Source organism: Canis lupus, chromosome 8, assembly GCF_048164855.1.
Source record: "Canis lupus baileyi chromosome 8, mCanLup2.hap1, whole genome shotgun sequence".
Taxonomy (NCBI): Eukaryota; Metazoa; Chordata; class Mammalia; order Carnivora; family Canidae; genus Canis; species Canis lupus.
In genome coordinates, this window is record NC_132845.1 from 59,987,908 (window position 1) to 60,103,352 (window position 115,445).

Here is a 115,445-nt window from a genome sequence, read left to right on the forward strand (position 1 = left end):
GTAATAGGTAAGAGCAACCATTTGTTAGTTAAGGATAGGTATTGAGGAGAGAAAAATGAAGCCTGAAGAGTAGGAAGTCTGGTATGTGAATGTATTTTGTGTAATTGTAGCCAGGGAGGCCTCAATGAAAAGATGACTTTGAAGTAAAGGCCTCAATGAAGAGAAGAATAGGATGCAGATATCTGAAAAAGAGTGCTTCAGGTAGAGAATGGTGAGTGCAAAAGCCCTGAGGCAGGCATATACTTGGGCTATTCTAGGAGCAACAAGGCAGCCAGGAAGACTGGTGCATATTGAGTGGAGAGAGTTGTAGGAAATGTCAGACAGGCACATCACAGGATTGGTGTAAATGGCACAGGACATAGGGCCTTGCAGATCACTGGAGGACTGCTGTAATCTGACTTTGCTATAGCTTTTACTCTGTATTCAAACCCCAGGGGTCAAAACATTCCTCATTGGTCTGAACCCCAACCACTCTGGCCCAGCATCCAGGTCAGTGTCCCCATTGCCAGCCCCTGAACCTGAGCCTGACCCAGGCCCAGCACAGCCTCAGTTCCCTATCCCCGCCTCCCTGGGTTTGTTTGGTGGGGCTTCCAGCAACAGGCTCTCCCTCAGGAAACTTGAGAACTGACGCCTATGTTCATGGCCCCTCACACTCTTAACCATCTTCTATCACTTTACGTGGCAGGAAATGTCATCTTTGTATCTGGGGTAAATGTGAGAAGCCATACTGAGTCACCTCTTGCCATCAGAACAAGAGAGACACAGGACAGGAAGAGACTCAGAGTGATGGCAGAGCTCAGAGAATGGAGGGTTTGGAGATGGAGATAAAGAATGAGAAGGTGAGGAGCACCTGGGTGGCTCAGCCGGTGAAGCATCTGCCTTCAGTTCAGGTCATGATCTCAGTGTCCTCAGATTGAGCCCCCCATCAGCCTCCCTGCTCAGCAAGGAGTCTGCTTATCCCTCTGCCTCTGCCCCTCCCCTGCTTGTGTGCTCTTTCTCTCTCTCTCTCTCTCTCTCAAAAAAAAAAAAAGAAATTAAATTAAAAAAAAATGAGAAAGTGATTTGGAAGATGCTGAGAGAGGGAGTCATGGGATAACCTGGCACAAGAGCATTTCTGACAGAAAAGTACCCATGGCAAAGACCAGCAAGTTTTATGTGTTGGATGGTGGCCAGTATGGCTGGTGACAAGTGGGTGAGAGAGAGCAAGAGGAGGTGATGTCAGAGAGGCAGTGAAGGGCCAGATGTGCAGGGCCCCTGGACTATGGTATGGCCTTTGGCTTTGGCTCTGGGTAAGATGGGAGCCATGGGATGGTTTAGACCAGAGGCTGAGGTGAGGGTGAACAGGGTTGGCTAAATAGATACAGAGAGACAATGAGGAGGTTCCTGAAAAAACCCAGGGGACAGATGATGGTGACTTGGTTACACCGGAAATAGTGACAGGTAGTCATATTCTGGATAGTTTTTAAAGGAAGAAGCAACAGATTTCCTGATGGAGTAAATGTAAGATCTGATGTGTTGGGGCACCTGGGTGTCTTCGTTGGCTAAGCATCTGCCTTCAGCTCGGGTCATGATCTCAGGGTCCTGGGATAGAGGCCCGCATCGTGGTCCCTGCTCAGTGAGGAGCCTACTTCTCTCTGTCCTCTGCTCCTCCCCCTTGATTGTATTCTCTCTCTTTCTCTCAAATAAATAGTCTTTTTTTTTTTTTTTTTTTAAGATCTGATGGGCTGTGTGAAGGAATTTTGGACTTTTTGTCCTAAGAGAAAGAGGAAGTCATGGGCTTGGTTTTAAGCAGAGAGGTGGTATGGTTATATTCATGGTTTTGAAAGTTCATTCTGTCTGCTAGGTCAAGAATAGGCTGTAGGGGAATGATTAAGCAGAGGACCAGTGAAAGTTGGTGGGGACTTGGATTAGGATAGAGTATGGTGTGGGGTGGACAGAATACAGCATAATTCTCTCTGCCTCAGGACCTTTGCACCAGTCATTCTTTTTTAAAAAATTTTATTTATTTATTCATGAGAGAGAAAGAGAGAGAGGCAGAGGGAGAAACAGGCTCCATGCAGGGAGCCCGATGCAGGACTCGATCCCGGGTCTCCAGGATCAAGCCCTGGGCCAAAGGCAGGTGCTAAACCGCTGAGCCACCCAGGAATCCCCTGCACTGGTCATTTTTAATTACCCAACGACGCGTTATGCCCAACAAACAGCATTATCTTCAAGACTTGGGAGACCCCTCCTCCATGATCTCCTAACCCTGAAATTTCCTTGTTCTAACCATTTTCATGCTAGATTTTCTCTGACACCTGTGAGCGCCTTATAGCTGAGACCACACCTCACTGGATTCCAGGAGCTCAAGGCCCAGCGTGGGCTCTGGCACAGAGAAGGCCTTAAACAGCATTTGTTGAATGAATAAATGGAAAGAATGCAAATGAGGACAGAGATCGACACCCTGATAGTTGGAGCTCACCGAAACACTGCAAAAAATGAAGTGTTTAAGATGTAACACACACTAGGGCACCTCGATGTCTCAGTTGGTTAAGTGTCTGGCTCTTGGTTTTGGCTCAGGTCTTGATCTCAGGGTCCTGGGATCAAGCCCCAAGCTGGGCTCTCTGTTAAGTGGAAAGTCTGTTTCTCCTCTCCCTCTGTGCTCTCTCTTTCTCAGATAAATAAATGAAATCTTAAAAAAAAAAAAAAAAAAGATGTAACACACACTAGTAATTTTTCTTCTTATATTATCTTGACAATCTTTTTAAACCAGTATATGTAAATATACCACATTTTGTTAGAGGCTGAAGTGTTTCATAAAATGGACCTATTTGGGATGCCTGGGTGGCTCAGCGGTTGAGCGTCTGCCTTTGGCTCAGGGGGTGATCCCAGATCCTGGGATCGAGTCCCATGTTGGGCTCCCTGCATGGAGCCTGCTTCTCTCTCTGCCTGTGTCTCTGTCTCTCTCTCTGTGTCTCTCATGAATAAATAAATAAATAAAATCTTTTTTAAAAATGGACTTATTTAACTGGTATAACCACCTTCCTATTATTGTTAGATATTCAATTTATTTTTTTCTTTTTTTAATTAAAGGATTTCCATGAATATCCTCGTTGCATTTATTTCAAGGCACCAGATTTTAGGAAGATCATTGAAACAAGTTGTTCCTCCTGGGGTGGTCAGAGGAGTTGAGACTTTGTCTTATAGGTAATATTAGATATAATTGAGGATGTTCAGCCTGGAAGAGAAACCTGTGAGCCTTGTCCACATTTCTGAAGGTGCTTCCAGATGGGAAAGAGAACAGATTTGTCCCAGGCATATCAGCAGGACAGAACCAGGCCTAAAGCATGGAAGTCACAAAGAGGCAAACTGGCATGTAATACAAGAAAACATTTTCCTTGGGGACCCCTGGGTGGCTCAGTGGTTGAGCACCTGCCTTTGGCCCAGGGTGTGATCCTGGAGTCCCAGGATGGAGTACCACATCGGGCTCCCTGCATGGAGCCTGTTTCTCCTTCTGCCTGTGTCTCTGCCCCTCTCTCTGTGTGTCTCTCATGAATAAATAAATAAAATCTAAAAAAAAAAAAAAGAAAAAGAAAAGAAAGCATTTTCATGCAAGCAGAGCTGCAGGAGATGCAGTGGATCTCCTTGGGAAGTCATGAGCATCCTGTCTCTGGAGGTGTGTAAGGAGAAGCTGGTTGAAGATTTAATAGGAAATAATATAGAAAGGACTATTGTGCAGTAGGCCAAAGTTGAATTTGGTGATATTTGAGAATCCTTTCAAATCTGAAATTTTGTTACTACATTAAAAAAATATATTTATTTATTTATTTATTTATTTATTTATTTATTTGAGAGAGAGACAGAGAGAGAGAAAGGAGGGAGGGGCAGAGGGAGAAGGAGAGAGAGGGATCCCTGGGTGGCGCAGCGGTTTGGCGCCTGCCTTTGGCCCAGGGCGTGATCCTGGAGACCCGGGATCGAATCCCACGTCGGGCTCCCGGTGCATGGAGCCTGCTTCTCGCTCTGCCTCTCTCTCTCTCTCTCTCTCTCTGTGACTATCATGAATAAATAAATAAAATCTTTAAAAAAAAAAAAAAAAAAAAGAAAGAGAGAGAGATTTCCAAGCAGATTTCCTGCTGAGTGTGGAGCCCAATGCAGGGCTCCATCTTATGACCCCAAGATCATGACCCAAACCAAAACCAAGAGTCGGGCACTTGACTCCATGGAGCTACTCAGGCACTCAAAGATATCATAAAGGATGGCACGAAGAAGTTGGCACGATGCCTCAGGGCTGGGAATATTTTGACAAGTGGTGATTTGGGGATGCACATTCCAGGCAAAGGGGATAGGTTGATGAGATTGAGGAGGGAAAGTCGGGCATGAAGCTAAAGAAAGTTATGGAGTGGGACACCTGGGTGGCTCAGTGGTTGAGTGCCTGCCTTTGGTTCAGGGCATGATCCTGGAGTCCCCGGATCAAGTGCCACATCGGGCTCCCTGCATGGAGCCTGCTTCTCCCTCTGCCTATGTCTCTGCCTCTCTCTCTCTCTCTCTCTCTCTGTCTCTCATGAATAAATAAATAAAATCTAAAAAAAAAAAAAAAAAGTTACGGAGTAAGACTGAGCTTTACCTCAGGTGACCAAGAACCTCTGAGGTTGAGGGTAAGGCGGTCAGATGCTGGTTGGTGTTTAAGACTCTGTTCCCTTGGCAGTAGTTGATTACTACAGGGTGAACATTTCATCCCAGCTCAACCAGATTCTCCTTCCTAAGAGTGTAGACATTCAGAGTGTACGTAAAATTGGGCTGAGGGGTAAGCTTCCTCAACCTTTGCTGGAGAGGTGAAGAAAGGTGGCCTGCAGAGTGAGAGAATGGGGAGCATGTGACATTGTCTTCCAGACACCGGGGAGATCTGATCGTATTTGGCTTCTTCAAAGGGCTTTGTGATATCCTGTAGACAAATGTATTCGTTTGCTTTCTGCCAACTCAAATGGGTTCCTGTGACTTGCCACAGTATGATATTCGGCCAAGACTCTCTAAATTAAGGAGTCATCCGAGGCTTTGAAGGGAGTCACCCACAGTTCCTGAAAGAGCTTCAGGAACATTCAGCTGGAGGAGTGAGGGCAGAAACGGTTGAGAAGAGTCTGATAGGTGGTGAGAGCAGGGAGCAGGCCTTCCTCATCATTTAGATAATCAACAGAGCTGCTGCTTCCTCCAGATGTTCCACCTCATTGTACAGTTCAAGCATGTCATCCAATGATACATAAGTCCTCCGGGCTCCATTTGACTTGTTTTCTATATGGACTCAAGCTATCTAGTCAGAAGGGAGGAAATGTTTTCCTTTTTCCCAAGGAACCAGAGTGATGGCAGAGAGTTCACTTTCCTTGATGTAACAAATAAGATAGGTTGGGGTTACCAATATCCCCACTGCAGGCCAAATGTGGGTTTGGTCATCTGGGAAGTTCACGAACAAGGGGGTGTGTCTGGAGCACTAATGAAGTGACCCAATAGAATATTCAAGAGGGAGCACAGGCATGTCATGAAGGTGGGGAGGCTCAGACTCAAAGGAGTCTGACCCAGGAGTGAAATTTTCGTTATCAGACAGGAGTCATGATCCTTCCTGTACATGGTAGCTATTATGTTGGTCATTCTGGCTCCACCCCCTGAACATAAATCAGTGTTTGAGAGGGAGAGAGAGAGACAGAGAGAGACAGAGAGAGATAGAAAGAGTCATAAGTAAAACTTGAAAGAGATGCTTTATTAGCCTGTGCACATGGGAGCCCAAGCAGTTGGAGGTTGGGGTAATTCAAAGCAGAGAGAGAGAGAGAGATTCTTCTAACTCTACCGCAGCTTTGGTGTTTCAAGGGCTTGGGGTTAGGAGTCAAGAATTGTTCTATCTATGGTTTTGGTTATGGATCTACAGCCAAGATGTGAGGCCTGGAGCAGTTCACGTACAAGGAAGTGAAGCACAAGTGAAATCCCTCTGAAGACTTTCTGAAATAGCAAAGAATCTGCAGGAAGCTGGAGATCTCGTACTAGCAGGTGGGAGTAATAAGGCAACAACACGGGAGTATTAACATTAGTATGATCCTATTTGAGCTTCACAGGGTGGTGAGTCCTGCAGAAGCGTGAGCTGTGTACGCAGTGGGGAACCAAGGCCCAGAGAGGTGAAGGGGGCCTTGGTGCAACATAGCAAGACAGTACTGCTTGGAACTGGTTCCTGGGATTCTGGCCCTGTATGATATGCTCTTTTGGACACAATAAACCATATGCCAAAAAGCTGGAAGTGGAAGCCCTGGAGTGAGGTCAACTAGTGACAACAGGCTCCCATGGACTGCGTGTGAATACTCAAGAGGCCATCTGTAGAAAATCCCTACCTGTAAGTGCATCCCACTCAGCCTTCCCTTAGAAAATCCCAAGTAGTTTCTAGAACTTTAGAATACCTGGGTGTAGTTAGCCCATGAGATCATAAAGGTCTTGGAAGAGGGTGGTGGCCTCTGACCCCACTTATTTTGGGCACCTCTGGGCCTCAATGACCTCCCTTCCCCTGAGGCCCAGCCTCATTCCCTGGGGTAGTCTCTCCCTCCAACCTCCTGGCAGGTGGGAAGAAGGGAAAAGGGCACTATGGTGACACAGATATTTCTGTTAGAACCATCCTGACCAAAGTGGCCTATGTTATTATACTCAGAAGGAAGTGGTGGGTGGCAAGCCTGGGCTAAGAGTAGCAGCTGATGGCAACCAGCAGCATTTGCACCAACAAATCTTCTGTGTGTGTCTGAAATGAGAACTTTGCCCCGGTTTGTCCTGGGTTTGTAGGCAGTCAGGCCTGGTAGACTGCGGGTAGGGGCGGGGGAGGCCCCAGCCAGCTTTTCCTGCCACCATCTACGTCACCCAGGGGCCTATTGGTCCCCAAGCAAGCCCAGAGGCTCCCTGCTGCCACATCCTTGCTTATTCAACATTTTATTCATTTAAGCATCATGAAGGAAAGGGTTCAGTGTGGTCATACTGAAGACTGGAACTAGGGAGGTCATCAGGAATGGAGGTAGGGATGCGTGGGTGGCTCAGCGGTTGAGCATCTGCTTTTAGCTCAGTGTATGGTCCTGGAGTCCACATCGGGCTCCCCCAGGAGCCTGCTTCTCCCTCTGCCTATCTGCGTCTCTCTGTGTCTTTCATGAATAAATAAATAAAATCTTAAAAAAGAAAAGAGGAATGGAGGTAGCCCTCCAAGCTCTCACCACTTCCCATTCAGAAACCTCGTGATTCTCTCTCATAAGATCTATTTCTCTGTATGTCTGTGTGGTTCCCTCCTCACTTTTGACTGGCCAGTTCCTTCTGCGTCCTCCAGTTTCTGTTCTGAAGAAACCCAACTGGGGATCCCTGGGTGGCTCAGTGGTTTAGCGCCGCCTTTGGCCGGGGGCCCAGTCCTGGGGTCCTGGGATCAAGTCCCGCGTCGGGCTCCTGGCATGGAGCCTGCTTCTCCCTCTGCCTGTGTCTCTGCCTCTCTCTCTCTCTATGTCTATCATGAATAAATAAATAAACAAAAAATCTTTGAAGAAACCCAACTGATTGCTCACCTGCCACCAGTGTCTTATTTAATTTTATATATTAAATTAAATATATAATTTAATTTGGGCCTTCACTTTCAATTCCCTCAACCACTCCTTTTTGAACAATACAGCTTTTTGCTCCTAAGAGTCTAGACTCTGGAAACCAAAAGCCTCTTTATTATCCTTAGGGGAAGGAAGAGCCCCAAGCATTCACTTATCATTAAATATTTGCTGACTACATATTCACTGACTATGCTCCAGGCACTGTTTTAGGTACTGGGGATACCTCAGTGAACAGCAACAGCAAATAATCATACTGTCCTGGGAGTTTTTTTTTTTTAATTTTTTATTTATTCATGAGAGACACAGAGAGAGACAGAGAGGCAGAGACACAGGCAGAGGGAGAAGCAGGCTCCATGCAGGGAGCCCGATGCGGAACTCGATCCCAGGTCTCCAGGATCAGGCCCTGGGCTGAAAGCGGCGCTAAACTGTTAAGCTACCCGGGCTGCCCCTGTCCTGGAAGTTTATATAGTAATAGAGAAGATGGACAATAAATCTGATGGATAAGTAAATTAGTTAGTATAAGCAGAAGTCTACAAGTGCTAAGGAGCAAAGTTCAAAGGAGTTGATCCAGGAATGAGCCATGAAGCTTTCTTGGGAAAGCCAAGCAAGAGAATAGCAAGTGCAAAGGCCATGCAGCAGAGGTATGATGGAATAAGCCAAGGGCAAGGACAACAGTGTAGTTGAAAAGGAGTGAGCAAGAGGGGGACCAGGTTTTAGAGAGATAGTGAGGTGTCTGATAGGTTAAATCTTTCTAGGCCACTATGAGAACTTTGGCTTGTATTTTGAGTGAAATACGGAACCACTGGAGGGTTTTGAGCAAGAAAATAACATGATCTGATCTATATTTTAATTTTTTAGAAAGATTTTATTTATTTATTCAGGAGACACACACACAGAGAGAGAGAGAGAGAGAGAGAGAGAGAGAGGCAGAGACATAGGCAGAGGGAGAAGCAGGCTCCATGGAGGGAGCCCAATGTGGGACTTAATCCCAGGACTCCAGGATCACACCCTGAACCAAAGGCAGACGCTCAACCGCTGAGCCACCCAGGCGTCCCTGATCTATATTTTTAAAGAATCCTACTGGCTGCTGTGTGGAGAACAGACTTTGGTAGGGGCAAGGCTGGAAGCAGGGGGACCACAAAATCCAGACACAAGGTGATGTTGGGTCAGACCGGGGAATGAGCAATGATGAAGATGAGAAATGGCTAGACACAAAGTCTTGTTTACTCTCTTGAGTAAAGCAAGAGAAAATTATCTCTCGTTTTCAGATGAACCTCTAGAAAAATAAGACATAACTGAAATCATTTTACCTTACAAAGGACACAGAAGACCTGAGGCATCCAGGCCACGGGTTCCATCTTAGATGCACAGATTCTAAAAAAAAAAAAAAAAAAAAAAGGATGCACAGATTCTGGGTACCCCAGAACTTCCCAGTCTAGGATCTCATTTGTCACTTCCCTGCAAGATGATATGCTTGAGTCCATTTTCATGGAATGATGGGACAATTGGTAAGGAAACATCTAAGCCATCCTGAAGAGTAGCTGGCATCTGTTGTGTTGAGTCTACACAAGGTGACCTTTGCCCTGGGCATTGATCTTGGTATATGTGCTGCCGAAGCGAGCACTTGGGCATTGATCTCGGGTACGGTCAGTTGTCACCATGCCAGCACCATCAATTTCTTTCTTCTTCTTTTTTTTTTTAAGATTTTATTTTTAAGTCATCTCTACCCTCAATGTGGGACTCAAACCCACAACCGTGAGATCAAGTGTTGCAAGCTGCACCCACTGAGCCAGCCAGGTGCCCCAGCACAATCGGTTTTGTACTGTTCATTTGACGCAGCCGAGATAACATCAAACAGAAAACACCTACTGAAGCTAATTTCCTCAGGATGGGGTGACAGTATGGTTAATGCTCTGAGTTTCAGGCTCTTCTCTAGGTACTTTGTCTATTTAAACCCTGTGGAGTCATTGGTTAACTAAGTTAGAGCAGAGTATGGACAGACAACAAGGCCCTTGAAAGCCATACCAACAATCTCGGACGTGATCTTATGTATGCAAAAGGGGAATTACCTGAGGTTGTAAAGCCTAAGAGAAACATGCTTAGGTTTCTCTAGGTTAATTTGGAATTCCCCAGGAGGTAGAACCTTCTCTAGAGGCAGAAGAGTGGAGGAATGGCTGTAGTGGCTGTAATTTGTTCCTTGAGAACTGATGGGGGTTTGAACAAATGGAATGGAATTGAGAGACCAAATTGGGCCCTCAGAGAGAACTGACAACCTGAGATATGATGAAGGCTAGTGACTAACGAAGTGTGTGTGTGTGTGTGTGTGTGTGTGTGTGTGTGTGCGTGTGTGCGCATGCGCATGTAAGGAACATCCTGCCTCAGGACTTCCTCACGTGATCCCAGCCTGGGATCTCTGCAACCCAGCTCTTCAGGGAAATCACCTGATCTCTCCAACATGGAGCCCCTGACACTCTAGAATTCTCAGGGCTTACTTGTACTTTTGTAGCGTCCTCAGCCTTACAGTCCTCAAACAGATGGGAAAAAAATTCTTTTGTTCTTTTAAACTGAAAACCAGAATCTGATAAATATGTAAATGAGTACACTTGCCTGCTGATGCATACACATAAACTATGATCCAAGCAACGAAGACCTTACTTTGAGATCATTTCCTGAATTCTTTCTGTTCCAGGTGTTATTACTGATAAACTTGAAGTTTCTATAAACTTAAGCCCTAATTCAAGAATCTAAATTTTGATTATTTGAGAGAGACAGAGCACACAAGAGCACAAGTGGAGGGAGGGGCAGAGGGAGAAGGAGAAGCAAACTCTCTGTTGAGCAGGAAGCCCTGACCTGGGGGGCTCAATCCCTGGACCCTGAGATCATGACTTGAGCCAAAGGCAGACACTTAACTGACTGAGTCACCCAGGAACCCTAAGAATCTAAATTTTGAAGACAGTCTAAAGGAAAACCTTCACTCTAGAGAGGATCGATTTGACTATTAATTTTGGGTTAGATGTTCTGTGGTGAGATAATTACAGTTTTTCCAAACAGGTCCAACCTGTGTGGTTAATTACTAGATCTAGTTCTAGAACTAGAACTAAACTAATATATATATTATATATATTATATATATATAATATATATATATATTTTTTTTTTGTCAAGAAGAATGTACGGCTCTAAATTGTTTGAGATTTACAAGTGCGAGCTGTATGTTAAAAGGGAGCATTTATCCTTTCACTTTACACATTTCTGTAATGTTTGAGTTTTTATTCTTTTTATGTTTGAATTTTTAAATGTGTATTCTTTTTTGTAATTTCAGAACAAAAGATTTTGATTAGCTGTAAATTGTAACTACTGTACATAGGATCAAAGGACTCAGCCCAAATTATCTGATTTTAACTGAATTTGAAAAAGACTATCTGATATTATCTAAGTACCAGAAGGCAACTTGTCAGTTGCAGCTGCCTAGCAGCAGATTACAGATAATCTGTTTGCAAAAGTCTTCCCCAGGGGCAGTGACACTGGCAGTGGCTTTGCAAGCTGAGCAGGGTTTCCTCACAACACAGGGAAAATCTTAACATCCTTCCCACTTTCCCATAAGCAAATACAAGTTCCTCTATTCTGTTGCATTTTTAATTATTTTTAATTTTTAAAATTACGTAAGTTATACATCCTCCTTGGAAGAAAAAAATTCAGACAATATAGAAATATGAAAATCTTATTCTTCAGAAGTAACTACTGTTTGGAGTTCAGTTGTGTTTCCTTTCAGATTTTACATACACACACACACACACACACACACACACACATAATTTCAACTCCTATTTTTCTTTTTTTCTTTCCTTTTTTTTTTTTTCTTTAAGTGGGTTCCACACCCAGCATGGAGCCCAGCATGGGGCTTGAACTCATGACCTTCAGATCAAGACCTGATTGAGACCAAGGGTTGGATGCCTAAGGGACTGAGTCACCCATGTGCCCCTTCATTTTTAACTTTTTTTTTTTCAGATAGAATTCCCATACCATAAGACTCACCATTTTATTTTATTTTTTTAAGATTTTATTTATTTATTCATAAGAGACACACAGAGAGAGGCAGAGACATAGGCAGAGGGAGAAGCAGGCTCCTAGAGGGGAGCTGGATATGGGACTCTATGCCAGAACCCCGGGATCACAACCTGAGCCAAAGGCAGATGCTCAACCACTGAGCCACCCAGGTGCCCCAAGCCTCATTTTATTTTATTTTATTTAAAAAAAATATTTTATTGATTTATTCATGACAGACACAGAGAGAGACAGGCAGAGAGACAGGCAGAGGAAGAAACAGGCTCCATGCAGGGAGCCTGATGTGGGACGGGATCCTGGGACTCTGGGATCACACTCTGAGCTGAAGGCAGACACTTAATCCCTGAGCCACTCAGGCGTCCCAAGCCTCACCATTTTAAATAAGTGTGCAGTTCAGTGGTTTTTAAAGTTTTAAAAACTTGATGGCTCAGTCAGTTAAGTGGCTGCCTTAGGCTCAGGTCATGATCTCAGGGTCCTGGGATCAAGCCTCACATGGGACTCCTTGCTCAGCAGGGAGTCTGCCTCTCTTTCTCCCTCTGTGCTTCCTCTCCCTTTGTGCACTATCGCTCTCAAGTAAATAAATACAAGTTTAAAAAATAAATTAAGTTTTAAAAAATTTATTTAAGGGATCCCTGGGTGGCTCAGCAGTTGAGCGCCTGCCTTCAGCCCAGGGCGTGATCCTGGAGTCCTGGGATCAATTCCCACATCAGGCTCCCTGCATGGAACCTGCTTCTCTCTCTGCCCATGTATCTGCCTCTGTGTGTGTGTGTGTGTGTGTGTGTGTCTTTCATGAATAAATAAATACGATCTTTAAAAAATAAAATAAAATAAAAAATAAAATAATTTATTTACACCCCACGTGAGGCTCAAAATTACAACTCTGAGATCAAGAGTCACATGCTCTTCCTACTGAGCCAACCAGGTGTCCCTATTCAGTGGTTTTTAATATAGTCATAAAATTGTACAATCATCAGCACTAATTCCAGAACATTTCCTCACCTCAAAAAGAGACCCTGTACTCATTAGCAGTCATTCCTCATTCCCCACCATCCCCATCCTGGCAACCACTAATCTAATGTCCTGTCTCTATAGATCTACGTATTCTGGACATTTCACTTAAATGGAATAACACAATCTGTGTTTGTGAGTACCTGGCTTCGTTCACTTAGCATAATGTTTTCCAGGTTCATCCACGTCATGGGATGGATCAGTGCTTCATTACTTTTTATGATTGAATAATAAGCTATTGTATGCATAGACCACATTTTGTTGATCTCTTTATCAGTTGATAGACATTTGCATTGTTTCCAGTTTGGGGCTAGTCATTTTATATCCCCCTGGCAACGTACAAGGGCTCCTCTTTCTCCACACTCACCAACACGTTTTCTTTTCTTCCCTTTTTAAAAAAAAAAATATATATTTATTTATTCATGAGAGACACAGAGAGAGAGGGGCAGAGACACAGGCAGAGGGAGAAGGAGAGGAAGAAGCAGGCTCCATGCAGGGAGCCCAACGTGGGACTTTATCCCGGGTCTTCAGGATCACACCCTGGGCTGAAGGCGGCGCTAAACCGCTGAGCCACCCCGGCTGCCCCTTCCCTTCTAATACTATCCATCCCCATGACTGTAAAGGGATATTTGGCTTTGATTTGCATTTCCCTAAAGCCTAATGATACTGAGCATCTTGTCTATGTTAGCAGTTTTTTTATGTTATCCTCAGAGGCGCCTGAGTGGCTCGGTCGGTTAAGCATCTGACTCTCGGTTTTGGCTCAGGTCATGATCTTTGTGCCCTCGCATGCAGCCCTGAGTCAGGCTCTGCGCTCACACTCAGCGGAGAGTCTGCTTGTCTCTCGGCCCTTCCCCCAACTCTCTGCCTGTCCCTTGTGTGGGTGTACGTGCGTTCACATGCTCTCTCTCTCTCTCTCTCAAATAAATAAAATAAAATCTTATGTATCATCTTCAGAGAAATGTTTAAAAGTTGGGCCGGGCAGCCCAGGTGCCTTGGCGGTTTAGCGCCGCCTTCAGTCCAGGGCGTGATCCCGGAGACTCAGGATCGAGTCCCACGTCTGGCTCCCTGCATGGAGACTGCTTCTACCTCTGCCTCTCTCTCTCTCTCTCTCTCTCTCTCTCTGTGTGTGTGTGTCTCTAATCAATTTTTTAAAAAATCTTTAAAAAAAAAAATAAAAAATAAAAAAAAAAATAAAAAAAAAATAAATAAAAAATCTTTAAAAGTTAGGCCATTTGTCTTTTTTACTGTTCAATTCTTTGTATGTTCTGGATACAAGTCCCATATCAGATATGTGATTTGCAAATATTTTCTCCCATTCTGTGGATATTTTTGTTTTTTAGAATAAAAGTAAGTTACTAAATTTACTGTCTGTAACTTGTTCTTTTTCTTTATCAGTGTATTATTGGAATCCTTCAATGTCAAGAGAAGGCTATGTCACTCTTTTCTTTTTTCCTACCTTATTGCTTTCCTTCTTTTCTCATTTTTAAAAAAAGATTTTATTTATTTATTTGACAGAGAGAGAGCACAAGCACAAGGAATGGCAGGCAGAGGGTAAGGGAGAAGCAGGCTCCCTGTGGAACAGGGCATGGGGCCTGCTTCTCCCTCTGCTTGTGTCTCTGCCTCTCTCTCTCTCTCTCTCTCTCTGTGTGTGTGTGTGTGTGTGTCTCATGAATAAATAAATAAAATCTTAAAAAAAAAAAAAGAAGAAGAAGAAGGAAGACAACCAACTGAGCCACCCAGGTGTCCCTTATTTTTTCGAGGTGGCACTCCATTATGATTGTGCCACAGTTGATTTGACCAGTCCTATGCTGAACTTTAAAAGACAGAGTCTTCAGTTTATGTGTTGGTGAAAGACAAGGAACCAGCAGCTCTTGGTCAGGAGGTTGCTACCTACTGTGTTGTCTGCTCTTGGATGATGTGAAAATGCAAGCGGGCACAGGAAGTGTCTCTAACCTGCCTACACTTCCTCTAAACCCATGTGGTTTCACAAGCCCTATAGGCTCACCACCACCCATTGTCACCAGCTTGGCGTCTTTGTGAAAAAGTCTCACTGCAGGAGGCCCTGGGGCATTATTATTTCCCTCTTTTAGTCTGTCTGGTTGCCAAATCCCCAGGGTTCTCTGAGACCGGAGTCTTGATTAGACATCTCCAGCCGCTGGAAAGATGAACTCCTACATCATCATAACGAGGCTGCTGCTGTCCGGGCCTTCCCTCTTCGGTAGGCAAGGGAAAAAATGGAGGGGAAGGCAAGGGACATGTGTCTCTGTCCAGTGAGACCACAGGACTTTGTGGAACTGAAGTAAAAGAGCAGCTAGTGTCGGGTGGGATTGGCCACAGGTGACATGAGGGTTAGGAATCTTGGAGGGAGAAGGGGATAAGGAAAGAAAGAGGTTAGAAAAAAAAAAAAAAAAGAGGTTAGAGTCCAAAGTAGAGGCAAGGTCTGGAGGAAAAGAGAAGGAAGACACAGGTGGCAACAGAGATACAGAGTGGGGTCTTTATTTTTCATTTTTTAAGATTTTACTTATTTATTCATGAAAGACACAGAGAAAGAGGCAGAGACAGGCAGAGGGAGGAGCAGGCTCCCGGTGGGGAGCCTGATGAGGGACTGGATCTCAGGACCCCAGAATCATGCCCTGAGCTGAAGGCATCTCTGGCTTAGGGTTTTTTAAAAAGGCAGATGGCTAATGGGTACCTGGAGCAGTCGCTGGGGTCTGGTCCTGCCCATGGCACCACTGTGTACCATCTCAGCACTTTGCTCTTTCTGGACCTCAGTCCGTTCGTGAACAAACAGTGGGGCAGCTTCTCTGCCATCCTGGATGCCTGGGAAAGAAGCCTGATGCCTGGAAGAAAGCAGGGCCAGAAAGGACAGTTAGGGGCTTGCAAAGGAGGATGCTAGGCAGCTTGAAGTGGGGGATGACATGGGCCAACCTGAGATCTAATGGAAGGAAGAGCCTGGTGCACAGTGGGGTGGGCAGTAAGGGAGCATTAGATGAGAAGCAGCTGCATGGGGATCAGGGGACCTTGAAACCATGAGTCTGCGGGCAGAAGTCTGAGGCTAATTATCTAGGGTCCTAGGCCCAAGGGAGAAGTGGGTGTGTTGGGAGATGCACCCTGCGATGGGGCAACCTCATCCCACGGGGGGCCCCTTCCATCTGCCTCTATCTCACGGACCAACGCCTTCTCATCCTTCCTTCTTTGCTAGCAGTCCAAGTGCGCTCTGGGTAGTAGGGAGTTGCTGCTTCCAATTTCCCGGAGTCGAGGCTCTGAAAGGGGAAGCCCGAGGGGGAAGGTCTAGCTCTGCCTCCCAAGCAGGCGGCGGGTGGCCCCAGGAGGAAGGAGCCGGGTCTTTGTGGGTGGGCCGCCCACTTGGGGCACGTGGGCGACCGCCAATCAGCGCCTGCGGCTCTGGGGCCCCCTGCGGGGACCCTGGCTGGCCGGAACCGCTGACCCGCTGACCTGACCGACCGACCGCACCCCCTGGTCTCCCTCAGCCCTGGCCTCAGGCTACAACTTGGAAGTGCGGCACGTGCAGAACTTCTCCTTCCCACACGCCGGGAGGCATTTTGGGTACAGAGTCCTGCAGGTTGGAGACCGGTGAGCCGCCCCCGGCCCCCCCTGCCCCGCAGAGCCAGGACTGGAGACCAGGACACCAGCCCGCGGGGGAGCGGGCGTCGGGGGCGTGGGGGGTGCAGGTCGGGAAACCGGCAGGTGCCAAGGGTCTTCCTTCTGGAGGAGCGAGGCCATCAGATAGTAGGACCAGCACAGTCCATCCTTAAATCTCCACCTAAGTGCCTGATAGAAGGGGAAATATCACAGCCCCTAAAAGGCTTTGCAACACTTCTAAATTCCCCAGTAGGGCCTGGGCTGGACAGTGAGCTCCTTAACAGCAGAAACTTTGTTTCTCTCATTTTTCCCCTCATGCCCAATACATGCCCCAACCTAGCACAGAGTAGATATGTCATAAATGCCTTTTTAAAAAAGATTTTATTTATTTATTTGAGAGAGAGAGCACAACCAGGTGGAGGGGCAGAGGGAGAGAGAGAAGCAGACTCCCTGCTGAGCAGGGAGCCAGGTGTGAGGCTCCATTCCAGGACCCAGGAGCCAGGACCAGGATCATGACCTGAGCCCAAGGCACACGTTAGGCAGCGAAACACTGAGGCACCTTCATAAATGACTTTTGAATTGTTGCCTGATTGAGCAAACTTATGTGACATCTGGCACATCATTCTCTGGACCTCAGTTTTTCTAAACTATAAATGGAAAAGATCCTTAACTTTCTAGAATTTTTGCCTCTGAATAGGGAAGAGGTGGGGACTGAGGAGCCTCCCTGCAGGGGACAAACTGCATTGCTTTGAGAAACTTGGGATCTGAGCCCCCCAATGGGTAGGAGTGGGTGGGTAAAGATGGGACAACTTCATCTCACAGGTGAGATTTCTCATCAGGGTTGTCGTGGGAGCTCCAGGTGAGGGGAACAGCACAGGAAACCTCTATCAATGCCAGCCAGGCACTGGCCACTGCCTACCAGTCAGCCTGAGTGGTGAGTAACTGGTGAGGGGCCTGGGAGGAATACTGTCCCAGGGAAGTCGAGGCTGGCCCCACCACACCTCAGTACCTAAGTTCCTCCAGACCAATCAATCTCCTGGTGCCTACAGGTTCCAACTATACTTCCAAGTACTTGGGGATGACCTTGGCGACAGACTTCATAAGTGGAAAGCTTTTGGTAAGAATCTCATGTAGTGATACTAAGAAAGACAGATTAAAAAGAAGGAAGGCAAAGGGAGTAAAAATCCTATGGAAGATTTCAGGCATCAGAGAGATTCTGAATTAATCAGGATTTATTAAGAATGCAGTGTGAGCCAACTATTTTTGAGCTCTTACTTATGTCAGTTTTTTTCCAAATATGAAATGTGCCCATTGACATACAGAGGTGATTTTTGGTGGTACACAAACTTTTGATGTTTTATACTTATATCTTTATTTAATGGCTTCTTAGGAAATATATACCACACATCAAATTCATGATTTCTTGGATCAAACTGCTTGGGGTAAAGCTAAAGTTAAAAAAAAAAAGGTAAATTTAAAGTAAATAAAACATTACATAAATAAGAGTATGCATGATAGGCCCACATGGCAGAAATTGTGAAGTGTACATAAATGACTAGTGGTGCAAAAACGCTGCTTTTATCTCCTTTATGTTCGAGGTACTTGGATGAGGCAGAGATCAGTATACCCATTTTTAAAAAAGATTTTATTTTATTTAATCATAAGAGACAGAGAGAGAAAGGCAGAGACAGAGGGAGAGGGAGAAGCAGGCTCCCCACAGGGAGCCTGATGCAGGACTCAATCCCAGGACCCTGGAATCACGACCTGAGCCAAAGGCAGACGCTCACCCACTGAGCCACCTGAGTGCCCAGTATACACATTTTACATGTGAGGAAACAGACCCAAGGGTTTAAGAGGCTTGGCCAAAGTCACATGGTAGAGCCAGGATTTGAATCAAATTCCCATTTGATTCTAAATCCATTGATCTTTACAGTTCATCCCAGCAGCATCTTCAAACATGGGTATATGAGAGGTAGAAGGCTGACTGAGGGATATATTCATCTAGCATTTTCTTGGAGCTTGTTTACTTAGCTACTATTACATGCCAGCCGGTGTGCTAAGTTCTCATAGGGTCAGAGGAGCGAGATACAAAGATGATACGAGCTCTGACCTTCAGGAAATTTCAGTCTGGCAGGAAAAACAGTCATAAATGAAAAAAACAACATTGTATATCCCAGGAATAGTGAGTAATTTGGCTTAAACACAGAATGTGTGATTAGAAATGGAAGGGGATTGGCCTGGAAATGTAGGAGAGTCCCCACCTGCAAACAGTATGAATGCCAACCTCCAAAGTTTAAACTCTTCTATAGACAGTGAATATCCACTGGCATACAGCTTTGGTGGTAGGGATGGAGAAATTCCTAGAAGAGCCGGAGGCAGAATTACCTTGCCTTGGTAACCAGTTGGATGTAGGGAGTGAAGTCAGGAGATGATGACTCTGAAGGTTCTTGTTCTTCACTGGTGATGCCCAGAATATACAAAGGAAGAAGCCCCAACTCTTTATTTTTTTTTAAACCTTTGCTTCCTTCAGGCCTGTGACCCTGGGCTGTCTCGGACGTGTGATCAGAATGTCTACCTAAGTGGCCTGTGTTACCTTTTCCACCAGAATCTGAGAGGTGTTGTGCTGCAAGGGCGCCCTGGTTATCAGGGTAAGGAGCCGGGGGTCCAGTGGGTAAACATCCCTCCCAGATGGCTGCTCATACAAGGGAAGCAGCCTGGGCAGGCCAACCCGTGGAGACACTTCATCGAGTCCCTTTGTGCCTGGCCTCTGTAGAATGTATAAAGGGCAACGTGGACTTGGTATTTCTGTTTGATGGTTCAATGAGCTTGCAGCAAGATGAATTTCAGAAAATTCTGGACTTCATGAAGGATGTGATGAAGAAACTCAGCAACTCTTCCTACCAGGTAAATCTATTAATTAGTTTTCCTATTTGTAGGCAATAAATACCTACTTGAGCTAGCTTAAGGCATAAAAGAAAAACTCAGTATGAGGTGTCTTCAGAACCTAAAGGAATGGTTGTAACTGGACTTCTGGAAGAGACAGAACTAAGGAATAGAAAGTTTGTGGGATTCTCTTTAGTTCTCACTTCTGGGGGGTTTTGGTTTGCTTCTGGGTTTTGCTTCCCTCTTCTCTCTCTCTGCACGTTCTTCCTCAGCTTCTTTGGATCACGTGGGCCTGTGGAAAGCTCCCAAATTCACAAGTTAAAGTTTCAGGAGGGTTTTTTGTCGTCTCCACCAACCCCTCCCTCTGCATATTCCAAATTCTTGGAGAATAGATTCTGACTGGCCTCGAGGCAGCCAAGTGGCCGTCTGTGGCCCAACCAGCTGTGTCCAGTTTAGCCGGGTCACTCAGCAGAACCATCCCCACTGGGGAGGACAGGCCAAGGACAGGAGTATAGCAGACATCACTGCATAAGGGATCAAAGGTTTATTTAATTTTATTTTTGTGTTTGTGCATATATTACCTCATTTTCAAAAAAATGCTTTGAGACAGGAATGTGGGGGTTGGGTTACCCAGGTGCTGGATAAAAAATAGATTAGAAGGGGCTCCTGGGCAGCCATGGTGGCTCAGCGGTTTAGCACCGCCTTCAGCCCAGGGCCTGATCCTGGAGACTCAGGATCAAGTCCCACGTCGGGCTCCCTGCATGGAGCCTGCTGCTCCCTCTGCCTGTGTCTCTGCCTTTTTCTCTGTGTGTGTTTCTCATGAATAAATAAATAAAATCTTTAAAAAAATAAGGGGCTCCTGGGGTCCCTGGGTGGCTCAGCGGTTTAGCACCTGCCTTCAGCCTAGGGCATGATCCTGGAGTCCTAGGATCAAGTCCCACATCGGACTCCTGCGTGGAGCCTGCTTCTTCCTCTGCCTGTGTCTCTGCCTCTCTGTCTCAGTGTGTCTCCCATGGATAAATAAATAAAATCTTAAAAAAAAAAAAAAAAAGAAGGGGCTCCTGACTGGCTCAGTTGGAAGAGCATGCAACTCTTGATCTCGGTGTTGTGAGTTCGAGCCCCATGTTGGGTGTAGAGATTACTTAAAAATAAAATCCTAAAAAAAAAAGAAAAGAAAAGAAAAGAAAAGAAAAGAAAAGAAAAGAAAAGAAATAGGTTGGAGCAAGAGGCACCTGGCTAGCTCAGTCAGTAGAGTGTGCAACTCTTGATCTTGGGGGTTTGGGTTCGAGCCCCATGTTGGGTGTGCAGATTACTTAAAAATAAAATCTTAAAAAAAAAAAAAAGAAATCAATTGGAGCAAACAAGTGGGAAGGGCTATGTAATGACATTTCATTTCTTGCTTCTTTTTCCAGTTTGCTGCTGTTCAGTTTTCCACAGACTGCAAAACAGAATTTAATTTCTTGGATTATGTGAAGGTGAAGAACCCTGATGTTCTGCTGGGCAAAGTAGTACACATGCGCCTGTTGACCAACACCTTTGGTGCCATCAACTATGTCGCGTGAGTCCCCTTTTGCAGGAGAGAGCCCACCTGTCAGTTGGCACTGGCTTCTTCAGGTTGTAGGGTGTAGGCTTAGCAATGGGCAGATTATTGTAGAAATTCAACTGGAGCAATTTTAGTCCAGTTTTTTTTTTAAGATTTAATTTATTTGAGAGAGAGAATGAGCATGAGCAGGGCAAGGGACAGAGGGAGAGGGAGAAGCAGACTCCCTGCTGAGCAGGGATCCCGATGCGGGGCTCTATCCCAGGACCCTGGGGTCATGACCTGAGCCAAAGGCAGATGGACGCTTAACCAACTGAACCACCAAAGCTCCCCTAGTCCAGGTTCTTTGAATTGTAAGTAACAGAAATCTACTTTATTAATTGAATCCCTGAGGGAAATTCTTGGGAGGATGCAGGGATAGTTCATTAGCCTTTGGTACAGCGAGTATTGCCAGGCCTCATGAGGAACTAGAACCAAGACTTGGAAAGTGCTTGTGAACATGGCAGTCATGATACAGTCACATCTTATATAGGGATCAGCTTTTGAAGTCAGTGTGTGAATGACAATCTCTACTAGTCAAAGTTCTCCTTGAAGAATTCCTTGAATTGTTCACAAATTCAATATAGTCAAGCCCCACATTGGAAGATAGCATATACTGATTTCCTAAATCTACTGTAGAAGTTTTTCCTCTGGAGTTGGACCAGATGGCTGTGTTTATTTATTTTTTTTAAAGATTTATTTATTTATGATAGACAGAGAGAGAGAGAGAGAGAGAGAGAGAGGCAGAGACAGGAGGAGGGAGAAGCAGGCTCCATGCTGGGAGCCCGACGCGGGACTTGATCCTGGGACTCCAGGATCACGCCCTGGGCCAAAGGCAGGTGCCAAACCACTGAGCCACCCAGGGATCCCCAGATGGCTGTGTTTAAATTGAGGCCTAGGGACACCTGGGTGGCTCAGCGGTTGAGCGTTTACCTTCAGCTCAGGACATGATCCCAGGGTCCCAGGATCAAGTCCCGCATTGGGCTCCCGGCAAGGAGCCTGCTTCTCCGTCTGCCTATGTCTCTGCCTCTCTCTCTCTCTCTCTCTCTCTGTCTCTCATGAATAAATAAATAAAATATTTAAAAATGAATTAATAAATTGAGGCCTAGATGAATGTAGTTGGATTGCGTTGAAGGGCCATATTGTATATTTTATGCTTTTATTAATCATTATAAATAAGACATTTACTTTTCATACTCATTTGGGGGAAAAGAGAAAAGCCAGTTTGTCCTAGCCAATGATAGTCTTTCTGAAAGTGTCTCCATTCATTCCATGGAATTGGATAGGTTGTCTGATCTGAGGATTGTGTACTTTATATTCATAAAGAGAACTTCCTTTGAAGAGAGTGATCAAAGGGTGAGTCTTTGTGAGCAGTTTCACTGGTGCACAGCCAGACTCTCTCTAACTGAAGCTTTTCCCACATAGACCACACAGATAGGGTATGTCTCCTGTGTAAATTTTGCTTTGAAGGACACAGTTCCCCCTGATTTGGAAACTCTTCCTGCACTGTGTATATAGGCATACCGTTTCAGGCCTGTGTGGACTCTGATGTGAACAATTCAGCTTCCTTTCTGACTGAAGACTTTTCTACACTGATGATATCTATAGGGCTTTTCACCACCATGAATTCTTCTACGAACAGCAAGGTTACTTTGACTCCTGAAGCCTCTCTGACAAATAGCACACTCATAGGGTTTCTGTCCAGTGCGGAATCTTTCACAAATGGCCAGGCCACCTCGTTGACTAAAGCTTTCCCCACATTCCTCTTACTGATAGAGCTTCTCTCCTGTGTGTATTTGCCAATGTGTAACAAAATTGCCTTTGCCTCTGAAGCGTTTTTTCCGAGAGGTACACTCAAAGGGCTTTGGACTAGTGTGAATTCTCTCATGCAAGATTACACTACCTTTTTACTGGAAGGATTTTCCACATTCCTGACACTCATAGGCCCTCTGTTCCACTCGAGGTGAACCTTCCTGTAGTATCTTAGAACCTGGGGTTTTTTGTTCCAGTGTCTCCCTTCTGACAGAGCTCTGGAAGTCCCAGCTTGAGGATCCCGTGGCCCCAGAGTGATCATATTTGTGGTGGGCTTCTATCATCATATTCAGATGTGATGGAAATGCTACCTTCGGGGCATATCTTCCATGACAGCCCAGCAGGGTAGCTGTTGGAAATCCAAACGTGTCCACACTGGTGTATGACCTTAGTCACCACCTGTTCATATGATTCTTCCATGGGCTGTTCTTGAGCACCACAGTGGCATGTGCCCACACACAGACAAAGGCTGATACTGAGCCTGCAGCAGTGCCAGGGCAAGTGGACTGACTCAGGTCTCAATCTTGGGGGTGTGAGTTCAAGCCCCACATCGAGCTCCATGTCCAGCATGCCCAGAATGGAGCCTACTTAAAAAATAACAATAATAAAATCATTTTAAAAATAAAAATAAAAATACCTATCTTTAGATGTTAAAGTGGCCCTGGAAACTGAAAACGATTTGGAAGATAAGAAAATTATATATTTCATCTTATGCTCACCCTGGGCATGCACTCAAATTGAGTAAAAGAGCAGGAAAGACCTCCTGTGCTATGACACTTATTTTTCTCATTGTCATTTCTTTGCCAAGCACATATAGTTGGATTTACAGAAGTTAAACATGCATGTGAGTCATCTCCTCAAGACTTTACATAGGTGTTTCCAAGTCTTTTCTTCTGAGGTTCACTTGGCCTGTCATGTCTACTTCACTCTCTATAGACAGCTTTGGTGGGTACATGGTAAACCATGTCCACTGGAAAAAAAAAATGACAGCCTCAGCTACTCAATTCAGATGAATAATCTGAATTCCAGCTTCCAGGAAAGAAGATCTGATTGGCTGACCCCAGATTAGGTGTCCACCGGTCCACCCAGTTCTGTTTTATGGCATAAAGTCACATGGCACAGACATGGATTCTCGGATCCCACCTCTGTGGAAAGAGGGTAGTTTCTTAGAGAAAGGGGTCCTGATAGGATGGGAGGATACTCCAAAAGTGTCAACCATGGGAGCTAAAAGGAGCAGTCAGAGAAATATATTTTATAAATACTTCTTTTTTTTTTTTTTTTTTTTTTTTTTTAATTTTTATTTATTTATGATAGTCACACAGAGAGAGAGAGAGAGGCAGAGACACAGGTAGAGGGAGAAGCAGGCTCCATGCACCGGGAGCCCGATGTGGGATTCGATCCTGGGTCTCCAGGATCGCGCCCTGGGCCAAAGGCAGGCGCCAAACCGCTGCGCCACCCAGGGATCCCTATATTTTATAAATACTTCTTGACAGGAGGCATGGGTGGCTCAGTCATTTGGGTGGCTGTCTTCTGTTCAGTTTGTGATCTCAGGGTCCTGAGACCAAACCCCACTTTGGGCTCTCTGCTCAGTGGGGAGCCTGCTTCTCCTTCTGCCTCTGCCTGCAGCTCCCCCTGCTTGTGCTCTCTCTCTCTTTCTCAAATAAATAAATAAAATCTATAAAAATATGAAAATCACCTGTAGCTCATGGACCATACAGAAACAAGCTGTGGGCTGGCTTTGGCCTGTGGGTTGTCATTTGCTATGTTCTAGATTCTGGGAATATAGCAGTGAATGAAACAAAAATCTCTACCCTCTTGAGGTTTAATGTAGCAAGGGGAGAGAAATACAATAGACATGAGAAGTAAGTCAGATAATATAGTAGAAGATGTAAGTCTTACAAAGAAGAAGAAAGCATTCAGTAGGAAAATAAGGGAAGGTTACATTTGAGCAAAGACTCAGAAGTGAGGAAGCAGCCATACTGATACCTGGGGAAAACCATTCCAGGCAGAGGGAATAGCAGAGGCCCTGAGATGAGAACATGCTTGGGATGTTCCGAGAAGACCCAGGACACCAGTGTGACTGGAGAGAAGTAAGCAACGGTGAAAGTAGTAGGGGATGAGGTCGGACAGACCATGGGAGTCCAGAGCACTCAGGACCTTGGAGGCCATAGGGAAGACTTTGGCTTTGCCTCAGAGTGAGATGAGAAGTCACTGGAGGTTTTGAGCAGAGGAGTGATCATTGGATTTATGTTTTTAAAAAGACCCCTTGGCTGCAGAGCTGTTAGGCTCCAGGCCCCCAGGGTGGGAGCAGAGAGACCAGGTAGGAGGCTATTGAAAAATCCAGATGAGAGGTGATGGTGGTTCAAACTAGGGTAGAAATCCACAAACAGGAGCCGTGAGACGCCGTGTCCGTGTGGGTGAAGGCTAGGGAAACAATTTACATCCAAGATGGAACAGAGGCCTTGGCTCTGCCCATCAGAGCTCCACTCTGCTTTGTGGCCCCCCTTTCTGCATCTCTCCTACACCTGCCACTGTGGCCCCTCCATGTCACTTTTCAGCTTCTGCTCCAAGGCAGGTCACATCGTAAGTCAGGGGTTGTAGACTGGCTGCTCTAGGATTAATCATCTGTCTCTGGTTAGCTGTGGGATGAGGAGGGAAGGATCAGATGGTGCAGACAGAACTGCTGTCCCAACAGAAACTGTGGGCACCCTGGCTTACTCCAGAAGGAGGCTGTAGGCAAGTGGGACTTTGGAGCATTGGCCTGTCCAGTGCTCAGAACTCCCTTCTTCCTTTTATATCACCTGCACTGAGCACACCTACTCTGTGTCAGGAGCCAGAGATTCAGCAGCAGACCAGATATGTTCCTTTCTTGAGGAACTCATGGTTTGGGGAAAATTGACATGGAAACAAGTCACTTCACTTCCCTAAAGACTTGCTGTGGCAGAGATCTACAGGCAGCCTGGTGATGGTGGGGGATGATAGGGGAGCCAGATGAGCTTGCTCTGGAAAAGTGACTTCCCCATTTTCTCCAGCCAAGGAGCCCATTTTCCATATTGAAATCTCACCTGGATCCTCAGCATGTCTAACTGATGAAAGGATAATTGTGGTCATGTGGTTGAACTGGAGAGTAGGAAGCCCAAAATCCTTCCTCAAAAAGCCTCCCTGTCACTGCCCATTGGCTCTGGGACTGCCTCCTGGCCACCCAGAATTCCACTGAAGACCGCAGGTCTGGAAAGAGAGGTGTGGCAGCAAGGGTGAGGCAGGAGGTTCAGAAGAGAAATTTTTTTTAATTTTTTAAATTTTTTATTTATGATAGGCACACAGTGAGAGAGAGAGAGAGAGAGGCAGAGACATAGGCAGAGGGAGAAGCAGGCTCCATGCACCAGGAGCCCGACGTGGGATTCGATCCCGGGTCTCCAGGATCACGCCCTGGGCCAAAGGCAGGCGCTAAACCGCTGCGCCACCCAGGGATCCCCAGAAGAGAAATTTGAAGGCTGGGAATACTGCCTGGGGGATGGGGAAAAGAGCTTTTGCATAATCAGCAGGACAGTGACTCAATGAGCTGGTTGAGTGGAGGGAGACTTCATTATCTGGAGGAGTTTTTCACACACACCCCTTCTTGGACACAGGAGAGAGGTATTCCGGCAAGACCTGGGGGCCCGTCCAGATGCCACCAAAGTGCTTATCATCATCACTGATGGGGAAGCCACTGATCGTGCCAACATTGATTCAGCCAAAGACATCATCCGCTACATCATTGGGGTATGGGTCCTGGCTGCCTCCTACATCTCATCTTTCCTCTCCTATTCCCTGAGCCCCACTCCCCTTTCTCCTTGGGGCTAGGGCTTTGTCAGCCACTCTGGGGATGCCAGCTCTCCACTCTTTACACCCACCCAGATTGGAAAGCATTTTGCGACCAAGAGAAGTCAGGAAACACTTCACCAATTTGCCTCAAAACCTGCGGAGGAGTTTGTAAAGATTCTGGACACATTTGAGAAGCTTAAAGATCTGTTCACAGAGCTGCAAAAGAAGATTTATGTCATTGAGGGTGAGTGGCAGATCTGGGGAGAGAATTTGGGAAGTTGTTAACAGAAGCTCATTTGGGACATCAGATTAGAGACATGCTGAGTGATGATATCGGGCTGCTTACAGAGTATCTGACACTGTGTGAAGAGCTCTCCTGGAAAGGCCCCAGGTGAAAATCTGGGGGAGGGTGCTTGAGGAGCAGTTTCTCTCTGAAAATCCATCTTTCCCGTAAAACTCAGCTTGGTCCAGCATGGGGCCCAGAACTAACCTCTAGCCTGCTGGTCAACCAAAGCCTGTGGAAGGAGTAGAATTCCCAATTCCATACTCAGCTCCCTCATTTTCCTTTGTAATCAGATTACTTTAGGTGGCAATGCTCAGGGCCTGAGTACAGGGAGCCCACAGGCCCTCTTCACCCAGAAGAGAAGTTTTAGACTGCACTCGCCAGATGGAGGACTTGCTATGGGAGGGTATTTCTCCAGGATTTCCCCTGGGAAGGCCCCTTTGCTTGGACACAGGCTTGGTGCTGGGTTCAGTTGAAGAAGCGATGTGGAATATATAATGGGACAGGGTAGATGCTCAAGAATCCATTCTGCCCATGCTGTCTGACCTCAGCCAGGTCACTTTCTCTCTCTGAGGCTTGTTCTCTGCTAGATGGTGATAATAATCCCAATCTCACAGCATTGCAACGTTTGGCTGTTGTATTAGTTTCCAAGGGCTGTTGTAAAGAAGCACCAAAAACCAAGCGGCTTAATAAAGCAACAGAAATTCATTGTCTTGCACTTCTGGAGGCCAGAAGTCAGAAATCAAAGGGCAGGTAGAGGCATGCTCTTTCTGACAGCTCTAGGAGAGAACGCTTGCTCACCTCTTGTAACTTCCGGGATCCTCCAACAGTCCCTGGCATCTCTCGGCTTGTGGCTGCGTCACTTCTGTCATCTGGCCACCTTCTCCCTGCGTGTCTGCCTTCATGTCCTCTTCTCTCTGTGCATGTCTCTCTCTCTCTCCGTGTCCACATTTCCCTCTTTTATAAGGACACTATAAGACACTGGACCATATTGGATAAAGGCCCACCCCCAATGACCTCATTTTAACCCGATTACACTGCAAAGACCCTGTTTCCAAACAAGGGCATATTCTAAAGAACTGGGGCTTAGGTCGTAAAAATATCTTTTTTTAGAGAACAGTTCACACCCTAACTACTGCTTCTCAGAGCACTTGGTACATTGCAGGCCCTCTATAAATTGCAGGACTGATATCTCTATCTGACCTGCCCTTACTAGTGCTTCAGATTGTATTTTAGAAGTCACTTCCTCTGATAAGTTCTCCCCGAACCACAGCCTAGGTTGGGTGCTTCTTTCCGGGTGCTGCTGTAACGGCTACATGTTCCCTATCGGAACCCTTGAGACTTACATTGTATTAAATTATCTGTTCCGTGTCCATCTCCCGCACCACACTATGGGGGTCTGTCACAGCAAGCACTGTGCCTGCTTTTTCACCATTGTATCCCTGGCACCAAATGTCTAGATGCTCTAAATATTTGTGCAGTGAATGAACAAAGTCTTCACAGTAATTGCTATGTTCCTTGAAAGCTTGCAGGTAACAGGCAGTTTTTCGATATCATTTAATTCATTCCTCTCAGAAGCTTTGCAAGGCTGGTGGGATGATTTTCATTAATAATTCAGGCTTGCACTAACCAGGTGCCAGGTACTGTGAATAAGGTACTCAAGGTTATTGTCAGCATGGAGCTCATATTCAGGTTGGATAAAGACAGAAAACAAATGAGCAGGATAATTAGAGACTATGATAGCTGCTATAAAGAAAATGAATAAACCGGATAGAAAGATTTCACTGGGGGAAGCCACTTTAGATAGGCTTCACAAGGAAGGCCTTTCTAGATACCTTTTTTTTTTTTTTTTAATGGAGGTAGAATTCACTCTGAGATGACATTTGAGCTGAAACATGAAAGATGAGAATCAAACAGCTACATGAGGAATGTGGGCAAAGAGCCCTGTAGTCAGAGAAGAGCCAGTGCGGGGCCAGGAGTTGGGGGAGGGTGAGCAAGCTAGAGAACAGGAAAGAGGTCAGCATGGCAGGAGTGTAGTGAGTAAATGAGACAAAGCAGGAGAGATAGGTAGGGGCCTTCCAGTTCCTCAGAAGCAGCTGAGGATTTCATCTAAAGGGCGATGGCAAGTGATGAAGGGTTTTTAAGGGAAATGTGTGGTCTGATATACATTTTTTAAAAAGATTACTCCAGGGACACCTGGGTGGCTCAGTGTTGAGTGTCTGTCTTTGGCTCGGGTCATGATCCTGGGGTCCTGGGATCGAGTCCCGCATTGGACTCCCCAGAGGGAGCCTGCTTCTTTCTCCCTCTGCCTATGTCTCTGCTTCTTTCTCTGTGTCTCTCATGAAAAAATAAGTAAAATCTTTAAAAAAAAAAAAAAAAAAAGATACTCCAACTTGCTCTGTGGAAAAAAGACATGATAAGAAGAATGAAGTCAAAGACCAAGTGAGTAAAGCTAGTACAAGAGTTAAACAAGAGGGTAGGATGGCTGGGACCGTTGTGCTGGCAAAACACACTATTCAGAGAAGGGGGAAATGCATTTTGAACATAAAACCATCCTGATTTGGTGACATGTTGGAGAAAGAACGAGGAGAAGGGAAGGAGCAAGGGGCTGAGTCCTGGTTCACCAGGCTGGACAGTGGGGAAGCCTGAGTGAGGACAGAGCTGCAGAGCTACATCTTGGCTGAGTGGAGTCTGGGGCTCGCAGTTTCACATCAGACTCCACTTCAATTCACTGCCAGTCTGATGGTCTTGTGGACTCTTTCTGCCTTGCCTGAAGGTCAGTGCCAGGTTTCTTTCTCAGTCTTTCTCCAGTGTCACTGTCCCTGCTGCTCCTTGGGTGTCCACCCATTCTCTTTACCTTGCTCTCAGGCACAAGCAAACAGGACCTGACCTCCTTCAACATGGAGCTGTCCTCCAGTGGGCTCAGCGCTGACATCAGCCAGGTAGGTGGGTGACGTGCCTGGAACAGGGGGGCTGAGGGATGTTGTGGGAATGTAGCTAAGCCCACTTGTCTCCTTCCCTGGGCAGGACCGTTGCATTGTAGGGGCAGTCGGAGCCAAGGACTGGGCTGGGGGCTTTCTAGACCTCAAGGCAGACCTGCAAGATGACGCATTTGTTGGGAATGAACCACTAACACCAGAAGCGAGAGCAGGATATTTGGGTGAGTACTTTTCATTTTTAAAAAAGATTTTATTTATTTATTTATTGATGAGAGAGAGAGAGAGAGAGAGGCAGAGGGAGAAGCAGTCTCCATGCAGGGAGCCTGACGTGGGACTCGATCCCAGGTCTCCAGGATCACGCCCTGGACCAAAGGTGGCACTAAACCACTGAGCCACCAGGGCTGCCCAAGTACTTTTCTTTTCTGCTGGATTCTTTTGGTCTTAGGGGCAGGAGTCACTTACCGATTTTTAAAATAATAAGGAAAGCAATTAAGCAAACAGCATGAACACACTTAGAATTTAAACATGGCTCTAACATTCCTTTTTTTTTTTAAGATTCTTATTTATTTATTCATAGAGACACACAGAGAGAGAGGCAGAGACACAGGCAGAGGGAGAAGCAGGCTCCATGCCGGGACCCTGACATGGGACTTGATCCCAGGCCTCCAGGATCACACCCCAGGCTGCAGGCAGTGCTAAACCGCTGTGCCACAGGGGCTGCCCAGCTCTAACATTCTTAATTTTTCCCTTAACAACCCCTCTGCTGCATAGTAGTCATGTTTTTTATTTTCCGTATTTTATGAGGCTTGGATATCTTGAGGCCTTCAGAATCCCAGAGACACTGACCCTCCCAGGACGAGCTATTTCCTACAGGTAGCAAATAAGTGGCCTGTGAGCAGGCCTTTTGCATGCCACCCAGCCACCCCTTAGCTCATATCCCCCAACTGCCTCCTTTATCTAACTTTAACACACAAAGCCAGTATTCCCCCCAACCTAAATCTCTAGTTAGTTAAGGACCACCCTTGTAGACCAGTTCCAGCCAGCATTATTCAAACCATCCCATCCTAAGCTTGCTCAAGCTTGCCTACCCAGCAACGTTTCTATGTCTTACCCATAAATTAAACGCTGGGTTCGTTTAATAGCAACCTGTCTCATTAGTAGGAGGACCAGCAGTTCTTCCCTGAGGCTTCCTCCTCTTGAATTGTCCAGGAACTCAAAGATTGATTCACCTCAAGAGTTCTTCAGATGGCCAAGCACAGAGCAAAGGCGTCTGGTCAGTCCACACTTGCTGTTGTTTCTCTCTGCCTCGGGGTGTCACTGTTGTGAGCTTATCCTGCACAGCTCTGTGGCTCCTCGTCCACCCAAGGGGATGCCAGCCTCAGACGGTAGAGAGGCCTCACCTTTGTGTACAGAAGTTATAGTTCTTCTGGTTCATGCTCCCATAGTCATGCTGTGTCAAGGCATAGACTGGCTCCAAGAGCCCTGGGATAGCACTGCTTCCGGGAGCTACCTAGAAACCCATCACCTGGCCTTATCCATGACCCCTGTATAAGGTTGGACCATGTCTTTATTAAACTCACAAAACACTTAGACTTTATTACATAATTTCCTTGGGAAAATTGGTGCCATTCATCTTGCATATACCCTTCTAAGGAAGGCTATCCTCTATGATTTCTCAATCTCTCAACATTTTTTTTACTGAGTAAGTATTATGTGCCAGGCACTAGTCTAAGTGCATGACATATATTGACATATTTTATCTTTTTTTTATCTCATTTTATTCTTACAACAACCCTACAAGTAGGTATTTTTGTTATTTCTTTTTTTTTAAGATTTTATTTATTTATTCATGAGAGACACACATAGAGAGAGGCAGAGACACAGGCAGAGGGAGAAGGAGGCTCCATGCAGGGAGCCTGACGTATGACTCGATCCTGGGTCTCCAGGATCAGGCCCTGGGCTGAAGGTGGTGCTAAACTGTTGAGCCACCTGGGCTGCCCGTTATTTCTATTTTTTTTAAGATTTTATTTTATTTTTTAGTTTTGAGGGAAAAAGAGAGCATGAGCAGGGGGAAGGGCAGAGGGAGAGGGAGAATCCAAGTAGACTCCCTGTTGAGCATGGAGCCTGATGTGGGGCTCAATCCAGGAGCCTGAGATCATGACCCTGAGTCAAAATTAAGAAGAGTCAGTCGCACAACTGATTGAGTCACCAGGCATCCCTATTACCTCTGTTTTATAGATGAAAGAACTGATCCCAGGACAATTTAAATAACTTGCCCCAGGTCACAGAACAAGTAAGTGGAGCCTAGGTGGTGTAACCCCAAGGTCTGGTCTAGTAACCACTCCACTTATACTATAGCTCCTAACTGCCTTCAAGGAGCTTTGTGTCTTTCAGTATACTGCCAGCAATGTTGCTCCTTCAAGAAGAAATAACCTGGGATGCCTGGGTGGCTCAGTGGTTGAGTGTCTGTCTTCGGCTCAGGGAGTGATCCCGGGGTCCAGGGATCAAGTCCCACGTCGGGCTTCCTGCATGGAGCCTGTTTCTCCCTCTGCCTGTGTCTCTGCCTCTCTCTCTCTCTCTCTCTCTCTGTCTCTCATGAATAAATAAATAAATCTTATTTATTTACTTATTTGAGAGAGGGAGAGAGTATGATTGGGGTGGAGGGAGCAGGAGGGAAAGGGAGAAGCAGGCTCCCCACTGAGAAGGGAGCCTGATGCGGGACTCGATCCCAGGACCCTGGGACCATGATCTGAGCTGGAGGCAGACACCCAACTGACTGAACCACTCAGGCGCCCCTTCATTTTATTGTTTTTAGAAAGTGTAGTCTCCCCTACCAAACTTCGGGTCAGCTGAGGCTCAGGAAGTTGCACCATGTTGAGCCTATCATACATGGCTGCTTTTTCCTGGGCCTATGTGTTGTCCACAGTTTGAGAAATGCAGCTTTGAACCAAGATGGCAGGATTTGTGCCACTCAGAGCACATGGCTCCTTTTCTCAGGAGAAGGCCCTCAGACTGTTTCAATGCATCTTTGCTACAAACCCAGTTTCCCAGTCTCTCCCTTTTTTGCCTCTGGGTTTTACCTCCTTCCAGCAGCCATTGTGGTTCTAATTCCAAACCCCTGCCCTCCCTCTCTCCCATTCTCTCTCTCTCTCCATCCCCCTCAGGTTACACAGTGACCTGGCTATACTCCCGAGGGCTCACTTCGCTGCTGGCAGCTGGAGCCCCCCGATACCAGCATGTGGGGCGGGTGGTGCTGTTCCAGGAGTCAAAGGACAAAGAACACTGGAGCCAGATCCAGAAAATAGATGGGAACCAGGTGAGCATGGCCTCAGGGGCATCTGCAGATCAGGGACTGGTATAGCACTGGTTATGTGCCCTGCCAGCTGCGAGCACTCAGCCACTCACTGTGCCTCAGGCCCTGTGCCAAGCCCTGTCACATTCAGTCCCCACAGAACCCTCTGAGGTAAGTGTTGTCATCTTCACCTGCTAGCTTAAGAAACTGAACCTCAGAGAGCCTACCTTGTCCGGACTCACACAGGCTCTGAGGGGGGAGGACACGCACCTGCATTTGAGGGATCAAAGTGAGATGGACATGGTACGGCTGAGGAGGAAGAGAAGCCCAGCTCACAGGTGCATCCTCAGACATCTCTTTCTCCCTGCAGATTGGCTCTTATTTTGGTGGCGAGCTGTGTGGTGTTGACATAGACCAAGATGGGGAGACGGAATTGCTGCTGATCGGAGCTCCCTTGTTCTATGGGGAGCAGAGAGGAGGCCGGGTGTTTATCTACCAGAGGAAGCAGGTAGGGACCAGGACATAGAATGGAAGGGGTAGGAGATATAGATTCCAGGCCAACCCAGGTCCCAGTTATTCTGAAAGACTTTCCCTGAATGAATCAGAGCTTTAGAATGACCGACAACACTAGCTGACACCAGGACTGCGGTGGGGCGGGGAAGCAGGTAAGCCTTGTGCAAGGCCCAGGGCCAAACCTTTTATTTACACCACAACTCGTTTGGTCTTCACACAGTAAGCTTCCAGGAAACTGAGCTTTCGTTCCTGAGTGGGAACATTGCGGCTTAGCAAGGCTGGGTCACCTTCCAAAGCCCCAAGGTCACCCAGACAGCAAGGGGTGGGGCTGGGACTTGAGCCCAGGTCAGTCTGCCTGTGTGGGACCACGTCCGACCTTTCTTCAGTGTTCTCCACGTACATGGGGTACACCCTGCAAACACTTGCTGCTTGACAAGTGACTGAGGTGGGACCTATCACTTTGCTCCTTCACAGCTGGGGTTTGAAGCTGTCTCGGAACTGCAGGGGGAACCTGGCTACCCGCTTGGGCGGTTTGGAGCCGCCATCACTGCCCTGACTGACATCAACGGGGATGGGCTGGTGGACGTGGCAGTGGGGGCCCCTCTGGAGGAGAAGGGCGCTGTGTACATCTTCAACGGGCAGCATGGTGGGCTGAGCCCCCAGCCGAGTCAGGTGAGAGGCACCTTGCCTGCCAACCCAAGCCCTGCCTCCCAGCCCAGGCCCCACTGGCCTGGCCTGACTCTTATCCTCCAGGCTTAGCTCACAAATTTTTCTCTTGGTCTCAGCGGATAGAGGGGATCCAGGTGTTCTCAGGAATTCAATGGTTCGGACGCTCCATCCATGGGGTAAAAGACCTTGGAGGAGATGGCCTGACAGACGTGGCTGTGGGAGCTGAGGGGCAGGTGATCGTACTCAGGTAAGATGGGGCTGATGAGAATCTCAGCTCTCATCCTTTGAACAGCTACCCATGTAGTAGGTGGGACTCCTCTGGTCTGTCTCCAACCCTGTCAGAGAGGTTCTTTTCCTACACAGCCTTCATGTCTTACTCTGATTTAAACAGCTAACAATTTAATGACAGCATAGGATTTGAACCCAGGCCTATCTGACAATAAAACCTCCTTGAAAAACAATATCCTGTGATGGCTCTAGAACATGATCACCTGGGGAAAAAAAAAAAAGAACATGGTCACCACCTGGATTCAAGTAGAAGCTCTGCCGTCTGCTTTTTGGGTGATCTATCTTACCCCAGTCACTTAGCTCCTCAGGACCTCAGTTTCTCATCCTTGACATGATGATGACATTTCCTGCCTTTCCCCTGTCTTCCCGTTACTGGAGGCATGGTGTAACATCATATAATGAGTAGACATTTCTAGAGTACCTGCTGTGTTTTCTTTTTATTTTTTTTTTAAGATTTTATTTATTTATTCATGAGAGACACAGAGAGAGGGGCAGAAACATAGGGAGAGGGAGAAGCAGGCTCCATGCAGGGAGCCCGATGTGGGACTCGATCCTGGGACTCCAGGATCACGCCCTGGGCCAAAGGCAGGCGCTCAACCACTGAGCCATGCAGGCATCCCCCTGCTGTGTTTTAAATACTGAACCAGGCATTGGGTATAGAGTGTCTATGTGGGGAAATACATAATAAAAAATTAAGCACACAGGTAGGTGATTACAAATTGTGGTGAGTGCTGGGAGTCAGCACTTCTGTGAATACGGGAGCCTTCCTCTAGATTGGGTAGCCAAGAACGACCTCTCTGAGGAGGTGATATTTGAGCTGGGACTTGGAGAAGGAGTCAGGCTTGCAGAAATCTGGAGTTAGAGCCTTCAGTGTAAAAAGCTCAAGATGTGCTGAGGCCATGAGGCAGGCAAAGTCTGTAACATCAGCCAAGGAAGAGGGTGGGAGGAAATAAGATGGGAGAACAGGCAGTGTGGTATGGATAGTAACAAGTTTGGATTTTATTCTCAACTCCATGTGGCATCAGTGAAGCATTATAAGCATGGAAGTTGCTCGGTATGACTTCTCTTTCTAAAAGCTCACTCTTCTGGGGGCCCTGGGTGGTTCAGTCAGTTGAGCATCTGACTCTTGATTTCAGCTCAGGTCGTGATCTCAGGGTGGTGAGATTGAGCCCTGTGGGCTCTGTGCTGGGCATGGAGCCTGCTTGGGATTCTCTGTCTCTGTCTCCTTCTCTGGGTTCAAATGCCCCGTCTCCCCGCAAAAGCTCATTGTTCCATATGAAAAATGGGTCAGAAGGCTGCTAGGAAGAACTGGGAAGCCCTAATGAATTATCGTTATTACTACCATTTCGAGGAGACAGTGAGGTTGGCGTCTGCTTTCAGGGAGGAGAGTCCTCTGGATGCTGGTAGAAGGAACCCTGGGTCTGACTGGGGATTGCAGTTGAGGTCCAGAGAGAGAGAGAAAGAGAGAGAGAGAGAGAGAGTTGGTTGTTTTCTGCTCTGCAGCTCCCGGCCTGTGGTGGATATCCTCACTCATATATCCTTCTCCCCGGCGGAGATCCCAGTGCATGAAGTGGAATGCTCCCATTCAACCAGTAACAAGAAGAAAGAAGGAGTTAATATCACAGTCTGTTTCCAGGTCAAGCCTCTCACCCTCCAATTTCGAGGTGAGTGCTGTTCCCTCATGCCCCAGAATAGCTGCCCACCCCAAATGCAGGCTTATGGCCCCAGGATCACCCACCACCTCCCCCTGCCCCCCGCCACTGCCACCCTTCAACTCCTCCTTTTTTCCCTGCCCAGGTCGCCTGGTTGCCAATCTCATTTACACTCTGCAGCTGGATGGCCATCGGACCAGAAGCCGGGGACTGTTCCCAGGAGGGAGACAGGAACTCAGCGGGAACATAGCCGTCACCAGAGACTGGTCCTGTATCAAGCTCTGGTTTCACTTCCCGGTAAGGGAGTCATCAGGGCTGCCCTGGGAAGTAAGGGGGTGGTGATCTCGGTGACCTCGGTGCAAGGCTCAGCTTGGTCACCGTCCAGCTGGGTCACAAGTCCTTTCTCTCTACACCACCATTTTCTCAACTGTGTAATAGTGGTAATAATACCGTTAGCACACTTTCTCTAATCCTTAGCCTATGGATGGAGGTGCTTTTTAACATGGTTGCCATTAGAAAGTACTTCCCATTTTTCCCGTAATTTTTCCACATATCATATATTAATGCTGCTACCCAGCTTTCCATAATTATTTTAATAGCTACAAAATATTGAGTCACAGCGGTACATCCTTATTTGTCAGGTACATGTGGTCATTTATATTAACATCCATCACAGAAAAAGTTTTTTTAATATTAGTTTGAGCAACTGCTGAGACGCCCAAATTTAGTTTGCTTCTAACAGTCCCGTGTAAAGTTAGGATTGATGGCAAATTATCCTGATGCTTTAAATATTTCATAAGACACTGAGTATGGGATTGGTGTATAAGATTTTGAAATTCAGGGGCATCTGGGTAGCTCCATTGGTTAAATGTCCAACTCTTGATTTCGGCTCAGGTCGTGATCTCAGGGCCGTGGGATTGAGCCCTGTGTTGGGCTCTGCGCTCAGCGTGGAGTCTGCTTGGGATTCTCTCTCTCCCTCTTCCTCTGTCCCTCACCTCTGCTCTCTAAAAACAAAAAGATTTTGAGGTTCATTTTAAATTTTTTGTTATGGGGAATTTCAAACATACAAAAGCAGAAAAAAATAGCTTAGTGAGCCCCCAAATACCCATCACCCAGTGTCATTCATTTATTCCTGCACTCAGAATCCCTCTGCTTCCTTACACCCCACCCCCCACAAAAGGTGGAAGTTCTCAACATAAATTTGCCAAAGAAGAGGTAGTGTGTCATAATGGGAATACCTTGAACTTGGGAATTGGATGGATTTTGACTCACTTCCTAGCTTTAGTCCTTAGGAAACTTGGGTCACGTTTTTGACCTCATGTTCCGCATCTCTGATGTGGGGTTTATAATGCCTGCCTCTTCAGGTTGGTGAAGGAGTTCAGGTGAAGATGATTGGGTGCCTGCAAAGTGCCAGTGTGAGGGACTTGTAATAACATAAAAGGTCAAGACCTATCCCTGTTCTCAAGGAACTAGGATATTCTAGTTATTCTAAAATATTCTTTTCTTGTGCAAACTTTGATAATAGTTGCCTAGAACGGTTTGACAGGGATTTGGGGGCTTTGGTCAGAACTCTGGGAAAAGTGGGGTGGTTGACCAGCGATGTCTGCCATGGGAATTGGGGCTGAGGATGATATTTGTGCTGAGAAGCAACCCCAGGCCTATGATAAATCCCTGGTGCTAGAACCTCATCATTTGTAAAGCAGGAACAAGGTGAGCATTTAATTGGAAGACTAAACTCACAGTGTAGGTGGTTCTCATCACCCTCAGGTGTGCATTCAAGACCTCATCTCTCCCATCAACGTCTCTCTAAATTTCTCTCTCTGGGAGGAAGAAGAGACACCGAGGGACAAACGTGCGGTAAGAAGAGATCACTCTTGTGTATAGGAAACAGGGGAGAGTAGAATTTCAGGTTAGCAAGACTGTATTATAGAAGTCTTTGGCTTTAAGCACTAGAAACCAAATACAGCTACTTCAGCAGGAAAGGAACATATGGGAGCTCATATTTGGCAAAGCAAGACTGGGAAGAAAGGGGAGCTTAAGTGGAGGATCTGGGAGCTCCTGAGAGGAAGGAATAATGAATGAACTCTTCAGGAGATGGCACCTCCAGTGGATCTACTCCAGGTCTCTACCAAGCATCAGTTTCGGACCTCACCAGGGTCCTAGAACTGCTCATGGTGCACATTCCAGGAATACAGGGCACTCTGGTCAGCCTTTTCACCAAAGTGTATTCCCTTGAGATGGAGTAGTTTCCTCAAAGCCGAATCGGGGTGCCATGATGATATAACAGAAGAGGAAAGCAGTATCTATTCTCATCTACTTGATCACACACTCCTCATCCAGGGCCAAAGCCAGATTTCCTCTCCTCAAACCCTTGACACTCAGCTGGTGGTTTAGCTTCTGTCCGAAGGCAGCAGGATCTGGTGGAAAGAGCCTGGACCCACCAGACCAAAAATGTGGATTTTGTTTCTCTTGCTGTGAGCACCTGAGCAGGTTCTGTCCCTCTCTGGGACTGTGTCCTCATAATAAAATAAGTTGTGAGGCCTCTCCTAGAGCTGGAGCACCATGACTGCTAAGTGCATGCTTTCTCATGGCTTTTGGCGGCATGCATTGAGCACTCCCCCATGCATGCTCACCCTCCTGAGATGTGAAGGGAATGATGGCGTGCTCACCAAAAATTGAAGCCCCTGCCCACCAGGTGCTCATCAGGCACTTAAGGAAAGCTGATTGAGCACTGGCCTGTGCTAATCCCTATTCTGGGTACTGGCTCCACTGAGGTAAATAAAATATGTTCCCTACCCAGAAGAGGTTCACAGTTTGCTCTGAAGTCAACAGACAGTCATGACATGCTGTGTAAGGCTGTGGTAAAGCTAGATACAGTGTGGCCATATAATCTTGTGTGACATGTGTAGGGGACAAGGAAAGCCTTAAAGTCCCTAGGTATAGAAGGGGAGGTGGGAATTCAGAAAGAAGGCAAGATGAAACCCTTAAAGTCCCCAGGTACAGAAGAGGAGGTGGGAATTCAGAAAGAAGGCATAGCGTGAGCACAGACAACAGAAATGCCAGAGCTTGTGGGTGTTGGGAGCACAGTATGTGGGAAAGAGGGTGGAAGAGCACACGCCTGCCCTTTTAGGTCCTGAAAATCCACGTGATGCTTACACTTACATCTCACTGGTCACATGGCCGCAACTAACTAAGAGCCTCAGAAGCACAGCCTCCTGTCCCAGGGCTCCTTGGGCCCAATCAGGAGGGTGAAGTGCTGCCTGGGGCAGGCTTTGGCTCCTGAGAGGGGCCGACCAAGTCGGCCCAGCTGAGTCCCCAGCTCTGAGCCCCCTGAGCCCTCCTTTAAGAGTTCTGCTGCCTCAGCTAATCTGTCTTGCCTCCCGGCCCTCCCACCACTCTGTGCTCAGCTGGACAGGGACATCCGGCCCATCCTGAGACCCTTACCACACGTAGCGAACACGGAGGTAAGAAGAGAAGGGGGGCAGCTGGAGAGGCCAGGGTCCCTCCCTCCTGGGTCTGGGGCCTGAGCCTCCTCATCTCTCTTCTTGGCTTTTCAGATCCCTTTTGAGAAGAACTGCGGGGAGGACAAGAAGTGTGAGGCAGACCTAGGGCTCTCGTTCTCCCCAGCAGGGTAAGGCCTCAAGCCCCCAGGCCCTCCTCTTCTACCTGGTGTTTTCCTGAGGCAGCTCCTGTGTGCTCCAAAGAGCAGGGGGGCTTTGAGTCAGAAGGACTCCATCTGTATTCACTAGATCTGTCCTGTGGACCTTAGTTCTCCTCTCTGAGATATTCCAGTCCCTTGGGCACGCCTGTGAGGATCTGATGAAGTCGAATTGCTCAGCCTATGTGCAACAGCTGATGTTGATGTATTCATTTTTTCTAACCTAGTTGATCCTTCACTTCTGAAAGCCCCATCTCTATCCTGCTTCCTTTACCTTGGCCCCCGTAACTTTTCCCTGGCCCTGCCCCCAGATCCAGAGTCCTGCGCCTGATCCCCTCTGCCAGCCTCTCCGTGGAGCTGATACTGAGTAACTTGAGAGAAGACGCTTACTCCGTCCACCTCAATCTGAGCTTCCCCCAGGGACTCTCCTTCCGCAAAGTAGAGATGCTCAAGGTGAGTGCCAAAGCAGGGCCTGCCTGAGGCCATACCTGTTCCTGAAGCTTCTGCTCCCATCAGAGAGCCTCAGGCAGACAGGACAATCTGAAGATATAGGCAGCAGATGGTGTGTAGAAGCCTTAGGCCCTCATCCGGGTTCTCAGCCTGATGGCCACCCTCACCCTCTGTGGGCCTCAGATCCTGCCACCAGTGAGACTGGGGACACCTGCAGGGCTAGCAAGAGGGTTGCATGGAATGGAGAGTGTGACAAGCTCTTGGCTCTGGTGACCAGAAAGGTGTACACAGATTTAGTGAGCTCAGACTCCCTCCTACCTAAGGTGACCAACGTGTTTTTGCGGGGTGGCCTGGGTTGTTTTATTTTATTTATTTATTTTTTAAAGATTATTTATTTATGGGATGCCTGGGTGGCTCAGCAGTTGAGTGCCTGCCTTCGGCCCAGGGCATGATCCTGGAGTCCCAGGATGGAGTCCTGCATTGGGCTCCCTGCATAGAGCCTGCTTCTTTCTCTGCCTCTCTCTGTGTGTCTCTCATGAATAAAGTTTAAAAAAAATCTTTTAAAAAAAGATTATTTATTTATTTATTTATTTATTTATTTATTTATTCATTCATGAGAAACACAGAGAGGCAGAAGCATAGGCAGAGGGAGAAGCAGGCTCCATGTGGGGAGCCCGATGTGGGACTTGATCCCAGGACCCTGGGATCACACCCTGAGCCAAAGGCAGACACTCAACCACTGAGCCACCCAGGTACCCCGGCCTGGGTTGTTTTAAATACAACTTTTATTTTTTAAATTATTAGAACAGAAGTAATACATGATTACCACAGAAAGTTGAAAGTCATAGAGAAGTTTAAACAATCACCCTATGCTCCTACAACTCAGCAGTTACTACTTTTAATATTTAGGTGGTTATCCTGCTGTGTATCTCTATACATACGTATAAATCACACTGCATATTCGTTCATTTTCTATTTGTTTTAAGTAATTGCCATTTTGTTCTCCATTTGGTTATTTTTGCTCCTTGTTTTTACAACAAATGTTTATCGTGGTAAAATACACATAATGGACAATTTGCCCTTTTAACCCTTTACAAGCATACAATTCAGTAACATTAAGATCATTCACAGTGTTGTGCCACTGGCATCCATTTGGAGAACTTTTCTATCATCTCAAACAGAAGCTCTCAATCCATCAAAAGCAATCATTCCCCGCTCTGGTGATCTCTCATCTACTTTCCATCTCTATGGATTTGCCTGTTCTAGATTTTTCACAGAAATGGAATCATACGAGTTTGTCCTTTTGTGTGTCTTCTTTGCTTAGCATGGTGTTTGCGAGGAGCATCCGTGTGATAGCATGTGCGAGATTGCTTCCTTTTTGAGGCTAAATAACACTCCATTGTATGGATGGACCACATTTATTTATCCAGTGGTCATCTGTCAACGGACATTTGAATTATTCTTATCAGCAACATTAAATGCTTCCTTATGGGGCATCTAATAGAGTGACTAAGAACTCAAGATCCGGAGTCAGACAGACCTGTGTTCGAATTCCTACCAGATCCCTGCCAGAGGGCCCAGGGGTGGGACCTGGGGAAGTCAGCAGGCCTCTGTTTCCTTATCAAATTCCCTCCCCAATCTGAGGCTGAAATCTGTCCTCACAGATGAGGATGAAGATGGATGGCTATGGGCTGCTTAGCCCAGAATCAGGCTCTGGCTTCTTTGAAAAACGGTTGCTGACTGTATAGATGTAGTAGGGGCATTTTAACAATCTCCCTGTATCCTCTCCTAGGATTGTACAGTGGGCCAAACCGTTCCTATCTCTTGGAACTCTTCGATCATTTCAGGAATTTTACAATTTTAAGTAGCATTGTGGTGAACATCTTTGAACGAATCCTCTGGCTGTACCCCTGATTCTCTGGGCCCCCCTCTCTGAGAATGGCAGGGATGGAGCCAGGGGGGCATGGGCCCCAAGGGCTGGTGGCTTTGGGAAACCTTAGCCTTGCCCACTAAGAAGTTTGTTCCGTCTCTTCTCACCTCCAGCCCCACAGCCAGATACCTGTGAGCTGCGAGGAGCTTCCTGAGGTAGCCAAGCTTATGAACAGGATCGTCTCTTGCAATGTGAGCTCTCCCATCTTTAGAGCAGGCAGTGTGGTGAGTGCTTCGAGCCCTTAGGAGCCAAGCCACTAAAGGGCTCTGGGCTCGGGGGTGGGGGTGGGGGGTGAAGGGTGCAGGAGATGGGTAAAGAACAGCACCCCCGTCCACCTCCCACCTCAAAGGGAAGGATGGCCTAGACTTTGGATTCAGACAAACCTGGATTGTCTGATTATTCATTTTGTGACCTTAAGCAGGTGACTTTGTATCATTTGGAGTTTTGTATCCTCATCTGTACAACGGGGCTAAAGCACCTGTTTTGGGGGATAAGTACCAGTGGTCACTGGTATCACAGCAGCTGGGCATGGGGGCCATGGGGTGCATCCCTCATCATTCCCCTCTTCTCCCCTGCCAGGTTGCTATCCAGGTGATGTTTCATATGCTGCTGAACAGCTCCTGGGGGGACTCTGTTGAGCTGCACGCCAATGTGAGCTGGTAAGCAGGCCCCAGGCAGCCGTCTCCCCACCCCAACCCACCCCGGACAGGCATAGCTGCCCTCCCCACTCAGACTGCCGGGTGGTCCTGCCCACACCCTTCCCTCACACTGCCCTCTGCTTTGTCCCAATGCAGTCACAATGAGGACTCCGGCCTCTTGGAGAACAACTTGGCCACCACCACCATCCCAGTCCTGTACCCCATCAACATTCTCACTGAGGAGTAAGTCGTGAGCAGCCTCCCCAACCCCAGCCTCCTGAGCCAGGGCCTCAGCCTGGCTTCCCAGGGCTCTCCTTCAAAGCCTCATCCTCTCCTGCCCAGGGGTAATTAGAACTGATTCCAGCCACAACCCCAAGAGTTTTTTTTGTTGTTGTTGTTGTTTTTTCTTTTTAGATTTTATTTATTTATTCATGAGAGAGAGGCAGAGACATAGGCAAAGGGAGAAGCAGGCTCCCTGCAGGGAGTGTGATATGGGACTCAATCCCAGAACCCTGGGATCACAACCTGAGCCAAAGGCTCAACCACTGAGCCAACCAGGTGCCCCCCTCAGGAGTTTTCAATACCCAAAACAATGGAGGCCTTTAAGAGTTCTGAGATCAGCAGTTTACTGATGGAAGAAAAAGCGTATTGTATGCTGACCTTGTGTCGGATGCCTGTGCCAGCTGTCCTGCACAGCTGGGGCTGCCCCTGGAATGAGGCAGCCGTGCCTCTTTCCATTTTACTGGTGAACAAGCAGCCTCTGAGAAGGGTGCTCATCCAGAGTCATACAGATAGGAAACACTGATGCTGCATCTGAATTTGGGTCTGTCTGACTCCAAAACCCCATGCTAGATGCGCCCCCCGCCCAGGGGTCAGGAGCACAGAGAGAGGAGGAGAGACTGTTCACAGTGGCTCTTTGCCCACAGAAAGCTCATGGGCAGGCAGGAAAGGCCAAGCTCATGTGCACACAGAATCAGTGAGTCTCAGAAGGTTATGGCAGGAAGGACCCATGGGGATGACCCGTTGGATTTTCTCATTGACAGAAAAGAGATTGAAGCCAGAAAAGCAGACCAATTTTCTCAAGCTGGCTCAGGGAGAGAAAGACAGGGACAGTGACTGAGCCAAGATCTCTGGTGCTTTTGAACACAAATGCCATACATAATGATACTATCTGAAGTACGGTATTAAATTAGAATGAGGAAGGATGATTTGGGTTGGTGGAGAGATGGAAGGGTTCACAGAGAGGCAAGGGCTTGAACTGGGGTCTGGAGAGTTCGAAGGGTTAGACAGGGGCCAGAGAGGAGAAGGGATGTCCCCATCAGAGAGAAAACCATTGGGCAAAAGGAAGCAGCAAGCAATGGTGTGGATTTGGGAAGTAGGGAGTGTGCAGGGGACAGCGGGTATGTGTGGGGTGCACTGGGTGGGCAAATGTGGACATGAGGAGCTTTGGGCCTGACCCTTGTGGATGGCTGGGGGCCATAGGCAGATTCTAAGTGGGGAGGTAGCAGGATCAGACAGTGATGTTAGGAAGGTCATTAGATGGATGAGATGGAGAGGAAGCCAGAGGCTGGTACTGTTATGCAGGAGAACCCAGCAGACAGTGGAAACCCTCATGAGGCAGGGACCTGTGTGGTGGGGAAAACACAGCTCCAGAGGCACATTGGCCTGGGTTCCAGCCCTGGCCCTCCTCTGCCAGACACTGGGCAGCAGACTGGCCCTTTCCACGAGCCTTGCTTTCCAAAGGGAAACAGAAGAGTGCTGGAAGGGTTCCATGAGAGCATGCCTTCCTGGTCCCTAGAGGGTCCCTCAGAGCTTCCCCAGGCCTGGGCCCCTGCTCTACTGGAGACTGGGTCCTTATCTCCTCCTCTTTCTACCCCCATTCCTCTCTCTCTCTCTCCGCAGCAAGGAGAACTCCACACTGTATGTCGGCTTCACCCCAAAAGGTCCCAAGATGTACTTTGTTGAACACTTCTACCAGGTATGAGCTTCTGTGTGAGAGGCCCTTCTGGATCATACATTTTCCAACTCTGTCCTGAGGACAGAGGCTGCAGAGACCAACCAGACACAGCCCTATCCTCCGTGAACCCAGCTCCCTCTGCCCATGCTGTGATCCTTTCTAGAGAGCCTCACAGCCTCCAGTGGCCAGTGGCTGCACAGCTCCTTTCCGGTGCTGGATGCATTGTCAGTGGGATCTCAGAACTTGAGAGGCAGAAGCACTCTGAGAGACAACCTAGCTTTTCATTCACATGTTTAATGAGCCACTGTTGCAGCTTAGGTGTGGAGGCAGCAGTAAGGCAGGGCCCCTGACTACTCACCGGAGCCAAATTCTGTGCCTGGTGCTATATGTATGTGACCCCCACCCCAGGATTCTCACACTGACTGTGAGGCCCCATAAGGCAGAGGCATTGTCATTCCCAGCATACAGACAAGAAGTCCACAGCACAGAAAGGTTGAGTAGCTTGCCAGGCTACACAGCTACTAAGCGGGGAAGAGTCAGATTCAGGCCCTTATTTGAATACCAAAATTCATGTGTTTGTTTGTTTGTTTATTTATTTATTTATTAAGATTGTATTTATTTATTTGAGAGAGAGAGAGAGAGAACTGGCAGTGGGGAGGGCAGAGGGAGAGAGAGAGGGAAAAGCAGACTCCCCGCTCAGCAGGAAACCTGACTTGGCACTCCATCCCAGGACACTGGGATCATGACCCGAGCCAAAGGCAGATGCCCAACCAACTGAGCCACCCAGGCACCCCCCAAAATTAATGTGTTTAACCTCTAAGTCAATGATCTGTCACTTTGTATGCCATATGCTCGCGGCTGAAATAGCAATCTTCATTATGGAAACAAAGAAAGACAGCCCCTGAGTCTAAAGCTCGAGGGGTCTGAGGCTTTTTTAGAGGTAACCCCTGAGAGAGGAGTAGGCATTGACCAAGCCAAGAGCATTCTCATTTTCCCGTGGAGGAGACTGAGCCCCAGAGAGACTGTCTTACCAAAGGCCTTGCTGGCATCAGGACAGACTGGGGCAGGAGCCCAGCAGGAAAGGAACCCCAGGTCAGGCAGCCCCTTTAGAACAGAGGCTGGAGTCATCTCCCCTAGACAAAACATGGAGGAGAGTGGCCCTTGGGGAGGTCAGATGCTCATTTGCATTGAGAATGGCCAGTTGGGTTGGTTTCTAATGTTCACTGGGATGGCTCTGGGTTCCCCAAGGAGCTTGGCAGACCAGTCCTTTCCCCACCAATAGCCGGGAAGGCTTGGACAGGCATGGATCCAAGCCCCAGCTCTACCATTCCAGCTCTGTGTGACCTTGGGCCACAGGCTTAACTGTGCATGGCTCGGTTCCCTGCTATGACAAACGGCATTTGGAATGAGAATTTCCAGGTGTCTTGAGGTTTAAGTGGGTTACTGACTCCCCATGAAGTGCTTGGCCCAGTGCCCGGGAAGTGGAGGTAGTTAATGACTGAGGTGGGGGCTGTGGCCCAGCCTGGAGATTTCTCCAGCTACTGTGGAAGCCTGCTTGCATTCTTGCCCCACTCCTCTGGGAACCCGTTCAAACCCTTTGAGCTCCCCTCCCCGCACCACATACCCCATTTCTCTCTCTCGGGATGGTCATCAGGGCTAGACACCTCCATCCACCCTCCAGCATCCTAAGCGATGCATCTGGCTCCCTGCCGCCTGGCCCAAGCACACAGCCACTCTTGCTAAGGGCCTGATCATGTCTGTTTTAACTAAACGCAACTCAGCGTGGGACACTGGTGATCTTTCCCTCTTGCCCGAAGCCGTCCTGTTAGTCAGGCCCTTTTTGCCACAAGGAGGTCAGCTTGGGTTTCTGGTGAGCTCAACATGCATGGTAATTCAGTGAGACCTGGGCAGCTGGGCCACGGGGTCTTCTTCCTCATGATGGCCCTCTCCCCAAGCTGGTGAGGAGTATAAGCTTCAGCCAGACCTAAAACCTTTTTGAAGCTCTGCTATTTAAAGCTGTGTGGCCTTGGGCTTTTTACTTAACCTCTGTGAGCATCTGTTTTTCAATCTGTAAAATGGGGATGATAATAGACCTCCTTATGGGGTTGTTATGAAGAGCAAATAAGAAAATTCATGTTAAGTGCTCCACACAGTACTCCACACATAAGCCATTGGTCACCAGTGACTGGTTTTATTTATTTTTTTTTTAATTTTTATTTATTTATGATAGTCACACAGAGAGAGAGAGAGAGAGAGAGGCAGAGACATAGGCAGAGGGAGAAGCAGGCTCCATGCGAGCTCCGTCGGAAGCCCAACATGGGATTCGATCCTGGATCTCCAGGATCGCACCCTGGGCCAAAGGCAGGCGCCAAACCGCTGCGCCACCAAGAGATCCCCAGTGACTGGTTTTAGCAGTGTTGTTCTCACCATCATCCAAGGAAGGTGATAGAACAATGTAGTTCCGGTCTCTGGAGTCCCAGCCTGGGCTCCAATGCCCGCCTTTCCACTCCGTCACTTCAGACAGATTAATCTCCCTGAACCTCAGTCCTCCCCTCTGAAGTGGGGATATCAGTCCTGCCTGCCACATAGGCAGCCTGAGAGAAAAGAATGAGATCCTACATTCAGTGAGAATCACAGAGGCCCAGCACACTGAGTGTTCAGCAAATGGTGATTGCTCTTCTGTGGTCTCCCCATGACCCCATCTTCGCGCTGCCCTGGTAACAGGCTGATGCTCTATGCTTGTGCCACTGACTGCTCTGCACCGGTCCCCATGTGGCCTCTCTACCCACAGTCTGAGTCCCCCGTCCAGCTCACAACTCTGCATTGTGACCCTCCTGCTCCTCCAGGGCACCTGTCCCTACAGCTTGTCCCTGCTCTCCACTGGGAGGTCTTCCCTGCATCTTTTTTTTTTTTTTTTTTGTCTTTTAACAGCTTTATAATAGAATGAGATACAAGTCACAGTCTGTATGATTTATCTGCTTTTTAAAATTTTTTTTAATTTATCTGCTTTTAAAACATACAGTTCAGTGGCCTTTGGCATATTTGTAAAGTTATATAACCATCACCACAATCCAATTTTTGAAGATTTTCATTATTCCACAAAGGACCCCTGTACCCACATGCTCTCCTGCCCCTCCTCCCCCAGCTCCTGGCAGCCACTACTTTAGTCTCTGTCCAGAGACCTGGCTGCTCTGGACATTATGTAGGAGCAGAATCCTCCAGTGTGGGGTCTTTTATGACTGGCTTCCTTTGGTTACATAGTGTTTTCAGGGGTCATCCTTGTTGTAGCCTGTCCCACTACCATATTCTTTTTTATTGCCAGATAATATTCCATTGCGAGGTAGGCTGCGTTTGATTTGTCCATTCAGCAGCTGGTGGACATCTTGGTGATTTCCACTTTGGGGCTTTCATTGACTATGCTGCTTGAATGTTTTGGGGTTTTCTTTAAGATTTTATTTATTTATTTGAGAAAGAGAGAGAGCGCGTGCACACAAGCAGCCGAGAGGGAGAAGCAAACTCCCAGCTGAGCAGGGAGCCCGATTCAAGGCTGTATCCCAGGACCCTGGGACCATGACCTGGGCTGAAGGCAGATGCTCAACCAACTGAGCCACCCAGGCGCCCCTGCTTGCACGTTCTTGTACAAGTTTTGGTGCAGACATATTTGACTTCTCTTGGGTATATATATGGGAGTGCAATTGTTCCCCTTGAGGCTTTGTCTCAGCATGTTCTAAACCCAATGTACTGCTTTCCCCTCAGCCAGCATCACCCCTGGTGTGCTCAAAAGCACCCTTTGCCCCAAGCAAAACTTCCAAGTCTGAGTGAATTTGTCCTTCCTCCGTGGCTGGTCCTCCCACCTCCTCAACCTCGTTCTGTATTCTCTTGTTTCCTTTGCCTCCACTAATGCCCAGACTCAGGTTCCCCTCCTTCTTGCAACCATCGGCGCAGGCTCCTTCTTGGACCTTGGCCTGCCTTCCCCATTTTCTCCCATCCTGGGCCCACTTCACCCTACCACCGAGCCTTCCCTCCTCACCATTACCCGGTTAAGAGTCCCCTGATTTCTGGCCCTTAGGCCTCATGGGCACACAATCTCACCCCAGGTCTCCTTTCCAGATGTAGGTCCTGTCTCTTGGTCCCAGCCCCTACCTCCAGCTGTGTCACACTTGCCTGGTGTTAACTGTTCTAACTGTCCACATTTTCTCTTCCTGGATGCCACCCCTCATCTTCATCTGTTCCACTCCTCTCTGTCCTTCACAGTTAAATTCAAATGCTGCCTCTGACATAAGGCCTTTTAAATTTAATTTACCTGACATTTTTCAAGTGTCTGTAAAAGTGTGTCAAGTGAAGAATGCTAGAACCTCTCAAACTGGACATATATTTCCCTGCAGGACCTCCCTGAGATGTTCATTGGTGCTGCCCCTTTGTCACTTTCTTCTCTACTTCTGGGTCTTCCAGCCCCACACAGTAGGCTCTTTCATCTAACAGGTACTCAGGATGTATTTCTTCAATCTGTGTGGTGTCCTCACCAAAATGAGTCTTTCCCAACCTGCATTGTGCAAATAATTTTCACATGTATCCTTGCCTTCGTTCTTTCACTCATTCAAAAAATGACATTTCTGGAGGCCTGCTATGTGCTCAGTAGTATGCAGCAGGGAACTGCAAGTGAAAGAAGCCACAGTCACCAAGCACGCAGTCCAGAGGAGACAGACACACAAGTAGATACTTAGCCATCCTGCGGGGAGGGGGGGGATGTAGTGCGCTATGAGAACACACAGGGGGAGCTGCCTTCCCCTTGGGGAGTCAGCGGAACCATCAGAAATGATATTTGAGGGGTACCTTGATGGATATGTGAGGATTTGCTCTGTGGCGAAAGCAGAAAGGCACAGGTAACCCACACTGTAAAACCTTGAAGATAGGGGCCACATGAAGCTGTCATTGCCCTCTGCCTGGCAAAGAGCAGGCGCTCAGGCCTCAGCCAGGGAGGATCGTGTCTGGAGAGGCATTTGGAGGGGTGGCTGGCATTTAGGGCTCTGCGGTCCCATGTCCTCTGTCCTAGGTGAGGATTCAGCCTTCTATCTATGACCACAAAGTGCCTGCCCTGGAGGCCTTGATTGGGGTACCAGTATCTCACAGTGAGGGGCCCATCACACACAAATGGAATGTGGAGATGGTGAGTACTGCCTGGAGGAGGGAAAGACACCCAGGTCCCTGGGAGTGAGCTCATAAAGGGGTACAGATGTGTGGGAAGGGAGTGAGGGTAGATGCATCCTGTTGGGCTCAGTGATTTCTGCACCTGCCAGGAGCCAGTGGGAGTGAACCGGGATGCCGTGTATCCATGGAGTGGGGAGGGAGGCCAGATTCCAGCCTTAAGGGGCCAGTGTCCTCTCTCTGCTCTCATTCCATCCCATCATTCCTAGGAGCCTCCTGTGACCTGTTATCGTGAGGATCTGGACAGGCTGCCCAGTGTGGCTGAGGTACTGGCCTGTGGGTTCAGAAGTCAGGGTGGGGCCAGCAGAGTGCAGGTGGGAAGATAGGCCGCTCTGACCCCTGCTCTCTTCATTCTTGGCAGCCTTGTTTGCCCGGGGCCAGATTCCACTGCCCATTTGTCTACAAGGAGGAGATCTTCGTCAAAGTGATCGGGACTATTGAGCTGGTGGAGAAGATTGAGGTAGCACCTGCTGGCAACATAGAGGTTGGGGAGGCCTCGAGGGGTCAGGAGCGAGCATCCCTGCCAGATGGGCTTCCTGCATTCTGTACCACCTGGACGAAAAGCCCTGATATTTACACGGTGGCAGGTGAAAGAGAATCGTGCTCGAAATGTGCAGGGCTGTTTTCACGGGCCTACGGATGGTTCTTGCTGGTTCTATGTAGGAAAAGTTTCCTTCCAGCTGTGGGGAGTGACCCGTTAGGATGCTACAGTAGGGAACTCAGTAGGAATGGTGCAGCCCCCTGGGACCTGTTCTCCAACCTCAGCCGAGGTGGGGTGCTGAAATCAGTGGGTTCTGGTGCTTATTCTCTCTGGCCTGACGTCTCCCCCATACCCCACAGGCCTCCTCCATGGTCAGCCTCTGCAGCTCTCTTTCCGTCTCCTTCAACAGCATCAAGCATTTCCACCTCTATGGCAGCAATGCCTCCATGGCCCAGGTATGGTCTTGCCTCCTCAGAAGCCCCAGGGAGCAGGGGTCAGCAGAGGGGTCTGGGGAACCCCAGGGCAGAGCTAGAAGAGCTAGAGCCAAAAGTAGTAGGGCCTCATGGGAGGTCTGGGCTCTCCAGGAACAAGGAAGGGCACACCGTCTCCCCACGGTCAAAGCAGTCAGCCTTGGCGAAGGCTTTGCTGGATGCCATGAGCTCCCTGTGACTGCTGGTGGGCAAGTAGGCCACAGGGACACCCGTCTGAGACATGTCAGGCAGAGAGCCAGTTTGATGCAACTCAGCAAAGGGTACCCACCCCATGCCCACCGTGAGCACGACGGAATGAGCTCTAAGCAGAGCGAGTAGCGAGACCACGGAGCCAAGAGGATGGCGAGGCAGGTGGGAGAGCAAGCAGGTCAGAGCAGGAGAAGGGAAGCTGCAGTTAAGAAGCAAGCCCAAGCTGGACTCCGGAAGGCTTTGCATGCTGAGCCAAGATTCTGGCATTTTATTCTGGGACTAAGGGAAGCCATGTAAGGGCTTCCGATGGGTTATGTGCATGTCTCCTAGTTCACTCTGATGGTTGCACACTGGGAGGTGCACTGGAGGGAGACATCTGGGCCAGCCGGGTTGTATCCAGAAGCAGTCCGAACCAGAAACACGAAGACCTAGCCATTCACAAGCATGTCAGAGGTGAAAGCCTGCTCTTTACGTTCCCTTCTCTTTTCCTTCTCCAGGTCGTCATGAAGGTTGACATCATATATGAAAAGGAAATGCTCCATGTCTACGCGCTGAGCAGCATTGGGGGGCTGTTGCTGCTCTTGCTGATTTTTGTGGCACTCTACAAGGTGGGAGCTTCTGGGAGCGTGGGGCATGGCTGAGACAACCTGGCTGGGGAAAGGGTTCTGCAGGGGTCAGGGCGGAGAATACTGAGATTGGGGAGCCTTAAAGCTAGAAGGGGCCTCAGCCCCCCCCCCTCTTTCAGATAAAGCTCCCCAGGCCCAAAGAGCAAGCAAATCTTTTCCCCTCCCTCCTCCAAGCACTGGCAGAGCCAGGACTGTCTACCTAGGAGAGAAGGGTGCTTCTGCCCATTAAGGGTTGGGTGCTGGGACACAGAGGCCCACACCATAAACATGGTCCCTGCCATAGAGGGCTCACAGTCTAATGGAGGAGGCAGACAGGGCTCCACTCAAGGGCCTGTGTGCTGAAGCCTCACTCAGGCTGGGGCAGTCCAGGAAGGCCTCCCAGAAGAGGAGGCATTTGAGTTGGGGTTTGAAGGAGGAGTAGCCAGATGAAGAATGGTGGAGGGCAGATGTTCCATATGAAAACTAAATACCCCAGAAAAAGACAACACAGAAAATCAGTTTCTTCCCCTTGTACTCCCAGAGAATGGTTACTAACAACCGTTTTCCAGCTTCTAATTTTGTTGTTTAAATATGTGTATATGTAGGGGCACCTGGGTGGTTCAGTCGATTAAGTGTCTGCCTTTGGCTCAGGTGGTGATCCAAGGGTCCTGGGATGGAGCCCCACATCCCACTCCCTACTCAGTAGGGAGTCTGCTTCTCCCTCTCCCTGTGCCTTCTTGCCCTTCTCCCCTGCTTGTGCTCTCTCTCTGCCAAATAAACAAATAAAATATAAATAAATAAATAAATAAATAAATAAATAAATAAATAAATAAATAAATAAATAAATAAATAAATAAATAAGGGATGCCTGGATAGGTCAGCAGTTGAGCATATGCCTTTGGCTCAGGGCATGATCCCGGAGTCCCGAGATCGAGTCCTGCATCAGGCTTCCTGCATGGAGCCTGCTTCTCCTTCTTCCTATGTCTCTGTCTCTGTCTCTCTCTCTCTGTATCTCTCACGAATGAATGAATGAATGAATAAATAAATAAATAAAACCAATATGGTTTTAAAATAAATAAATAATATATGTGTGAGTATATGTGTGAGCATGAGAGAGAGCAAGTCAGTGTCTGTGTATATACACATAGAAAATATAAATGGGGGGCACCTGGGTGGCTCAGTCAGTTAAGCATCTGTCTTCAGCTCAGGTCATTATCTCAGGGTCCTGGGATCGAGCCCTGCCTTAGGCTCCCTGCTCAGCGGGCAGTCTGCTTCTCCCTCTCCCTCTGCCTGCCACTCTGCTTACTTGTCCCCTCTCTCTCTCTGTCAAGTAAATAAATTAAATCTTTTAAAAAGAAAGAAAATGTAAATGGAATAATAGCATATATACTGCTTGGGAGCTTGTATTTCCCACTGGATATTCTATCTTGATGTCTCTCTGTGTGAGCACAATCAGATCCACCTCTTGCCTTTTATTTTTTTTATTTTTTTAAAATAATTGTTATTTATTTATGATAGTCACACAGAGAGAGAGAGAGAGAGAGAGAGAGAGAGGCAGAGACATAGGCAGAGGGAGAAGCAGGCTCCATGCACCAGGAGCCCGACGTGGGATTCGATCCCGGGTCTCCAGGATCGCACCCTGGGCCAAAGGCAGGCGCCAAACCGCTGCACCACCCAGGGTTCCCCACCTCTTGCCTTTTAACCTGCCTGGGTTGCTGCTGTCTGGATGCTCCACCTTTTACTGAAACAAGATCCCAGCTGATAAATAATTTCCACTTATTTTAAATGGTGACCAAAAAGGCTCTTGGCACCCACATCTTTGCACACTTGTTCAAATCTTCTTTAGAATTAATTCCTGTAGGAACTCCTGAGTAGCTCAGTGGTTTGGCACCTGCCTTCAGCCCGGGGCGTGATCCTGGGGACCTGGGATCAAGTCCCACATCGGGCTCTCTGCATGGAGCATGCTTCTCCCTCTGCCTGTGTCTCTGCCTCTCTCTCTGTGTGTCTCTGATGAACAAATAAAATCTTAAAAAAAAAATTAATTCCTGGAGTTGGAATGGCTGAGCCAAAGTATATATATGTTTAAAAAAAAAAGTAGACTATGTATGTTCTGAGCTTTCAATGGAGAGTACCTGACCCATGCCAAGCACTATGTTAAGTGCAAGCTCTTGCTATTTGTTAGTATTACTGGATATTTTCAAACCGCCCGCCCCACATATTGGCCTATGACATTTTGATAAACCTAAAGAATGAATTGTTGTTAAATGTACAGCTGTTTATCATAGGAACCAAGTGTGGCTGATACCCTCGCCCCATCCCTGGAGCAGATAACCACGCATGTGCAGCATGAATGACTCATTACCATTCTGAAGGGTGCACTCATGTTTTGCCGAGGCTGACTGGTCCAGAATATTCCATGGACTTTCTGCTGACTCCATTTTTGTCTTCCTACAGCTTGGCTTCTTCAAACGGAACCTGAAGGAGAAGATGGAGGCTGTAGAAGCTTCAAATGAAATCCCTAAACAAGACTCTGAGCAGCCAGTGTCCAAGGAGGAGGCTGGGGATCCAGGCTGCCTGGAGCCCCTCCAGGAGGGGGAGGCCCAGGATGAAGCTGTCAAAGACTGAGGCCCAGGCCCACGGCAGAGGACCCAGGATGTATGGTGCCATTCTGCCTCTACCTATGTCTCACTGTGCGTCTTCGGGCAAGTCTCTGCCCCCCCACCTAGGCCTCAGTTTCGTTATGTTGAACATGGAGCTCACTCCTGCCTGCCTGCTCTGTGGGCTCATGGTGAGGATCTATGAGGGATGGGCCAGGAAGGGTATGTACGTGAGGGCTTGTAATTATCAGCTGGTTCTGGCTTCCCCTGGTCCTTCTTAATATCCTCCCATGGAAGAGAATATCTGATCTAAATTTGGAAAAACTGTCATCTCAGGACTTAGTGACACTCCCAGCCCTCACACCCATCTGCCCTTGGATGTCCCCAGATGCCTCAGACTCTCAGAACCTTGCCCTTCACTCTCTCCTGCCTGGAGTCCAGTCAGCTTTCCATCTGCTGCCAGAGAGCAAATCTGATCTGTGTCACGACATTGCTGCTGCAGACCCCTTGCTCTGTGGCTAAAGACCAAGTTCCTTAATACGACTTCCAAAATCTGCAAAATATCCTTAACATGCCAGTGCAGTACTGGGTCCCCGTGGCCTTCCTGGCCTCCTCCAGAGACTCCCAGCCTCCCTTTCGAAGCTCCAGTTACACCAGCCTTTCTCACTAGCCAAGCCCCCTTCTGTCCCACTGCCTTCATCCAGACTGCTCCCTCTGCCTGGAACATTCCTCCCCAGCCCTTTCCCTGGCTGGCTCTCACTCAGACTTCAGATCTCAGCTCACTTGGAACTTCCTCAGGGCTGCCCTCAACCCCGCCCCAAGCGGGTTTTCATAGCACACATGCCTACACTAGCCTGCACTTCCCCTCACAGTACAGATCATGGTTGTTACTCAATATTCATCTCTCAAATCCAACCATAGCTCCACGGGGGTAGGGACCATACCTGCTATGTTCACCTTGGTGACATCACAGAGCCAGACACAGTGGGTGCTTGATACAATTTCTTTCTTTCTTTTTTTTTTTTTTTTTAAGATTTTATTTGTTTATTCATGAGAGACACAGAGAGAGAGTCAGGGACACAGGCAGAGGGAGAAGCAGGCTCCATGCAGGGAGCCGGAAGCCGGACTTAACCCTGGGACTCCAGGATCACACCCTGGGCCGAAGGCTGGCGCTAAACCACTGAGCCACCCAGGGATCCCGCTTGATTCAATTTCACTGAACTAGTGAGGGTGCCTATGGGAAGTTCCAGAAAACGTTTGGATGGGCCCATGGCATCTCCATCCTTCAAGGCTCTGTCTTCCCTCAGGCTCCTGCCTCCTTCCTTTGTAGCCCCTATTGGGACTCCCCAAATCCCATCATGGCCCCAGGCTGGGAGGCAGTGAGCTCAAGATGTGGGACAGGTCTGTCTACTCCCCTCCCTTCACTACCCCCCCACCTCCTGCCCCGGCTCCCAGTGCTAAGCAGAGCGCCTGCCTATGTCTACTGATAAATATGAAGTTTGTAAGCTGGTGCCACATCTCGGCCTGGCTCAATTAAACATTTCCTTCTCACCCTTTCTCTAAGTGGGACCCAGTCAGCTGTATTTTCTTTTCATTTCTTTCCCTTTCTTTTCTTTCTTTTTTTTTTTTTTTTTTTTTTATGACAACCATTAGAGACTAACCTGCATGAGGCATTGACAATTCATTCAGGTGTGAGAATAGACCCTCCCAGGCTTTTCTTTTTTTTTTTTTTTTTAAGCAGCAATTGGTGAGGCTTGATCCTGAGGCCCCCCCACCTTTAGGAGGACAGAGCAGGCTTGTCGCTGCTGCCCTCTTGTGGTCAGTAGGACCCCAGAGCTGGGCACAGCTCTCTCTCCTCTCTCCTCCTTCCCTCCCCCACTCCCCCAACCCTCTCCCCAGGGAATATGGAGTCACTCTCAGGACAACTCTGGGCTCAGCACTGAGAGCTGAGAAATAGCTTTTGACCTCCCAAGGCTCCCTTCTGCCTACAGGGAGTAAGAGAATGTTCTCAAGCCTGGCACTCAAGGCCCAGAACAGCCTCCTGCCAGCCTCTTCAACCTCATCAACCCCCTGCTGGCCTGAGCCACCCATGGGCACCTGGTGTCAGGGCCTGTTCTGTGCCCTGAGGGCAGGATGATGAACAAGATGGACAAGTCCTTGCCCTCAGGAAGCACCACCCCAATGAGAAAACAGAGTGAAAAGGTAGACCTGTGATTCTAGGCGGTGAGGGGATTGTGAAGAAGATAAAACAGGATAACAAGTTAGTGAGGGTCCTCCTACATGAGTGATGCTCTGTGACACACACAGAGTGAATGTTTTCATCAGGGTTGGAAGCAAAACACAGAAAATCTGGGAGGTTCATTTCAGAACAGTCCTGCCCTCATCATGCCCAGAAATCTATATCCCGACTCCCTTAACAGCACCCATCCTCAAACACCTGCCTCTGTCTTTGCACATGCTGTTCCTCTTGCCAGCCCATCTAGTTCTACCTTGTTCTGTCCTTTAAAATCTTCCTACTTGGGCAGCCCGGGTGGCTCAGCGGTTTAGCACCGCTTTTGGCCCAGGTTGTGATCCTGGAGACCCTGGAGGGATCGAGTCCCACGTCTCGGGTTCCCTGCATGGAGCCTGCTTCTCCCTCTGCCTGTGTCTCTGCCTCCCTCTCTCTCTCTCTCTCTCTCTCTCTCTCTGTGTCTCTCACGAATAAATAAAAAAAATCTTCCTACTGCAGGGGCACCTGGGCGGCTCAGTCAGCTAAGCATCTGCCTTCACCTCAGGTCATGATCCAGAGTCTTGGGATGATGGGGATGGAGCCCCAGGTCCCAGCGGGGAGCCTGCTTCTCCCTCTCCCTCTGCCCCTCCCCCTGCTTGTGGGCTCGCTCTCTGCATTAAATAAATAAATAAAATCTAAAAAAAAAAAAAGGAGAAAAATTTAAAACATACTAACGCCCAAGGCCACATTCCCTACAAGTGGTCAGAATGATGACATGTTATCACAGGCCATGTAGCCTCTGGAAGACACCATACCCATGGCACAAAGTGAAAAAGTAAGTAACAGTATCCTTGGGAGAATAGTCAAACTTAATCAGTCGTAGGTTTGAGTTCAGGCTCTCCTGCCCCATAGCTGTGCCATGTAGGGCCATTACTTATCTTCTCTGGGATTCATTTCTTCCTCTGTAAAATGGGAATACTAACTGTATATCCCTCAGAGCTGTTGTGAGGAAAACACTTGCAAACTGTCTAGAAATGTTTCCAGCACATCTGTGCTTAATAAACGTGGTGGATAGAAATGGTTTAGTTGTGGGGTGCCTGCCTGGCTCAGTCAGTGAAGCATGCGATTCTTGATCTCAGGGTCATGAGTTCAATATCCACACTGGGCGTAGAGATTACTTTTTAAAAGATGGTTTAGTTGTGCAGGATGGTGTGGTAAAAATAGCATGCTGGACTGAAAGTCAGGAAACCTGGCACTGGCATCCTAGTTCTTCACCGTGACCTTGAGAAAGATGTGTGTCCTTCCTGGGCTTTGATCTGCCCCACCTGGAATCTACAGGTACCACAGGAGCTGTCATACGGAAGAAAAGCGTGGGGGCTGAGCAGCTGAGCCCCCCCACTGTCACTTGATCTGCTTTTATATACTATGGTTCATAAGCAGCATACAGGCTACTTTATCAATTAAGTACTACATGCACTGTGCTTTCAATGGCCTACAAACATGTTTGGGAGCTGGAGGGAAAAATCAACTCCAAAGAATGAAAATCAAATTGTATAATTGAAATAAATGTTAAACTGGGACACCTGGGGCAGCCCCGGTGGCCCAGCGGTTTAGCACTGCCTGCAGCCCAGGGCGTGATCCTGGAGACCCAGGATCAAGTCCCACGTCAGGCTCTCTGTATGGTGCCTGCTTCTCCCTCTGCCTGTGTCTCTGCCTCTGTGTGTGTGTGTGTGTCTCTATGAATAAATAAATAAAATCTTTAAAAAAAAAAAAAAACTGGGATGCCTGGTTGGCTCAGTGGTTGAGCGTCTGCCTTCAGCTCGGGGCATGATCCTGGGGTCTCAGGATCGAGTCCCGCTTCGGGCTCCCTGCACAGAGCCTGCTTTTCCCTTGGCCTCTGTCTCTCCCTCCCTCTGTGTGTGTGTCTCTCATGAATAAATACATAAAATCTTTTTTAAAAAAGAAAGAAATGTTAAACCAACAGATATGTTAGGTAGTCAAATGCAGTCCTATTTAACATAAGTACTCACATATATGAACTACGTAAATGCGGGAGGTGGAGTATTTTAATATTTGAAATTATGTGTTATTGGGTGTCTGTACAAAAATGTGCAAAAAGTTTACAAAGAGTATTTAAAAGACTAAGAGATTGTACTTGAAAAATAATGATCTACTTCCAAAAATAATTAAAACTTTAGGGATCCCTGGGTGGCTCAGCGGTTTGGCGCCTGCCTTTGGCCTAGGGCACGATCCTGGAGTCCCGGGATCAAGTCCCACATCGCGCTCCCAACATGGAACCTGCTTCTCCCTCTGCCTGTGTCTCTGCCTCCCCCACTCTCTCTCTATCATTAATAAATAAATAAATCTTAAAAAAAAAAAAAAACTAAAAACACCAAACACAACCAAACTGTTGAACTACGTGATGTCTAAGGCTCCTTCTGGAGTGTGCAGAACATAAGAGGCTGGGTTGAAATGTCCTTAAGAGAAGTTATTCTGCTCTTGACAAGTTATAAGGCCCTAAGGATAGGTGCGGGGCTGGGGGTGACGTGAGGATTTGAAGCCCAAGAGCCAGTGTAGAGCACTATTGCCCACCTGCCTGTGTGGCTGAGCCGCTGGGGCTGATGAGCCAGAGAGATGTGGTCTGAATTTCTCACCTGCCTCTTATCCACAGAGAAACTTCCAGCAGGTCAGAGCTCTGTGAACTCATTTTTCCTTATCCATGAAACTGAAAAAAATCTTTGCAGGGCAATCAGGCCCTTACAGGCATTCATCTCAAGACATTCCTGGCAGCTGGGTGATTCCCCAGGGTGTGGCCTGTCCTACTCAGCTAAGGTCAAGGCAGGCCACATCCCAGGATCCAGAGACTCACAGCTGGCACCGACTCTCCATTCTTTTCCGAAAGCCGAGTATTAGGAGGGCTGAGGCTCAGACAGGAAAGAAAAGTAAGATAAAGGCATGTGTGTGTGTGTGTGTGTGTGTGTGTGTGCGCGCTGGGTGATCCCAATAGGTCCAGGAGTCCTAAAAAAGTGGCAGAGCTGTGGCAAATCAGGCCCAGCCTGGTGGGTGGGTCTTAAAAGCTAGAGCTATCTAATCCTCACACTGGGTCCCATATGCGCCCCCTACAGGTGGGGCCAAGACCGCAGGTAGTCTGGTTCTGGTCACTCAGGGTCTGCACCAAGTGATGGCCATGAAGGTTCCAAGGCAAGAGGAGGACAGCACAGCTAGATACCGGGAGCCAGAGAGGTAGGACACAGGCTCTACGCCCGGATATGAGTGCAAGGTGTGTTCTCTGGCCCAAGGACAGAACCTCTGTGTTTGGTAGAAGGGATATCCCACAAAGTCGAAGGCTTTCTCACACCTCCCACACTGAGCTCCGTGGGTTTGTGCAGGAGACATAACTTGGAAATATATGTGCAGATGTTGTCTCCTGAGCATCGAATTATAAGATTCCGAGGAAACCTGGAACATGGAGGGCTTCCAGACAGAGCCCTATGGCTTTGCTGGCTGTATAGTTACCACTGCATGTCTCCCACTGGCCAGGGCACTGTCCATGCACACATTTTAAGGACAAGTCTCTTTTACCACATAAAGGTTTTTATTGAACTCAAATTCAAGGGCTCCAAAGCCTGAGGAAGACAAGGGAGGCTGGAGTTTGCACTGAGGCCCAAGCCCCACCCCAGGGCCCCACTCCCCACCCCACCTACCCTCACCCCTTCCTGACTCAACCAGGGTCTCAGTAGCTACCAATCTAAGCTACCCACTCTAATTAAGTAACCCTCCCCCCTCCCCCCACCCCAGCCTAGAGCTTTGCCAAGCCAGGCACCCACCAAGGGGCATGCTGCTGCTGAGGCCAGCTCTCCACTGACCTCTTTTCTGGATCTCTCCCAGAGCCTCCCACTGCCTGCTTGGCCTCTCTCCAACCCCTCTTCATAGCCCATTTCCCAGAAGTCTCCAGGGCACGTAACTTCCTCCACCCTGGCCCTCAACTCTTCCATCCTCCCCCAGGTTTTCCACTATTCCCTCTAAAGGTTTCTCAGCTCCCTGGCCCGTTTCTCCTGCCCATCACCTCCCCACCCCTGGCAGGGCCCCAGGTCAGCGCCGGCCGGCTGCGTGGGTCCGCTGGTGGCGGATGAGGTCGGAGCTCTGTGAGAAGGCTTTTCCACAGTCATCGCACTTGTAGGGCCGCTCCCCGCTGTGCACCCGGTGGTGCTGCAGCAGTGTGGAGGAGCGGCAGAAGCCCTTGCCGCACACGGCACACCGGTAGGGCCGCTCGCCTGTGTGGGAGCGCTGGTGCTGAATCAGCGTGGAGGAGCGGTTGAAGGTCTTGCCGCAGTCGGGGCAGCTGTAGGTACGGCCTGGCAGGTGGGTGCGGGCATGGATGGCCAGCACAGAGCTCTGGCCAAAGCGCTTGCCGCACTCAGGGCACTTGAAGGGCTTCTCACGGGCGTGGCTGCGGGCATGGGGGATAAGTGCCGAGCGCTGTGAGAAGCTCTTGCCACAGATGCCACAGCTGAAGGGCCTCTGCCCGGTGTGCACCCTCTGGTGACTACGGAGGGAAGAGTTCTGGCTGTAGCACTTGCCGCACTCGGGGCAGCTGTAGGGCCGCTCGTGGCTGTGGGTGCGCTGGTGCCGCAGGAGGTAGGAGCTGTCACCGAAGGCCTTGCCACAGTGCGGGCACTTGTAGGGCTTCTGACCAGAGTGGGTACGCTGGTGGCGAAGCAGGTAAGAGCTGTCGGCGAAGGCCTTGCCACAACGGGGACACTTGTAGGGCCGCTCGCCCGTGTGGGTGCGCTGGTGTTTGATGAGGTCAGAGCTCTGGGAGAAGGCCTTGCTACAGACCTCACATTTATAGGGCTTCTCACCCGTATGGATGCGCTGGTGCTGGATCAGGGTGGAGCCCCGCCCGAAGCTCTTCCCACAGATGCCACAGATATTAGGCCGAGGGCCCTGCCCACCCCTGGCCCGGCCACCCCGCCGACCTGGACCCCGAAGGGCCCCTGTCAGGCCCAGGGGATTTTGGAGCATCTCAAACTGGGGTGTAGCCAGCAGGGTCCCTGTGGGCATCTCAAAAGGTGGCCCTAGGGGCAGACCCCCCGTGGGCTCCTCCCCAAACCCCTGGGTGAAGGAGTCCAAGGGGTGGACTCCCAAGGGGATGCTCAAAGGACTCTTTTCTTCAGGATTCAGAAGCATCTCTGCACCTTCCTCAAATTTGGAACTTTGAGCTTCAAATTCAGGGCTTTGGGTTTTGAACTCAGGATTCTGGGGTTCATATCCTGGGCTCTGGGATTCATACCCAGGACTCCGGGGTTCATACCCAGGGCTTTTGGGTTCATACCCAGGACTCTTGGGTTCATAACCAGGGCTCCTGGGTTCATAGCCAGGGCTTTGGGGCTCATACCTTGGACTTTGGGGTTCAAACTCAGGGCTCTGAGAATCTGAGTCAGGACTTCTGGGTGCAAATTCAGGGCTTGGGGGCACAAACCCAGGGCTTCGGGATTCAAACCCTGGGCTTTCCGGCTCAAACCTGGGGCTTTGGGATTCAAACCCAGGGCTCTGCGGCTCAAACCCAGGGCTCTGGGGATCCAGCCCAAAGGGTATCTCTTCGACCTCATAGTCCCCAGTGCCTTCTTGTTGAGACATTTCTTCTTCCTCATTCTCACTCATGTTGCCTGCAGGATCAGAGAGTTACAGAAAACCCAGATTGTGTGCGGTCTGGAAGGTCATTTAGTCCCACTAGTTGCCACAAGCCTCTCCCTCCTCCAACAGGGTCGCTGGCCCTAGAGCAGGTGCTGAAATTCCCACCTCCCCCTCCGCCGACCCGGGACGTCCAGTCCCCGCCCCCGCCTCCAAGTCCCAGGTGTCCAAGCCCCCCGGCTCCCTTCCCCTCCCACGGCCCACAGCCCCCCCTCCCGCCCCCAGGCACGCTCCTCGGAGAGGCGCTCCCTCCCTCACCTTTGAGGGACCCTTCGGGGCTCCCCAGTTCGTCAGGACTTTGCACATCCCCGGGCTCGAGGCCCCACGGCGACGCCTCCCGTTCCATCCCCGCCGGCTCCCAGTGCGGCGGTGGCGGTGATGGCGGACGATCCTGCGACCAGGCCTGAGTGCCCTGAGACCCGGGCCCTCGCCGCCCGCCTGCTCAGCGCCGCCCAGGGGACCCGGCTGCCCAGCCCGGGCCCCTGAGGCCGGACGTCTTGACCCTGGGCCTCTCCAGCCGGCTGGGCCCCTCCCCTACCCACGGCCCCGCCCCCACCCACAAGGTCTCGCCTTGCCCTGGGGCCCTCCAAGGTCCCGTGCGTCGTGGCCTCGGAGGTGAGGGTCTTCACGACTCGCCCTGCCGCCCCCGGAGGCCGCTCCCCGCCCGCGACCCCGCCGTCTGGCCCCCCAGCCCGGGCTGGTCTGCGGCTATCCGACCCCCTCCTCCCCCCGCACAGGAAGTGTCCGTCCGCGGCCAGTTTCCCCCGCTGGCTAGCGCCACGGCCTCTCTAGGAGCGGCTGGAGGTGGAAACTCGTTGGCATTAACCCTGGGCTGGATGGCCCCGGCGTTCAGGTGGGGGAGGACGGGGCGCCCTGGAGCAGGCAGAAAAGGCTGGGGTAGTTTGTGTGCTGTGTCCTAGGTCTCCATCCGTCCAGTAGCCTATCTATCCGTCACCCGGGCCCTGCGTCCGTCAGTGCCTGTGGCCAAGGGCGAGGCGACAATCGAGACCAAGGTCAGCGAGAAGGAGCGACGCTTCCCGGCGCCAGCGGGGGCGGTGTCTAGCTCCCCTCCCCTCCTGGGCCTGGGGGTCAGCTCCGGCCGTGCCTCGGGAACCCGGACCGACCCCCCGCCTTGAGCTCCTGAGCCAGGGATTCCCACCCTGCCACCCCGAACTCTACTCCTCCGCACCGGTGCGCCCACCCCCACTCCTCCTATCCCCCTCCCCTCTCTGCTCCTCCTAATCTCCACCCTACCGACTCCTGGAGGGCTAGGATCGTTGCCAAGGAAACAGCTCCGCCTCCAGTTTCCAGAAGCACCGCCCCTAACTCCCTGGGAGTGCGGCGATTGGCCGGGGGAGCTCGTGCTCTCATCGTCCCGCCTCCTAGCGCTATTCACCAACTGATAGGCTTGAATGGTCGCCAGGGAACGCCAGGCACCTTTCTGATTGGCTGGAGGGGGACCACCTACCCCAGTGGTCAGAAGTGCCCGCCGAGAGCTGAGAGGGAGGCGCCTGGCGTCTCCCTTTCAGTCGTCGGGCTGGTGCTTTCAGAACTTTTCCCGCCCCCATTTACCTTTCATTACGTCTTATCTCTGAAGAAAGCCAAGGGATCTGGAGACAGACAACCTTCTCCCCAGGTCTTCCGCATACTTCCTTTCCCAGTACTTTCCTTTCTCCCACAGGTTCCTGGTGCTGAAGGGGCCAGTCGGCGGATGCTCCCGCAGAGGCGAGGGCTGCTTTCTTTTCTATTACCTGCCTATCCCTTCCACCTTCCCTGAGATGGGAGCCTTAGTCCCAGGTTCCTGGATTTTCTCACAAAGAGGCAGGGATCTTATGGGAGTTACTTCTAGGTGAGGGTGGTGGAGTTCAGGAGGAGAAGTAGAAAACCATCTGGCCTTTAAGGGAGCTAAGAACTCTCCAGCCCTGACTTGGACAGAAACTTGAGAAGGGAACCTGAGGAACACTGCCCTTGGTGGAGCTTTGAATCAAGCAAGGGAAGAGTGATACTGGAAAGAGAATTCTTGTGCCCCTACCCCCACCCCCTTTTAGGCCCTTGCTTCTGAAAGTATTTTGGTAGCGTTCTTGACAATTGATGAGCCAAATTCTCCCTGTGTGAGTGATGCAGGAGCCGTGGCTGTGTTATCTTGTTGCCTTCTCAGACAAATGAAGGGAAGAAACTGGTTTAGGAGGAAAGATGGCATCTTCCATTCTCCTGAAAAGAGAGGAGAACAAGAATTTGGAGAATTGCAAGTAGTAGAAGCCTAGGGAAAACAGGCTTATAAATAGAATCATAATTATCTTCCTACAAATAAAGCAGGAGTAGTTTTCTCCCCTGCAGAGGAAGAGCTTCCAGCTCCATGCTTGTCTCCCACCCCAAAGTCGGTCTATCCTACAACCATGTGTGAAGAACAGCTCACATAGTTCACTACTAGATGGCCCACAAGGGCAGAACCCCCTGTAAGTGTGCAGACTATGAAAGGAGAGGACCCGGGGCATACTCCGGTCATTCCCAAACCACTCACACAAACGAGAAAAAAAAAAGTCTCCTTCATGAGACACTTTTATCTGACCTCCAACCTGTTTACCCACCAGAAAATCTACACAGGAGAGAAGCTGCTCTCTACAAAGGGGATGGCGAGGCCTCCAGCCACAGCTCCGACACTATTCCATGACCTGTACTCTCCATAGCCCCACATGTAGCAGACGTCAGGCCAAGGCTTCAAGCTGCTTTGGCACCCACACTGCCACATGGAAATTCAGTCTCACTAGTGCCTAGAGTAGAAGAGTAGCTGACTTCCAGGCAGCTTCCTCCAGCACCAGTCCTATCCATGCAATGGGCCTGAGAAGCAACTAGCCTCTCTCTGCCACTCACCCAGAGCAGTGGAGGCTCTAAGAAAGGGAATCCTCTAATGTGGGTTCCAGCTTGACCCAGTACCAACTAATTCAAGGCAGGAGTCCACTGACCTTATTCTACCAGTGTGTACTAGTGAGGAAAAGCTGTGTTTGTGTTCTGAGTTGGGTGGCCACTTTGTCCATGGCATCATTCCTGGTGTGCAGCTAAGGCTTATGGTCCAGCCAACTTGGCCAACACTTGAGCATAGGTCCTCAATGGGAGGGAGACTCCTGTGTGAACTGCTTTTACCCTACATGCAACAGACAGGCCCTCTAAGAGGATCTGTCAGATGCTACAAAGAGACCTCCGTATATTCAAGATATATAGGTACCCAGGAAGAGCTCAGCCATGGCACAGTCTCCTTTGAGAAGAACAAAGAAAATGGGAGTCTTTGTATATGGCTAGGTCATCCTTTGACCTCAAGCGTTTGCAAAACTAAGAGCAGCTAGAAAGTAACATTTTGTTCGGAGCATCATTACCATGTGTAAGATTCCATCCCTGGAGATTCTGATTCAATAGTCCAGAGACAAAGCCCAGGGAGCAGACTACATTTTAGTTACTGAATGGGATTCTGTGGCAGAAAGGCCTTACTTTGAAAAATAATTGCCTAGGGGCGCATGGGTGGCTGTCAGTTAGGCATCCACCTTCAGCTTGGTCATGATCCTGGTCTTGGGATGGAGCCCTGTGTCAGGATCCCTGCAGGGAGCCTGCTTCTCCCTCTGCCCCTTCCCTCTCCACTTGTCCTCTCCTTCTCTCTCTCTCACTCTGCTTTCTCAAATGAAATCTAGGAAGGAAGGAAGGAAAAAAATACGGTCTAGAGCAAGTTTTTGCTTCTTTGAGTCATAAACATCTTTTCACAAGCTCAGATCAACACTTGTCCTTATTTTATATGGCTTGGACACGTTGGGAATGAGTCATGTGGTCATGACCTTGACATTTCACTCTGGCCTTGTGGATGGGCCTCATTTTGTCTGGTTCAGACAAGTATTTCTCCTGATGTACCAAGAAAGCCCTAGGAAAACCCTCTTTCTGACTTAAAGTGCTTTAGGGTCTGAGCCTCAAAGAACTAGGGTAGCAGAGAGAAAAGGGAGCCCCATCTCTGGTAGCAGTATCCATCCATGCCAAGAAAGGAGTAACTGAGAAGAGAGTGAGGCTGAAGCTTAAGCATTTTGTGACACTCAAAAATCAGAAAATGGCAGAAAGCTGGGTCATGAGGGCAAGAAGCAGAGGAGCTGGGTCTGACTTTGGGGCCCTATGCAAGCCCTGCAAACTTCAAAGCACTCAGAGAAAGTAGTAATTATGGTACCTTTAATTGGCAAGCTGAGGGAAGGGTCCAGATCTGGCTTTGAATCTTGAGCTGACAACTGGTGTTGCAGGCTGAGCTTTCCCCAGGCTCTGCTCAGGGTGAGGCGAGGGAAGGGTTGTACACTGGCTTCTGTAGGGAATTAAAAGCTGGTACAAAAGTAGCTCCTGCTGCCAAGGTACCTCTTTTCACTCTACCTCCCCCTTGTGACAAGATGATACATAAACCAATCCTCCCAGTAAAGTTTAGGGTAAGCCAGGTCTTGGTGAAGTCAGATTTGAAAATTAAATTGATTTCAATTCAGTTGATTCAATTGATTCAGTTGATTATTTCACTCAACAGTGTCCTTTCCCAAAAGTTTCTACTTCTTTAGAAGTTTCTCTAGGTTGACAAATCTGGTTTCTTCTTAAGGTAGGCCAGACAAGACATGGGGCAGAGTTGGATGAAGAAGGCAGGTACACGCAGGCCAGCAGAAGACATAAGGCCCTGCTATTACTCCTTGAAGTGAAGGTGAAGGAGGCATCAACGGGTCTGCTCATGGCTAGCTGCTTCATTACCTGAACAAGGCTGGACTCTGACCACAGCAGAACTGGTAGATGAATAATGGAGTCACAAGTAACACAGCTTGGGAACACACTTGAGTAGTTCCCTTGGCTACTAACCCCAAATGTTCCTGGCCTTGTCCCTCTTTGTTCATGATGAGACACTTAAACAGAGAAGCAAGCTTTTCTTGTTTGCCCTGGAACTCTCACCTCAGGCTGGTTTCTCCCTTTCCTTGCTTTGCTATTTGGCTGTTTTGTCACTCATCTTGTGACTGGGCTTCACTGACACTGGGTTGCTCTGTCCCTAGGCTAGGTCACTGCCTGGGAGTCGTTGTAGGGAGGGAGCAGATGCCTCCAGAACCCTGGCTGAGACACTGGCAAGGAACTCAGGAGTGGTGTGACAAAGATGGCAGTAAACCAAGAACCCTGGAGTCTCCCTGTGTGTGACCTTGGACAGGTCATTTGACTTTCCCCAGTCTCAGAGTCCCCAAATGCAAAAAGATAGAAAGCTCTCTTCCAATTCAAAAATGTGATGAGGGCCTTCTGGCTGGGTAGAGGCTAGCTAAGGCCCAATGGTAAGGGTCTCCCAGGGAGGCCCAAGGACTGGAAGACTCAGAGCCTTCATCTTCAAAACCAAGAAGTGCCAGTCAGTGGAAATCCTACTGTGGCATGGCAAAGATACCTCTCAGTTTGGGGCCAAGTACAGTCCTGGCAGCCTCTTCCTGACTAGGCTGTCCTCTTCAAGCTACATGATTCCTTTTTTATTTTTTTAAAGGTTTATTTATTTATTCAGAGAGAGCAAGACAGAGGCAGAGACAGGCAGAGGGAGAAGCAGGCTCCGTGCAGGAAGCCTGACATGGGACTCAATCCTGGGTCTCCAGGATCACACCCTGGGCTGCAGGCAGCGCTAAACCGCTGCGCTACAGGGGCTGCCCAAGCTACATGATTCCTTCCTCAGACAGTTATGAGGGCAAAATGAGTTAATGAACAAGACATTACTTTGTAAACCAGAAAACGTGACACAAGTAAACATCTGAAATAAAGCCTGCTTTTACTTCTTTCCTGCCACCCTTTCATATAGGTGCTGTCTACCTGAATCCCTGGTTCAGGAAAACATGACTGCTATACACCAGTTTGCAAACTTGAACAGCTACAGGAGCCCAATGGGGCATGAAAACAAGGGGAAAGTGCCAGATGGAGGGAGTCTGCTATACCAGGGACATGGACAAGTGATGACGATGGCCAGCTGACACTCGTCAGAAGCCAGGAAGGGGTGGTGAGCATGATGAACAGCTGCCCTGCAGCTCCTGCCAACTGTGGTTCTGTAGGAACTCAGGTCGAGTTACCAAATCTTTGAATTTTTCAAAAGAGGCCAGAAACCTGGATTTTTGTGTAAAATATCCTTTTAAGTCTTAACCATAATTTGTAACATTTTTAAAATGCTGGTTGGGCCAAAAATAATTTGTAAACAGTTATTACAAGCCAGATCCAGTACATGGCCATCAGTTTTTAACTCCTGCAGTGAAGACAATGGATACAACAAAGTTCCCTATCTCAATTCTCTTAACACGTCTCTTAACAGCCTTCTCTTCCCCACAGTGGAGGTCTTATCTAGGTGCTTACCTCAGCCCTAATGGAGCAGAGGGGGCTTCTAGAGTCTGGACAGTAGGGAGCAAGGTGTCAGCAGATCAGGCTTGTGAAGGCCTAAGATAAGATGGTCCTCATCCCCCAGGTCCACCTCTTGCCTGGAATTCTGCGACCTCCCTGGAGCTGCCACAGAGGTTCAGGCCCCAGAGGCCACCCTGGGCCTCAGGCGAGGTTTAGATCTTCACCCTTTGCCTTGACATCTCTGAGACCATCACCCACACTCCTGGAATATTTCTGGGTAGTGCTGGAAACCCACAGGTGGGTCCAGGTCCTCTTGGCCAGGGGCCAGAGGCACAGGCAGCCCACTGGCACCCTGGCCCCTGTGCCCCCCGGCACCAGGCCGATGGACCCACTGGTGCTTGGCCATGGCTGATTTCTGGCCAAAGCACCTGCCACACTGAGGACATGGGTAGGGGCGTTCACCGCTGTGGGTACGACGATGGGCTGCCATTTCAGAGCTCTGCCGGAAACAGCGCCCACAGTCAGGGCACGGGTAGGGTTTCTCGCCCGTATGGGTGCGTACATGGCGCCGAAGGTCTGACGCATGGGCAAAGGCACGACCACAGTCCAGGCAGGGGAAGGGAGTCTCGCCACTGTGGACGCGCTGGTGCTGGTAGAGGGCAGAGCTCTGGCTAAAGCAGCGGCCACAGTCAGCACAGCAGTAGGGCTTCTCGCCCGTGTGAACCCGCAGGTGAGTAGTGAGGGCAGAGCGCTGGGTGAAGGCCCGGCCACAGTCCAGGCAGCGGTGGGGCCGGTCCCCACGGTGGATGGCTCGGTGCTTGCTCAGAGAGGAGGCCTGGCTGAAGCCCTTGCCACAGTCAGGGCAACAGAAGGGCTTCTCTCCCGTGTGGGTGTACAGGTGCTCCACCAGGGTGGAGCGCCAAGCAAAACTCTTCCCGCACATGTAGCAACCATGACGCTGGTCTGCTCTTGGGACAGGGGGATGGGCACAGAGTGGAGGGCGACCACGGCGAGTTGCCTTGGACGGCTGCTCCAAGCTATAAGGGAGCCCGGCAGAAGGGTGTGACAGAACTGTCAGCCCAGAAGGCCGAGCTTCCACAGAAGGGCTCTTCTCCAGGGCCTCGGTCCCCTCTCTTTGTCTTTTCTCTTCCTTGTTTCTGGAATCTGCTGGGAGGTAAGGGTAGAGCTCAGGCCCTGGCTTATCCTGGTCTTTAAGGCCAAACCCCAAGCGGTGACAGAGAAGCCTTTTAAATACAGCCACCTTCTGGACCCACTGCTGCCTCTGGGACTTAGCTTGGTGCAGGCAAGGAAGCTCCGAGTGACACTTTTTACCGAGCTACAGAAAACAGAAAAGACGCAGAGACAAAGAAGGAAAGGAGGAAGGAAGGAACAGAGCGCTGTACATTCTACCTTGGAGCTGAGGAATTGGAACAGGGTTGGAGGGAGGGCGGAGGGGGGGGCATTTTTGCTGGATCACCTAGGATGAGTGATGTCTAAGGGCTCTCGAGGCAGCAGGAACAGTACAAGAAAGGCAGGAAGGAGGTCGGCATTGACAAGTTCACACGGAGGGAGAAAGGAGATGGCACCAAAAATATAACAAAAAGAAACTAAAACACAAGAGGTGGCAGAAAAGCTAGAGTGTAGGACAACAGCAGGAGGGATGATGTGCAGCTCAATAGAGCTTAGAGACCAACAAGATGGGAGGGGCACAGACTGGCTGGAGAGGCAGGTACGCAGGGCCCCGCACCCCCGCCGCGCCTGGGCCACTCCCAGTCCCCTTCTAGGTGGCTGCGAGGCAGGCGCCGGCAAGGTAACAGGCGCAGGGAAGCCGGTGGCAGAGGGCAGCTGGAGGGTCGGGCCCAGAGGAGGTCCCAGGAGACGCAGTACCCAATACTTCACCTGCGTCTGTTTCTGTCACACACTCTCCCACCTCCGGATCCCGGGCATCCGGGCCCCACAGGTCGGCCTCTTCCTCCACCCAGGAGATGAGAGCAGGCTTGGCGCCTCGGAACCCTGGGGGAGGAGAACGTAAAGCCCACGCTGCCGGGAGGCCGCCCCCCGCGGTGCGGGCTTCCCAGACCTAGGGCCTCCCCACTGCCCTGCCGGCCGGGAGGCTGGGCGGGCGGGCGGGGCGGGGAGGTGGCCAGGCGAGCAGGCGGGGCCTCACCGAGCGCGCCCAGGTGGCCGTAGGTCTCCCGCATCACGTCCCGGTACAGGGCCCTCTGCGCGGGCCGCAGGCAGCCCCACTCCTCCGGGGAGAAGTACACGGCCACGTCCGCGAAGCTCACGGCGCCCGGCCTCCTCCGCTCACGCCCGGGCCCGTCCGGTTCCCACGCGGGGAGCCGGACCGGAGGCGGCGCCATGGCCAGGGCCGGGCTAGGGCCCGCGGGGCCTCCCACGCCGTAGGACTGCCCCGGGCCGGGGCGCGGTGCGGCGGGCTGCGAGGCAGCAGCCGGCCCCTCGAAGGCCCACCAGGGTGCCCAGGGACGCGGGGCCGCAAGCGGAGGGGATACAGAGCCTCAGAGAGAAATGGCGGCAAGGCGACGCGCGAACGTTGCTCCGACGCAACCGTGCCCAGATGGCGCCTCCCCCGGGGTCTCCAGGTGGCTTTGTCCGCGAGCCCTCAGCCAAAATGGCCGCGGCGGCTACAAGTGCGGGAGGCCGGCCCGCTCCACCTGGCCCCCAGGGAGGCGCGGGCCACCACGGCCCCGGGCGGGACGCGCGCGGCGGGAGGTGCGGGCTGACCTGGCCGCTCTGCCTCTGTGAATTCTACGCTACTTTTCTCGCCCAGCCATTCCCTCGTGGGTTCCTGGGTTTCGGCCTGTCACTGTGTGACAACAGCCTTTTTCCAATGTTGAGAGGAGAAAAATGTGGGTAAAAGAGAACTTTCTCTACTGGAAACTTCTTCGAGCCTGAAGTTCTGGGAGCTTCTATTTCAGGAGATCATACAGGCGGCGGGGGCGGGGAGGGGGGATAAGGTAAGGTCTGTAAAAGGTCAGAAGGACTCACTTTCTGCTAGGTTACTCCCTCCGCACCTACCCTGCAGGAGGCCTCTAGAACATCTATTTACTTCTAGCTCAAGCCTGGCTCCTAAGCTCCTGATCACAGAGCCACCTGCCCTCTTGCTCCTGCGAATGTCCCACTAGCACCTCCCACTAGGCAAGGCTCCAACTGAACTCCTCCCTTTATTCCCCCAGCCTGCTCCCCCTGGGATCTTTACATGCAAATGACACCAACTCTCCCTATCATTTCTTTTTTTTTTTTTTTTAATTTTTATTTATTTATGATAGTCACAGAGAGAGAGAGAGAGGCAGAGACACAGGCAGAGGGAGAAGCAGGCTCCATGCACCGGGAGCCCGACGTGGGATTCGATCCCCGGTCTCCAGGATCGCGCCCTGGGCCAAAGGCAAGCGCCTAACCGCTGCACCACCCAGGGATCCCTCCCTATCATTTCTATCTCCAACCTCCCTCTCTCACTCCACACGTTTATTGAGGGCTTACTCTGCAGCCCCACATGACTTCATAAATACCCTACCCTAAGAACACTTGATAATTTTTTTTTTTGTCCAGCTAAATCACTGCATTTCACACACATCATGGAAATGCACCTCCTTTCACCAGATCCGATCTAGTCTGGAGCTTCTCTTGACTTCCACTTTCCAGAGGTCTCCCTGAGACTTCTGTCTAAAACTTTACACCTAGTGGATACCTCTCCCCACACCGGAAGAGCTGGGCAAGTAGAAGTGATCAAAGCAGAAAGGGGAAAAGGAAGAGAAAAAGCCCAGAAAAGATAAGGATAAGGATGCAGATTTGCTCGGGGACTTGACTGAGCCCTAACTACTCCTAACCCCAGGCCCTTGAAGGACAAATTTTTTTAGTAAGAGTTTTGTCATGTCGCTGCCCACTCCTCACAGTGATAGCTCTCACACAGGCCCAGAAGAGCTCTGGGTAGTGCTAGAAACTCACAGAGGGGTCTAGACGCTCCTGAGGAGAACCCAGGGCAGAGTTCACAACCAGGTGTCAGCCCTTGAGGTCCACAACACAGGCTGCACTGGGGTCTACTGGTGGGTCTTTGGCAGAAGCACCTCCCACACGGGGGACAGGAATAAGAGGGCTTGCCTCTGTGTCAGCAGGTAGCATGAGAGGTATTAGCTGTGGCAGAAACAGGTGCCACACTAGCTGTAGACAAAGGGTCCCTCTCCAGAGTGCACTGAGTCAGGTGAAAGGTCATGGCAAAGTGTGGCTGCATTCAGGGCAGGGTGCTGTGTGAGTACCAGGCACTGAAGCTTGGTATAGACTTGGGGCTTGGGAAGCGCTGTCTATGTAGGGAGGCTTGACCACAGGCTCAGAGACCAAGCTAGTGTCTCTGATTCCAGGGGCTCAGGACAACTCCCCTCAGTAGACTCCTTCTGCTGGCTCCTTCCAAATGTATCATTTTTCTGAGTGGCTGTTTTGAAACATAGCAGATTCAAAACTTAATTTTTGCCCGGTTCAGTCAAACTCTACTCATGTTCAGGTGACAGAATCAACTTTCACAACCGCAGATGGGTACCTAGCCCCTTGGAAGCACCCATCGAGATCATGTTGACCAATTGAGGTGGTCGGTCACGAGTCAGGGACATTCCCACTTCAGGACCAACCCAAAGAGATCCCCTCAACAGCTGTTTTAAGACACAGGCACCTAGAGACAGAACGTGAACTGCTTCCATCCTAAACTTTAATTCACATGCTGCCACTGACCTAGAATTTGACTTGTACAGTGTGACCTGACCACTGGATGCCTCAATTAAGTGAGAAAGAGAAGGTCAAGATCCTAGTCCCCAGCGGCTATCATAAATTCAGGTCAGCAAAAAGTGGTAAGTAACACATAGATGGGGTTTCCTGTTCAACAAAACATATTCCCTTCTAGCTGGACCTCGAATAGTACCCCCACTTCTCATCTTTCTCTCAGTCATCTTCCTGGGGACCCTGAGCATCTACACCTCACAACTAGGGCACCTGCTCCACCCAGGAGATGAGGGCTGATTTGGGGTCTGGGAATCCGGGAGAAGAACCCTAAGCACTCAGCACTTAGGGAAGAACCCTAAACACTTCATTCATTCATTTGATGAAAATATATTGGCCATTATTTGTGTGGCAGGCATTGTTCTAGATGTTCTAGGTGTTGGAGACATTGGTTAACCAAAATAAGGTTCCTGCTCTAAGTTTACAGTAAGCTCTAAATTTACACTGAGAGGGATGCCTGGGTGGCTCAGTGGTTGAGCCGCTGTCTTTAACTCGAGGCCTGATCCTGGAGTCCTGAGATGGGAGTCCCGCATCGGCCTCCCTGCATGGAGCCTGCTTCTCCCTCTGCCTGCGTCTCTGCCTCTCTCTCTCTCTCTCTCTCTCTGTGACTCTCATGAATGAATATATATATATATTTTTTTTTTTTTTCTTTCTTTCTTTTATATCTATGAGCACTAGGAGCACAGGTGCAGAGACCTTAAGGCAGTTATAGAGATAGACAGGGAGCTGCAGCTGAGACTTCCTGCATGGGGCAGAAGAGTTCCAGGGGGAATTTATTAAAAACGGCATTTGAAAAGGGCATTGAAAGATGTTAGATTAGCTCATTAAGTTAGATGTCCAAAAAACAGATTCCTTGTAGCTGGAACCGATGGGATCATTTGTAGAGAGAGATTGCGTTTGAATTGGAGGTTAGCAGGCCACGGGCCTTGACGCCGTAGTACACAGATTCTGAACGTTTTGCAGAAAGTCCTGGGAAGGCACTGGAGAGTAGTCCGGCCTGGGCGAAGAGGCTTAGTTATAAATTTGTTAGGCCGATTTGGTGGGGAAGTCATCCTAGGGCTGAAGGGGGGCTAGGGCTGAAGTGGGGGCGAGTCTGGCACTCAGACCTGCACATCCCACCCGCCCCCTTCCCTTTTCAGAGACTCAGGCCGGCCGACCTCACCGAGCGCAGCCAGGTGGCTATAGGTCTCCCGGATCACGTCCCGGCACACCGGCCTCGGCGGGGGCCGGAGACACCCCCATTCCTCAGGGAAGAAATACGCGGCTACCTCCGCGAAATTCTCGGCCCTCGGTCTTATCACCTTTCTTCTTCTGGTCCGGCCTCTACAAGCCCCTCAGCAGGGAGCCGGGAACAGGGCCAGGTACCCAGTGGCCCCCCACCCCCGCACCAGGGAAGAGACGACCCAGGATTCCGCGTCCAGGAAGCTGGTTCTTCCGGGCCTCGGCGGCCGGAAGTAGCCTCGGGTGGGGCCGCGCTAGGACGGCTAGGTCGGTTACGCAAACTCGGTGGTTCCACGACCGAGAAAATGAAGGCGCCCTCAAAAAAGATGGTGGCATTCCAGCATCTTTCAATTTTAGGGAGAAGCATTTAACAGCGTCATTATGGGTCTGGTATTGATGACTTGGTTTATTTCGCCCTCGAGCCGTCTTCTGCTTTCCGCAAGCTGCTTAGGAACGCCTCTTGCCCATAGTTAAGATGGCCCCACCCGCTTCGACGTCCATGCTCAGGTCCGGCGGGGGGAAAGGGGTGGAGGCTCGGGTGCGTGAGCGCTGCCGGCAATTCGGTCCGACTGGGGCGGTGGGAGGGGTCGGGGGTCAGGACTCGACGGCCCCCTCCCATTCCCCTTCGGCCGCCCACTCGGTGATCTTAAAAGAAAATTTATTTTTGGCAAGCTAGTTCATTTCTCAATTTTTTTTTTCATTTACAAGGTACAGAATAGGGACGCCTGGGTGGCTCGGGGCGTGATCTTGGGGTCCCCGGATGGAGTCCCACATCCGGCTCCCTGCATGGAGCCTGCTTCTCCCTCTGCCTGGGTCTCTGCCTCTCTTTCTGTGCCTCTCATGAATAAATAAATAAAACCTTAAAAAAAAAAAGTACAGAATAATACTGTGTGACATCTCCTCCCACCCTATCCTTCGATAATCAGTTTCTTAAACATGCAGCCGGATAGAGCCTGTACTGTACTATTTCCATACATATGCTAGCTCTTTAACCGAGGACACTAGGCCGAATGCCTCTGAATGCCTTAGAGTTCAGCTGTTTGACAGAAGAGGAAACAAATCTGGTCGTCACCACGGTCAAGCAGCCAATGGGATAACAGGAGTAACTGACTCCTAAATTCGAGCCTTTTCCACCATTTCGCGCTGCCTCCTCCAGGCTTGTTACAGGAAAAGCAACAAAGACTTTGAATGTACTGACCCCTGCTGACCTTGTGAAAATGAACTCCATTCTCCATTTAAATGATACTTTTATAAAAAGTAGATGGGGAGCAACCCGGAGGGCTCAGCGGTTTAGCGCCGCCTTCAGTCCAGGGCGTGATCCTGGAGACCTGGGATAGAGTCCCATGTCGGGCTCCCTGCATGGAGCCTGCTTCTCCCTCTGCCTGTGTCTCTGCCTCTCTCTCTCTCCCCCCCGCCCTTTGTCTCTCATGAATAAATAAAACCTTAAAAAAAAAAAAGTATATGGGTTGATGGGTTAGTGAATAACCTGGCTCGTTTGTATTAACACAGCGTTTAAAGGTGCCTGGGACTTCCCAAGTCCAAGCTCCTCTAAGAGAACAATGGCGGACTGTGCAAGGGCTGTAGTTGGTTCTGTCTGAGTAAACTATGAATCATGTTAGTTTACCTTACTTGATCACTTACTACATGCCAGACTGTCTTAAGTACTTCTGCCTGTTAACTCACTGAACCCTTACAATCTCTCAGAGGTAAATCCCCTTTTGGATTAGGAAGCTTAGGCACAGGGAGAGGGTGACCTATCCCCAGGCCACCCAGCTGTTAAGTGGTGAAGCCAGAATTCAAACCTAGGCAGTCTAATACCAGAACCCATGCTGTAATGCTTCAAATAACTGCAGGTAAAATCTCAGCAACCACAGAGTGAGGTGGATTTTAAGCCAGGTTACCAAAATGCAGTTGTAATGTGAGCTAGTGCATGGAGCAACAACCCGTGAGGTTGGAAGAGCTGCTTCTGGTCGTATATACAATTCCATGCTGTCATACAAAAGGGAAGAGAAAAAAAAGTTAAATGATGGGCTATCATAAGTATTGAAAGTAAGTAAAAGGGTTGTATTTAAGGGTTGTGTCATGGCAAAAAAAGTATCATTTGAGTGTTTAGGAGGTAGGTGAAATTGCCCTGGAGGAAGGGTGATGGGCTTCACAAGAGGTACCCTGTTGCAGCTCTCATTAGTGGGATCCTCATTCGGGCCCTTGCTGATTTAGGCCTGGGTTGCCTGGCTGCCCTCTGGACCTCTGGCCTTTTTGCCTTTCCCATCCATTGACACTGCCACCTGGTGTAGTAAAAAAAAAAAAGCAAGAGCATCCACTGAGAAATTCAGAGATTTAGGTTCCAGGGCTACCGCTGCCACTAATTCAACTGTGTGATCATAAGTAAGGTCCTTCCCCTCCCTGGGCCTCAGCCTTTCTCAGAACATATTCTGTGGAACAGTATTTACACGAAAGCTTGGGGAAAGAACAGTTTTCCCCATGTCCCCCAGGGGGAAAAATCTCCTCAGCAAAGAAACATATTCCACTCACAGCTTACTAAACCCTGCTTAAACCTTTGAACCAGACAGCTTGCAAAAGTTCCCTTCCACCTCTGAAATGCTGCAGTCCATGCTGTCGTCACCCCCAACTCTGGGCCACCCCAGGAACTGGCCCCTCTATCCTCCTCCTCCCTCAGCCAAAAATCTTATCATCATTCCTATCTCCTCTGATGCCCTCAGCCCCTACACCCAGCCCACAGACCGGTCCTGTCCTTTCAACTCCCAGTGTTTACTTTCCGCCCTCTGCCAGCCTCCATCTCCATTCTGCTTGCCCCTCTGCAGTCCATTTGCAGAGCAGTCAGAGTGGGTTTGCAAATCAGATCACCTTGCCACTCTGCTTGAAACTTCCCCGTGGTTTAGAGGAGGTTCCTAGAGTAGTCAAATTCATAGAGCAAATGGAATGGTGGGTGCCCGGGGCTGGAGAAAGGAGGAGTGGGAACTTGGTGTGTAATGGGGACAGGCTTTCAGCTGGGGAAGATGAAAAAGTTCTAGAAAGGGCTGGTGATGATGGATGCACACAATGTGAATGTCCTTAATGTCACTAAACTGTATACTTAAAAATATTTTAAATGGTAAATTTTTATGTATATTTTGCCACCAGATGAAAACAAAAACAACCCAATGGTTTTCCAGTATATTTAGAATCAAATCCAGACTTGGCACTGTGGCAAGCCAGAGCTTTATGATTCGCTCCCTTCCCCTCCTCCAAGCTTATCTGTAATTCTTCTCTACTCAGTTCCTCAACCTAGCCACCAGAGTCCTATCTTATCTGCTCCTCACCCAACCTCCTCCCCACCTCAGAGCATGGCACCTGCTGTTCTCTCTGCCTGGAAACTGCCCCTCCGCCCTGGACTCCCGCTTCTAAAACACACACACACCCACTCCCACATCCTGCCACCTGTTTCCTCTTGGCTCCTTCTCATCATTTGGATCTCAGTTCAGATGTCTCCTCTGCATCAAGGTCTGGCCTTAGTACCCATCTGCAACAGGCACTTTCAAAGTACATCCTCTGTTCTAGTCCTTTGTGGTACTTAGTATTTACAGCTCCAATACCCTGTCTCATGTACTGGTTTATCACTTGTCTGTCTTACTTATGGGCTGGCTTATCACTTGTTTCACCCCACCCTTCTCTCTCTCTTTAAGATTTTATTTATTCATGAGAGACACAGAGAGAGAGAGAGAGAGAGAGAGAGAGAGAGAGAGGCAGAGACACAGGCAGAGGGAGAAGCAGACTCCATGCAGGGAGCCCGACGTGGGACTCGATCCCGGGTCTTCAGGATCATGCCCTGGGCTGAAGGCAGGCGCTAAACCACTGAGCCACCCAGGGATCCCCCACCCCACCCTTCTCAAAAGTAAGCTCTAAAACAGTTCCTATGTCCCTTTTCCCTGCTGTGTCTTGGCATACAGAACAGTGCCTAGTACATGGCAAATGCTTAGTAGGTATTTGTTCAATGGATAAACACGAAAGAAAGCAGATAGCACTCACTCTGTGCTGTATGCTGACCTGGGCAGCTCTGTTCCTGCTACACCATGCTGGGTTCTGCTCCTGCCTCCCTGGTGGCGCCTCTTCTCTCCAGCTCCACCTTCTCTTCGACTCACCCCTGTCCAGTACTGGTCATCCCTTATCCTCCACACTGTCCCACTCCCGACTGCCCCTTGCCAGGCACTCAGGCTCCCTTGCTCCAGCTCTCTAAGCCTGAACCCTGTAGGACTCACTTTTTCACAGCTCATATTAAAACCCACTGAGTCATGCAGATTCTATGGCAGAAGCCTCTCCTGGGTATCTTTCTCCCCAGTTCCAAGGTCAGCAAACAAGAGCAACTTGCTTTTTAGCCTGGCCCCAGCTCCTGCTCACCTCTACCTGGGAGCAGATGCTCAAGAGATCTCTAGTCTAGACTTCTGCACAGGTCACATCTTCCCACAACACTGGTCAAATAGCCCTGCTCCTGTTTAAGACCTGTCTATGGCTCCTCAGTGCCTCAGGGGTAAACCTCCTCCAAGCTGCATTTCCTGATGTATCATCATCAGGATGATACAGATGTATCATCTGACCCAGGATGGGTTAGATGGTGCCTCTGGGCTTCCTCCATCATAGCCCCAATCACCATGTAGCATGGGACCTGAGTCCAAGTGTCCCTGGAGCCCAGCACAAAACCCTACAGAGGCATCATAGAGTATTTGCTGAATGAATGAGTCTGAGTGTCCCTGGAGCCCAGCAAAAAAACCCACAGAGGCCTCATATGGTGTTTGCTGAACAAATGAATGAATGAGATAAGCCTGCCTCATGCTAGAACTCCCTTACCACCTAGCAGTCTCTCACAGAAGCCACTCAATCTCTGGTCATTAATGTTGATGGCACTTTCTAAGTGAAAGATCACTGGCCTTAATGGGACTCTCCATTTCCTGGTGAGACTCTCCCAAGAAGGCAAGGCTAGGCCTCTCCCCAGAACCCAGTCCTCACCTCCCCCTAACCTGAGCCCCTTCTATGTTTTCTACCCAGATGTGATCGCCCATTGAAGGTGGTAGATATCTAGGCACTGTGTCAGTTTCCAGCTTTGCTGCCTTATAGCAGTGACACTTTGAGAAAACCACTTTCTCTCTCAGAGCCTCAGTTTACTCATCTGCAAAATATGGCTATTGAGGTCCATGCCCTGCCTCCTTAGGAGGCTTCTTTACATTTTCTGAAGCATAAAATGTCAATAATTCACTCTTTCAACAAATGTTTATTGCACATTTACTATGTCATACATACTATCTTGTTAAAATTTTAGCCTTCACAGTAACCAGCTGAGGTAGATATTTTTAATCTTTATTTTACAGATGAGGGAGCTGAGGCTCAGGGACAGGATATGACTTACCAGCTGTGCCCAGGGACAAGTTGCAGAGACTAGATTTGTGCTTCTGTGCTCTTTCCACCCACTTCACTTCCTAGGCTCCCTGCTGTCAATTAGCCAGGGCTTCACCATGCCCTAGGTTCCAGGGCCCCTTTCCCCAGGCCTGGGGAGTCCCCTCAGCATTTGCCTCTGATGTAGAGAAGCAGCAAGGGGAGGTTTCTGAGACAACACTCAGCAGGTTGCACTTGCTGCTGAGATTAACACTTTGAGAAAAGTCCAGTATCTCACTGTTCATTTTTTTTTTTTTAGAAAGACTGGGGGGGGGGGGAGTAGTGTCAAGTTTAATCTATTTGAATCTTTACAGGCACTTTTCTTTTTACAAGTTTTGAAACTTGAGGGATCCTTGATGGAAGCCCAAGGGATGAATTTCGGTTCCCAAAATCCCTGCCTTAGGAGCCTCCCTCAGGGCCCAGGCAGTCCAAGGTCAGACTAACCCCAGCCTCTGGGAGTAGCTCAACCGCACTCCTCAAAGATGTCCGGGTAGTGTCGGAACAGCACAGGTGGGTCCCGGTCACCCCTCACCGGAGCCCGAGGCACAGCCCGGATCCCCGGCCTGCGGCCCCGTCGCCCCCCTGAGCAGGAGCGGTGGATCCACTGGTGCGCTTCCACGGCAAACTTCCTCTTGAAGCGCATGCCACACTCTGGGCAGGGGAATGGTCGCTCCCCTGAGTGCATCCGTCGGTGGCTGACCAGCAGTGAGGGGTAGGTGAAGCGGCGGCCACAGTCTGCACACACGTGTCGCCGCTGGCTCTCCTGAGTGTCCATGCTGGGCACTGAGGGCTGCGCACCTGTGCTCTGGTTCCAGGTAGCGTTCGTGGGTGGCTGTGCTCTTGCTGAAACTTTTCTGATGGTCCGGTCAGGGTTGTGTTTAACCAGCTCCTTAAAAGACTCCTTCCCAGGAATCTTTCTGGGTCCCTTGGCTCCTGGCCCTTCCTCTGGTGCCTCTTCCTTGTTTGGGGTGTCTCCTGGGAAACAGGAATTAAGATACATTTTAAAACACGCTTCCTTACACCATCTCAGATTATAGGGTTCTTTTACTTAGGGAAGTGGCAAAAAGTACTGCCGAGCGATTAATACACAGGCTTTGAAGAATGATAAACAAGATTCACATCTCTTACGAGTGACTTATCCGGGCCTTGGTCTCACTCCTGTTTCAAATGGGAATCAATGGTTTCTTTACTTCACAGGGTTGTTGGAAGGAGTAAATCAATAGAAGCATGTCATAGGCATTTAGTAAATGCTCACTGCAACAATAGCTATTATTATTGTGTTTTCTCGATTTTTTTGTAGGATAAGGCTTTTACAGATGAGACATATTTGTTCAAGATCACTCTGCTAGGGGATGGTGAGGGAAAAGCCATGTTGTTGACCTCTTGTACCACTTTGCCTTGCTTGAGCAATGTGAAAGGCAGACCTGAAGCAGCTTCCATTCCTAGGGGGTTTTAGTTGTTCTTGAAAAGGGGAGAATGAGTGGTGTTTTCTCCAAGAGGTCCCTGGAAACTGGAGTCTTGCACTTGGGTTCTTAATGCTCCTACTCTGGTAGGAGTTGATCCTAAAATGACATTTAGTTGGTCCTAAAATGACTAACTGTCCCAAGTTCTGAAAACTCTGTAACAGGTCTGCCTTCTTTTCTCCTTTAGTATCCAAAATTGGAATTCCTTTAGGGTTGCTGGAAGTGGGGGTCCAAAGGAAAATTTTGTGAGACAGGAAGCCCTAGAGCGCCAAGTTGGGGGAGACTTGGGACCATCCCTCACCTCTCAGAGCTCCTCCCAGGCTCTCCCCCTCCTCAGGATCCTGGGCGGCGGGGCTCCAAGCCTCACTCTCCTGTTCCATCCAAGAGATGAGGGCTGGTTTGGGGCCTGGGAATCCTGGGAGAGAACAGGGATCACAGTGCTGGCCTGAGAGGCTGTCCTGGGAAGACGGCAACCCCCTGCCAGGGTTAGGGCACCTCCTCAGAACTTATGCTCAGCCTGGACAGGGTCTGCAGTGCTCCTGCCTGAAGGAAGTGCTCGCTAACCTGAAGCCCTGTCCTGGGAATAGAGATGGCTGGTGCTGCTGGTGGAATAGTGCCGGATTAGGGCTCACAATCCTCTCCGTCCTCATGTCATCTCCCCTGTGAACCCCAGTGAAGGAAGAGGGGGCGGGGGCTCTGACCCGGGGCCTCACCGAGCGCGCCCAGGTGGCCGTAGGTCTCCCGCATCACGTCCCGGTACAGGGCCCTCTGCGCGGGCCGCAGGCAGCCCCACTCCTCCGGGGAGAAGTACACGGCCACGTCCGCGAAGCTCACGGCCCCGGGCTTCTTGTGACCAGGCCCGGTCTCTCCTGGTCTCAGCGCCAGGAACGGGGCTGGGGGCGGCGCCATGGGGCCTCCTGGCCCCGAGCGGCGGCCGCCTTGGCCCCTAGGCCACCGCCTCCCGGCGCGCGGCCTCAGCTTTCGTCGTCCACAAGAAGGGCTCCGGAGGTCGGGGCCCCGCCCAGCCTTGGCGTCCGAACGCAGTCGAGGGCACCGAGATAGCAGGGACTGGCTGCTAGGGATTCGGGGGTTGTGACAGGGATAAAGAAAACCCCTCGGTGTTTATTCACTTCATGGCAGCTTGGACTTAGACAGCGGGCTAAGGGACCCGGAAGGTGTCTTCAGAAAATATGGCGACATCCTGGCTTCAGTTGTCACTGGATGCTCTTAAGGGCGCCATTCCTTGATCATATCAAACATGGCGCCTGTCTGGCTTCTCTGGCCTCAGCGGCCACTTGCCCTCAACCACAATGGCCGCCGCAGGTGGGGCTTTTAGGCGAGGCAGAGACGGAACTGGGAGAAGTGGGCCGGGGGGCGGAGCCGGCCTGCCTTCGAGACAGATGGGTGGGCAGTGGCTTCCAGCACCGCTCTTTGCCCGCACTTCCCGGCGGCCGCTGATTGGCTCACAAAGCAGGAAGAGGCTGAGCCGCGGGACCCCGGTTGGCGGGTCGTTGGAAAGCGCCCCTCCGTCACCTGGAACCTATCCTCGGCATCCTTAGAACTCGGGGTTGTTCCCTCTGCGGTCTACCCCTATGCCTCTCGACGGTAGCATCTGGAATCGGGTTCCTCGCTCCTGCAGGAGATACACATACCCTGGCCGAACCCTGGGGACGGCCGAGATAGAAACCAGGTACAGGGGATCCCTGGGTGGCTCGGCGGTTTGGCGCCTGCCTTCGGCCCGGGGCGTGATCCTGGGGTCCGGGGATCGAGTCCCGTGTCGGGCTCCCTGCATGGAGCCTGCTTCTCCCTCTGCCTCTCTCTCTCTCTCTCTGTCTCTCATGAATAAGTAAATAAAATCTTAAAAAAAGAAAAAAAAAGACACCAGGTACACGTCTACCGCTGGGATCTCGGCTGCGGAACGTGCCCGATTCTGCACCCGCGGGACGGTTCTCTCAGTCTCTGGATTGGAGCTTAGGGGGAGGACCTTTGCTTGGTGAGGTTGGAATCGGAGTGAGGAAACTTTAAATTACATTTTAATTTTCTGCAAAGTAATATGCATGGTTTAAAAAAATAATATCAAGGTTTATAATGAAAAAGGCAGCCCCCTGTACCCTTTGACTATGTTCCCTAGAGACCACTTTGAACTCTATGTATTTGAATTATATCGTACGTATAGTAAAATGCACACCTTTTCAGTGTAAAATTCGCTGTTTTGACAAATGCATACAACGATGTTAACTGTCACCCAAAACAAAATACAGAGCACTGATGATCTCTGCATGTTTCGTTGTGTACACTTTCCAGTTATTACACAACTTTTTACTGTGGTAAAATCCATGTAACAAAAATTAACCATTTTAGACCTTACAGTAGTGGCATTTAGGACATTAACAATATGCAACCATCATCACTACTTTCATCACCCCTAAAAGAAATCCCTTATCCTTGGAAGACCCATGCCCCCCATTCTCCCTTCCTCCATCCCTTGGCAATTACGAATCTTTCTATCTCTGTGGATTTACTTACTGGATACTTCACATAAATGGAATCATACAATAAGTGGCCTTTCTTGTATGGTTCCTGACAGCAAAGAGTTTTCAGTGTTCATTGATATAGCATTTATCAGTACTTTACTCCTTTGTATGTTTGACTAATATTCCACTGTATGGATACAGGTTTCCTCTGCTCTCCCAAAGTAGAGCATTTCTATGAAACGTTTTATAAGCTGAAATGGTGTAAAGCAAAGAAGCAATTATTAATTTTTAAAAGAATTTTACTTATTTATTCATAAGAGACACACAGAGAAAGGCAAAGACTTAGGCAGAGGGAGAAGCCGTCTCCCCTCAAGGAGTCCGATGTGGGATTTGATCCCAGACCCTGGGATCACGTCCTGAGTGGAAGGCAGAAAGAAGCTCAACTGCTGAGCCACCCAGGCATCCCGCAATTACCATTACTTTATATGGAAAAATTTTTGAGCATTTCCAGGCCCCAAAAATAACCTCTTGGGCAGCCCCAGTGGCTCAGCCTTCCGCCCAGGGCCTGATCTGGAGGCCCGGGGATCTAGTCCCGCCTCTGGCTCCCTGCATGGAGCCTGCTTCTCCCTCTGCCTGTGTCTTTGCCTCTCTCTCTGTCTCTCTCTCTGTCTCTCATGAATAAGTGAATAAAATATTAAAACAAAACAAAACCTCTTACGCTTTACTGATACCTTAGGACACATCTTGCTAAAAAGATGCACATACTAGATCAAGCACAGATGATCACACAGCTCAAAGCTACAGTAGCTTGATGCAGAGCTTGGCCACACCACTCTCGCTGCTCGAGGTGTGAGCTGCCTCTGTAAAAATAAAAATCTTCTTCAGATTTCTTTTAGTTAGCGAAAACAGGTACTAATATAGTTTTTTCTTAAAGCAAAGTGGCCTAATGGGAGCTTTCGAAAAGGGAATGCCTGGGTGGCACAATTGGTTGGCTGTCCAACTCTTGGTTTTGGCTCAAGTCTGATCTTGGGGTGGTGGGATTGAGCCTCGAGTCTGGCTCTGTGCTTAGTACAGAGTCTGCTTGTGTTTCTCTCTCCTCCGTCTGCCCCTTCCCACAGCGCTTACATGTGCACTCTCCCTCTCAAATACTCTCTTAAAAAAAAAAAAAAAAAGAAGAAGAAGAAGTGAGGAGATACCCATATACCACATTTATCCATTCCTCAGTTGATAGAAATTTGACTTGTTTTCACCTTTTATGTTGCTGTGAACATTTTTTTTAAGGGTTTTATTTATTTATTCCTGAGAGACATGGAGAGAGGCAGAGACAGGCAGAGGGAGAAGCAGGCCTCCTGCGGGGAGCCCAACGTGGGACTCAATCCCAGGACCCTGGGGTCACAACCTGAGCCAAAGGCAGATGCTCAACCATGAGCCACACAGGTGCCCCAGCTGTGAACATTTGTGTAAGGCATTTTATTTAACCACTTTGAGATAAAATTCACTCAGTAGATCATCCGTGCATTTAAATTGTACAGTTCAATGGGTTTTGGTATATTACATTATTTTTTTAAATTGTGGTAAAATGTACAAGAAATAGTTTGCCATTTTAACTGTTTTTAAGTGTACAGTTCAGTGACATTAATTATATTCATAATGCCATGCATTCTTCATCATTATTTCCAAACCATTTTCACCACTGCAAAAGGAAACTGAGAATCCACTAGGTGGTCACTTCTCATTCTCTTCCCCACCTTCTGGTAACTTCGAATCTGCTTTATATGCCTATGAATTTCCCTATTCTAGGTACCTAATGTAAGTGGAACCATATAATACCTGTCCTTTTGTGTCTGACATATTTCACTGCCATCTTAACCATTTTTAAGTGTACAGTTCAGTGGTATTAAGTACATTCATGGGCAGCCCCGGTGGCGCAGCGGTTTAGCGCCGCCTGCAGCCCAGGGTGTGATCCTGGAGACCCAGGATTGAGACCCACGTTGGGCTCCCTGCATGGAGCCTGCTTCTCCCTCTGCCTGTGTTTCTGCCTCTCATTCTGTCTCTGTGTCTCTCATGAATAAATAAATAAAATATTTTTCAAAAAAAAGTACATTCACATTGTTGTGCAACCATCACCACCATCCTCTCTAGAACTTTTTCGTCTTCACAAACTGGATCAATACACTTTTAAGTCTTAGCCTTTCTAATAGACCTTTTATTTATTTCTTTTAAGATTTTATTTATTCATGAGAGATACAGAAGGCAGAGACACAGGCAGAGGGAGAAAGCAGGCTCCATGCGAAGAGCTGGATGCAGGACTCTATCCCAGGAATCTGGGATCCTGCCCTGAGCCAAAGGCAGACACCCAACCACTGAGCCACCCACGCGTCCTGAGCTTTTATTTTTTTTTTTTTTTAACATTTTTTTTTAAATTTATTTATGATAGGCACACAGTGAGAGAGAGAGAGGCAGAGACACAGGCAGAGGGAGAAGCAGGCTCCATGCACCGGGAGCCCGATGTGGGATTCGATCCCGGGTCTCCAGGATCGCGCCCTGGGCCAAAGGCAGGCGCCAAGCCGCTGCGCCACCCAGGGATCCCCCTGAGCTTTTATTTTTTTAAAAATATGCTTTAGATTCTCCCTTTCTGCCCCCCATACCCTGCTTGCACCCACCTATGTGCACACATGCTTTCTCTCACTCTAAAAAAAAAAAAAAAAAAAAAAAAAACCTCTGAAAAAATATGCTTTTACTGTTGTTTCTTGATATATTTATTTTAGAAATTATTTTTAGGCATCCTGCTATGATACTTGCTTAGTTTCTAGCCCCATCTCCCTCATCTCTTTTCCCAACATAATGCAATAAATTATAAGGTTTCCTGGGGTGCATGTATGGCTCAGTCAGTTAAGTGTCTAACTCTTAATTTCTGCTCAGGTCATAATCTCAGGGTGGTGAGAGCGAGCCCCATGCTCAGCACAGAGTCTGCTTGTTCTTCTCTCTCACCTTCTGCCCCTTCCCCTGCTTGCTGCAGGAGCTCTATCTAAAATGAATAAATGAATGAATGAATTAATTAATTAATTAATTAATATCTTAACAATTCCTATACATGCTATGATTGTTTCCTTTCTTGTCAACTGTTTGCTCTTTTTTATTGAAACATATTTGACCTAGAACACTGTAAATGTAAGGTGTACATGTTTTGATAAATGTATGTATTGTAATATGATTGCCATTGTCATTGTTTGCCTTTTAAAAATTTTCTAAGTGTCTTCCCTTTCTCCTTGCATTATCTGTGTTTTCCGAGTTTTTATTTTTTAAATATTTTATCTATTCATTTGAGGGAGAGTGAGAGAGAGCATAAGTGGGGTGAGGGAGAGAGGGAGAAGCTGACTCTATGCTGAACAGGGAGCCTGATGTGGAGCGCAGGACCGTGACCTGAGCCTAAGGCAGACAACTGACTGGGCCACTCAGGTGTCCCATTGGTTCTTTAAGTTCTAAATTACCAGGGATAGCATCAAATCTCAAATTACTGTTTTCCCTTGGGAATCCTTCCTTGACCCTATGGTCTACTCTGTCCAGACTTGCCTGGGCCTCAGCTGTCATCCAGGGTCTGACTTCCCTACTGTCCTGCATTGTATCCTCTGCTTCCTAGATTCAGTTATCTTTCTAGTTTTTAGTCAAGATGGATCATCTTAATAGTTTGTGGCATTGGACTATAAATACTAGATAGCTGTATCTAATAGTATATTGGGAATATTCCTTTTTTAAAAATTATTTATTTATTCATGAGAGACACACACAGAGAGAGAGGCAGAGACATAGGCAGAGGGAGAAGCAGGCTCCTCAAGGGAAGCCCAGTGTGGGCCTTGATCCTGGAACTCCGGACCATGCCCCAAGCTAAAGGCAGTCACTCAACCAGTGAGCCACCCAGACATCCCCGTTGGGACTATTCTTGCCATCAGGCAGAAGGCCAGATGCTATTTGGTAAACATGGGGCTGGTCCTTGGGATTAACAAACAAAACCTACATCTCTGTTGACAGCAGTCCATTGTCCGGTCTGGGAATCTGGGAGCCTTGGAACTCCTTGCTTGGCTCTCCTGCCTGCCCTAGCACACGCTATCTCTCCTTTATGTTCCCAAATGTTCTTCATTGTTGACCAAGCTAGTACCTTCTCCATCTTTTGTTTCCTTGCCCCACCCTTGCTGTTTTTCACCTGGAATACTCTGGCTTTTGGTATGACTTCTGCTGATTTCACCTCAACAATTACTTTTTTTTTTTTTTTTTTTTAAGATTTTACCCATTTATTTATGAGAGACACACAGAGAGAGGCAGAGACACAGGCAGAGGGAGAAGCATGTTCTGTGCGGGGAGCCCAATGCAGGACTCAATCCCAGGACCCCGGGATCACAACCTGAGCCCAAGGCAGATGCTCAACCATTGAGCCACCCAGGCATCCCAATAATTACTTATTTTTATAACTTTTTAAAACATGAGTCCTGGAGGGGCCTCACCGCACTCATTGTGGTGAATAGTGTAGAACTGAAATAAGGAAAAACGTATCTTCACATAGGAGTCTCCTTCTAAACAGAGAATCAACTTTACCTTAAAAAAAACAAAAACAGGGATCCCTGGGTGGCACAGCGGTTTGGCGCCTGCCTTTGGCCCAGGGCGCGATCCTGGAGACCCGGGATCGAATCCCACGTCGGGCTCCCGGTGCATGGAGCCTGCTTCTCCCTCTGCCTGTGTCTCTGCCTCTCTCTCTCTCTCTCTGTGACTATCACAAATAAATAAAAATTAAAAAAAAAACAAAAAACAAAAACAAAAACTAAACAAAACAAAACAGGGATGCCCGGGTGGCTCAGGGGTTGAGTGTCTGCCTTCGGCTCAGGGTGTGATCCTGGGAGTCCTGGGATCAAGACCTGAGCCGAAGGTAGACGCTCAACTGCTGAGCCACCCAGGCATCCCCAGAGGATTTTATCTAGACCAAAAAATACCTTTATTTACTTGGGTACTGTGTTATAAATTGCTTCTTTTCGCACCAGGGATGGAGAAAACATAAGGAAATGGAACTAAACAATAAACTTCGGTGTTAAGTAATAAGACTATAAGACTAGGGGCGCCTGAGTTTGGCTCAGGTTGTGATCCCGGGGTCCTGGGATCGAGCCCCATGTCTGGCTCCCTGCTCAGCAGAGAGTCTGCTTCTCCCTCTCCCTCCGCCTCTCCCCATGCTTGTGCTCTCTCCCTCAATAACTAAAATCTTTAAAAAAAAAAAAAAATGACTATAAGACTAAAACTGCACCATCTTAAGTGGTCAGTGTCATGTTGTTTTTCCAGCCAAACATAAAAATTCAAAGATGCTTTTACTTTCAAATTGTTTTATTGGCCACCAAATTGTATATGTTTGTTCCAGAATCTTGATCAGATATAATTAAAAGAAGTTATAAAACATACAAAGGTAATTATAATTTATAAATTTTACTTGTCTATAACAGGGTGCATTTGAGTTTTTTAAAAACATTTTATTAGAGTGTGTGTGTGTGTGTGTGTGTGTGTGCAAGCGGGGTGAGGGGCAGAGAGAAAGGGAGAGAATCTCAAGCAGACTCCACACTGAGCTCAGGCCCTGCTCCAATCTCACAACCCTGAGATCATGACCCGAGCTGAAACCAAGAGGCAAAACTCAACGGATTGAGCCACCAAGGCACCCCAGTACATTTGAACTTTTTTTTTTAAGATTTTATTTATTCATGAGAGACACAGAGAGAGGCAGAGACAGAGGCAAAGGGAGAAGCAGGCTCCACGCAAGGAGCCTGATATGGGACTCGATCCCAGGACGGTGGATCACGCCCTGAGCCAAAGGCAGACACAACTGCTGAGCCACCCAGGCGTTGCAGTACATTTGAATTTTAAGGGAGAGCCAAAGTTTATTATGTAAAGCTTAGCCTTGTGTTCAAGTGTTTAGGGATGAAGTATAAAAATGCCTGCAATGTACTGTGAAATAAGATGCATAAATGAACAGATAGGAGATGGATTGATCTACAAATGTAGCACAATTCTAGAATATAGATTAACTGTGGAATCTAAATGATGGGCATGAGTGTTTCTCATACAATTCTTACAACTTTTTTTTTATTTTTAAAGATTTTATTTATTTATTTATTTATTTATTTATTTATTTATTTATTTATTCATGAGAGACACAGAAAGAGGTAGACACAGGCAGAGGAAGAAGCAGGCTCCATATAGGAAGCCCGATGTAGGACTCACTCCTGGGACTCCAGGATCACACCCTGGGCTGACGGCAGATGCTCAACCGCTGAGCCATGCAGGCATCCCCTTACAACTCTTAAAGAAAAATTTGGGGCATCTGCCATTGATTCCCCCAGTATGACTCCTGGCATGGAGATGTCCTTAGTCCTACTGGCCTAACCGACTGGGTGGCTCAGTTGGTTAGGCAGCTGCCTTCAGCTCAGGTCATGATTCTGGGGTCTTGGGATGGAGCCCCGCATCAGGCTTCCCTGCTCAGCAAGGAACCTGCTTCTCCCGCTTCTCCCTCTGCCCCTTCTGTTTGTGTGCACTCTCTCAAATACATAAAAATCTTAAAAAAAAAAAAAAAAAGTCTCCTGATCAAAAGTAAGACTAGCAGATCAAAATGGGTCAGAAAAACATTTCTTAACTGCTGACACATACAAGCATTACAATAAAAATTAGACTGGAGATACCTGGCCTTGATTTCAAGTCTAATCACAAGTAATTTACTCTCTTAAACAAAAGTGCTGGCATTATGTTTCCCGCTGCTTGTGGCCCAAGAACACATCTTTTTTATTTTTATTTTTATTTTTATTTATTTATTCATGAGAGACACAGAGAGAGAGGCAGACAGAGACACAGGCAGAGGGAGAAGCAGACTCCATGCAGGGAGCCCCATGTGGGACTCAATCCCAGGACTCCGGGATCACGCCCTGGGCCGAAGGCAGACGCTCAACCGCTGAGCCACCCAGGCGTCCCCAAGAACACATCTTTATTCAGAAGGTATAAAATCCAGAGAACATGCTAATATCTGAAGAAAAAAACACTGCAATCACTAACTCATAAAAGTTTGAGGGGAAAAACCTTTAAGCTAAGTTGGACACTTTTGTATACTATGTGCAGAGTAAGATGGGGCAGGACAGTTCTCCACCTGAAGCCATTGTTCTCCCTATGGTCACCATTAGGATTTTAAGACCAAAGAGTGCCAACAGTGGCTTGACACCACATGTGCCTCCTTGCCAAAAATTTCACCTACACTGGCTAAAAGAATCCTTGGATGAGCTTCCCCCATTGGGGATAGGCCCTAGGTGTGCCTTTTATTCCAGGGGATACTCAGAGGGTACAGACTCCTCTAATAGGCTCTTGTGTCTCGGGGACCCCATCTCTGAGGAACAGGAGATATACAGGCCAGAAAGCAGAATGCTCTATGGGAGAGAACAATCCAGGGGAAAAAGCCAGGTAGGTGAATGATTTGCAGGGAAGAACTCTCCCAAGTTTCAGACTCCTGCCTCCATCCAAAGGACCAGCTCCGTGCTCCCTTAACTCAGAGCTTTGTTTTCTTTAAATGCTACTTCCTTTCCATTCCTTATCCCCCGCATGCATAAACTTTGCCTTTTCCCTTCCAAAGAAAACTAATCATCTCTCGTGAGCTCTATCACCCACATTCTTGAAATATATCTGGAAAATACCTGAAATGAACTGGGGGATCTTGGCTTCCCAAAACAAGGATCGGCTCTAAATGCCCTACTGTGGGTCGCTGCCACCTTGGCCTCTTGCCAGAGCGATGGATCCACTGATGGGCTTCCAAGGCATACTTGCGCTTAAAGCCTTTCCCACACTGTGAGCAGGGGAAGGGCCGGCTGTCAGAGTGAATGCGCTGGTGACTGAGGAGAGACAAGTAGGTAAAGCGGAGGCCACAGTCTGGGCAGGGGTAGGGCTTCTTGCCTGTATGTGTGCGCCTGTGGATAGCCAGCAGGGAGCTGTAGGCAAAACAAAGGCCACAGCTGGGACAGCTATAGGGCTTCTCACCTGTGTGCTTATGCTGGTGAAGGGCTAGCAGGTAGGGGTAAGTAAAGCGACTTTTGCAGTCTGGGCATGGGTAGGGCTTCTCCCCACTGTGAGCTCGTCTATGGATGGCCAGGGAACCCCTCTGGCGGAAACATCGCCCACAATCAGGGCAGGAGTAGGGCTTTTCACCTGTGTGGATGAACTGATGCTGGAGCAGGTACTTGTGCTGGGAGAAACGAGCCTGGCACTGGTCACAGGGGAAGGGATGCTCCCCAGAGTGGACCCGCTTGTGGTTGGCCAGGAGGGAGGGGTAACTGAAGTTGCGGCCACAGTCTGAGCAAGAGTAGGGTGATTTACGGTTTGGAGTGCCCCTGAACCAAGGCTTGATAGGGCTCTGCCCAGAGTTCCAGCAGAGTTCTGGGCCTGCAGCTTTGTGACTGGCACCAGGGGGCCTGCTGGATGGCAACCACTCCTCGATAGACACTTCCTCAGACAGTTCCTCATGCTCCATCTCTTTTTGCTTTGGACTCTTCTTCAGTTCTTTTTCTTCACTCACATCCCTGGATCTTGGGATGGGAAAAGATAAAACTTGAAACTCAGTAGCACATTCCATAGTTCCATACAGTGGCCTGCCCTGGGAAGTAGCATGAATGTCTGAGTATCTGGCAGGTTCTGAGACTGGGGCCTCCTCAAGCCTAGAAAGCTATCCTGGAGTAAAAGCAGATTTCATCGTCTGGATGGTGTTAATGCAAGAAAGCTCTGAAAACAGGAAATAAATGGAGATGTCAACAATATTTAAGCTCTACTGTTATGTCAGGCAGTGAGGGTAGGATGGTCTCAGCCCTCATAGAGCTTACAGTCCTGAACCTGTTTATGATCCTTTTGCAAAGTAGCCATTAAATGATGTCCCTTGGTGCCATTCAGGGCCATTGCCAAAATGTCTACACTTGGATTGTACTCTCAGTACCATAGGAAGACCTGGGAATAAGCATTTATTGGGACATGGCTGCAGAGAAAACGCGTTTTCTTGACTTTAAAATCTCTGATGAGGGATCCCTGGGTGGCTCAGCGTTTTGGCGCCTGCCTTTGGCCCAGGGCAGGATCCCGGAGTCCCGGGATCGAATCCGCCGTTGGGCTCCTGGCATAGAGCCTGCTTCTCCCTCTGCCTGTGTCTCTGCCTCTCTCTGTGTGTGTGTCTATCATAAATAAATAAATAAATCTTTAAAAATAAAATAAATCTCTGATGAATGACACTATCATTACCATGTGATCCACATAATATCAAAAAAAGAACACTTGTCTTCATTATATTACACAGCAAAAATCAAATTACAGGGATGCCTGGGTGGCTCCGTGGTTGAATGTCTGCCTTCAGCTCAGGGCCTGATCCTGGGGTCCTGGGATCGAGTCCCGCATCCCGCTCTGCCTGTGTCTCTGGCTCTCCTTCTGTGTCTCTCATGAATAAATAACTAAAAATTTTTAAAAATCAAATTACAGATGTGTTTGTCCTTTCCCTTGGCTGCCCTGTCAACTCAAGCTCTATTTTGCACTAAACCAGGGTTTCCCTGTCTAATTAAGTGGTGCAGTAAATCCCAATTTAGCGGTTCTCTGAGCCATTTTGCAGTGAGATTGGAACTTTCTGAAGGTGAGGTGTAGGGAGATATGATGGGGCTGTAAAGGGGGCACTGTGTCCAGTGGATCTGTGTTGGGGGAGGGGATTCTCAAAGGTCCCATACTGGGTTTGAATTTAAGTACCTGTTATCTTTCCCCTGTCTCTGATGACAACCTCTGGATCCTGGGCCTCCCAGCTCCACGCCTCGACCTCTCTTTCCACCCAAGAAATAAAAGCGGGTTTGGGGCCTGAAAATCCTGCGGAGGGGAAACATTGGGTCCGGCTGAGAACCTGAGAGGGGAGGATGAGGGTGCTTCCTCAGTGCCCACATTTCAGCCCACTCGTCTCTGGGGACATCAGTACCGCTTCCCCACGGATTACTAGGTGCTGGCTGGACAGCAAGGCCTCACCGAGCGCGCCCAGGAGGCCGTAGGTCTCCCGCATCACGTCCCGGTACAGGGCCCTCTGCGCCGGCCGCAGGCACCCCCACTCCTCCGGGGAGAAGTACACGGCCTCGTCCGCGAAGCTCACGGCCCCGGGTCTGCTTTCTCTCGTGGGTCCGCTCCCGGCCTCCCCGGGTACATCCACCGGGAGCGGGGCCAGAGGCGGCGCCATGGGAAAAACTCTTCAGTGCTAAGCCAGGAGACGCTTCCGGAATACGTGGAAACGCTATCTTCTCAAAAAGTCCCTAAGGGCCATAGCACTGCCCTTAACCAACATGGCGTCTCCCCAGCCTCAACCTCCCTCGCCTTCCCTGTCTGCCCTTACCTACCGAGGGAAGAGCCAGAAGGGAAGTCGGAGCCGCAGCGCCGTCAACCGTAGGTGACGTGCGTTGATTGGACGGCGCCGGGCGAACAGGGGAAGAAGGCGGGCAGTGATTGGTCGTTCCGGAGCGGCCTATTTGAAAGGCTGAGGGAAAGACTGGTGTGTAGGTGCCGGGCGCTGAGAGACTGTAGGCTCTCTTTTCCCCTGGTTTTTCCGCGACAGGACCTAAAACAGAAGTTTTGACGGATTGGAGCTACTCCTTTCTGCTACTTACGTGAGACCTGTTGCGAGCAGATGCAGATCTCCTGGGCTTGCAGGTGAGTAAAAGCTGACGAGCGAAGACTGAGGCCGATTCTGGAGATGATGGAAGTGAGGGATGGCCCATCCCCTCCTGCTCTGGGTACTCAGGGCCCCGCCAGCCCCTGTTCCTACCCGGTACTTGGTTTGGCCCATGCCCCGAGGTTGCAAATGTCTTGCCTTTCACGGACGCAGCAGCTGAGGGACAGAAAGCCCAGGTGACTGCCCACGGGCGGCAGAGCCAAATTCAAAGTGATCTGGCTTCCAGGCTCAGCTAAGTGCTTAGCTAAGTGCTTACTGTACCCTGTGTCAATCGGAAAACTTGTGTTTAAATTACAGCTCATAAATGAGTAATAAAACTGGGAGACAAATCAGATCATCTATCCCTTGATCTGTTTTGCAAGCTTTCCCAACTAAGTAATATTCATAGGAACAGAAAAGAAAAGTTCTAGAGATATAACAAAAAAGCTGTCCATCCTCACAGCGAAACCACTTTGAAGACATAATATAGCTTTACAATTCATGTGGATATCCATTCTATTTCATAATTTAACCAAATTCAATAGACTATATAGGCAAAAGTAAGTTTTGTAAATATGGAACACTTTTAAAATACAAGTGGAGTGTAAGTTGGTACAAGTAGTTTGGAAAACTTGCAGTATCTACTAAAGGTAAATATATGCATACCTATGACCCAGCAATTCCACTCCTCCATGTATACCCAACAGAAGTGCATGCATATTACCAAAAAGTTTACTGAAATGCATACATTTACTGAAAGAAGTGCATATATTTACTGAAAGACATGTGTTCAGATGTTCACAACAACACCAATTGCAATAGCCAAAACCCAGAAACTATCCACAACAGTAGAAGAATGAATAAATATATTGTGGAATATTAATTAAAATACTATTCATGGAATACTATTCATAGAATACTATTCAGAGGGGCATGTGGAGTCTCTAGGAGGGCTCCCTACTCAGCGAAAAGTCTGCACTCCCTCTCCCTCCGCCCCTCTCCTGACTTGTCTCTCTCTTTCAAAGAAATAAGTAAAATCTTTAAAAATAAAAATAAGAAAAAGAAAATCGAAATAAGCCAGCACTCCCAAGTACATTTGTGCTCCCTCTGTGACAAACCAAAGATGAAAACATGAACTGGCATTGTGGTTCCTACATGAAAATGGAAGCTAGTGGTGTCTGAACCTACAAGACCACTTTTTTTTTTTAAGATTTTATTTATTTATTCATGAGAGAAACACAGAGAGAGAGGCAGAGACACAGGCAGAGGGAGAAGCAGGCTCCATGGTAGGGAGCCCGATGTGGGATTTGATCCCAGGACTCCAGGATCATGCCCTGGGCTAGAGGCAGGCCTAAACCACTGAGCCACCCAGGGATCCCTACAAGACCACTTCTGTTGTCACAGTAAAGTCGACTATTGGAAGACTGAAGGAATTTTTTTCATTTGAAACATTGCTAGCCTATAATAAATGAGTTAATTTATGTAAAGAAAAAAATGGAGGGAGTGGGAAGATCAAAGTTGAAGATGTGACAACAAAAACTGGTGGGAATGATGGATTGCTGGAACGGGGACACAAACCAAAGACTTTGGGTAGCCTCTAGAGGCTGGAAAAGGCAAGGAAAGGATTCTCCTCTAGAGATTGGTGAATGCAACCTTGCTAACATCTTTTTTCTTTTTTCTTTTTTTTTTTTAAGATTTTATTTATTTCTTCATGAGATACAGAGAGAGAGAGAGGCAGAGACACAGGCAGAGGGAGAAGCAGGCTCCATGCCGGGAGCCTGACGTGGGACTCGATCCTGGGTCTCCAGGATCAGGCCCTGGGCTGAAGGCTAAACCGCTGAGCCACCCAGGCTGCCCACATCTTTTTTCTTTAAAAGATTTTTATTTATTCATGATAAACAGAGAGAGGCAGAAACATAGGCAGAGGGAGAAGCAGGTTCCCCCTTCAGCAGGAGGCCTGATGTGGGACTCTATCCAAGGACCCTGGGATCATGCCCTGAGCCAAAGGCAGATGCTCAAACACTGAGCCACCCAAGTGTCCCCCTTTGCTAACATTTTAATTTGAGTCCCATAAGACCCATTTCCAGATTTCTGACCTACAGAATTGTAAGATAATAAATTTGCATTATTTTAAACCACCTAGTTTGGTAATTTCTTACAGTAGCAATGGGAAACTAATACACGTCACATTATCGAGGAGCTATTTCTGAGCTTTATCAAGTACTGTATTGGGCGTAGGAGCACTCTCCTAGCTCTGAATTTGAGAATTGAAGATCTAAAAGAAGCATTACTCAAAGAGATTATGTTGAATGAAAGAAGCTGTAGACGAAAGAATACACACTTTAGGATTCCGGTTGTATAACACTTTATAACAGGGTAAATAAATCTGTGCTGGGGACACAATTAGAGCAATAGTTGTCTGTGGTGGGATAAGGATGGGTTTAACCAGGAAGGGAACTTTGTAGGATGATGGTATGTTCTATATATATATATATTTTTTTTTTTTAAGATTTTATTTTTTTATTTATTCGTGAGAGACACACAGAGAGAGGCAGAGACAGAGGCAGAGGGAGAAACGGGCTCCATGCAGGGAGCCTGATGTGGGACTCAATCCTAGGTCTCCAGGATCACACCCGGGCTGACGGCAGCGCTAAACTGCTGAGCCACCCAGGCTGCCCCTGTTCTGTATTTTGATAGAGGTTTGGGTGTATGTATTGCCAGATTCAGCAAACACACACTTAAAATTTGTTTGCATTTTATTATGTCAGTTTATTTATTTATTAAATTTTTTTTTATTCATGAGAAACAGAGAGAGGCAGAGACATAGGCAGAGGGAGTAGCAGGCTTCCCACTGGAGCCTGATGTGAGACTCGATCTCACAACCCAGGATCACGACCTGAGCCAAAGACAGATGCTCAACCTGAGATACCCAGGCATCCCTATTCTGTGTCAGTTTAACCAAAAAATCAGTAATGTGTACTGATGTTGACAATTTCTTTGAAATGCATCAAAACATAAAATGGACTGGTAGAGAGATGGATAGTTAAGCAATAAAGTAAGTATAGTAAAATGTTAATGCTAGAACGAGATGGTGAGTATATGAGTGGTCACTGTAAAATTGCTTCAACTTTATGTTTGAAAATTTCCTAAATAGAATGGGGAAAAAGAAAAGAGAAGCAAACTAGTTAATGTTCAGACAAGGCAGGAGTAACCATTTTTCAAAATGTACCATTAAATGGCATTTGGTGCATCTGCAGTGTTTGACAACCACCACTTCTCTTTCACAACTTTATCTTCTTTGTGATTTTGATTTGATTACATTGAATCTGGAGATTTTTTTCGATATTGCTGCCATCTTAATATTAAGTCTTCCAATCCATGAACACAAGGTGTTTTTCCATTAATTTAGGTCTTTAATTTATTTCAGCAGTATTTTGTAGTCTTCAGTATACAGGTCTTTTGCCTCCTTAGTTAAATTCATTCCCAAGTATTTTATTCTTTTTAATATGCTATGGTAAATGGAATTGTTTTCCTTTTTTTTTATTTATTTATTTATTTATTTTTTTAAATTTATTTATGATAGTCACACAGAGAGAGAGAGAGAGGCAGAGACATAGGCAGAGGGAGAAGCAGGCTCCATGCACCAGGAGCCTGACGTGGGATTCGATCCCGGGTCTCCAGGATCGTGCCCTGGGCCAAAGGCAGGCGCCAAACCGCTGCGCCACCCAGGGATCCCTGGAATTGTTTTCCTAATTACCTTTCTGGATTATTCATTGCTAGCATATGGAAATGCAACTGATTTTTGTGTGTTGATTTTGCATCTTGCCACTTTGCTGAATTTATTTCTTAGCTCCAACAGTGTGTGTGTGTGTGTGTGTGTTTAATCTCTAGGGTTTTTTAGATATAAGATCTTGTCATCTGTGAATAGAGATCATTTCACTTCTTCCTTTCCACTTTGTTTCTTTATATTATATACAGTATTGAAAAGAAGTGGCAAAAGTCGATTCCTTGGGGCACTTGGCTGGCTCAGTCAATACAGGATGTGCGACTCTTGATCTTGGGGTTGTGGGTTCAAGCCCCACATTGGATGTGGAGCCTACTTTAAAAAATAAATAAAATGTTAAAAACAACACCACCACCAAAAACCTGGGCTTCTTTGTCTTGTTCCTGATTCTAGGGGGAAAGTTTTCAGTCTTTCCCCATTGAGTGTGATGTTAGGTATGGGTTGTTCATCTATTGCCTTTATCATATTGAGGAAGTTTTCTTCTATTTTGAATTTTTTTTTAAAGATTTTGTTTATTTATTCATGAGAGACACACACAGAGAGAGAAGCAGAGACAGAGGCAGAGGGAGAAGCAGGCTCCATGCAGGGAGCCCCATGTGGAACTCGATCCCGGGACTGCAGGATCATGCCCTGAGCCAAAGGCAGATGCTCAACCAGAGCCACCCAGGTGTCCCTTGTATTTCAAATTTATTGAGTGTTTTTGTCATGAGAGGGTATTGAATTTCGTCAAATTCTTTTACTGCATTGAGCTGACCTTTTTTTCCTTGTCCTCTTATTGTGGTATCCATATTACATTGACTGATTTTCATTTGTTGAAGCGTTCTTGCATTCCAGGAATATATCCTACTTGGTCATAGTGTATAACCCTTCTAATATACTGCTTTGGTTTGCTACTATTTTTTGAGTACTTTTGTATTAATATTTATAAGGGATTGGTCTGTAACTTTCTTTTCTTATAATGTCTTTGTCTAGCTTTGGTATCGGAGTAAGAGTTTTTAAAATATATTCTAGATTCAAATTCCTTTTCAGATTTATCAGTCAGAAATATTTTATCAGGCAGCTGGGGGTGCTCAGCGGTTTAGCTACACCTTCAGTCCAGGGCCTGATCCTGGAGACCTGGGATTGAGTCTCACGTCAGGCTCCCTGCATGGAGCCTGCTTGTGTCTCTGCCTCTCTCTCTCTCTCTCTCTCTCTCTCATGAATAAATAAATAATTTTTAAAAGATTTTATTTATTTATTCATGGGAGACACAGAGAGAGAGAGAGGCAGAGACACAGGCAGAGGGAAAAGCAGGCTCTATGCAGGGAGCCGGACGTGGGACTCAATCCCGGGTCTCCAGGATCAGGCCCTGGACTGAAGGTGGTGCTAAACCGCTGAGCCAGCCAGGCTGCCCTCATTTTATTTTTTTTAAAGGTTTATTTATTTATTTTAAAGAAACAGAGAGAGCATGCATGCTGCGGGAGGGGCAGAGGGAGACAAGCAGACACACCACTCAGCAGGGAGCATGATGCAGGGCTTATCCCAGGACCTGAGATCATGATCTCAGCTAAAATCAAGAGTTGGACACTTAACTGACTGAGCTACCCAGGTGCCCCATTATTTTTCATTTTAGATTATTTTTTTTAAAGATTTTATTTATTTATTCATAGAGACAGAGAGACAGAGAGAGAGAGAGAGAGAGAGGCAGAGACACAGGCAGAGGAGAAGCAGGCATCATACAGAGAGCCTGATGTGGGACTCGATCCAGGGTCTCCAGGATCATGCCCTGGGCTGCAGACGGCGCTAAACTGCTGCGCCACCAGGGCTGCCCTTCATTTTAGATTAAAAGTAGCCAGGGGCAACTATATGGTTCAGTCATTTGGGCACCTCCCCTCGGCTCAGATCATGATCATCATAATCCTGGAGTTCTGAGATTGAGCCCTGAATCAGGCTCCCTGCTCAGCGGGAAGTCTGCTTCTCTCTGTCCCTTACCCAGTTCGTGCTCTCTCTTGCTTGCTATGTCTGTCTCTTAAATAAACAAATAACATCGTTAGAAAAAAGAGAGAGAGACTGACTTACTTTACTTCCAAAGCTTATTTCTTGAATAACATTTATAGGAGATTTGTACCAATTCTTCTGGGAAGATAGTATTTTATTTGTAAGAATGACTCCTGATTAGCAGCAGACAGGACACAGACTTATCACCTGGCCATACCTACAAGCAAGATTACTGATTCTGTTGCAGTATCTTTTATTTTAGGGGTTCTGTCCCTTTCACAGGTATGTTAACATTCATTTTCTCAACTCTGTAGGAGCATTTCCTGGTCTTGCTTTTATTTATTTTTAGAAGATTTTATTTGAGAGAGAGAGAGTGAGAGACCACAAGCAGGCAGGGGGAAAGGAAGAAGCAGACCTTCCGCTGAGCAGGGAGCCCATTATGGGGTTCCATTCCAGGACCCTGAGATCACTGAGATCATGACCTGAGCCAAAAGCAGACACTTAACTGACTGAGCCACTCAGGTGCCCCCTAGTCTTGCTTTTAACAACATCTTCTAAACCAGTAACTTCTCTGTGTTTATTGTTAAGCTTTAATTCACAGGATAGTTATGATACTGTTTTTTGCATTTTCCCAGTTCCTTGACCAGTTGTTCTTGGAATTTGGGAAAATGTATATACATTCCCTAGGAAACATTGAGAAGGAATTCCTACATGCACACCCCAGAAAGAACCACAAGAGGCACCAGGAGCACTAGAATATGGGCATGAAAGCTAAGTTATGGGAGAGCTTCAGTAGGAAAACTAAGGTAAATGAGATTGAAAGTAAATTATTGATTTGCCAAGTCACCAGGCATCTTAAAGGACAGTTTGGGTGGAGTAACAAACACTGTGTAGAGCAGTCAACTTTGGAGTCATACCTGGCTTGGAATCCTGGCCCTCAGGCTTACTAGATATGTGATCCTAGACAAGTTACTTAATCTATCAGTAACTTCAGTTTCCTCCTCTATTAAAGGGGAATTATACATTCTGTCAGGTGTGCAACCTAAGGTTACCCTACTTACAAATTAACAAATTAGCCTCTTACTGTTTAGTGGATGCTGGCAGAAGACAAGAGACCCTAGTGTCCTAGACCAAAGACCTTGTCCAGGGCACAACAAGCCACCTGAGCATAATGTGTGTGTTGGTTCTTTTGTCTTGTAAGCCCCACAGAGGCAGCATGGAGGGGCCTGATGGACACCAGGCATGCAGTGAGTGTGGCACTGTGGGGGAGGAACAATGAACTTTGGGAACCTGGTGTTTTATGGTAAGTAGCAAGCAAGCTGCTCGTTGTCCCAAACTCCCTTACAGTTGCTTAATGCAAACACAACCATAAGAAATGGCTGGGGAAAGAGTAAAAGAGTGGTCAGGGCCTTGCCTGCTTGCTTGCTTGCTTTCTATACTCTAGGTTACAGCTTTTTTTTTTTTTTTTTTTTTTTTTTAAGATTTTATTTATTTATTCATGAGAGACACAGAGAGTCAGAGACACAGGCAAAGGGAAAAGCAGGCTCCCTGCAAGAAGCCTAATGTGGGACTTGACCCCAGGACCTCAGGATCATGACCTGAGCCGGAAGGCAGACACTCAACCACTGAGCCGCCCAGGTGCCCTGGTTATAGCTTATTAAAGGAAAAGGATATAGATTAAAGTCAGCAAAGGAGAAAGGTGCATGGGCAGAGTCCAGGAGAAACCAGATACAAACTTCCAGGCGTTCTTGTCTAGTGGAGTTGCACAGGGATGCACTTTATTCTTCTAACAATGATTTGTGACAATATGTGTGAACTGTTGCCAACCAGAGAAACTCACCCAAGCCTTGGTATCTAGGGTTTTTAATGGGGAGTCAGTTACACACAGAGTACCCACATGACTGACCTTAGCTACTCAGACTCAGCCTCCCGGAGCAAAAACACATTCATCATAAACCACATTGTCAGGATAAACTCATCTGGTCAGACTGGTACAGCACGGCTTGGTGCCTCCAGCATACAGTCACACCCTAATCAGGCAAAATAGTACAAGGCTTTGGAATTTATCTCCCAGGAATGAGCCAAGTGCCAGTCCTGAAGATGGGCTTTCTTTGGAGTGGGCAGGGTTTGAGCAACTTAAGCCTGCTGAGTTAACCCTTTTCTATACATGCCTGGTCTCCAGGAGTCCACTGCCTGGTGAAGTACAGAGATATTTTGGATCTCCAAGAATTAGAATGTGTATAGATCCAATGTCCAGTAATCCCTAAAAATCATAATGACTTCCCCTTTTCCTGTGCCTTGCCAACCTGGGAAATAGCTGCAGGTACATTTGAGAAAGGCTAGAAGGAAGATATATCCTGTGTTTTTGCCAGTGTAATATAGTCCTTCATCAGGGGGCTCAACCTCTCTTCGTTTAGGAGGCTCTAGATCTGGTATTGGCTCGTCTGAGAATTTGTTGAAGGCATGGCCTTGCATTTTTGGCATACTCTGCAAGATGTGGAGCAACACGAGAGACACATGGAGGAGCATCTCCTCACATCTACTTTATGGGGTTCTCATACACATTACATTGGAATGCATATAAAGTGCTTAACACAGTATGTGCCCCATCATAAATGCTCAACAAAGTGGCTATGATACTATTGCAATAGGCCAAAGAATACAGTGAATATAGGCTACTGTTTCAAGAAATTTAGCTGAGAGGCGCCTGGCTGTTCAGTTGGTAGAACATGCGACTCTTGATCTTGGGTTGTGAATTCAAGTCCCATGTTGGGTGTAGGGATTACTGAAAAATAAAATCTTAAAAAAAGAGATTTTAGACTGGCAGGTGTGTATTCCAGACAAGAGAGGGACTCTGAAACCATAAAACTAAGAGGAGAGAAAGATGTAGCAAAGTCCCCTAGAGGGCAGGAGATAAAATCAAGCACAACTATGTTGGTGAACGCTATAATTAAATACTTGTAAATGTGGAGTCAGTGGAGAGTGAGATATTAAGAGCTCCTATTTGAAACCTTCGGTTTCTTAAAGAGAAGGTATTCACTGGTTAAGGATACAGGGAAGACATACTGAAGGCTCACTGAGGTTGAAGATGAGGAAAGGCGTGGTGCTGGCTCTGGCACCTCTCAGCAGCACTGCTATTTCCTCCTCTACAGCTCATGGGAGATAAATCCATATCATGACTGTGGATTGTTCATTCTTTGGGTTGCAAGTAACAGAAACTCAAACTACCTGAAACAGAAGGGGGAACTAATTGGAAGGATACTGGGATCTCCCAAGGAAAACAGGGCCAGGTCACAGCTGGGCATGGAATGACACTGGGACTGAAATACTTTAGGGGACCTAGGAAGCTGTCACTCATCTTGGCCCTCTACTGACCACACACACACTGGAACTTGGCCACCAGGGCCTCCAAGTCTTAGGAGTTAGAATCTGGGCCCAAAGGAAGTCAACAGAATTCCTAGGTAAAGAGAGTTGGGTCAGCCTGGTGGTAAACATAGAATAGCCTGTTCTAATATAGAGCTAGGCAGACATTTGAATAGCTGTTAGGGCAGGTCTGCATCAGAACTGTAAAAATTTCTACCCAGTCAAGGACCTAGACTTATATTTTATAAACAGTAATTCCACAAGGAACATCATTTATTGGTATTTTAATGAGACCCAATCTGGTATGACCCGTCTTAGGGTAGCTCATCCATTCATCTGAGGAGAAACAGTTACAATGCAACTTGCTAAATACCAGAACAGAGGTAATTACAGACACTGTGTCCTCCAGCAGCTCCCCCACTTTGGGGCTGAGATTAGGAGAGCTGAAGGAACAAGCAACAGGGGTAGGAACATGACCCACTCCAGCTGTTGGAATAGCAGAGAAGTCATGTTGGGAAATCCCAATTTGGTGCAGCTACCCAAGGCAAAGTGGTAGGCCTTGTTCATTTAATGTGGTAAAGCTTTACTGAGCATCTACTCTGATGGGTGCCAGGGAGGCAGAGCAAAGATTAAGACACATTGCTGCTGCTGCTTTGGGGAGCTTATGTGAGGAAGGCAGGCATGAACACAATTTGGGGACTATAGACTCTTCCTGCTCTGTGTTCAATTACTCAACTTTCTACCTCCCTTGAATGGCCTCATCTCATTTTATGAAAACTGTTGAGGACTCATGGAAAGTCCTGTGCTGAGGTTTCCTTATTCTGATGAGAATCAGGGAGGAGTGAGACCCAGTTCTCAAGGATTTTCTAGCCACTGGCTGCCTGGAACTAATCCACATCCACTGGATGAAGCACAAGCTGGTCCCTGTTTTACCTCTTGCTGCTAGGTCATGGCTCCCCTGCTTTTCCTTAAAATCAGTCTTCTCCCAAAGCTTATTTTGCCTATGTCCCAGACCCAACTTGAATCAATTTCCCAAACATGGGGAGCAGAAGACTTGTCTTCACAGTATGTGGTTTAAAAAAAAAAAAAACCTATTTATGTGTCTGCAATGAAGCCCTGGTCCAGTGTCACCACCCCCAGATTCAGTGCAATCTACAGCTGTTAAAACAGGTAGAGACCAAGGAGGTGTACAGTGTACACTGTGCTGATGGCATATTTTAGCCTGACCCTTTAAAAGGGACATTGAAAAACCAACACCTGTTTGGAGAGAGCACATGTGGGAATGGAAACTCTGTCTTTAAGGAATGATTGACCAAATAATGCTGTTTAACCTGAAAACATGGGCAAAGCAGATGTAATTTAAATTATCTGAAATGCTGTCATGTAGATGGAGTATTACATATTCTGGGCCAGGCTTATTGGGAAGGAGAATGTGGTACTTCAACAGCCTTCTATTAAAGATCAGAGCTATCCCACAATGAAATGACCTGCCTTGTGAGGTAGTGAGCTCCCTGTCAAGGGAGGTTTTAAAGCAAGGGTAAAACAACTTGGCAGGAGTGTTGTAAAAAGAGGGCTAAACCAGGTCTGTTTAAACCTGGTATGGAGGAAGGGGCAGAGCAGGGCAAACTACCCCCTCCCGCCCCCCCATGAATGGGATTCTCCTGACTGTATGCAAGGGGACAGGTAATCCCTGTATACACAAACTAGAAAAGCAAACAGCTTGGAAAATAGCAGGGAGAACTGTCAGCGCTGATATCAACACACAGAAATACTTTCAGGATAGGGTAGCTTGGAAAACCACCACATGATGTCACCTCTCCTAATGGGACTGTCTGTTCTAGACACTTACGGTAAGGCAGCCAGCGTGGTGGAAGAGACTACAGTTCAGGGCTCTGTAGCAGGACACCTGGATTTTCTGTTCGGACTCTGCCTTGCCTGACCTGGGGCTTCTGCTTCCCTTCTCTGGGCCCCTCCATGAAATCAAATGAACCTCTTGGGTCCTTCCCCTACTAAAGCGCACTGCCCTTCTGGCTGGCGCCCCCTAGAGCAGATCTAGAGCTACAGTTCGGGGCCCTGGGGCTACACTTGTGGACTGCCAGAGACCACCTCTGGCGGAAGCACCGGCCGCACTCCAGGCAGGGGAAGGGCTTCTCCCCTGTGTGCAGGAGCTGGTGCTGAGCCAGGTGGCTCCACTGGGCAAAGCGCTTGGCACACAGGTCGCAGGCATAAGGCCGCTCGCCTGAGTGCACGCGCCGGTGACTAGCCAGGAGCGAGGGGTAGGCGAAGCGGCGGCCACAGTCCTCGCAGGCGTGTAGCTTCTCCTCCGTGTGCGTGCTGCGGTGGATGGCTAGGGAGCCGCTCCGCCGGAAGGCGCGGCCGCAGTCCGGGCAGGGGTAGGGCTTCTCTCCTGTGTGCAAGAGCTGGTGCTGGAGCAACGTGCTGCGCTGGGAAAAGCGGGCCTCACAGTGCTCGCAAGCATAGGGGCGCTCCCCGGAGTGCACCCGCCGGTGGCTGACCAGGCGAGAGGATGAAGAGAAACGCCGCTCGCAGTCTGGACACGGGTAGGGCTTCTCGCCTGTGTGGATACGCTGATGGATGACGAGGGCGGTGCGCTGCCGAAAGCGGCGGTTGCATTCCAGGCAGGTGTAGGGCTTCTCTCCCGTGTGTGTGCGTTGGTGGATGGCTAGCAGGGAAGGATAGGCAAAGCGCCGCCCGCAGCTGGGGCACTGGTGGGGCTTTTCACCTGTATGCGTGGTCCGGTGATTGGCCAAGGAGCGGCTTCTACGGAAGCAGCGGCCACAGTCGGGGCAGTGGTAGGGCTTCTCCCCTGTGTGGATAACCTGGTGCTGCGAGAGGTTCTTGCGTTGGGAGAAACGTTTGCCACACTGGTCACACACGTAGGGACACTCACCAGAGTGTGCCCGCCGGTGACTGACCAGCAGGGAGGGATAGGAAAAGCGGCGCCCACAGTCTGGGCAAGGATAAGGCTTTTTCAGATTCTGGGCACACTTGTGGCTCTCCAGGGCCAGATGATCAGGGAAGGTACAACCACAATCAGGGCAGATGGGGCCCCCAGATGTCTGCCTGGGGATCAGCCGGGGTTTGCTGGGCCGCCGCCCTCTCTTCCCTTTTCGGGGTGCCTCCTTAGGCGGGAATACTTCCTTCTCTCCATTCTTCTTTCTGGTTCTGGTTTCTATAGAAACACAGGGAGAGATTAATTTAACAAATACTACTCCCCTATCCTTGCCCCTGACACTGTTACAGGTGAGAAGACAAACAGGCTCAGCCCCTCTTCAAGGAGTGTTAGTGCCAAGGACAACAAGCTGTGACATACTACTAAAGAAATAGGGAGGATATTCCAGTAGTCCCCAGCTCTATCTGGAGAAGTCAGGAAGAGTTTCTTGGAGGTTATGCAAATTTAAGAAATTACAAATTTTTGAAGAGGTTAAGTGTAAGGCAGGAAGTAGAAGCATGAGGTGTGAGATGGCAGTGACTAGGTCATAAGGCCCTCTAGGCCAATGGTTCTCAAATTTTATTGTGATGAGAATTATTTGGGTAGCTTATTGAAACAAGTTTGGCTTCAGCAGGTCTGGCATGGAGCCCAAGATTTTGTATTTCTGATTCTTTCCTGAGTGATGCTGCTGCTGGTCTGAGGACCACACTCTCAACCACTGCTGTTGAGGACCTTAAACTCCAGTGCTTCTCAAACGTAAACATGCATGCCAATCAACTGGGGCTGTTAACAAAAGAAATACAAGGTCCTAGATATCCATCAGAGTAAATTAATAGTTCTGGGTCCAGGAATCTTTTTTTTTTTTTTTTTTACTGAGTTCCTCAAGTGACTGCGCTATAACTGACAGCCACATGACAACCTGCCATGGCAAAAACGGAAAAGTTTTAAGCAAGGAAGTATCATGGACAGATCTGAATCTTGGAAAGACAGCCCTGGTCTCAGAGAATCCAGCACACAAACAGCAGCCCAAGCAGTTATATCCACCCCTATGGGTGAATCTGGGACCGGTCCACCTTAATGGCATTAATCAGAGCCTTGCTTGATCCTGAGAGCAGATTCCTGCACCGATTAGGGGTTGCCCTGCCAAAAGGGCAAAAAGAGGACCCTGCACCCCAGGCAGCTGTTCCCCATGAGATCCCTTCAACCCAAATCCAGAACACCCAGACAGGTACCAGGTGTCTCAGTCAGAGCCCAGTTCAGAGCAGACTGGAGGACAGGGATCCTGGGAAGGAGGCCAGAGGGTAGCTCCTTCTAAAAGCTCACCAATTCATTCACACAACAGAGAACTGCAGGCCCTTGGTTTGCAAACTGACATGTAAATCACTGTATGGTGGACCCACCCAACACCATCAGAGAGACAAGATCCTAAGGTGTGAAAATGAACACAGAAAATCAAGCATTACAGCATGGGCCACAGGCTCCCCAGGCCACCAACACTCTAGACTAAGTCGTTAGAGGTTGCAGGCCCTTTGCAGGCATTTTACACTCACTTCTTTGGACTGTTACCCGTCTTGGGCACTCCTGCGGATCCAGGGCAGCCGGTTCCCAATCATCGGTATTTCGTTCCAACCAGGAGATGAGGGCTGGTTTGGGGCCTGCGCACCCTGGGCGAGGAGAACCAGTCAGACTTCCAGCTCCTAGATAACGCTCGGTAAAGATCTACCCGGTGTCATCTCCTGTCCTCCTCCCCTGACACAACCTGGTCGCAGGCCAGGTCCCTGGACACTCTGGTCTCCCTGCCGCCCTGCCCTTACCCCCCGCCCGCTCCTAACCTCCTCCATCCCTTCGGGCCTCGCGGACGCGAACGGGGCCGGGCCTCACCGAGCGCGCCCAGGTGGCCGTAGGTCTCCCGCATCACGTCCCGGTACAGGGCCCTCTGCGCGGGCCGCAGGCAGCCCCACTCCTCCGGGGAGAAGTACACGGCCACGTCCGCGAACTTCACCGCCCTCGGCCTCCTTCCCCTTCTCCGGCCGGGTGCGGCCTCTCCTTGTCCCCGCGCGGACAGTGGAGCCGAAGGTGGCGCCATTGGACCCCAGAAGCCAGCGCCACGGCCTTCCCCGTCCCGGCCTGGACCCCTGGCGGACCCCGGGATTTGGGATCCCCAGCCGGGCCGGGGCTGAGCGTGCCTGGGGAGGCCCGGAGGGAATAGGAATCGGCCGCCTTGCGGGGCTAACGGAAACCTTTCGCTGTTATTCAGGAAACTCCTGCCCGAACTTGGGTGAAAGGCACCGGAAGATGCCTTCGGGGAAGATGGCGGCGCTGCTACCGCACCGCCTTAGCCTGGAACACAGGCGGCTTCCAGCTATCGATTTTATTGACCGGAGCGCCATGCCGGCTTCCTAACCTCTTTGCCCTCAAGTGTGATGGCGCTGCGATTGGGCTTCACGCCCTTTTTTCCCCCATTACACGCGCCCATTGGGCGGCGGCCGAAGATCGGGCGTTCTGATTGGATGGTGGCGAAAGCGGCCTGTTTGAACGAAGCCAACCGAAGCTTAAGGGCAGGAAGCCGAGCCTGGGCGCCGGGGCCCTGCAGCCAGATCGCAGGCGGGCGGCGGCGAGGCGGCTAGGCGGCTAAGTGACCGGCCCTGTTCTCTGGCAGCCGCTGCCTCCCTGAGGAAGGGAAGGATTTGAGTGACGGAGCCACCCCGGCCAACTTGGGGCTGAGAGTACCCTGGTGGCTTTCTCCGAATTGGACAACTTCCTGGTGCCCTTTCGGGAGGGGAAAGAACGTTGGCGTTTCCTGCACGCAGGCACCGTTCCCCTATGACACATTTCATCTTTTTTTTTTTTTTTCTTTGCTACCGTTGTGTAAAGTTCGTGATGGTTATCCTCCGTTTCTACTGATAGGAAAAATCTCAAAGGGATTCTGCTTGTAAGGAGAAGAAACAAAGATTTAAACCCGAGGCTGACCGGCCCTTTATTAAAACCGCTGAAGTCGGCTCCCTTCCCCCGCACTATCAGAATTCGCTTGTCAATGATCTGACCTCCTGGCCTTTTCTCAGGTTCTATCTTCTGCACATTTCTCCATAGTTTATTTTTACGTGACATTTGTCCAATGTACAAAGCGTGGTGCTGGGCATTTTGGAAATGAGTCGTGCACCATGCTCTGAATGGAGTTAATAGTTGAGTGAGGCACATGCATTTAAAAGTAGTAACAGTGCTGCAAGCATCTATGTGAAAGGCATAGGAAAATTGCTGATGGAACCAGTCAGCCCTCACTCCATCGGTCCCCACTTCTCTGTGGCTGTGCAGGGTTTCCCAAGGATCTGGGGATCAGAGAATATGCCATTTGCTACAACATTTCAGCTATCTCTCCAGCCCATTAATCAATTTTTTAATAAAAAAAAAAGATTTTATTTATTCATGAGAGACACACAAAGAGAGAGGCAGAGACATAGGCAGAGGGAGAAGCAAACTCCAAGCAGGAAGCCCTATGCAGAACTCAATCCCAGGATTCCGGGATTACACCTAGCCAAAAGCAGAGGCTCAACCTCTGAGCCACCCAGACATCCCTAATCAACCTTTTTTAAGTACCTACTCTTAGCAAAACACCTACCCCCAAAGCCTGCAATGAGTAAACACAATGTGTCAGGAATTCGTAGGATAACATAGGTAGTAAGGGGTTCCAAGGAAGATGACTTTTTTTTTCAAGATTTTATTTATTTATTTATGAGAGACACACACAGAGAGAGAGAGAGAGGCAGAGACACAGCCAGAGAGAGGGAGAAGCAGGCTTCATGCAGGAAGCCCGATATGGGACTCGATCCCAGGTCTCCAGGATCATGACCTGGACTGAAGGCGGCGCTAAACCACTGAGCCACCTGGGCTGCCCAGGAAGATGACTTTGAACAGCGGAAGTAAGGGGGGAAAACCTGCAGTAAACAGGTTGAGTTCTCTGTTCCAAGCATAGTGACTGTTGATTGAACAAACTACTGGGGATGCAGGTGGAATGTCAAGATTGCCAAATGAATAAGACAGGGTCCCTCTGACGTTCCAGATTGATGCATCAGGTGAAAAATGAGTTTGGTCTATGAATGGGTAGGATTTAGGGAGGGCAGTGGTGCTCAATGTACACCCATTGAATAAACAGCTGAATTCCAGGGCCATAAAGATCTCTGGTACAAAACAAGGAATTCAGGAAAGTTCTGAGTGTGGAGGGAATGAGTCCACTTTCTGATGCAGTACAAAATACCATTAGGGTAAAACTGAAGGATCGAAAGGATAGGCTGGCACCAGGTATTAGATGGCTTTATCCTGCACACTGGGGAGTTCCAAATCAGTTTAGAGGAGTGAATTGCTTTCTGATAATGTTTTTGGAAAAATACTCTGGTAGTTTGCAGGGCTGATAGCTTTGTGCCTATGCTTTCTGCCTATACATAGTTCAGTTTAAAGAAATAAGAAGGTAAACTTGGGCTGCTAAGGGAATACAAAGTCCAATGGATAGCAAACCATTTCATTTGGAAGAAAGTGTTCAAACAATGGAAAGGCATCTGTGGGAATTTTGCCTAAATGGTAATGATGTGCTGTCAATGATGCTGATACCGAATAGGAAGGATAGGAAGGATGATTAAATACTGAGATGAAAAGGTGCTGAGCCCTCTTCCCACATATAGCCCGTTAGCCCTGGGTTGGAAAGGTCCCATTTGGCCTAGCTTATTTTTGTCTTGGTGGGAGCTACGAAGGCAGGATCTAGGAATCAGGCAGAGTCAGATGCTCTTAACCATAGGGAAACATTTTGGAGGGAGAAGCACCCAGAACTTAATGTAACAACAGAGGTTCGGGATCCCTGGGTGGCGCAGCGGTTTGGCGCCTGCCTTTGGCCCAGGGCGCGATCCTGGAGATCCAGGATCGAATCCCACATCAGGCTCCCGGTGCATGGAGCCTGCTTCTCCCTCTGCCTATGTCTCTGCCTCTCTCTCTCTCTCTGTGTGACTATCATAAATAAATAAAACAAAAAAAACAAAAAAAACAAAAACAAAAAAAACCAACAGAGGTTCTTGCTCCTTTCTGTATAAATTCCTGGATCCACATTGGGTACAAAGACAAGCAGGGCTCCGCCTTTTTATTTCCCCTGTAGAGAAGAATGGAGAAGATCCATGGAGTCTGCACACCAAGAAGCCACATAAGGACCAAGGACACCTTGTTTTGGGTAAAGGAAAATGGTGGTGAGGGCCAAAAAAGTACCAACTAAGTGCCACCATGTAGGCACATTGATATAGATGATCTCAATTGAAACTCACCTTCCAGGAGTGCCCAGCTGACTCAGTCATAGTAGCCTGTGACTTTTTTTTTTTTTTAAGATTTTATTTATTTATTCATGCAAGACCCAGAGAGAGGCAAAGACATAGGCAGAGGGAGAAGCGGGCTCCCCTCAGGGAGCCAGATATGGAATCTTTAAACAGGGTGCAGAACTCTGGGATCACACCCTGAGCCGAAGACAGACGCTCAACCACTGAGCCATCCAGGTGTCCCTAGCCTGTGACTCTTGATCTCAGGGTTGTGAGTTTGAGTCCATGTTGGGTGTAGAGATTACTTAAAAAAAGAAAAAAGGTTGGGATGCCTGGGTGGCTCAGTGGTTGAGTGTCTGCCTTCAATCCAGGGTGTGAATTTGGAGTCCTGGGATCAAGTCCCACATTGATCAAGTCCCCACATCCTGCAAGGAGCCTGCTTCTCCCTTTGCCTACGTCTCTGCCTCTCCGTGTGTGTGTCTCTCATTAATAAATAAATAAAATATTTTTTTAAAAAGTAGCCACGATGTACTTTAACAGATGAATGGATAAAGAAGATGTGGTGTGTACATATATATATGTATATATGTATATATATGTATATATGTATATATATACACACAATGGAATATCAGCCATTAGAAAAGATGAATTTTCACCATTTGCTTTGACACTGATGGGAGTGGAGGGTATTATGCTGAGTGAAATAAGTCAGAGAAGGACAGTCATCATATGGTTTCACTCATACCTGGAATATAAGAGATAGTGAAAGGGACTATAAGGGAAAGGAGGGGAGCTGAATGGGGAAAAATTAGAGAGGGAGACAAACCATGAGAGACTCCTAACTCTGGAAAACATACAAAAGGATGCGGAAGAGGAGGTAGGTGGGGGGATGGGGTGACTGGGTGACAGGCACTGAGGAGGGCACTTGATGGGATGAGCACTGGGTGTTATACTAAATGTTGGCAAATTGAATTTAAGTTTTAAAAATGTAAAAAAAAAAAAACTTAAATAAGAAATTCACCTTTCAGAGTCCTTATGAGGACAATTATCAAACAGTGGAACAGCTTGCCCAAAACTTGTTAGTAAAGGCAGAGATGAGATTTGAACCTAGAGTGTCTTCTGCATTCCACTGGCAGCTCTAAACAGGGTGCAAGTCTTTGAGATTAATTTCTCCTTGTTTCATGCTCACTGAGAGGGAAGTACCTGGCAGTCCAACCTTTGATTTTTGTACACCATGGACTTCACCTTATAGACTAACTATAACCTAACCTTTGCCTCAAATGTCATTGCACCATAAACCCACACTCCAGCAAACAGTAGTCCTCGGAGAAAGTTATGTCATGAATAATGAAGGAATCTTACCTTCCCTTTTCAAGATTTTATTTATTTGAGAGACAGAGAGCGAGAGAGCATGAATTGGGGGAAGGGCAGATGGAGAGGGAGAGGCAGACTCCTCGCTGAGCAGGGAGCCCAATGCAGGGCTCAATCCCAGGATCCTGGGATCATGACCTGAGCTGAAGGCAGAAATTTAACCGACTCAGCCACCCAGGCACTACGGAATCTTCCCTTTTCCCAACAGATTCACATAGTCCAATTCTAGCCTGTGTGTTCCTGGGTGAGGTAACTCACTGGTACATTTCTGATTACCTCTATATACTGTTCTCTGAGGGAGGACGTCAAGGCACCTACAGATCTTTTCACTTTGTACATCTCACCCCTACCCCTCTTTCTTCTGCCTCTACTCGCTCTGTGTGGCTAACACTTGCCGAGAAGGGATATCTTCCGTTATAAGCTCCTTCACAGCACCCACATTTCTGGAATTTATCTAATAGTGGACATGAACTGAAGGGTCCTGATCCCCAAAGGAGGAGGGTGGGGCACAGGTCTCCCACATTTTGACCTCTCTGTGTTTTGGTTTTGTTTGTTTGTTTGTTTGTTTGTTTTTAAAGAGAGACAGAGCTCAGAATGCCTGGGTGGCTTAGCAGGTTGAGCGTCTGCCTTTTGGCTCAGGGCGTGATTCCAAGGTCCTGGGATCAAGTCCCACATCGGGCTTCCCATGGGGAGCCTGCTTCTCCCTCTGCCTGTTTCTCTGCCTCTCTCTGTGTGCCTCTCATGAATAAATAAAATCTAAAAAATAAATAAAATAAAATCTTTAAAGAGAGAGACAGCGCTCAGCGTGAGATTTGGGGGGGGCTGTCTGTGAGGGGCAGAGGGAGAGGGAGAATCTAAGCAGGCTCCACCCGCAGCATGGAGTCCTACATGGGGTTCAACCTCACAACCCCGAGATCATGACCTGAGCTGAAATCAAGAGATGCTTAACCTACTGGGCCCCCCAGGTGCCCGTGGCCTCTCCATATTTGCCTGATGGCTTCACTGGCCGGCTTTCAGGGTATACTTTCTTTTGGAGCTTTCAGCGCGCTCAGTGCAGGGAAAGGGCCTCTCATCAGAGCAGATATGCCTGTGGCTGAGCAGGAGGGAGGAGCAGGAGAAGCAGATGCCACACCCAGGCAGGGGTAGTTTCCTGGGGGGGGGGGGGTGTGCATCTGTGAATGGCCAAGGGAGCCTATGGTGGAAGCACCACCTATAGCCACAGCACCATCAGACAATGATGGCGGGGCTTCCTCAGGTGCACAGGCAGGTGGTTGGCCAGGAGAGAGGGCCATATGATGTCACACCCATAGTCTGCCCCTGTGTCCACACTTAACGGGCACACAGGGCCCTACACAGGTGGATGTGGCAGCTACAGTGGACACAGGTGTGCCCTGTGTAGAACAGCTAGAGCTAGACCAGGTGAGCCCTCTGGGAAAAGTGGCCCCCGCAGGATCTCCCCGCACACACACACAGGGACAGTCACCAGAGTGGATCTGCCCATGTCTAATGGTGAGGGGATGGCAAAGAGCTGCCGACAGTTCAGACACATACAAACCTCCTCCTTTATATGGGTGGCCAGTACCCTACTTTTTTAAAAAGCAGCACCCCCACTGGGGGCAGGGGAAGATTGTCCGGCTGGTGTGGAGGGGCTGATCCTGGAACAGGTCCTTGTACTGAGAAAGGGGCATCCTCACCGTAACGTGGAGACAGAGACGCTGCTCAGCACAGCAGGCCTGCTGGGTTTCTCTGGAGCCTGACAGCACTGCTGTTGTGGCTCAGGAGCCCTGAGTTTCTGGCCATGCCCCCTGGAGCCAGGGCCCTCACTTACTTGAAAGGTGTCTTGCCACGCTGCCTTACATGGTAGCCTCACATAGGCTGCATTAAGTTCCTTTACCCTCCACTTCTCCCTTCTTTTCTTTACTCTTGCTTTCTGTGCAGACAAGAGAATTGCAACTATAGATTGTGGGGTGCTGTGATCACCACAGATGGAGCGGCACTGGTAACTGAATGCCCCGTTCACTCAGGGCAGAAGGATCTAAGTGTGAATCCCTCCCCAGCGATGCCCCACCTGCCTCAGGCAGACATTTCCCATTTTCAGAAAGAGTATCATTCCTTCTCAGTTCAGGCTTCCAGAACTAGAGAGGGTTCTCATAAAGAAGGGGCTGAATGCATTTCAGGGGGAAGCTGGCACCTCTGGTTATAG

At 48.7% G+C, this 115,445-nt stretch overlaps 6 protein-coding genes, 4 long non-coding RNA genes and 1 pseudogene across 17 annotated transcripts; 4 read left to right on the forward strand and 7 right to left on the reverse strand.

Moving 5' to 3' along the window:
* The first annotated feature begins 364 nt into the window (after positions 1-364).
* LOC140637654 (uncharacterized) lies at positions 365-3,084 on the forward strand. The gene is made up of 2 exons (XR_012034721.1): positions 365-839; positions 2,284-3,084. It is a non-coding gene; the product is annotated as an uncharacterized lncRNA (long non-coding RNA).
* Positions 3,085-14,637: 11,553 nt separating this feature from the next.
* On the forward strand, positions 14,638-57,458 carry ITGAL (integrin subunit alpha L). Of its 3 annotated transcripts, XM_072836462.1 has the most exons (31): positions 14,638-14,871; positions 16,145-16,247; positions 17,096-17,190; positions 17,306-17,373; positions 18,787-18,904; positions 19,030-19,160; positions 20,552-20,697; positions 26,160-26,292; positions 26,428-26,578; positions 29,486-29,559; positions 29,645-29,777; positions 32,721-32,872; positions 33,219-33,356; positions 33,836-34,033; positions 34,147-34,277; positions 35,822-35,982; positions 36,116-36,267; positions 37,738-37,827; positions 39,378-39,434; positions 39,528-39,601; positions 39,940-40,081; positions 42,122-42,232; positions 42,588-42,667; positions 42,803-42,889; positions 44,549-44,624; positions 49,657-49,770; positions 50,018-50,074; positions 50,170-50,268; positions 50,649-50,744; positions 51,467-51,577; positions 54,029-57,458. In XM_072836462.1, the coding sequence occupies exons 1-31, from the start codon at positions 14,817-14,819 to the stop codon at positions 54,197-54,199; spliced, it is 3,504 nt and encodes a 1,167-aa protein (XP_072692563.1). In that variant the 5' UTR covers positions 14,638-14,816; the 3' UTR covers positions 54,200-57,458. The 3 variants fall into 3 exon arrangements, with proteins under 3 accessions (XP_072692563.1, XP_072692565.1, XP_072692564.1); XM_072836464.1 differs by lacking the exon at positions 16,145-16,247 and having other exon boundaries at positions 17,079-17,190; XM_072836463.1 differs by lacking the exon at positions 16,145-16,247.
* On the reverse strand, positions 22,068-22,832 carry LOC140637655 (uncharacterized; annotated as a pseudogene).
* A 2,498-nt stretch (positions 57,459-59,956) lies between the features above and the next one.
* ZNF768 (zinc finger protein 768) lies at positions 59,957-64,105 on the reverse strand. Of its 2 annotated transcripts, XM_072836498.1 has the most exons (3): positions 63,329-64,105; positions 62,333-63,052; positions 59,957-62,049 (listed from the first exon to the last, which is right to left on the reverse strand). In XM_072836498.1, exons 2-3 carry the CDS (start codon positions 62,418-62,420, stop codon positions 60,473-60,475), a joined length of 1,665 nt encoding a protein of 554 aa, XP_072692599.1. In that variant the 5' UTR covers positions 62,421-63,052; positions 63,329-64,105; the 3' UTR covers positions 59,957-60,472. The 2 variants fall into 2 exon arrangements, with proteins under 2 accessions (XP_072692599.1, XP_072692598.1); XM_072836497.1 differs by lacking the exon at positions 63,329-64,105 and having other exon boundaries at positions 62,333-63,273.
* Positions 63,381-68,296, forward strand: LOC140638712 (uncharacterized). The gene is made up of 2 exons (XR_012035704.1): positions 63,381-63,710; positions 67,893-68,296. It is a non-coding gene; the product is annotated as an uncharacterized lncRNA (long non-coding RNA).
* On the reverse strand, positions 64,145-71,035 carry LOC140638709 (zinc finger protein 764-like). Of its 4 annotated transcripts, none has more exons than XR_012035703.1 (4): positions 70,587-71,035; positions 70,319-70,432; positions 68,435-69,583; positions 64,145-64,282 (listed from the first exon to the last, which is right to left on the reverse strand). XR_012035703.1 is itself a non-coding variant. In XM_072836504.1 (3 exons), the coding sequence occupies exons 1-3, from the start codon at positions 70,780-70,782 to the stop codon at positions 68,670-68,672; spliced, it is 1,224 nt and encodes a 407-aa protein (XP_072692605.1). In that variant the 5' UTR covers positions 70,783-71,035; the 3' UTR covers positions 67,569-68,669. The 4 variants fall into 4 exon arrangements, 1 of the variants encoding a protein (XP_072692605.1); XR_012035701.1 differs by having other exon boundaries at positions 64,146-64,285; XR_012035702.1 differs by lacking the exon at positions 64,145-64,282 and adding an exon at positions 66,272-66,401.
* Positions 71,036-73,931: 2,896 nt separating this feature from the next.
* Positions 73,932-75,842, reverse strand: LOC140638713 (uncharacterized). The gene is made up of 2 exons (XR_012035705.1): positions 74,367-75,842; positions 73,932-74,201 (listed from the first exon to the last, which is right to left on the reverse strand). It is a non-coding gene; the product is annotated as an uncharacterized lncRNA (long non-coding RNA).
* Positions 75,843-79,753: 3,911 nt separating this feature from the next.
* ZNF688 (zinc finger protein 688) lies at positions 79,754-82,722 on the reverse strand. Of its 2 annotated transcripts, XM_072836505.1 has the most exons (3): positions 82,026-82,722; positions 81,614-81,727; positions 79,754-80,824 (listed from the first exon to the last, which is right to left on the reverse strand). In XM_072836505.1, the coding sequence occupies exons 1-3, from the start codon at positions 82,219-82,221 to the stop codon at positions 80,313-80,315; spliced, it is 822 nt and encodes a 273-aa protein (XP_072692606.1). In that variant the 5' UTR covers positions 82,222-82,722; the 3' UTR covers positions 79,754-80,312. The 2 variants fall into 2 exon arrangements, with proteins under 2 accessions (XP_072692606.1, XP_072692607.1); XM_072836506.1 differs by lacking the exon at positions 81,614-81,727 and having other exon boundaries at positions 82,026-82,721.
* LOC140638714 (uncharacterized) lies at positions 82,364-110,000 on the forward strand. The gene is made up of 4 exons (XR_012035706.1): positions 82,364-83,002; positions 94,408-94,502; positions 101,466-101,567; positions 108,838-110,000. It is a non-coding gene; the product is annotated as an uncharacterized lncRNA (long non-coding RNA).
* ZNF785 (zinc finger protein 785) lies at positions 90,590-94,182 on the reverse strand. Its single transcript, XM_072834008.1, has 4 exons — positions 93,831-94,182; positions 93,564-93,677; positions 92,542-92,567; positions 90,590-92,511 (listed from the first exon to the last, which is right to left on the reverse strand). The coding sequence occupies exons 1-4, from the start codon at positions 94,033-94,035 to the stop codon at positions 91,456-91,458; spliced, it is 1,401 nt and encodes a 466-aa protein (XP_072690109.1). The 5' UTR covers positions 94,036-94,182; the 3' UTR covers positions 90,590-91,455.
* ZNF689 (zinc finger protein 689) lies at positions 103,897-109,323 on the reverse strand. Its single transcript, XM_072836503.1, has 3 exons — positions 108,462-109,323; positions 108,131-108,244; positions 103,897-106,820 (listed from the first exon to the last, which is right to left on the reverse strand). Exons 1-3 carry the CDS (start codon positions 108,664-108,666, stop codon positions 105,637-105,639), a joined length of 1,503 nt encoding a protein of 500 aa, XP_072692604.1. The 5' UTR covers positions 108,667-109,323; the 3' UTR covers positions 103,897-105,636.
* Positions 110,001-115,445: the final 5,445 nt, after the last annotated feature.

Excerpts from the sequence above, each read along its gene's own strand:
- ITGAL (XM_072836462.1), top strand. The coding sequence starts at position 14,817 with ATGAACTCCTACATCATCATAACGAGGCTGCTGCTGTCCGGGCCTTCC. Across the intron at positions 29,560-29,644 it reads TCAGCGCTGACATCAGCCAG|GACCGTTGCATTGTAGGGGC; the intron begins GTAGGTGGGTGA and ends TTCCCTGGGCAG. Across the intron at positions 42,668-42,802 it reads CTGCACGCCAATGTGAGCTG|TCACAATGAGGACTCCGGCC; the intron begins GTAAGCAGGCCC and ends GTCCCAATGCAG.
- ZNF768 (XM_072836498.1), bottom strand. The coding sequence starts at position 62,420 with ATGGAACGGGAGGCGTCGCCGTGGGGCCTCGAGCCCGGGGATGTGCAA. Across the intron at positions 62,050-62,332 it reads CCCCGAAGGGTCCCTCAAAG|GCAACATGAGTGAGAATGAG; the intron begins GTGAGGGAGGGA and ends CTGATCCTGCAG.
- LOC140638709 (XM_072836504.1), bottom strand. The coding sequence starts at position 70,782 with ATGGCGCCGCCTCCGGTCCGGCTCCCCGCGTGGGAACCGGACGGGCCC. Across the intron at positions 70,433-70,586 it reads CGGCCACCTGGGCGCGCTCG|GGTTCCGAGGCGCCAAGCCT; the intron begins GTGAGGCCCCGC and ends CTCCTCCCCCAG. Across the intron at positions 69,584-70,318 it reads TGTGACAGAAACAGACGCAG|ATTCCAGAAACAAGGAAGAG; the intron begins GTGAAGTATTGG and ends ACCTCCCAGCAG.
- ZNF688 (XM_072836505.1), bottom strand. The coding sequence starts at position 82,221 with ATGGCGCCGCCCCCAGCCCCGTTCCTGGCGCTGAGACCAGGAGAGACC. Across the intron at positions 81,728-82,025 it reads CGGCCACCTGGGCGCGCTCG|GATTCCCAGGCCCCAAACCA; the intron begins GTGAGGCCCCGG and ends GTTCTCTCCCAG. Across the intron at positions 80,825-81,613 it reads CCTGGGAGGAGCTCTGAGAG|GAGACACCCCAAACAAGGAA; the intron begins GTGAGGGATGGT and ends CCTGTTTCCCAG.
- ZNF785 (XM_072834008.1), bottom strand. The coding sequence starts at position 94,035 with ATGGCGCCGCCTCTGGCCCCGCTCCCGGTGGATGTACCCGGGGAGGCC. Across the intron at positions 92,568-93,563 it reads AGACAGGGGAAAGATAACAG|AGCTTTCTTGCATTAACACC; the intron begins GTACTTAAATTC and ends TCCTGTTTTCAG. Across the intron at positions 92,512-92,541 it reads CTTGCATTAACACCATCCAG|CTTTCTAGGCTTGAGGAGGC; the intron begins ACGATGAAATCT and ends ACTCCAGGATAG.
- ZNF689 (XM_072836503.1), bottom strand. The coding sequence starts at position 108,666 with ATGGCGCCACCTTCGGCTCCACTGTCCGCGCGGGGACAAGGAGAGGCC. Across the intron at positions 108,245-108,461 it reads CGGCCACCTGGGCGCGCTCG|GGTGCGCAGGCCCCAAACCA; the intron begins GTGAGGCCCGGC and ends CTCCTCGCCCAG. Across the intron at positions 106,821-108,130 it reads ACGGGTAACAGTCCAAAGAA|AAACCAGAACCAGAAAGAAG; the intron begins GTGAGTGTAAAA and ends GTGTTTCTATAG.